This window comes from Mytilus californianus, unplaced genomic scaffold, assembly GCF_021869535.1.
Source record: "Mytilus californianus isolate M0D057914Y unplaced genomic scaffold, xbMytCali1.0.p SCAF_15, whole genome shotgun sequence".
NCBI classification, from domain to species: domain Eukaryota; kingdom Metazoa; phylum Mollusca; class Bivalvia; order Mytilida; family Mytilidae; genus Mytilus; species Mytilus californianus.
Window position 1 is genome coordinate 7,398,212 of NW_026262637.1, and position 144,179 is coordinate 7,542,390.

The following is a 144,179-nucleotide window of genomic DNA, read 5'->3' on the forward strand; positions in this document are numbered from 1 at the left end:
TATAATAACAGGAAGTTTCTTTTCTTCTCTAGTTACAAGCTTTGCCTAATAATTAAAAGTTCGTAATTTGATAAAAATATCCACTGTGAATCGACCAAGTTCCCCATATATCATGTAGTCAGGAGTGGATTTTTTTTAGATTAAACAGTAGTTTACAAATTTAAGATGAACACGTTCTATAACAGAGGTGTTACCCATTTACAAGACTTCACATCCGAATAATAATATTGGCTTAACTAGTTTGTCAAATAATTCTAGTTGATATTTACTGTTCAAATTATTATGTAATCTCTTTTTTTGAACATCGTACATAACCCTTGTTGCTTTCTCAGCTTGTGCCTTTTTGGCTTTGGTGAAACTTCCTTTTCTTGAAAATAATACACCAAGATATGTAAATTCTTCAACAACATCTAACACAATATCAGCATATTTAAAATTAACATTCTGTAGTGGTGTACCTTTAGAAAAAAAATACTATTTTGCTTTTTTGGACATTGACTTTCAATTTCCATTTATCACAATATTCCTTTAAATCGTCTAATTGTTTTTGTAGATCAGCTTGTGTTTCTGACATAAGTACAGTGTCGTCTACGTACAGTACAACAAACATGTTTAAATATACATTTAGCTCGCTATCTATTTTATCTGATAAATATTTCAAACCATTTATATTTTTGTTCTGAAAAATGCTTTCCAAATCATTTATATAAATAGAGAAAAAGTATAGGAGATACACTTTCTCCCTGTCGTACACCTACATTACATGGAAAGTAATCTGAATATTCACCATCACTGAAAATTCGTGATTTGACATTTTTATACATATTGAATATAGTATTATACATCTTCCCATTTACTGTATGTAAAATGAGTTTTGACCAAAGACCAGATCTCCAAACTGTATCGAATACTTTAGCAAAATCAAAAAAAGCAATGTCTCAGTAGTTCAAATAAGACATGCAGAGTAAATATGCTGTCTGGAATAGCACTTTCTGAAAAGCAAACTGGTTTTCATTTAACATAATATTCTACTAAAAAAGTACTAAGTCTTAAATTCAAAATTGACTTGAAAAGTTTAGCCATACAGCTTGATATAGTTATTAGTCTGTGGTTTTGAGGATATGACTGATCACCTTTGTTTTTATAAAAAGGTATAACATTACCAACTAGCCAAAGTTCAGGCACTTTCCCGGTACCAAATACAATAGTGTACAGTTTTACATAGATTGGCATGAAAATCTGGGTGGTACTCTTAATATATTCATTTATAATGAAGTCATCACCACAAGCTTTGCCATTTTTAAGGTTTTTAATGCATTTGAAATTTCATTATCCGTAATAGGACTGTTTAACAGTGCATTAAGGTCGTTATTCTCATCTGGAATAGTTTTTACACCAGCGTCAGAATCTGACGAATTTAATTTTTTGAAAAATTCAAAAAGTATATCAACAGGAATATTAGTCCTTTTTTTTCTCTTTATACGAGTTCAATATCTTCCAAAATTCTTTAGAACTACTTTTCTTTTAAAAACATTCATCTTTTTTCTTATGGTTTTTTATGCTTATTTATTGAAATGTTCATTTTCCTCTTATATTCACGTTCTGTATTCTTTATCTATCTTTTTAAACATGTTTTATGGTATTCATATCTCTTTTTGCTACTTGAAAGCACCGTCTTTTTTCACAACATATTTGGTAAAACCAAGGTTTAATAACTTTTCTTTGACATTTCTTTTCATGTCGTTTGTAACTAAATGATCCAAACACCTTTTCGGCTGAATCCAGTATTAAACCATTTACAGATTCAACTATTTTATTAATATTTTCTTGAGCCAGTATACTGGTATTAAACATAGTTAAATCATTATTTAATTGATTGATTTTTTTTCCCATCGATATTTCTCAGAAATTCGGCTTCTATTTTATGATCCCATTTTTTGAAGCCCTTTCTTTCATGACATGCCAAATTGTTTATTAAAATGTCATCACGTTCATCGACATTATTATTCGAGTTGAAGACTAGCTTACAGTTCAGAGGCGAATGAACATCGGAAAAAAAAGAACAGAAAAATCAAGTACAGACATATTTACAACACATGATAACAAAGTATATGTACATATAAAATAATCAACCACACTAGTAAATAAGCCTTGTTTGTCGCCATCAACCCTACCATTTAAAACAGATTGTTTATGAAACTTGTGTAGATTGTTTGAAAAATCAATATTAAAATCATCTGATGTGTCCTGATTGGTTTTTGTTATTTCAAAGAAGTCTAAATTGGCAGCAGTTCTGCTCTTAAAATCTCCTGTAAGCAAAATAGAATCATGGTTAGGTGAAAAACCGATGGTATGTACATTGTACCAACCATAACATCTTGTTCTGTTTTTAAATAATTGGCTAAAATTTAACCCAAAATACTAATATCAACATTATTAAAATCGTCAGTTTTTGTTTAAATGTTTAATTAGTTCTATAAATTCAGGATATTGCATTCTGTTCTTAATCCCACAACAATTAAGCAACAAAATATTTACGTCTAATTAACAGTTAACATTTTCAAACATATTGTTGTCATAACTTGCGTTTTTGCTATTTAAACACCCTTGTTTCTTCATACAATTAGAATTTGATGGTTTCCTAATTTGCTTCTCTATATAAGTGGATTCTCCGTGGTTTTTGTTTTATTGATTACGGCCTGGTGTCTATTTGATTACAAAAGAGTAAATACGGATACAAACGATCCGAAGGTGTCCATCCAATAGTTATGAAAGAAACAGATCTATATGAAGCTTCATGCCCAACCAAATAACTCTGGTTTACCAAGGAGGCAATTATCAAAGGGAGCGGAATGTCCATCTAATTAGAACACATAAAAGTAATTTAGAGATTTAGCAAAATAGAGAGGGTGTAAGTAAGTTAGTAAGTAAGTAAATTTTTATTATAGTGACATGTGTAATAACAGTTTAACAAACTACAAATATATTACATAAACAATAAAATACACCCGACCCATTGGGTCTATAAGTCACTTTCAAAATAATAAAACATATTTCTTTTATCACGGATTTCAAACAAAATAATGAAAAAGATTTAGCTAAATTCAAAAAAATTAATTCATAATGAAAAAATGAAAAATAAATAAAAATGAAATAATTTAAAGACTAAGTCAATGTCCTGTTAAACAAATAATAAATTAATAATTATAATAAAGAATCGGAAAATATTCAGATCGACTATGCAGTAACCTTTTTACATTTTAATACAACAGGTAAACACACTCTTTACTGTCAACTAAATTATCAAAATTGAAATTGTAATATACTGTTTATCAAGCTTTTCATGTGTATAACTCTCCACGCCCATGTCGGAACGCTTTCACTGTATGCTTTGCCAGCTTTCTAGGATTGTTTGTCATTAAAAAGAACATCTTTTCATCGTTGGTCATATTTAGTAATTCATTGTTAGAAAAGATATTATTAAAAGTACTTTATCTCAAGTCATTGTATAAGGAGCAGTGGAGAATAAAGTGACACTCGTCCTCCGTGGAGTTGCTATTACAAAACTTACATAAGCGTTCATTTGGTTGCTCGCCGTTATATCTTCCCGTCTCTAGCCTCAAAGGAAGAATTCAACATCTCAGTTGTGTTAGGAAAGATCGTTCAGTTTTGTTCAAATTTAATTCAACATAAGTTTCTATTCCAAAATTAGCCTTTAGTTTCACATAAGTGTATTTAGACACAACAGACGGACTCAAACTAAAATGACGAATAATTCTCATAGGAAAATAGTTCCCCCGTCTTCCCTTCTAATCTAACTCAGAAAAGTTTTAGTAAAGAATGTCACATTGTCAGCTGATGATGGACAAATACAAAGAGAATTAAAAGGAAATATAAAAGTAATGAAATTTTTCAGGGAAGGTTGAGAATTGACAACAAGGTAATAAATTGGCAAACAGATGGCAGAATGTTGTTTTGTGAGAATTTGAAAAAAAAACCAACTACTACTTATTCACTTTGGGAAATATCTGAGAGTTTCATCAATGTTAGAACTGCTTGATTCTTTCAGATAAAGTTATGTTCAACATTTAGCTAGCGGCCTGTGTAAAAACCCCAAATAGTAGTGGCATTTGGTAAAGCAGATGCGTTCATTTCAACAAATTATATTTTGCTTTTGCTTTTGAAGTTCATTTGTAAGTAGGGAATCTGTATCATGGGTGGATACCCGTATTCTTTTTTTCCAATAACAATGCAATGTTTTAACAAAAAATCAATTTATAGCTTACTTGTGAGCAGCATCCCTCAATCGAGGAAATCATGATAGGAAATACAAGCTCTGGAATATCGTACCAACTAGGAGATATATACTCCATATGTAGGCGATCTGGAATGTTGCTACATAGAAATGGAAATTTTACAATTGGGAAGCTGAAGTCATCGCTTTTGTCGTAAAGTGTTGTTCTCAAACAATCCTAATTGTTAATTTCTAGATATATAGCGGAAAGTAAAGTTAGAGGATAATGATAGCTTGTTTTTATTCTTCCTGTATGAAGTGAGCCTTCAAACATGCCTTTTATCTTAAACATCCACATAGTTTCGAAAAAAAATATATAAGGTTATTCATGAAAGATATGTTATGACAACTGATATCGGTATCGTATGTATATTTCCCAATTAAGGAGTCATCTTTATATTTTTTTAATCCTGCTGAACTATTCAAATTTCGAAAATAAAAATAATCTCACAGTTAACAATTGACATAGACATTAGAGTTCATCAATTTCTATAAGACAAGAAAACTACTAGGAAACGCTTATCCGTTAACACGCTAAATACAGTTTCTAGAAGAAAAAAAAATATAAAAATAAGTAGGTGCGATATGATTGCCAATGTGACAAATACAGAAACCAAATGATGTAGATGAAAGCAAGGTCACCGTATGGGTTTCAACAATGCACAAAACCCATTCCGTATTGTAAGCTGTAAAAGGGCCTAACATTAAAGTATGTAAAACAATTCATGGTGTATGCACAAAGCAATAAACGGAAAACAAATAAGATATGAAGCAACCAACAACAAATATTGAATTACTGGCTCCTGACTTGTAGCAGGCACATACATATTATGGTGGGGAGCGAGCACTTAATCCTCATCTAACCTAGGACAGTTGTGTAACAGAAGAATTTAATAAACTGTAAACATCAATTGAAAATTTTTTACCTCAGAACGACACACTACACAAGAAAACCAACTATAGTAATGACCATATGTATGCGTGACTTACAATTGTTACTATATATTCCATAGAAAACTACGTTTCTTCCAAAAAATATTGTGGGGTCATTTCTGATTGGAACTAATAGAAGTAGAATTGTGCTAGGTTTATTGTTGTTGTTTATATTGTGGTTACTAAGCGTTTTTTATGATATAAACACGTCAAGTATTATCCTTGTCCTGACATTTTCTTTGTATTTATACCAAGTTTAAATGTTATACACGTTCACATCAGGATAAGACAAATACAACAAATGACAAAGTAATGACAACAAAACAAAAACTATTCAGACATGTTTGAGTCTTTCAAGGGCTGGATTGTTCAAATCTAACCATAAATGACTTCAAATTATTATTTGTAATACAATGTGATTTTAACTGATAAAGCAAAATATTGTACGTGATGATTCTTTCTGTCCGTACACTGTATCAAAAAGACTATAGACCTATAGTACCGATATAAGTTTACTCGTAAAAACTGAAATTTATTACAACTAATAGATATATCATGATTCCCAGACAAAAACCAGCCTTTGAATTCAACGTCAATACAAACACTGCACGGGTCCATCTTATTATTTTACGAATAAGATAGAATGAAGTTAGGTTAAAAATGATGGTAGAAATATTTCAAAACTCAGATTTCATTAATAATTTTGCAGTAGCGTATTCTTTAAATGACTTGGAAAAAATTATTAGTAATTGCAGTTATGTTCTTTAGAAAGATAAAATTAACTAACACGTCAATGGAAGTTTAAACGTTAAAGTGTCTTATGGTAAATTGCATTTTCAAGCTGATCATGTTGTTATCATTGCAATAAATCCATAACGAAAGTTACAATATTTGATCATTTAAAGTCAGATGTGTCTACCTAACAAAATTACGTACGTAAGGCATGAAGTGCTTCTTGATTCAATTAGTGAGTACTTTGTGATTTAAAGATTATCGTAATGTAGGATCTTTGCTGAGTATTTGTATTTTAAGACAGACAGACAGATACCATAAACATATTAATATATATATAACAGCCGGAGTCTGAGCTTGTTTTGCTATATGTATAAAAACAAGATTGACGAAAAAGGTCATTTATTCAAAATCATAACATACAAAAAAAAATTACAATTTGCAAATAAAACATTTCACATAAAAGTTCATAATTAATATGCAATTATAATAAATAATTAATACGAAATTACATATACTAAAATCATATCAATTGAATAAATGACAAAGAATAGCAAAGGTGGGGAGAAAAATCTACCCAACTAAAAAAACCTATTTACAAAACTACTTGTAAAGGCAAATTAAAGTTAGGTTTGCGGGTGGGAAATTTAAATTTCACGCAATGTTTTAAAATCACAAGTTATCAAGACGAAAGCTAATGATAAAAGGAAGTGCACACATGGCACGTAAACTTGTGCTGACCCCGCAAGATCATTGACCAATTAGAAGTATGGAATCCACTCACATGGTCTTCTACACGTGAAAAGGTGTTATATAATTTAGACAATTAATCAAATAGTAAAGTTAAACAAATCTGACCCACTGGCCACTACAGAGACATCGTAATATTTACTATATAAATTTCTCATTCTTTATATCTGTTGAAGCTATAAAACTACATAATTAATCTTCCCTGCTGTCTTAAATTATTTTATTACGCTTCTTAATTAGCAAATAAAATTAATTTTAAGACAGATACCATAAACATTTTAATATATATATAACAGCCGGAGTCTGAGCTTGTTTTGCTATATGTATAAAAACAAGATTGACGAAAAAAGGTCATTTATTCAAAATCATAAAATGCAAAAAATTACAATTTGCAAATAAAACATTTGACATAAAAGTTCATAATTAGTATGCAATTATAATACATAAATAATACGAAATTACATCAACTAAAATCATATCAATTGAATAAATGACAAAGAATAGCAAAGGTGGGGAGAACAACCTGCCACAAATTCACTCTTAAATTAAGAGTGGATCCCCCACCCGTGGACTCTGGCGACGTGAATACAATTTATATACATCAAGTTATAAAAATCAAAACATTAATGAAAAAAAAAAAAAAAAAATACAAATGGCAGTTACAGGCCAGGCAATGCTGACACCCATTACATGTTCTCAAAAACAAATCACAAAACAAATAATATTATACACAACTGTAATAATCAAAATTGTAATTAGCATTTCTAATGACAATGTTTAATCAGAAACCGAATAAAACAGACAATGGTTCTTTATAAAAAAATCAAATTGCAAATATTAGATAATTAAGTCATAAATGTTTTGGCAGGCAATGCTGACCCAAAACTGTACAATAAATAACTTAAAAATTTTGCATCCTTATATATTTCATAAAAGCACTCGATTTCCATTTCCCCATCTCTTGAATCACGGAGTGGGGAATTTCCCTAGCTGCAGCAGAAGTCGCAGCCCCTATCCTGAAACTGTATCCTTTATATTACCGAGTATCTAAACCGATGAACGAGAGAGCTGATTTTAAAAAGGTGGTGAAATAAGACCGAGTAACAGGAGCTCCAGACTTGAATTGGAACAAAGGTCCACTTGAATGGCCAAATTGTGACAGATATTGATGGACATGTGAGACTGGACACACAATATTGTCTGCACAAATCGGGATATAAATGGTTTTTGGATGTGTTTATAATATGTCATAATTAAAGACATACCTTTCAACGTACTATTCTCATGTTCAAATGATATGTCGCCAACTAGAAGCACCTGCTTTGTATCGGAGCCGCTTTTGGTCAATATCTCACCTACCCGTAAAAAGGCATAAAAAGCAAGCAAAAACATAGCCTTAAGGGCTAATTGGTTGTCTACATTAACAATTACAGACGACAAATAGTCAATTAATTTGATCAAAATGTCATTGTAATAGGTAGTCTAGGGTCATTCTTGCCTTTCAAATTCTGTACACCTTTGAAAATTTTATGAATAACAAACATTTCTGTTGGATCAGGCCAATTATTTGATTTGTGCACATAACTCAAAGCTGATTAATGGGTGGCGATAGTTGATGGTCTATAATTTCGTAAAAATAAATTAGCAATAAAATGAGATAGAAGTATGTGGGAAGATGGAAATGGTCTGCATTCAGCATAATACGTCTCACAAAATTGTAAATAACAATTTATCATTCTAGAGTAGGATTTGTGTGTATCATCTGATAAAGATGCTGTGAACAACTTAGCAACTACAGAGTTAAAAATTGCACTGGAACTATTGTCTGTTTTGGAGACAACCATGGGGCAATCAGGCGCACTTTCTGAAAAGAAAATCGAGAGAGGAGATCACAAACGACATTATGATTTCCTGGGATATGCTTAGCTCGAAAGTATATATTATGCTTTAAAGATGCTAGGACTAAACGTCTTACAAGTCTCATAATCACACTGACCTTCGAAGAAGTTTTATTGATAATTTCTACTACTGCAGAATTGTCAGTGAAAAACAAACTTTACGATTTTCAAAAAATTTGCCCCATATCTCGACAGCTATCACAATAGGAAAAAGTTCCTTTACTGTTATATGTTCAGGTTCAATTTCAAGAGGCCAACTACCTGTGAACCAGTTATTACCAAACACAGCTGCAAAACCTCCATGCACTCCTGCAGCATCGGAGTAAAGTCTTAAAGTATCAGAGGACACCCAGTTGTCAAATAGAAAGCATAATTTTCCATTAAAATGTTCTATAAACTCGTATCAAGCCTTCAGATCTGCTCTTGCTTCTGCATTTAAGGTGATACGGAAATGAGGACAAGTGTGACCTAAAGTGAGACAAGTTAATCTTCGCAAAAAAGCTCTACCCGGTATGATAACACTGCATGCAAAATTTAATAACCAATCAAAGATTGCAAATCTCTTAGAGTCACACTTCGCCGTCGTTTGACGGAAACTAGCATATCATATATCCTCTCGATTTTATCTGAAGGCAACCTGGCTATCATTTCATTAGAATCAATTTCGATGCCATAAATGGTTAAAACCGTAGTAGGAAATCGTTTTTTTTCATGTTTGATTGGCTCTCCAATCGTTTTACATAATTTCAAAAAGGAATGCAGTGAATAATCACAAGCTTTACTACTTGCTTTACTAACAAAGACAAACTCATCCAGAAGATGGGAAACGTTAGAAATACCGAATGAACTGGTTAATATCCAATGAAGGGCAGTTGAAAATTTTTCAAATAGCTGACACGATGAAGAAAGGCCCATGGGGAGACAAGTATCATAGTAGTATTTACCATTTCTTGTAAAGCCTAAAAAATGGTAATCTTCTGGATTAATGGGCAATAAACGAAATGCATTTTCAACGTCCGCACGTGCCATCAGGGCTTTATGACCTTGACTTTGAACTAAATGAATGACATTTTCGATATTTTCATAAGATACCGAAGTATATTCAGAAGGGATTGACGAATTGACAGAATTTCCTTTAGGATATGACAAATCATGTATAACACAATATTGACCTGCTTCTTTTTTCGGTACAAGACCCCATGGGGAACAAATAAAATTAGGAAAGGGGGCGAATTAAAAGGACCTCTATACCGCCCTTTCTTAATTTCCTTTTTTTTCCCCGTTACAATTTCAGGTTTATCCAACGCACACTGATGATTTTTACAAGTCAGAAATGAAATGTTTTCACCAGTAGCACCCAACTTAAAGCCTTCTGAAAATCCATTAGTCAAAAATTCTCTTAGTTCCGGATCATAAAACTGTAAGTATGAACTAAGCATATCCAGTTTAACTGGAGTTGGAAGGTTTAATACCTGTTGGTCGTTTATTACAGATGTCTGAAGCAGTGCACACATTGGTGTTTAAGTTTGCACGTTTTGGTTGTACACATACCATTTTCGCAGTATCTCCAACAGATACCGTTTGGGTATTTTACCTTGTTTCTGTTGGGTTTTACCGAGAAAGGGCGACCTGCTGTTTTTTGAACCAGACGACTGAGAATGTTGCTGAAAATTGCCTAAATGCTTTATAGCCGTAGCCAAACGGTATAACTCATCGTGCAAAATGACCCAATCTAACCTTTGAACTACTCTTAGCTTTCTAAATTCTTCATCATAAAGTTTTACTGCCTGAAAGCCACTCTCATAACTAAGTTTTCTCATATTATTACCATATTTTATCAGATCTAACATCAAGTTTGGATACTTAGTCAGATAAATAGATAAAAATATATCAAATGCGTTATTCCACTGGTGCATGTTTGAAATTGCTTTTGGGTTTGAATTAGAGGTGGTCATTAGTTTGACACCAGTGGCAATTACATGTATTTCTTCAGTGGATTGAGTTTGTGGCAATAAGGCAGCAAAATCTACATATTCATTATTGAAAATAGTATTTCTCAATTTTTCATTTACATGATATGCCAAAGGCAATGAATTCTGAATTAAATTTACAGAGCTAAATGTTATAGGAGTAGTACCTTCCCTCTGTGAATTTACAATATAGTTCAATGGTACAGGCATCGAAGTGTTGTCTGGAAACATGCTGGTATAAACTGGTTGTATAACAGTGTTCATGACGGTTGATTGACGAACAAGGCATTGGTAGAATACTTAAGGTTGGGTTGCTCATTGTAGAGGCACTTGCTTGTGTTTGCTGTCCTGATGGTGTAACTAAATCAGCTAATGACCGCTGTTGTTGAGATGTTGGTTCGTAGACCTCATACGGTTTAGCAATGCCAAAGCAATTTCATCTGCCGTAGGCATTTTTTCAGACGGACTTGTGGGAGATTGTACTGAATCTTCGATGGAAATGTTACTTCCGGTTATATTTGCTGCTGCTGCTGAACTTTTTTGTGTCCGCTTTCTCTTTGCAGGTATGTCTACTCTATCCGGAACAACTACCGAATTGGAGGCTGCTCTCCTCTTTGATTGTTTTGCTCTAGGCATAGTTACGTACTAGAGAAAAGAAAAAGAAAAAGAAATTGTAACAAACCGCTGAATGTATACAAAAAAAGAAATTTAAATTGAGACTAATAATGCTTTAATATTGGTATGAAAAATGACAATTACATTTAAATTCAATCGCAACCCAAAACTACATGTATCAACGTACTAGCAAACAAAATAAATTGACAACATGAATTAAATATTAGCAAATATTTAAAAAAAATACATGTATAAAAAATACATGGCAATTATAACCTATAATAGGTTATAATGCAAACATTATTATCTTCCAAACCAATATCACCGTGACAATATTAACTGAAGTAGCATGAGTTTCATGACGAAGCATAAAACATTAAAAAACTACATTAACACATATTTGACGAAGCAAATACACAGAGGTCATAACTACAAGCAACCACGACCTCCGCACCAGTTAAAATATCATCAACCTTACCCAACCTAGTAAGGAAACTTGGTTTATTTGCAAAAACAAATACACAGAGGGCATAAGTACAAGCAACCTAGAGCTCTGCACCAATTAAAATAACGGTCACCTTACCCAAGCAAGCAAGGTAAATTGGTTTGAAAAACAAAATATTAGAAAATGATAATCAATAAATGAAATAAAATAAGTGTTGGGTTGCGACATATTAAGAAAAACCATATTTTCATACCGTAAATACAAAAAAATTAATAACATATGCATACATTAAAATAAACCTCGTCTCATACAGACGCCTATTCGCAAACTTTAAAGTGCCTTTTGCATTTAAATGCACACCGTCATATGCTATCAGTGATTCAGAATCAGACCACATGCCTCTATGATGCCAAAACGATAATTTGTCTATATTCTTTATGATCAATTTAAAATGTGTATTTACTTCATTAACAAGTTCGTTGTAATTATATGGCCGATTCGCTGCTAATGATAAAAGGAAGTGCACACATGGCACGTAAACTTGTGCTGACCCCGCAAGATCATTGACCAATTAAACGTATGGAAGCCACTCACATGGTTTTCTACACGTGAAAAGGTGTTATATAATTTAGACAATTAATCAAATAGTAAAGTTAAACAAATATGACCCACTGGCCACTACAGAGACATCGTAAAATTTATAATATAAATTTCTCATTCTTTATATTTGTTGAAGCTATAAAACTACATAATTAATCTTCCCTGCTGTCTTAAATTATTTTATTCCGCTTCTTAATTAGCAAATAAAATTGGTTTTAAAAGTAGGTTTATTTATACTTTTAAAAGTAGGTTTATTTATACAAACAGCTGATCTGTTTTAACATGATTCACACAGAAATCGGTGTAGTGATATATACGTTATCAAAGTAATGACGTGATACGGAAGAATTTACAAATAGGTTTATCACGATTATTATACATAACACATTTAAAAGTGAACACAACGTATATATATAATAAATCATCTTATTGTAGACATATTTTTACAGAACGAAAACTGTTCCTTAATTGTTCAATTTTTTCAAAGTTTGTACGCGGTATCCTAATGTGATGAAAAAACTCTTTAGATACCGATAAAAAGGTGAAAACATTTTAAACATTCCCAAGGTCATTTGTATGACATCAAATTACATAAAATCAAATACATCTAGCATTATTAACATATATGCATTACCGACCGTGCAAGACCCTAATGGGTAGTCAAGATAGTGAAAAACCACCCTCGTCGTCATATATGCATTGATAGACTATGTTGATGTACATGTATCATTGCAACCACCTTACAGATGTAGAGGTAGACTTTTTCAACAAATTTTCGGCATTCCTATGGGAACGAACTGTGCGCAACTCCTTGCCGACCTCTTCTTATTTTCATATGAGTGGGAGTTCTTTCAGACTCTTGTCGAGAACAAGAAAATCAAAGAAGCCAGATCATTAAATTTCACATTCGTGGTCATGTAAAATACTGTATGTTGTAACAATTATACCGTTATGCAATAACCGTTTCACGAATGTGACCTACCGAATTAGACTATTTACCGGATTTGTAATAACATAAGCAACACGACGGGTGCCACATGTGGAGCAGGATCTGCTTACCCTTCCGGAGCACCTAAGATCACCCCCAGATTTTGATGGGGTTCGTGTTGCTAAGACTTTAGTTTTCTATGTTGTGTCATCTGTACTATTATTTGTCTGTTTGTCTTTTTAATTTTGGCCATGGCGTTGTCAATTTGTTTTCGATCTATGAGTTTGACTGTCCCTCTGGTATTTTTCGTCCCTCTTTTATATATGTTATGTGTATATGCCCCCCTGGGTACTTAATTTGGAAAATAAAATATCTTATCTTATCTTATCTTATCTTATATTGATGATGTTCTTTCCATTAACAATTCAATCTTTTCTGATTGGGTTCCATTAATATATCCTCCAGAACTAGATATTAAAGACAGACACGGCTTCCCCGCCTCATTTTTAGACTTATACCTCGAATTTGACATAAGCGGTCATCTCAGTACCAGAATCTATGATAAACGAGACGATTTCAATTTTGAAATTATCAATTTCCCCCACCTTAGTAGCAGTTTACCAACTTCACCTGCATATAGGATATACATTTCCCAACTCATTCGGTATTCAAGAGCTTGCAGCTGCTACCCAGACTATATTAAACGTCACCAGTGTCTGAGCAGAAAGTTGATGGACCAGGGTTATGTCATTATGGATTTGGCTACTCTTTTGTATGTCCCTTTTGGCCAAATAGCTAGTAATTTAGTATTCATACATAATTGGCTTTCGAATTTTTGGCGTTTTTGGCTTTGTGTGTTCCTGAAGCAGAAAGGCGGTTCGGACGCACCAAATTTATAAGGTGTAATTTTCATTTGCTTGCACTATGTCAAAACCGATGTTGGTGATTGATTGTCCTTAATGGTTTTATTAGTTCATTAGTCAGTGGTTCTGACAGATTTATATTAAACACTTTCCTTAAATTATCCGTTGATAAAAATCAAAAGTTATTAAGAAGTTCATATTTCAAATTCCTCAAGCAAAAACAGTTGACCTAGGATGGATTTGGCTATTCTTTTTATGTCATATATATAACTCACCAATTTATCAAGTTCTTAGGGCGTTTCCAGTAAAGGTGTACCCAAATAAGCTCCAAAAATATTATTTTCATTTTACACTCACGTATATTTTGTAAAAATTTTCAACATATGTCTTTTGTTTTGTTATATATTTCATCAGTAATGTATGTATTTATATTCTCGTTTAAATGTGTCAAAACATGTTATTAAATTCAAGTTGTTTGGAACTGAAATTATATTTGAACAGAAAATTTACAATAACTGGTAACAGATAGTAATATCATTGAATGAATTGGCTTTTTTTTCATATCCAGTAACAAATATTTGAAAGGAGAACGTATGGTAAGACCATGTTTTGCCCCTAGAATAATAACATGTTGTTTTCATTTAAAAAAAAACCAACATCAGTCACATAATATTTGTCAGTCAAATAGCAATATTCACATCTTTGAATTATGTCTTGCAAAAGTGCAAAAACTGTCAAATTAGAGTCATTATCATGTTTTATTCTTAATATTTAGTTATTATGTTTAAAGAGTTAGGATGGCTTACCATTAATAATAGAATTAAATATTTTATGGCAGTGATGATATATAAGTGTATGGATAATCTAGCACCTGAATATTTATCTGAACTATTTTCAAGCTGTTCAACTGTAAAATATATAAAATATATATGCATTAAGATCATATACCCAAAATAATATATTCGTTCAACGATATGGAACTAATTATGGTAAAATAACTTTTAAGTATTCTGGAACCTTGTTGTGGAATTCTTTGCCTTTAAATTTGAAAGAAATAAAGGGTAAATATTTTGAAAGCAAACTGTCAATCTTATCTCTTAAAGATACAAGAAGAGAACTTTTTGTAGTTAAAATGCTATAACTTTACTGTAGTCATAATTTTTTCATGTCACTGGTATTGGTCTATCTGTACTATATATGTGATCTTGTACACATGTAGTGTAATAGCATTTTGTTTTGTTTATTTTTGTGTATGTATAAATACATCATGTAGATGTAGAAGGCCATGGGGTGGATTAACTGTTTTGTTATTTGTGTTACCTTCTGAAAATAAAGAATTATTATTATTATTATTATGATTTGAGGCGTTGACCACCAATCTATTTTATATAATAATGTCATACATATCGTTTAGGGTATGTCCTTGGTTCATAGATAATTTTTCCAAACACTATGTGTAAAAATAGCCAATTTAGGTTAAAAATGTATCAACAGGTTTCTAACGTCAGAAGTGATATCACAAATTGAATTCATATAATACAATAAGAGTGCATAATATTTTATATACATCACAATTTACCAATCGTTAATATATGTCTTTTATTTCATGAACTAGATCATTTAGTTTTTTTTCTCAACATTTACCGTCAGGCACTGAGATTTAATATATAAACAATACACAAATTATGATATTTTCTAAATTATCTTAATTGTTTTTAAAAATCTACCTAAGCCTTCACACTATCTTTTAGTTCAATCTAAAAATGATTCCAGACACTTCAGTTATTAAGGCAATGAGTAATTTCAATTGTAGAACCAAGAAAGAAGAAGTTTGATGTTATGATATTTTACCAGTGACGTAACATAATTTTATTACACATTACGTTCACCGTTGTGTGCATTGTGTCAATAGATATATCAGTCGACCTAATTTTTAAATCCGGGTTTGTGGTTCTGGTTTTGATGGCAAATTTACAATGATTTCAACTCCTGTGATATAAGCATAGGATATTGTGTAGTCAGTTGAAAATGGCCGAAAAGTTATTTTGACCTCGAGGTTTTTATAATTTATACGTGAAATATGCCCAAAAAGGGAAAGAAAAGAAACAACGTAAGTAACACAAGTGACAATAGAGCTACATACGATGCACATGAAAAGAAACCAAAGAAAAAAAAGGCGAAACAAAAAACTAAAACTCAATCAACATTCCTCAATGAAGGTGAACAAACAGGTCACATTACAAATGTAAACAAACAGTTAAATAGTACTCACTTTGATAGCGGCGATTTAAACAGTTTATTGCAAGAAAATATGATGAACAATATGAATCAGTCTAGCTTTTCACAAGACACTAACTTTTACTGTCCTAATCCAAATAATATGTTTCCTACTCAAAGTCAACAGATGTGTTCCACGCCAAACACTGGAATGATTCCTATGCCTACGCAGCACGATTCGCCCAAAATTCATTCCACTATTCAACAAAGACCACAATGGGTAGAATAGACAGATTTGAAAATAAGTTAACTAAATTAGACCAAATTGACAAGTAAGTAACCAGTTTGAATTCAAAAGTGACCAAATTAAAAAACACATCAAAGCCATTAGACGACCTTTTCGGTCTGATAGAGTGAAGTACACAGTATATCAGTAACGAATTTGAAGCGCAAAAACAATTTCTATCAAATCGTAAAACTGAGGTTGACAAATTAGCAATGCAGTTGAAAAACAACCATGTGAATGATGAAAAGTTGAGCAAAACAATAGATCAAGTAAAAAAGGAAAATGACAGGTTACAAAATGAGTTAACTGATGTCCATATGAGTTCTATGAGGAATAATCTTATACTTTACAACATTCCAGAAAATGAAACGGATCTGTTTTTGGATGTGATTTTGGAATTCTGTGGTAAAAACATGAAAATTGAAAAACCTGCAGATAAAATTACAATATGTGATTCGTTCAGATTGGGAAAGAAAAGTGAAAAAAATAGACCAATCCTTGTAAAGTTTGCAAATTTTGAGATGCGGGATCTTGTAAAGAAAAGTTTAAAGAATTTGAAAGATACACCTTTTGGAATATCTGAACAATTACCATTAGAAATACAAAAACATAGAAAAGAAAAATACCATTACTGAAAGAACTGAAAGAGCTCCAGGGATATCAAGGCATATTTTGTGAAGGACAAAATTTTTGTGGGTGGTCAAGAGTATACTCCATAGGGACAGCACAGGGAACAATTGAGCAATTCAAAATGTTTAAATTGGAATGTACATGGTTTAACCTCTTGTTATGAAGACAATGTTATTTTGAATTTTGTAAATTAATACGAAAATTTTGTTTTTATGTAAAGCTTGGTTACAAGAAAATAATATAATAGAAATAGAAGGTTTGGTGAAATTATTATGTTTGAATAGAAATGTTAAAATAGGTACTCGACATGAAGGTGGATTAGCTATTTTTGTAAATCAAAATTAACTGATGGTATTTCTATAGATAGAGAGCTAGACTGTGGTATTGTTATAATTAAACTAAAACATGATTTGTTTAATACTGCAAATGATATCTACATATATTTTTTTATATATTCCACATGAAAAATCAAACTTTTATAACAAATGTGATGTTGATTTTTATGATATTATAGAAAGTGTATGTTTAGAGTATAAAGAAAAGGGTTCATTTTTAGTGTGTGGCGACTTAAATAGTCGTATTGGTGAAATTGATGATGTTTTATCAAACGATAACTTTCGATCTGTATTTAGATAGTGTAGACCACGTTGAAACCCCTATTGTTCCGAAAAGACACTATGTAGACAAAACCGTTAATGCATTTGGTCGTTATGTTATAATACTGAGTTTTTGACGATTGCTAATGGAAGACTCGGAAATCGTGTTGGAAAATTCACATTCTGTACAATGAATGGCAGGAGTGTCAATGACTACCTACTTATTTCACCTAGCGATTATAAACTTATTAAGAATTTTGATGTTCAGAACTTCAACGAATTTTCTGATCACGCACCATTACTATCTGAACTTGAATTCCGAAATTTTAGACCAGAGATATCGTTTCCTAAGATTCGCAATTACATAAAGTGGGACATAAAAAGATCTAACGAATATATAGATATTATACAACAAGAACAAAATAATTTATTGTCTATAGTGAATAACATTACTGATTCAAATGACTTAAATCATGCTTTTCAGGAATTTACAAAAACATTATTTGATAGTGCACATAAAGTTTTTAGCAGAGCCTTGTTAATACGTCAAGATGAAAATAAAGTTAGGCCGAACAACGAGTGGTTTGATAATAATTGTGTGATTGCACGTAATGATTTTCATGTGGCTAGAAATTTTTTTCTCCATCACCCGTCAGACGTCAACAGAAAGGCATACGTTATTTCAAGAAACAACTATAATAAAATGAAACGAAAAGCACAATTTAAATACAAACGTCGGAAGGGTATCGAACTCTGCGATTTAGCTAGTACCGCACCGAAAATCTTCATTAATACCATTTTTCTGCTAACAATTGTGCTATTCATTTGTTTTTTCTTGTTTACATAAATAGTTATTGGTTGCAAAAGCATCTATTAATAACAAAGTGTTACAATTTTAACACTTTTTATGGATATAAATGTGCAGATTTAAAAAAAAACAAAGACGGATATTGCAATAGTTTATCAAAGTTCCTCATTCTTTCTGATCATTTAGTATGATGCTTATATTATATTAGCACTTACGTATAACGTGGATTTATCATTTGCCATTTGCCCCCAAGGGTGACTGGGGATTAGAAGTATGGTCACCATTGGTCTTCCTCCGACCGGCAGTAAAACCCTTGCTAAAGTGGGGCGTCCGTTTGGCTGTGCGGGATGTACAAATTTGCAGCCACGTCCGGTCAGAATGGGGACGTTAAATCCGATGCCTCGTGTAAAGAGAGTGCCACGCTCTTTGAACGTTAAGAACCCTTGCAACAACTCTTTGAGGGGTCCGTAGGTGACCTATTGCAAGGCTAAATTTATGTCCCTATCCAATATACCCTCATTTCCCGTGGCAGTCTAAATTTTTCCGACCTTGATCCCGGACGCCCCTATTACTGAACCTACCTATTGTGTTTATTGTTAATTTGTTCTCGTCCTGAATATGCATGAAATATTTTCCACTGGACGTTAAGCAACCAACAATCAATCAATCAATCATTTGCCATTTGCACACATGAATCTTCTTAAATATAAATTATTATTGATCAAGGGTTAAAAAAAACCAAAGAAACGATAATATAATATCATATGAAATTAATGAAAACAAAACTCAGAAAATTCGGTGTAAAGATAGTTGTCTCAATAGCAATCATACCCTGTCTCCTCATTTTTAAAATGACAGTGAAAACCTGCAACACAACTAAATGTTTTGCTAGAATTTATATTGTATCTTTTCCGTGCTATCATCACAGTAGAATAAATATTATTTTGGTTCGCCCTTGAAGTTTCCTTGTTATAAATAATTTTAAATCGAAAATACTATATCCTAAGAACATCCTTTGCTAAGTCTATTGGTGTGTTCTCTGAACCTATGCACTCAAAATAACAAATCAATACTTGTTTTGGAGCGAATTTGTTCAGTAAGGATATCAATAAACGACGGGAATATACGTTTAAAACTTATTATTCTTTAACTATTTTGGTCACTTGTTTTGAAAATATATCTGCTTGGGTCCACAGCACGTACACAGAGTTTAGTATAGTGCATTGGTATGTGTCGTCAGTAAATATAGGTGCAATCAACATATATAAGCATCTGTGTTCTTTATTATTAACGTCTCCTCGGAGACGTTATTAAGAATTGAACGATGGACAGTCTGCGGGCTGAATGCTTCTAACTACCTGATTGGAAGATATTATTGAGACGTTAATAATTAAAGTTCGTTGATTGGTTTCTATAAATAGCCGAATCTCCTGTAAACACACACAAAGGCCAGTCAAGGTCGTTAAACACTTCCATCATCATCAACACACACATGATTGTTTCACATTCAATCCAGTCGCTCACTATTACGCACATTTTATACACGAAAAACATAAGATAACTTGAACATGGTTATAATATTTAATGACGAGAGAATAAATTGTTTGACAAATATGTAAAGCATTTACAACCATGATTTGAAGGATTATTCCGTTGGACCTTATTTGATACATAACATTAAACGATATACTGCTTCATAACGTGTGTGGTAAAATTTGTTGATTGACATGCAAGGCTTTTCTGAAGGAATTAATCTACAAAGCGAGAACACTTTCCACTTTCATCAGCTAAGAGACGCCTAGCTTTTTTCGAAAAGCTATTACTTGTGTACCTGATACTATTGAACATGGTCTATCTAAACTATCGGAGGCAATTGGTTCTAATATAATTTAGGATTATAAATTATGGGGAGTATTTTATAATATGTGTGTTGCATGGCAAATATTAGAAGGTTTGAAATCAAATAGGTTATCACAACGAATTGGTGGGAGTATATGTCCTACATTAATTTCTTCTGAAGTTTTTTTAGGGCACTTTTTACCCTCCAATCATCCAACTTTTGTACTTAAAGCAGGTATACAAATATATTTTTGATTTAATATTAGTGTTTACGAATATTTTGTTAGGCGGCATTATGATATTCCAGAAAATTTAATTATTGCAGGATAAAACATTACAATTGTATTGTCAGTAAATATATAGTTTAAATGCATTATTGCATCTAATAAAAATAAGAAGATGTGGTATGATTGCCAATGAGACAACTCTTCAAAAGAGACCAAATGACACAGAAATTAACAACTATAGATCACCGTACGGCCTTCCACAATGAGCAAAGCCCATACCTTGTATTCCTTTTTTGAAATTAATTCATAAAAAATGAATAAACGAGACCTATTAGCTTTCTGTTCTTCTTCGTAGAAAACCCACAATTTCCATTAAATCCTTGTCTGAGAAATGACAATACTCCTATTTTATGTCTACTTCGGTTTTCATTGTCATATTTGTATGTTCTATTCATTTGATCTATTTTTCTCTTTTCCTTTAAATTTTCTTTGACACGTTCGCGGAAAAATATTAATTTAAAACTATGACTGAGTTATTGCCAATATCGAACTTACAAGCAACTCCATACATATTAGCGATATTATTTCTGGTAGCACCACTTTTAGTAAGAATGTTTAGTTTGACTGAAATGATGATAATCGCAGTAGACCCTATGTCTTTACCACGTTGATTTTTTTTTGAGATATCAAAGACATGTTTTGCTTTACAATCATGAGACTCTACTGCCTAAATTTAGTTCTATATTCCATTAGATTTTTTACTTTAGATTAAAGACACGCATTATAAACTTTTTTAATTCAAAACGAGGATAAATGTTTTAGTAAGCACAGCAACAGATTCAGTAATTACTACAGCTTAAAGATAATTTACTGTGAAAACCTCACCAGAGAGGCCAGCCTTATAATTTACTGTGGAAACCTCACCAGAGAGGCCAGCCTTATAGTTTACTGTGCAAACCTCACCAGAGAGGCCAGTCTTATAATTTACTGTGAAAACCTCACCAGAGAGGCCAGCCTTATGATTTACTGTGAAAACCTCACCAGAGAGGCTAGCCTTATAATTTACTGTGCAAACCTCACCAGACAGGCCAGCCTTTATAGAATAACTAATCGATGAATTTAAAAAGAGAAAAATATTCAACGAGTGACCGAACAACACATTTATTCACGAATGCGCGTAGCGCATGAGTTAATTATCAGTTTTGTTCGGTCATGAGTTGAATATTTTTCGATATTTGAATTCTTTGATTAGTTATTCTTTTTATTACATTGGCAAATTAATGTAGAAACTGTAAGGAACTATATCTTTTTCTACGCATTCACAATTTGTTTTGATCCAACGTTATCGACGTCTTGACAACGCCTATTGTTGTATGACGTCAGAAGAGTGAAATAACCACGTTTATTTCACATGTGAAATTTTCGGTGTTTATTTCACTGGGAAATCAATGTAATTCATTGCAACCAATGTAATAATATAATTTACTGTGCAAACCTCACAAGAGAGGCCAGCCTTATAATTTAAACGCACGTTTCGTCTACACACCTACTTTTTTGTCGTGCTTAATGTGTAAATCATTAAGAGATTAATACATATAAAAAAAAATCATTTTTATAAAAAGGCCTTTATAGTTACTGAAATCATCTTTTGTCACTTTTGCCATATGGATTTAGGAATATGCAACTCTTATTAAAGTATAATCAAGTTATCTTGTAGACGATTACTGTAAATTCGTACAAATCATCAACATAAATATGATCCTATTGCACTGAAATCCTTGCGTCTTAGCAAATGGTGCTGTTTGATATTTAACATAAGCGACACATAAGTGATGGCATTAGTGTGTATGCACAATAGAGTGTAAAGAACATATGCATGTACAATCAGATTGAACAATGATTTTCTTTTTTATGTACTGGAATGCATATGATACCTACTTGAAGAAATTGGTAGCTGAAGTTATTAAAGTAAACATATTTCAGTTATATATACGCAAAATAACAAAATTATTCGAAAATCTAAATCAAGTCATATATGATAAGAAGTAAAGTCATTATAACAGGAGTATTGTTCAAGTTAACTGTCTTAGTTGAATACGAAACTGACAATAACAAGAAGGTATGCTGCAGGCTGTTCTTTACTTTGAAATCCCAATAACAGCGATCACAAATCTAGAAGAAATAATGTATAAATAAAGATTTGATAAATTACTTGTGTTTTCACAAATAACTTGTTTTGATAATTGATTAATATTTTTAGTGCCAAGAATAAAAAAAATATTCGCTGTACACACACCATATAGTCTTTCTCTCCTGTATTTGTCTGTTTCTTCTTCTATTTGCTTGTTTATAGACCCTTATTTATTCACCCTTTACGAGAGTTATATAACTAAAACTTACAATTTAAAATCACTCTAACATTTTGAGTATAGTGTGAATTTAGTTGGTAATTTTTCCTTTGATCTTTGAGTGAGTTAACCTCAGTTATTTTTAGAGGAGTGCGTCAACAGAGCGATTTTTAAGTTATTGCATCCTCCAGTCCCGCCGTCTGACGCTTGTCATAGGAAAAGCAATGAATGGAAGGAGCTTAGACCAGTGCTCTAACTTCCATCTCAGAAGTAGTTTTTTTCACTGTCTAGCTCCGCCTCCTTTGCCTAGTAGACAATGAAAACAATGACCATAAATGGTCCTAATACATTTATACACAACAATATATAACAAAATCGGGAAGTGTGCTAAGGAGAATGCCTAACACTAGCAAAACTTGTCATACTTGCCAATCATACCACATCTCTTTTTTTTTATATTGTAACCCTAACCATCAATGAAAAAAGGTTCCCTATACTTGAAACAAATGACTGACCGAAGAGAGCTACAAAAAGGAATTACGTGGTCTATAAACAAAGATGCGATATTGATAAATTGGTGGATACTTGTTTTCATCGTGCCAAAACAAAAATTCTAAAAAAATGTCACTTGACGTTTACTCGTTTCATTTCCTTCACTTTTTAAAGGTAGATCTCCGTGAATTCAGCATGCTTAAAATATATATCTCTGGACATTATGCAATCAACAGCCAATCAAAAAATCCACCATGTACATGTTTGGAAAGGCATAATACGTTTCCTTCTTTTACCTCTTGTAAAACTACACGTCCTACTGGTTTTTAAAACAGGCAGCATGGCATATATCTAACAAGATTTTGCATTTATCCTCTCAATAATTTTCGACTGGGGTGACTTCAATAACACATAAATTGCTTTCTTGTATTTTAACCTTGAGGACAGTATTACAGTAACAAATCATTTACATGTGCATCTATCTATCACTAAATCAAATCAAACTAAAAGTTCTGATCCATGAATTAATTTTCTGAAAACAAAAGAAGTTTTATCATAAACATCGCCACTATTTGATTGACATTTTTAATTAATGAAAAGTGCAGTTGTGTTTAATCATTGACAGTGTGTCATCGTCCATTAATGTTACAATTCATATATCATGTAGCCACGCCTTACTCATTAACATATTTAATCAACTCAAAGCTACGCTTTTCGTGAATTAAATAACGTAACGTTAATTCGTAAAAGGCGTGCTATATATATATATATAACATGATGCTGTTTAACGAGACAACTAACCAACAGTTAGCAATTATAGGTCACCGTACGGCCTTCACCGATGAGCAAAAATCAAACCATATAGTAAGCTATGAAAGTCCCCGAAATGCCAAAAGACATAACTCAAACAAAAATAACCAACGGTCTGATTAATTTATGACAAAAAAATAAAAGAAAAGGAAAAAAGAAACAGAAACAAACGACAACCACTGCATTACATGTTAATTATTATAATATCGTCTTTTCCGCTAGACAACACACTGAGGATTTATGAAAAAACAATTTTAAAGTTAGTTATCAAAATATTTCCTGTTAGGAACGTTTTGAAAACAATATTTCGTCTTTATAATTAAAAGCGTCACGATACCATCATTGCTCTTCAGCGTGATAAAAAACAAACATTAGCGTCAAACCGTCGCTCTTTATTACTGAAGTATTAAATCGTCATGCTCCACTCATAAAAAAGAGAGTTAAACGTTTGTATCAAAATGAGTGGATGAATGATTAAATTCGAGATAGCATGATAAAACGTGATTGTTATCATAAGAAAAAAGATATGTATAGTTATAGACTCTGGAGAAACAGAGTCAAATATTTCATCGAAAACTCAAAACAAAATTATTATACCAATATCATAGAACACACAAGAGTGCACACACTGAAATGTCTCGCCTTCTTTACTAACCATTGATTTTATGTTGATAGTCCTAAACATAAAGCTTTACTACAAGTATCACATAAACTTAACATGATCCAAGAAAATGAGGACAAGGTCAGATAAACCAATTGAGAAATACATGTACACCTTACAATCATTGGCATGAACACCTTGCAAGGTACGCACAGACTAAATATAGTACTGAACCATGAAAACGAGGTCAAGGACAATGGACATATGACAGACGGAAATTTCATGACATAAGGCATCTATAAACAAAGTATGAAGCTTCCAGGTCTTCCATCTTCTAAAATATAAAGTTTTTAAGAAGTTAGTTAACGCCGCCGCCGCCACGACCGCCACTGGATCATTATCCCTATGTCGAGCTTTCTGCGACAAAATTCGCAGGCTCGACAAAAAAGGGCAACAGTAGTATATTATGGAAGCACCTACATACTGTCAGCGGAACCGACAATCATACCAGTATTAAATCATAAGTGATTGTAACAAAAAGAAAATTATAGATCCAAAAAGTATTGCTGATGTTTTCAATGCTTATTTCAAAAATATCACAGATAACCTTGATATAAATCAAAACATCAACAATTGTTGTTTCAACAAACTTGAAGATTTCATATCGGGTCATGTACCAGATAACGTGCACTTTTCTATACCACTAATGAGTTATGACTTTGTGTTTTTACAACTAAAAGCACTAGATGAATTAAAAGCAACAGATCTTGATACCATAAGTGCAAAGTTTTTAAAGATGTCTTCTGATACTATTTCACTACCACTTTGTCACATTTGTAACTTAAGTATTAAAAAATGTATTTTTCTTATTTCATTTAAACTGGCTAAAGTCATACCAGTTTATAAGAACAAAGGTTCAAAACAGGATGTTTTTAATTACGGACCCATTGTAATTTTACAACTCATTTCTAAAATCCTCGAGACACATGTGAAAACACACTTAGTAAATTATCTTAATAAATACAATTTATTATATAGAATGCAGTCAGCCTTTCGCGCAAACCATTCTTGTCAAATTGCGTTAACAGCTTTATTGGATAAATGGCTTAAAGCCATTGATGATAGCGATCTTGTTGGGGCAGTGTTTCTAGATCTAGCAAAAGCCTTTGATCTTCTCAATCATGAACTGCTTCTTCAAAAATTAAGCAAATACAAATTTGGTTATACTTCGCTATGTTGGTTTACATCATATTTGGCTGACAGATACCAGATGGTATCTATTGCAAATACATTTTCAGACGTACAAAAAAAACCAAAAAAAAACGGGTGTACCTCAAGGATCCGTTTGAGGACCTGTGTTGTTTTTAATTTTTATAAATGATCTTCCTGTACCTAATCCTAATCATAACACCGATTTATTTGCTGATGATAGCACCATATCAGTCATTTGACAAAACAAACGTTGCATCAGTCAAAAACTTAATACGGTTTTACAAGATATTTTTCGCCGCTGTGATGACAATAAAGTGGCTGTAAATGTATCTTAAACGAAAGCTATATGTATTGGCTCTAAACAGAAGCTTTCTGTTACATCAGATGAACACATAAATTAAAGGTATTTTTGTTGGCTTTACTGAAAAGGATAAAGAAATACTTAAATCACAAAGCTAGACAACTGTTTTATAACGCCTACGTTTTACCTCATTTAGATTATTGTTGTATGGGGAAACTGCAACAACTTTCTATTAGTTAGTTTACTAAAACTGCAAAAGAGGGCAGCAAGAATAATTTAGACGAACATGATTACACCAAACCTTCAAGCGAATTATTTCACGAATGTAACATAGTGCCGATTACACAAAGAATACATTATCATAAATCATTGCTTATGTATAAGGCAAAAAATGGTTTAGCTCCAGAATATTTGTCAAGTATCATTTTATCAGCTTCTGCAAACGAAAAATACAATACGAGATTTTAGTCTTCAGATAATTTCATAATTCCAAAACCAAATAAAGAGATGTATAAGTCTAGTTTCTCGTACAGTGGACCAAAAGTTTGCAATGCTCTTCCTAATACAATTAAAAAATCAAACACAGTATTAGAATTTAAACATAACTACAAATATAAGTACTTTTAAAATTACCACGATATGTGTACTGTTATGCCATATAGTAATTGTTTATTGAATTTAAATTGTATTGCATCTTTATTTATCATTATTATTGAATTTGTATTGTTTATTTTTAATGTAATTATTATTGTATTATAAGAGCCTTATTGAAAATTGGTGTAATCCAAATGAGTTACTCTCTCTAAATAAAGATTTTATTATTATTATTATTATTATTATTATTATTAGTGTGATTATCGTGGTTCAGAGTACTATTGCGAATCAGAGTCCTACATATATTTTGCAAGAAACAAGATACAATCGATTATAAAGGAAAGGAAGATATTGTTATCAGAGAATACCTTTGTAATTTTTTCTGAATCAGATTAAAAAGTATGCATATTCCAGTCTCATCCTCTAATAAATATGTTAATCTTTTAGCGTATTTAGTTTTAAACCTGATACCTTTTGTTAGCTATTATTCGTATGTTTCTCTGTCCTATATGTTCTCCCATTTATTTGTATTGTAGTCCTGTCATGTAATGTTGTCATTTTAATGTTATATTTAACATTGCCATAAAAGCGGGAGGTTTGGCTAGCCACAAAACCAGGTTCAACCCACCATGTTTTTCTTAAAATGTCCTGTACCAAGTCAGGAAAATGGCCATTGTTATATTATGGTTCGTTTCTGTGTGTGTTACATTTTAATGTTGTGTTTCTGTTGTGTCGTAGTTCTCCTCTTATATTTAATGTGTTCCCTCAGTTTTAGTTTGTTACCCGGATTTGTTTTTTCTCAATCGATTTATGAATTTCGAACAGCGGTATACTACTGTTGCCTTTATTTAGCAAACGGTTCTCCCTTTTTACAAGTGTTTACCTACCATTGCCTTCTTCTTCTTATTTCATCTCATTACGCAGAAATTCATGCAAATCCTCAAACGAAAAGTTGTGTCTTCCTATACATAAAAAGAAACATATACTTTATGGATCACTCAAAACTATTGTAGACGCTAAAACCTGTCGATATGTCAATAGTTCAACCCGACAAGAGGTAGCCAAGGTGCTGCACATATCTAAGTACGTTGAAGAGAGTGGCCTCTGTCGACATAACCTGAACACATGTTTTATATAAGAATTTATTTAAAAAAATCTTTTACACAGATGATAAATCTATTTATAAATTGGTCAAAAGGTATATTTATACTAAGTTAAATCATTAATCGAGGAAATTAATGTGACAAAAATCTGCATTCTACATGCACATTTGGCAAAATCTTAGGTTATTCATTTAAACTGTCATTTTGTTGATTACTCTTTACCTTTTTTACAATCATCTAACAACGACAGATTTTTGGCAAATGTATTGTAAAACACGACTACGAGTAACCTAGTGTTAAAAAAACAAAATCATCAATTATTAAGAAACCACAATCATAGCTTTCAGCCTTTGATTCTATAAGGTCTGTGTTTTTTCAGGTGGCACTTATATTGGCTTGTTTATTTGGTAAATAAAGGCAACAGTAGTATACCGCTGTTCGACATTCATAAATCGACTGAGAAAAAACAAATCCGGGTTACAAACTAAAACTGAAGGAAATACATCAACTATAAGAGGAGAAAAACGACACAACAGAAACACTTAAATTGAACACACACAGAAACGAACTATAAGATAACAATAGCCATTTTCCTGACTTGGTACAGGACATTTTAAGAACAAATGGTGGGTTGAACCTGGTTTTGTGGCTAGCCAAACCTCCCGCTTTAAATGCAATGTTAAATATAACACTAAAATGGCAACATTACATGACAGGACTACAATACAAATAAATGGAAGAACATACAGGACAGAGAAACACACAAATAAACAATACGATAGAACATTACGACAAGCTAATAGTTATGAAAGGTACCAGGCTTATAATTTAATACGCCAGACGCGTGTTTCGTCTACACAAGACTCATCAGTGACGCTCAGGTCAAAATAGCAAAGAAAGCCAAACAAAGATGAAGAGCATTGATGACCCAAAATTCCAAAAAGGTGTGCCAAATATGGCTAAGGTTATCTACCTGGGATAAGAAAATCCTTAGTATTGAAATAATTCATATTTTTGCAAACAGTAAATTTATAAAAATGACCATATAATAGATATAAATGTTAACACCGAAGTGGTGACTACCTAAATAAAAACGAATACGTAAAACAACCTAGATCAGCACATAAAATCAGTAAAGCCGAACAACGCATTGTACGTTAGCCGAATTGATCGACGCACAAAAGTAAGATCGAAAACAAGGGTAATAATGTCTTCAAAATGATCATGATATGCAGTCAAAAACAAAAAAAGAACTAATGAATATGTCGCATAATGTATACATGCATAGGCTCGCGTTTTTGGCAGGGATAGCGATATAAACGATTCAGATCAATGGAAGATTAATGTCCATGTTTTTTAGAGAAATTATTACACATGATTAAGATAATAACCACCCATGTTTAATAATAATAACTGATAACATATTCGTGTCATTTAATTTTTTGATAAATGACCTCAAAAATAACCCTGTACCATTCGTTGCATAATGAATTTACTTACTTGTTGAGATGAAATGTTGAAATGCATTTTCTACTCTTTCTGGTGTAAACCCTTTCTCAATCAGACGTGAAATTATATCATTTCTGGCAGTGTACACATTTTGTTCTGAAAAATTGTATGATAAATGATAACTACATTTTTACACGTGTTATACTATAGCCAATTTATTTTAAGAAATCCCCACATCGTTATGAAACAAATCGAACATACAAATACCATTAACGATTCCAAAGAATTGGAAGAGTATTCAAACGTCGCATTTTTTCATCTTTCCGTCAACTGCCTGTTTCAAAAAGCGGCCTCAGAATTAAAAGTTAGAAATAGAGATAACACACTCTGTTATATTAAGTGCTATATGCTCGCAAGTCCGAAGAAGTGATGCACCTTAAGAATAATGTTTAGACTATTTAAAAAATTTGTTTATATAATTAATGTGGGGATAATTTATATGCATTATATAAGGTGAAAAGTAAAGAAATAGAAACAAAACATCCTTAAGTCACTGAAAAGACGATAGTTTTATTTTAATTGGATACTCTTCGTTTCTTTGTAATGTTTCTAGTGATTACACACGTACGTATCAAAATCATTTGAATTTTATATTGTATCTAACACTTTATATTTGTACTTGCTAATGATTTAGTGTTTACCGTTTTCAAGAGGAAACATCTGACTTTCTGTAATTTCCTCAGGTGGACGTGTGTTGTGCCAATTAAGATGACTAAACGCGTTGTTTCTAATTTCCGGGGAATGCATATTTGAAAGATAACGTTGTCGTATGTTGTGTATTCTCAATTGGTTCTCCCAATTTATTACGTCTACATCATTATGATTGCTTTGTACTGCAGTTGGAAATAAATCAGCATCATCCACGTGTTCGTTATCACCAACATTCGAAATTCCAGTTGTGGTACAATCATCAATATTTTCAATACAGTCAATTCTCGAATTTACCAAATTTCTCCTTTCAATTCTGGTTGTATGATTTGATTCCGTTTGTACTGTAGCTCCTGAAGTATTAGTAGGATTGAAGACACTTTGGTCAACAAAATCGGATGTTCCAAGCAGTCTACTTTGAGTTGGAAAGACGTTACTAACATTACTCGAAGATGTTCTAGGATGTTCATCAGTATGTTCTGGCAAATGACGTTGAACGAAGTCTTGTTCTGACACATCGGCGAAACTATGAGCACTGGCAATGCTAATAGGGGCTGATGCAGTTGAAGATAATGGATTGCTTACAGCTTCATCTGAAGATGACGTTCTTAAATTCCGATCATAGTGAGAGCTCCGAGAAATCTGACTATTGCAAGATCTTTCTCTTGAGGAAGAACGCAAGTCGACATAATCTGCTTCGTCATGTGAAAATGAGAACGGAGCAATTTGTCGATTTCTTTCAAAATTATTGAAAGATGCAGAACTCAATGACTGGTTCATATTAGGATGGTCCTCATATATACAAAGTGAACTGTTTTCACTTTCAGCAATATCTGCAAGAACTGACAAATAATCTAATGTTTCAGATTCATTTAAATCAGGTAATGGTTCTAATTGAGTGCTGTGATTATTCACTGAAGCTTGTTCGTTCGTTTCTACGTCATTGTCATTCCATGTGAAAATAGGAACGACACAAACAGTATATACACGCTGTAGTACTGCAATATTAGTTGTTGGCAGGCTACTGAATTCTGGAATTGGGATGGAGAAAAACACATAATCGTAATATCCTTTTTGGTAGTTGAAGTGAATGATAATCTATAAGAAAAAAAAAAAACAGTTGGTGGTTTTATGAAAAAGTTTACACTTCTAAATATTCAAAAAGTAAAACAACAAAAATACCAAACTCCAAGGAAAAATCAAAACGGAAAGTCCCATAACAATAAGCAAAATCAAAAGCTCTAATACATCAAACGAATGGAAAACAACTACCATATTCCTGACTTGATACAGACATTTCCTTATGTAGAAAATTGTGGCTTAAACCTGGTTTTCAAGCTAGCTAAACCTCTCACTTGTATGACAGTCGCACTGATACAATTCCATTCAAGTGATGTATAATAAGTCTTGAAACGCTCGTGATGTATTGTTGTAAAATAACGAATTATGTGAATGTCATAGAGACACATTAAATATGACATCTTATATACAATCTTTAAAACTGCCATATGAATTGTTTTTTCCAGAACAAATGAAGATGATGTTGTTTTTCAAATGTGTTCATGAAACAAAATTGTTATGAGTCAATTTTGCTGAGTCACTGCTTTAATTTGTTGTTAAAATAAGTTTTACTTATATACATTATTTTAGTTTAAAACAAGATTTTATTCAATTTGGTTTATATCTATGGTCAAACTATTGTACTAAATGTATGAAAATTCCCGTTTTTAAAATTCTTACAATAACAACATTGTTCATATGCCAATACAACGAGAATTATGATAACTTGTTGTATTTTGCAACCGTCTATTCATAAAGATGACCAGCTGATAAGTGTTAATTTTAACCTTAGGTAAATAGAAAGACTGGACAATAGTTGCAAAATGTGTACAGTAAATCGAGATTATACATACCATTCAAGTTTGTGACGTTAGAAGTGCATGCGCATGCAATTTTTTCGCATGAAATCTTAAAAAAGAGAACCCCGAAAAATTATAAATACATAAGAAGCTGAAAACCAATATTTGTCGTAAAAAAATTGTTCGCTACGTTTAGGTATGCTTACGGGATTTAATCCTAAGTTTTTATACAATATTAAAATAGTCATCTTTTATATGGTCATACAAAATAAAAATAAGAAGATATGGTATGATTGCCAATGAGACAACTCTCCACAAGAGACAAAATGACACAGAAGTTAACAACCATAGGCCACCATACGGCCTTCAAAAATAAGCAAAATGTATACCACATTCTCAGCTATAAAGGGCACTGAAATGACAAATGTGAAACAATTCAAACGAGAAAACTAACGGCCTAATTTATGTACACAACAATGAACGAAAAAATATGATATACAGCAACAAACGACTACCACTGAATTACAGGCTCCTGACTTGGTACAGTCATATTAAAGAAGTATGATGGCACCAACCATTACCCCTTTTCATTACTAAAAGTATGCCCTGTTTGAAAATCAGTAAACTAAACTGCTGTTGTCTTCATTTATATCATGGAACAACCTGAATGTGCTGTGTTAAAAACGATTTTCGAGTTTACAAAAACAAAATTGACATGAGAGCATATTTTAATTCGACATAATATCGGCTCGAACTGTCCATGTCTTATTCATCAATACATTCTGTGTCAAATGGAGGCCAATATTATCTAGCATATAAAAATGGCGAAAGATACCAAAGGGATAGTCAAACTCATTTTATAAGTTGAAAGCTAAAGATTGATTAACACGTATCCCACTAAAACTTTCAATTGGTGATCTCATGTGCCATAATATTAATTCGATTTAATAAAGTCAATTCGTGTCACTTCCCACTTTAAATTGTCCATATATTTTTTAAAATGCGACATAGCTTAGATATTCCTGTGAATGTATCTTACCTTGTACATCTCTTTCATTCTGTTTGTATTTCCTCAAGTTTCTTGCAGATTACATAAATGCTTATAGAAGATGGAACTCAAGTTTCTGAATACTAAATAATGTTGAATTTTTGGAAACAGACTCTAAGAAACGACCACGCAAAAGCAGATCCCTGCAAATGTAGGTACAATTTACAAAAGCAACATGTTTATTTTTCAGTACAAAAGAGGAACAATATATATATAAAAGGAGCTGTGGTATGATTGCCAATATGACAATATTCAACTAGATTTCAAATGATGTGAATGCAAGTAATAGGTCATCCTATATGACTTCAACACACACACACCTACTGATAAGCTATAAAACAATGGAAAAAAAGCAAGCGTTATATGAAAAAATAAATATATAAGAGATGCAGTTAAATATAACAGGCTATTGTTTGAATAGACAAACTTATGACGTCATTACGCTTAATCCGTTGCATACATGTATATACTGTTTGATATTTTGGCCATGGTGTCCTAGCACTCCCTCTTGTTGAGGTGGGGATTGTCCTTGTAAATATTGTTGTAAATACGTTAGTAACACAACTTCATTAATCCCGATAGGGAATGTACATAGATTCCACTGTAACCTCGCACCTCTCGAGGTGTGCTCCGTAGACGTAGGGATCTACGCACATACATAAACATTACATAACATAACATGGGAAACTTGGTATACTATTATTCTAAATTAATTGAAAATGGCTTTAAACCGCGAGTACTCTTAGATCGGTTCTTCGTGTTTTTATTTCTTTTTGTTGGTTTATTTGTGTTTGGTGCATATCTGATGAATCAAGTCCTTTCAAACAACTTTTTAACAGTTTGCTGTTAAATGATGACTAAATTTAAAAAAAAAAACTCCCACTTAATAAACAATTCAGATACGGAACGCCTGCCAAGTCAGCGAATTCCCACTAGAATCGTGGTGCATCTCCGGAGCAAAAACATCAGAACTGGTTGACTTGATTGAGCACAGAATTCCAAAAGCAATCAAGAGACATTATCACATCATTATTTACTTTTGGTCAGGAACCTGTGATTTTACCATCTAAGAGGGGAAATTTATTAGACTTAGACACCAAAGTTCTAAAACTGTAAATACCATATTAAGAGAATACGAAAGAGCAATACACATTGTTGAGCAACATCCAGGTGCCGAGATAAAGTTTGTGGATTGTCCCATACTGTCGATCAGCAAGTACAATAAGTTCAAAGGACATAAACAACCTGCATCATTTAAAGTTGAAGACTTCCAAGTAACAAAACAGATACAGAAACTTAACTCTGAAATTATAAACCTAAACCAGAAATTAAACAAGAACACCATAAAAGTAAGCAAATTCTTCATCAGGGGCAGAAAAATAAAAAGAGGCGGCTATAGAAAGTCAATCAACATCTCAGTCAACAAAATAGACGGTCTACATCCAGGAAATTTACTTAGCCTTGCCATCACCAAACAACTATTGCTTGACACCTACAGCGAATGCTACAACGCAATACAAGAATCAGAATTTGTCCAACTACAAGTCGAAGAAGCAGATCTATTGACATTATTCTAGCACCAAGACGAAAATACTGTAGTAAAGGGTTTAGGTGAGTTTATCTTATCAGTCTTTACTACACCGTATCAATACAGAGTCAAACTAGAATATATTCAGTAAAAAACACCTGCATTAAATATCAACTTCAACTTTCAAAATGAGGTTTATCACAATTTTTATCATCATTGCCAGCACCATCATGAACATGAAAAATGCAGCTATGGCAAACATTGAAGATACAGAGGTTCAAATAAAACAGGACACAACAGTATAAAGCTTGTTAACAACAGTAAATAGACTAAAATCACCAAGAGCTTATCCTTATCAATGTAAATCAGTAACATCATATTTACTGCTCATACTATTAGCAAATGCAAATGATGTAAATCCAAACCCAGGACCAACACATAATGACAGCACTATATACCCATGTGGAACTTGTGACCAGCCTGTGACATGGGACGACAGAGCCATAAGATGCGATACCTGTGACCAATATCATATCAACTGCCAAGATATTCACAGTAAAACCTATAGCTACCTTGTGGATGATAAAAACATCTCTGTGCGATGGGATTGTATCATTTGTGATAATCCAAACTACAATTCCTTATGCTATGGTTCAACAGCTATCTCAACAAACAATAGCTTTAACTTATTACTAGATGGTACACTTGATATGAGTACAGCATCCCAACAAGAATGTGTAAAACCAAAACACACATCAACTCCAACGAGAGAAAAACAAGAAACTAGGAATAAACCATTTATACCCTTAAGGATCCTAAATGTGAATTGTCAGTCCATCAGAAACAAACAACACCAAGTACAAAATCTTATAGATAGTACAAAGCCAGACGTAATGATAATGACAGAAACTTGGTTGGATTCATCAATCATCAACAGCCAAATATTCCCTCCAGAATATAACATCTATCGCAAGGACAGAAAGGAAAATAAAACTGGGGGTGGAGTCCTTATCGCCATACACAACAAGTTTCTAAGCACTGAAATACCAGAACTAGACACTAACTGTGAAATAATATGGGCACGAATACAACAAAAAGGCACAAAAGACCTCTACATATGCTCATATTATAATCCAAAAACATCTTACAAAGAGAGCCTCTCAGAATTTGAAACAGCTGTAACTAGAGCCTCACAAAACAATGCATGCTTAATGATTGGGGGTGACTTCAACCTACCAGGATGGAACTGGACAAACAAAACAGTCCGCCAAGGAACTCAACATGCAGAACAACATTACCAGCTTACAGATATTCTTTATGACAATGGATTAACTCAATTAGTACAAGAGCCAACTAGAAATAAAAACACTTTGGACCTTCTTATAACCAACTGTCCTAGTAAAATGATGAGACTTGATGTCATTCCAGGAATTTCAGACCATGATATTGTGTATGCAGAAATGAACACCAATCCAATGACAAACAAACAAAAGCCAAGAAAAATCCAACTGTATAGAAGAGCTAAATGGGACAGCATAAAAGAGGATATGAATTTGCTTTATATCAAAATTCAAAAAGAAAGCATGAACAAGAAGACAAACATCAATATACTCTGGAATATGTTCAAAGAAGACCTAGAAAGCAGTACTAACCAGCATATACCTTCCAAAGTATGCAAGACTAAGGACAAAAACCCATGGATAACCCAGGAAATCAAAAAACTTATGAGACGAAGAGACCGAGCCTATAAAAAGAAAAAGAAATCAAACCATGCTACTGATGTTAAAAGATTTAAACAACTGAAACAAACCATCCAAAGAAAATCAAGACAAGCCTATTGGAAGTATATAGAAGACATAATAACTCCAGAAGATAACGAGGACATCCGTTCACCAACAAAAAGTTTCTGGACCTATATCAAACACAAGAAAAGTGATAAAAATGGAGTAGCACTACTTAGAAGAAATGGGAAATTAGAAACTGACCCAATAAATAAAGCAAATATTCTAAATGATCAATTTCAATCAGTCTTCTCTGCTGCATGTCCAATCAGTCAACGAGATTTTGAAAAGAAAAAACTCATGTCAGATCTACCAGAAAATTATCCAGACAGCGAACAAATAATCATCACAATTAATGGAGTGGAAAAACAGCTGAAAAATCTAAAACCACACAAGGCTGCTGGACCAGACAACATCAAGCCAATGATTCTGAAAGAACTAGCCAGTGAAATTGCTCCAATCTTAACCATCATATACAATTTTTCAATGGAGAAAGGAAAGATACCCGATGACTGGCGAACTGCAAATGTCACTCCGGCATTGAAGAAAGGCCAGAAATACATAGCAGCTAACTAAAGGCCAATATCCCTAACATGTATTTGCTGCAAAATAATAGAACACATAGTCACCAGTAACATCATGAAACATGCAGAGGTAAATAACATACTATAACCATTACAACACGGCTTCAGAAGTAAAAGATCATGCGAAACACAACTCCTTGAATGTATCGATGACATCACAAAAAACCTGGAAAACGGAAAACAATCAGATCTGCTAATACTTGACTTTTCAAAAGCTTTTGATAAGGTGTCCCACAGCTTACTCCTCCATAAATTACACCATTATGGCATCCAAAGTAAAACAAACAAATGGATAAAGGAATTTCTCACCAATAGAACCCAGGTAGTAGTTGTTGAAGGCGAAACATCTGACAAAGTAAAAGTAGAATCCGGAGTACCGCAAGGATCAGTATTAGGACCCAGTCTTTATCTGTTTTACATCAACGACCTACCAGAAGGCTTACACTCCACAGTGAGACTGTTTACGGACGATACTGTGGTCTATTTGACAATTTCATCAGACAGCGACTGCCATAAACTCCAAGAATACCTGGACAAACTGGAAAATGGGAAGAACTCTGGAAAATGGAGTTCCATCCTGAAAAATGTAGTGTCCTCACAGTTACAAAAAAGAAAAAGCCAACCAAGTGGGACTATAAACTCCACGGCCATACTCTGGTGCATGAAACATCAACTAAATACCTAGGCTGCACCATCGCAAATGATCTAGATTGGGGAGAACATATAAACAACATCACAGGAAAAGCCAGTCGAAGCCTTGGTTTCCTACATCGAAACCTCCACATTAGCTCAAAATCCATCAAAGAGCATGCCTATAAAATATTAGTAAGACCGCAAATGGAATACGCCACGACAGTATGGGACCCGTACCAGCAAAACCACATAGATAAAATTGAAAAGGTACAAAGAAGAGCTGCACGATATGTAACCAGCAGACATAGAAATAGATCAAGTGTCAGCAACATGATAAATGAATTAGGATGGAAAAGCTTACAAACAAGACGAAAAGAAGCACGACTCATCATGTGTTACAAAATAACAAACGACCTTGTAGACATAGACAAGAATAAATATCTACAAAAACCAACAAGAAGCTCAAACCGGACAGGACAACATACTTACCTATTACAGCCAGCCACCAAAGACTGTAGGAAATGGTCCTTCTTCATAAACACCGTCAAGGATTGGAACCACCACAGCAAAGTCTCTTGAGATATTCAAGTCTCAAGTCACCAAAACCACAAACTAAATCAACAGAACAATTTGTTTTTATCCTGTTTTTAACCTGTTTTTAAATCATACGCAACTTGCCAGAATATTCATCATGTTGAATGTGGGCAGTATTTGGAAGAAAAAGAAGAAGAAGAAGATATGTCGATGAAAGCAGAGCTGATCTCAACGATGTCATTTCTGAGAAGTTTTGCTCAAATGAGAGTTTTTTTATTTTACGAAACATGATTCGTCGATTCCTATCTGTATCACAAAGGTTTAGATAAGGTTCGGTTTTATGTGTCGGATCAACAATCCGGTAAGCCATTCCTTGTTCAAGAGTATTACAAAATGCGACTTCTAACTGGATTTGAATACGACTAGAGCAATACCACGGTTAGTTGTCACTAGCGGAGAAGCAGCCTTCCCGGAGGTCTTGGATTTACCCGTAGTTTTAAGGAATTGGTGTTGTTGATTTCTTTTGTTCTATATATCGTATTTTGAGATAGCATAAGCTAAAAATTACAACTTTTTTAATAAAAAGCCTCATTTGTAGATCACCATTGACGTTTACACTAGAAAACATTTAGTAAACGAGGTCAAAGTAAAAATAGAGTTTCGTTGTAAATAACCACTCATGTGTTTAGCGGTTCCTATTAAACTCTTACACTTTTTATATACGTTGGATACACAAGAAGAATTACTAATATATATGTGTATAAAAATACTTATATGTTGTCACAAACAAATAAAATGATACATTGTTATTTCCTTTACTTTACTATATTTCGTAACAACTGACAGGAAAGCGTATTGATACTGAAAGTAACTTAATTTTTTTCCGGGTTGCTTTTCATTGGTTGTCTGAAAGATGAATGTTTTTGGCGAAAATAGAAATCTGCTTCATAGAAAAAAGGTAAATGTTAAACGACCTTTACTACAAATATTCATTTTTATTTCTTCTATTTAACGTATTAAATGAACATAAGTTTCATATATTTTGATGATGTGGATACAAAAAAAATCAAGTATAACATGTATAATGATAGGGACGAAACTTATGTCTCACATGTCTTAGTCATCATTTAAAATAAATATCGTGTAATCCTTTGTGAAATAACATGGCCTTATAAGGAATACATCTAAATTTGATGTATATAATTATTGCAAAAACGTTTGTAAAAACTTTAAATTATGCTAACTACTGTACATATAATATTTTGTTACCTCAAAACAGCTATCACAGTGATGTTAAAGTAATCCAAAGCACCTTCATTTGTTTTTTTCTGCAGCTAGATCTAAATATAAACTGTAAAAGTTGTTTATTTAGAACGCGTGCGCAGAACTATTCTATGAACTGCAGTTGCTTTCGGGAAGTATTTTTTATTTCACAATTCATAAATGCTATAAATAGAATTTTTTTTACCTTTTCCCACTTCAATTTCAAATATTTTAGTTTTGTATATTGTTTGATAAAGCACAAACGTAATATATGTATTACTGGTAAAGTATTAAGTCGGGGATTTCGTTACCACAAATTACTTAAAACCATTACTAAATTCTTCCATATATATAAAGATTTGGTTTTGAACTTTAGTTATACCTGTAGAAAACTTATTTCAAACAGGATAGCACATCCTCATTTTTACGGAGATGTTGTTTACCGAGCTCGGAAATTTAAAAATGATCCGGGTTAACTTATCGATCCTTTAAATAAACTTATTCTAAAAGGTTACCAATTCACCCCTGTAATTAGATCTTTGAATATTATTTTTATTTGTATTAATATTGATTTGTTATCAGTAAAGTAAAAGCAAACTAAATATCATTATTATATACCAATATGCACATTCATGGCTCTACAATCTGTCGATACCTGTATCTTGGCATTTCACAAGGTCATGTTTTTCTCTGATTTTTTATGACGTCTTTACAGTAAATCCATTGAATGTTGGCTGTGAACTGACTGATTATTTAGACTTAGATGCATTATTTTTTTTATTAGTTGTTATTGGCTTTGAACTAGCTATCAGTAACTGCGAGTACTCTCAGATCTGTACTTGGTGTATTTTTGTTGTCGGGATGTACAAGTACCCGTCCACGTCCACTCTGTGTTTTAATAAGATGTATTTCTATTTGTATCCATATGATAAGTTAAGCCTTTTTCAACTGATTTTTATAGTTTGTTCTTATGATGTACTGTTACACCGCTGTCCTAGGTTAGAGGTATTTTAATGTATTTGCTATACTTTCAACAAATCTATCATTTGGTAAATGAAAATAAAAATGATAAAATACACACAATATCATTTCATCTATATTTATAACAGAAATATATCAAGAAAAATTGCGTCCTATTCCTATTTGTTTTTCTTCCTTACAGGAGGTGATGTTCATCTCATTTTTGTTTAAGAAAAAATGACACATTAGGTAAGATGATGAATCTGACAAAACCGGCAAATGTGCATAAATACTATCTAAACCACTAAAACGTACAGAAATGGGGAAAGGTGAACTTGACAAAGGAAACCAAGAAAGCAAATCAGAAGAACTATTCTTTCAAAACTATGATTGGATAAAACCTAAGCAAATCAAAATGTATTACCTAGACTATATTCTTCATAGCATATCTGTGACTTGGTATATAATAAAAAAGTTGGTGTGCACAGATACAACGTCTGCACTTAAATTGCTTAATGATATAGCTTGCATAACACTGGATCAGCAGTCTATGACAACAGGATCATGTTGAAATAATATAAAATATATGATTACAAATGTAAGTATGATTTGTACTTTATAGGATGTTATTTTCATAAGACCTGTTGGAGTGATGTTTTTCCTGTAAATCTGCCTAGTTTATTCGATTGCAGACCAGGATTTTTTAAAGTAACTTTACATGCGATTAGATCTTTTTTTGCATGTATTTATTAGTTTATTAATAATTCTAAAACTCATTTTTAGTGTGAAAAAATATTTCACTCGGTACTACTAACAACGCATCATTTCCTTCCATTTCTTCTTAAATCTACAAGGTGAAGGTTTTCAAGTAATACATTTAAAACGTCCGGGAATGTTTTTGCTTTGCTTTTGTTTTGTTTTGTTTTTTTTTATTTGTTATTTTTTGTAAGTATTTGTTGTTGTTTTTTTATTGGATTGGGGTTTTTCTTTTATACAGCGTACAAACAGGCTAGCATTATTTGCCAAATTCCGTACAGTGCAATATATTACATAAACTTTTATATTCTAAATTTCTGAAAAAAAAGTTCCAGAAAAGATTACACATTTATTAAGACTTTTTCTTAAAATACATATTTACATAAATTTGGTACATTTTCAAACTTTCATTCATATAAATTAATTTAGGCATTAACATACAACAACTCATTGCGAGCTTTAATGACTGGGATTTGATATTGTTTGCCCATTTAATCAATCTTTTTTTCAATATCAACACCGAAAAGGCCCCGACATGAAAAACGTGAAACAATTCATCTGAGAAAACCAACGGCCTAATTCAAATCGAAACAATTTACGAAAAACAATTATGACAGACATGAACCAAAGACAACCCCTGCACTACATGCTCTTGGCTTGGGACAGGCATATACCGAATATGGCGGGGTTACACATGTTTGTCAGCGCTCAACACTCCCCTAACATTGAGCAGTGGTGTAACAGCAAAACGAAAGAACAAACTGTAAAAGTCAATTGCAATTGGCTGTCTTATCTAAAAAGAGATAAGAAGTATAAGGCACAAACACACTAACATAAAATAATAGACAAAAAGCAACGAAATAAGATTACTCGCAGTTACTGAAAGCTAGTTCAAAGTATTTTACAACTAATGAATAAGCCATGTTCTCCCAGACTCAATTTTCAATCAGTACCCATCCATCAGATTAAGTGTCAAGATGTCATTAACATTCTGAGAAACGCATGCCCTTGTGCAATGACAAAATATAAGTAAACTGTATCGACAGGATGTAGGGTCATGAGTTCGCATAGCGAAATCCCTGACTTAATTACTTCACAGTTACACATAAAATACGTCCATTGAAATTTAAAACGCGAATTCAGACTTGGATGGGCATAGCGAACAGTCTGTGAAATATTAACACCGTAAGAAGGAGCAAAAGGAAAATCACCGTCCAAAAATGGAACATTAACAATCGGGAACGAAAAATCGTCTCTTTTATCATGAATTTTAGTAAACGATTCCCGTATGAACAAGATTTAATTAAAGTTCCTTTGGGTATTTCATCAGTAAAATTAGTAAAATTATTGATTATTAAAAGATAACAGTTAGTAGTATCTTAAAGCGGTGCAATTGGTGCCCATAGGAATACATAAAAACTTTATTGACAAAACGTACATAGATATTCTCAAGGACAATGTTTACAGCTGTAATCATTTCATCACAGTTCCAGTTATTATAGCTAGCTAGTATGATTCTTTTTCATTACCGAAAAAAGCTATATATGAGTTGCAGCAAATAAATCTTACACCAGATAAATAATTTATTTCATATAAAAATTCGTAAGGGTTCCGCGAACCCAGTGTCTCGCCTACTTTTGCTGTTAATCGCAGGCTCAACAAAAATGAGGAAAAAAATTAATAAAAATATTCCTCTCTATACTATCTTTTGATTGTAAGTAGCTTCTGTCCAAGTTTGGTAAAAATCCAGGATAGTTTATGAATCTAATAAATGTTTTAAAAACTAACTGCAGACTGTATGTAATGTTAACTGGAAGAAAAACTAAGTTCATTTATAAGTAAAATAGGTAAAAAATGGAACAAAATTTTAACAAAATTTCCTTCTAGATACTAGCTTTTAATCATAAACAAGCTTCTGTCCAAGTTTGGTACAAATCCAGGATAGTTTAAGAAAGTTGTTAAAATTTTAAAAACTTTAACCACAGAGTGAATGTAATGTTAACTGGCAGAAAAACTAAGTCCATTTATAAGTAAAATACGGAAAAAATGGAATTTTTTTTTACAAAATTTACTTCTGGATACTATCTTATGATCATAAACAAGCTTCTTTCCAAGTTTGGTAGAAATCCAGGATAGTTTAAGAAAGTTATTAACATTTCAAAAACTTTAACCACAGAGTGAATGTAATGTTTCTTGGCAGAAAAACTAAGTCCATTTATAAGTAAAATACGGAAAAAATGGATTTTTTTTTTACAAGATTTACTTTTGAATATTATCTTATGATCATAAACAAGCTTCTGTCCAAGTTTGGTAGAAATCCAGGATAGTTTAAGAAAGTTATTAAAATTTCAAAAACTTTAACCACAGAGTGAATATTTGTGGACGCCGCCGACGCCGACGACGACGACGACGACACCGACGGAATGTAGGATCGCTATATGTCTCACTTTTTCGACAAAAGTCGAAGGCTCGACAAAAATTAAGGGGTTAATGAAAAAAAAAAAATATTTATGTTATTTCTTGTTCCTGTGTGATATTTGACGGACATATATCACTTAAGATAATCATGGTGATTTGCTGTAAGATGATTTAGCACGTACAGCCAGTAACAATTTTGCTATATTTCGGATAACGGAAGTTTTGATTGATTTAAGACCCTACATTTATTAGTCCATTGTCTTTACATTAAGAAATAAATCATAAATGCGGGTTGTCCTGCTTTATTAAGATCTTTTTTTCACCTTACGGCAGATGCTATAGTAAATATATTTATTAATTAAATATGTTTATTACTTTGTTTCTGGACCTTGTCTTTTCCCCTAAAGCTACAGGAGGGGAATGTTTTAAATAGGATTTTTTCGTGCTTCTCCATTATTGTCATTCGTTTAAATATTTATATATTGTTCTCAACGCTGAAACATTTTAATATAATGATACATATACATGGATATGTTTGAATGCAATACAGACACTGTGAAACATGAATATCTCATGAAACAATTATTACTGGGGAAAATGTTGTGAAACTGTTTTAGTGAAATCTTTCTAATTGCCTATATCTTCGTTTCAGAACAAACACGATGTAACTACTGAATTTTCGAAAAAATTAGTAAAGTATGACCCGGATACAGTCAATATCAAAGACTTTGCAAAGGTAACACTGAAACATTTTTTATGACATTGTTGTGAAAATATACCCCGACGTCCATCCGTCTATAATACAACGAAGAACGGCATGAATTCATGTTAACGGGTCAAGTACTTGACCTTGCTGTCAGTTACGGCGGGCATTTCCTCACTATTGTAATTGAAATAGGAAAAAAAGCAGAAGAAGGAGCATTGACAATACACAAATCTAAGAAAAAGATGCATCACCATTGGCAAATGAAAAATATTTATAGTAAACGTAACAATGAATAAAACGAACCATGGGGGATAATGTCCTAAATGTTTAGGAATAAAGGGGTCAAAAAGGGGAGAAAACAAGCATTTGTTTTGTTTCCGCACAACAACTTGAGTATACGTCTATGGATCTCTTTGAAATTGTACCACAAGGTTCCATACAAAAAAGGAAGGTTAGGAATTTCGGGGGTTATGGCTCTAACCGTTTAAGAATTAGGGGTAAAAAAGGGGCCAAAAACAATACTTTTCTAATATTTTGTATAAATTGATTAGTTCTTGACCAATTTCAATGAGGTTCAATTTAGTCTTGAATTCTCGGGGTTCATTTATATGCCGAATCTAACCGTGTAATTTTTTTTTTGGGACCCGTTTTTTAAAATTGGTACACATAAAGTCCATATTTGAAAGGTTCCTGATTTGTAATTGGTTTTTAACAAAATATTTGAATACTGAAAATAAAGCGTTCAAATATGCAGAGAAATTTCGGGTACTTTTAATTAAAAGAGAAAGCGATAAACGTCTAGACAATTTGTTACCATATTTAAAATGTTATACTCTGCAGGGCAATATTTCAACATTCAAATATTTTGTTAAATACCTACTTCAAATCTAGAATCTTTGTTTAATGTCATATGGTAATGTTTATTTCATTATGTAGAGAAATTGGTGTTATTTGAAGCTCTTGGATTGTTTTCTTTTTAATTTATTTTATTTTCTTTTTTTTAATTTTTACAACACTACGACAAGGGCTATACTTGATTCCAACCGTTCGACCGTCCTTTCAAACATTTTCGTCACACTTTTCTTGGATGCTTCTAAACATATATAGTAGCTGTTAATTAGGACGACAGCAGCTTGCAAGTGATGAGTTGTAACGTGTGGTTATTTGTCACCGTACGGTCTTTCGCAATGAGCAAGACTCCTGCCGCATTTATAGTAATCTATAAAAGGCCCCGAAACGACAATATATGCATTCTTTTTCTACACGGGCGTCTGGCTAAACCAAAATAAAAACCTGTTATCTTTGCTGTGTTTTTTGTTTAGACTCGGTCAGATTTAGAGCTTGACATATTGAAAATTGCTAGTTTATTATAGTAGACTTTGCATTGCTCTCTACGTGTGTTTTGTAAATTCGCTTTCTCTATTGTTCTACATTTAAAAGACAGCCAAGAAAAGCCAGATAAATAATGTAAATTGCGAATTAACATGGAAAAGCAAATATCAACAAAGAGCACAAACCTCGTGCATTAAGATATTTACGCTGGAATCGTAGATTATGATTATGAATTGGTTGACGGTGACCAAAGTCATGTTCGGAAACCCTCCGATGATACCATATCAAAATGCGTCATCAAGACTTATGTCATGTAGATCTATGTTTATCAGTATAAAAATTAACTCAAAGCATCCAAATGTTGTATTTTTGGTTTTAACATGGCAAAAAATACCAAATTGTGCTGCATTCTGTAAATCGTAATTTTCTTCAAGTTCCAACTTAGAAGCAAAAGATGTTCTGTAGACAAGATTAACATCGTCATAACGTCCTATTTGCGCATACAAAATAGGAAAAAAACAAGAAATTTTATATTTATTTCGTCATATTTCGTTGCTATGGTAATCATACATTCAAGCCATATCCACTTACTAAATAAATCAATATGTTTATGATCGTTCTATATATTTCATCTTTTAAGATATATAAGAACAAATTTTTTTATTTTGATTGAAAATGTTGTAAACTATTCGAAGGAAAAGAAGTGCTAGAATGTGTTCAGGATGATGTGAGAGACAGAGACATATTCTTCAAGGTTATCGACCTTTCTCTAGCGCCGACATAATATTCAAGAAATGTAAGTTAATTAAGCATATTAGGTGTGTAGTATTTGAATAACATTGACACCAAAAGTCATTTGTTGATGTTGAACATGACTCTGGACCAGAAAAAAGAGAAAAAAGGGTAAAGTCGTCACACTTTCAGTAACACTTTCTTTTCTCTGACATCAATAAACCCAATATACAGATCGCATTGGAATGAACCAATCTGTAGTACTCTTATCAATTAATTTTGGATGTAACACGTCATCTGATTGGCTGAAAGTTTTTTTGTCTATCATCTCATAATCATACGACTGTGACTCCATCAACGTTTTTTCATGATTTTCTCATTAAACATGGAATTTAGAATTAAATTATAAGGAATGACTGTAATATTTTTTTCTCTTTATTTGGAATAAACTCAAAATATGGCGGGTTATTCAGTGTGCACCACATTTTTGATGTTATTTCTTCATAGACAGAAAAAATATTACAGACATTCCTTAAATATATAAAAATGTCAAATCTATGTATAACTCCAATTTGTGTCCTTTCTCCAGATCTGTGTCCTATGACCTCATGAAATCCACATCTGTGGCTCTTCGTTCAGCCTACAATATGTGTTCTTTCATCAGATATGTGATCCATGGCGTCATGACATTCAAATTTGTGGCCGTTTTATTAATGAGAACAATGACGTGTATAGTGACACGCCTATAATAAACGCGACAGGATTAAAGCCCTCAACTATTAAGCTGTTTTCTTGATTTGAAAAATAATGAAAAAGAAAGTAGATAATAAGACTGATTAGTGTCTCAAAGAAAAAAAAAGTATAAGTTTTTTGATTTACGATCTTTCTATTGCGAGAATTTGTAAGCTCGGTGTACATAGTTAAAAATACATTAACTTTTCAATTGTATTATATGATATCAAGTTAATTCGAATTTGAATGTCATATTCATGTCTCTTACAACACAACTCTTTCTTTGATGACATTTTAACAAGCAATGACTGTTGAAAAACATGAAGGATATATATTTTGAAAGCAAGACACCAAGATTGTGACGTCTATGACACAATGAAATATATGACTCAGATCTGTGGATCTTCAGGATACAGATTCTACGGGCATAGATTTGACACACACACACATACTCACACCTAGCTACCTACCTACCTACTTTACCTTACCTACTTACCTAATTACCTATCTATAGGTTCTACACACATACCTACCTACCTTCTTTACCTTACCTACCTACCTAATTAGCTTATAGATAGGTTCCAGCCCCGCTCGGGATGGAGGTAAACAATCAGATCTACTCTAACATTGCTAGGTTGATTTTCCATTTTACAGTTGTCACTTTACAAAAGCAGACATATCTCATTATAACTTCATAGTGATTTCATGCTTTTAAAAAAGGAACAGTAATTATTATAAGAGATGAGTTGATGATCGTTCCTGTACACTTAAGAACACTTCGTGTTTTGCGATTATATGTCCTTGTTTAATACCTACGAGAACGTAACACCTTTCGAAACGAATCTGATTTTTATCAGCTATAGTTACAGGAGAGGATAAGGCGTCTGCGCAATGTTAGGCGGTGTTGTCGTAGACGTGAAGTACAGGTTCCAGACCCGTTCTGGTAGGAAGTAAAGAATCAGATCTACTCTAACATTGTTAGACGCTCTCCATCGAATAACCTGTGGTTATACAAGGCTAAAACCATAATTCATATATACTTCGTCTCAAATTTAGCCCTACAATTTTAAATCTGCAAATTTGCGTTAGTAAATTTGTGTTCGCGGGATTCGAACCCCTGCATCTGAGACACCATAGCATAACTCGTCTAATGAAAGTTTTTTTTCATATCAAAGTGCAAGCGTATGTCTTTGCATGATGATATAAACGTCACTGAGTAAATAAACCAATATACAGAGTGCATAAACGTTTGAGATTATCATGCACCTTTTCATTTATTTTCTTTATCTTTTTCAGGATCCTCGAGACGCAATGCAGCACCAATACTTGTTATCAGAATATGTTTACATGACCCTGATTTTTAGTCGAATTTGTATAGAAACGAAAATTTACAAGTAAGACACACAAAACGGTCTTATTTTATGAATACGACAGGATTAGAGAATTTCTTAACTGAAAATGATATTATTCTAGAAAAGATTATTTTTTGTTGGACAATGTGTCAAAATGAAGAATAATTGCGTCAATATTTAAATGTAGCATCAAGCATGTTATTCAAAAATATATTCGTGAAATTTTAATCGAAACAAGGCAATTGAATATTAAATTTGGTACACTTTCCCGATGTCGTCAAATATATACTTCCAATATCAATAACAATCAATCTGAATTTATGAATGATAATTCCATTTCACATGAGTCAAATGCAAATCATGATCAAACAATTAGATATACATCGAATGACGATATGACAAAAAATTCAAGCTATGGTAATTCTGACGAGAGTAAAGACAGGGTTATTGCTACACATAATGGGCAACATAAAAAAATAAAAAAACAAAGAAAAATTGTGTAGTAATTAGTAATGAAGGTGAACAAAAACAATATTTAGAAGATGCTCTTGAACATGCAAACCTAAGCGGACTTTTAACTCCAACAAATCCCAAGGGACCATATGTACATTGTCCTTTGAGACATCCGGTAGTTCCGTAGAAAGTTCGATTCATTGAAGAACAGACACATGACAATGCATATATGGAAACACTTCATTCATTCCTGTTGCAGAAAAATGAGGAAAATAGGAATTTGCCTGATAAAAACATAGTTCGACCTGATCATCTTGTAAATGCATGTTTTAGCTACGAAGGCAACGACGAAGAAGTTGTTTGTAAATTCTGTGGTTTCAAATCTAATACAGATAATTGGTTAGATGATGATGACGATTACGCCATTGATATCCACAGAAAAACACGGGTTGGCTGCTCCTTTTAAGGAATATCGCATTCACCGCAATCTAAATCTGCTGATGAATGCAACACGCTATCTGGGAACTAAAGAATGCGCATTGAAACAATGAAAATTTCGAGCAAAGGGGTGTAATAAACTTTATTTGATATACGAATAATTTAAAGACATATCTACCATTGATGAAATCTTCCAAAACATTTAACTTTAGATGCAATTCCATCTTTTCTTTTTACAATTTTGTACTTTTATCCACAAATTCATTTAAAAGTCGTAATACAGGCTATCCAAAGTAGCTGAATCCATATAAAGCCAACCTCGCCTGAGGGAGTTAAAAAGATTATCAAAGATTGTCGTAGATTAAGTTGTAAGTGGTTCTGCATTGCAGTGTTTTGCATTTTTAGTTACTTTAAATGCTTATTCCAAGTCAGGATAATGACAGTTGTGTTCCAGTCGTTCCGTTTGCTGATAAAGTTGAGCAATTTGTTTTGTCAGTGTTTATGAACTTCCACGTTTTTTTATTTAACATGGAGCTTATTTGTTATTGCACGTTAAACAGACGACTTTATTGAAGTATTCAGATACTAAAAAAGCGGCAGAAGATTACACAAGAGACGCATATGAAATCACAAATCGAATGAAAAACTGACAATACAATGGGCCATAAGAAAAACATTAAAAGGACAAACAACAGTCCACAAAAATATTGCACACAAAACTGTTGACAGAGAAACATGAAGTCTTAACAAAAACCGGAGGTGATCGCATTACATATTACCGTAGATGGCACAGAAGATATTTTGTTTTATTTTGTAAAATTATTGAGATCACTGCGCAATTAAGTATCCAAACATTAGGTTTGTTTCTATGTATATATTCGGAATACGTTGACATTCGGCTGTACATTTATTTACATGTGGTTAATTGTGTACTCGTAATTTCAACGTGAGCATGAATCTTGTTTACACAAAGAGCATTAGATAATTTGAATTATTAGTTTTTATGAATGTTTTATTGGTCTTGTCTTTCATTTCCGGGTATAAACTTTGCCTACAGGCAATTTTGTTTTGCTTTGTTTAAATAGTTATTTGTTTTTTTTATAGTGATTGATATTATGACACAATGTTGACTGCTGTACCCCAACTGTTTACATTTTTTACCTTGTACATGTTTTATGTCTTTTTGTTTTGCTCACACTTTGTTGTCAATATAATGGAATATGCGAGTGCCAAACAAGTGAAAGGTTTAGCTAGCTATAAAACCAGTTTTAATCAACCGATTTCTACAGAAGGAAATGCCTGTACCAAGTCAGGAATATAGTTGTTTTTGATGTGTTTGAGCGTTTGATTTGCTATTCGATAAAGGACTTTCCGTTTTGAATATTCCTTAGAGTGCGGTATTTTTGTTATTTTACTTTTAACGGCGCATATTGTATAATTGACTAATTCTGCCACTTGACTAGTCTTTGATTTAAGAATTTAAATCTAAATCTAACACCGAATGTACAAATCTCAACGCTACGTCCAAAATCAACTTGATTGTATTTACGAACCCGTTTCCCTTCCCTCATTTATATCATAAACGAACTTTACTCGTTAAAGCAACACGATAGGTGTTTATTCCGGTGTTAGCACTACATTCCTTTCAAGAACACCGGAGCTCCCCTCTGATGTTTAGTTAAGCTTGTGTTGCTACTATTGAACTGATTCTAAAGTTATGTACAGCATTTAGCTAGCGGCCTGTTAAAAAAAGTGTCATTTGGAACAAAGTATAACAAAAAAAAACATCAAACTGTCAGGTAAATTAAAAAATGGCATAAAACCGACAAAATCGACAAGATCGAACGTTGGACTAATGTCTTATTCCATTGTTCAGCTTAGAATAAACGTGATATATATATATATATAGCATGGGTTGATACCCAATTTTCTTTTTTCTGTCATTACAATGAAATTTTCTAAAAATTAAACAAAAGATCAATTGTTCATATTTTGGAGCTAAAGTTTTAAACGGATTCAAGTATGATATATTCCCTTTTTTCTAAAAATTAATATAAATATATGACTTTGAACTAATTATATAAAAAAATTTAACACACTCCGATCCGATTATCTATTTATCGAATGACTATATTTTCCAGTCCTAATTAAACCACTTACAGGTTTACATTATTTATACATCTTGTGTATATATATGTTTTTTACAACTAAACACAACTTCAAAACACTGATGGATTCTGTCGAGCATTGTGCCAGGTAATGGGTTAAATAAAAGCAACAGTAGTATACCGATGTTCGAAACTCATAAATCGATAGAGATAAAAACAAATCCGGGTCACAAACTAAAACTGAGGGAAACGCATCAAATATAAGAGGAGAACAACGACACAACAAAAACACAACATTAAAATGTAATACACACAGAAACGAACTATAATAAAACAATGGCCATTTTCCTGACTTGGTACAGGACATTTTAAGAAAAAAATGGTGGGTTGAACGCGAGAAAGAAGACGTAGATACTAATTTCGAATGGATTAAGACCAACATGTTGCAAAACACCTATCCTACTTCCATGACGAATATGTTGTTGTTCCTGCAGATTAAGCCCCAAACAACATCCTTTTTTGTGTGTAAATCACATTACATAAACTGATTGGTAAATGAATTAAGTATTGACAATTCTCTTGGTAACTCACCATATACCCCACAATTATTTCCAAGGAGGAAATCCTGGTTAATCATAGGTCTATTCTATATCCCTTTGGAATTGCAACCAATGAAAAAAAAACTGGATAGTCCTTCACTGTATTGGATACCTAAACTACATAAGAGTCCTTACAAACAACGTTATATGGCTGGGTCTCCGAAGTGCTCCACGAAACCTTTTCTAAATTAATTTTATCTGCAATCAAAGCCGGGCTTCAAAGGTATTGTTAAACTACCTATTAAAGAGGTGGCGTGACTCCGATGTGGATACTGAAAAATTCCAAATATCTTTTCGAGTACATACAATCAAAGACTCTTTCATCTTGCAATAGTATTAAAACATTTGACTTTTCTACACTTGAAACAAGTATTCCCCACTCCAAGCTTAAAGACAAATTGAAAGAATTAGTCCTGCTTTGTTTCATAAAAACGAATGGCCAATGTAGATACAAGTATCTTGTTTTCGAGAGGGATACATTGGGATTTGTAAATAATCCTTCTAATTCAACAAAAAATTATCTGAAACTGACATTATCAAGATGTTGGAATTCTTCATTGACAACATATTTTTTACGTTTGGAGGACGTTTTTTTGAACAAACAATCGGCAGGCATTCTCATGGGAACTAACTGTGCTCCTCTTCGTGTCGACTTGTTCCTTTATTGATATGAGGCTGACTTCATTACAAACTTAATCCCAATTTCATATTGTATTTTAAGAAATTTACCTGCGACGTCTCTTTTTGTGGCGTTGATACATTCGTGTTACGCACAGTTCATTATTCTATTGTGCTGTATTTGTGTTCTGTAGTAAATTAATTATAGGTGTTCGTTGTTATTCTGTTGTTCACATGTTAAAGTGGACTATTATTTTATTTATTTATGTATTTCTCTGTCCTGAATGTTCTTGCATTTATTTGTACTTTATTCCTGTCACGTAATGTTGTCATTTTAGCGGCATTTTTAACATCGCTATATAAGCGGGAGGTTTGGCTAGGCATAAAACCAGGTTCGACTCACCATTTTTTCTTAAAATGTCCTGTACCAAGTCAGGAATATGGCAATTGCTTTCACATAGTCCGTTTTTATGTATGTTGGCGTTTGTTTTTGTAGAAGTTCAGTGTTTCTGTTGTTCCGTTTTGTTTTCTCTTAAATAGATATAAGAAGATATGGTACGAGTGCCAATGAGGCAACTCTCCATCCAAGTCACAATTTGTAAAAGTAAACCATTATAGGTCAAAGTACGGCCTTCAACACGGAGCCTTAGCTCACACCGAACAGCAAGCTATAAAGGGCCCCACAAATGACTAGTGTAAAACCATTCAAACAGGAAAACCAACGGTCTAATCTACATAAAAAACGAAAAAACACTTATGAACCACATCAACAAACGACAACCACTGAACATCAGGTTCCTAGGACAGGTGCAAACAAATGCAGCGGGTTTAAACGTTTTAATAGGCACCAACCTTCACCCTACATGAAACAATAGTGTAACATCACAACATAGAAAGACACACTATAAAATATCAATTGAAATAGCTTAACTCAATCAAAAGACATATTAAAAAAAACAAGTGAACATACACTGAACGAATAAATTTTATAGTTGGTGTGTTGATGTGTTTCCCTCAGTTTTGGTTTGTGACCCGGATTTGTTTCAGTTAAATCGATTTATGACTATTGAACAGCGGTATACTACTATTGCCTTTATTCATACAGGAACTTCTTAGGAAGAAAGAAAAGGAGTAAGCAGTATCCTTTAACCTCGTTTCCCACCATATAGAAGATGTTCTCTCACTAAATAATTCAAATAGAGTGACTATGTTGAACGCATCTCGCATCGAAATGAATATAAAATATACATTATATACAGTTAAGTTTGCTTCATATGTTGACTTAAATCTAGAAATTGACAAGGTTGGTCGGTTGAAAACAAAACTTTACGACAAAAGAGATGATTTTAGTTTTCCAATTGTGAACTTTCCATTTCTATTTGATGTTACCTGGTAGAAATTCAAGACAGCTACTCATGTATTTAAAAATCCCTATTTGACGCTATTTTGAGAACAGTTGAGTTCATTGCATCCGTTTGTCAGGTTTAGAGGATGATGAAAAAAACATTTTAAAAATGAATAGGTAGTTATTCCGTCTATTACTGGTTATACTTCATTTGACAACTTGATTTTATATGACTGATATTTTGTCAAAAAGTACAGATTGACGATAAAAGGTTCGTTCTTGGTTCGGGATGAATGATTACTTGAAATATAAAAACATAAACGGTACCTTGTTTTTATTGATACCAAGATTTATAATAGCTTACAAAACAGAGGTTCTTGCATATGAAAACAATATCAACAATTCTTTAAGAGAAAATAGCCGCATATATATTTATCAACTGTTATGTTAAGACAAATAGATATAAGAAGATGTGGTATGAGTGCCAATGAGACAACTCTCCATCCAAGTCAAAGTTTATAAAAGTAAACCATTATAGGTCAAAGTACGGTCTTCAACACGGAGCCTTGGCTCACACCGAACAGCAAGCTATAAAGGGCCCCAAAAATTACTAGTGTAAAACCATTCAAACGGGAAAACCAACGTTCTAATCTATATAAAAAACGAGAAACGAGAAACACTTATGAACGACAACTACTGAACATCAGATTCCTGACTTAGGACAGGTGCAAACAATTGCAGCGGGTTTAAACGTTTTAATGGTACCAAACCTTCACCCTTATCTGAAACAATAGTGTAACATCACAACATAGAAAGACACACTATAAAATATGAATTGAAATGCACACTTTGTGGTTTATCTTATACATAATAAATTTTGCATACTTATTGTAATTTTTTATGTTTAAATACATGTTTGAACAAATAAGACAGTTGACGTTCGTTTTGTCTATTATCTACCGTTTCCTATCAACATTTTGAAGTTTTTGTCTCCAGTTTATGTAAAGATGTTCGACTTCGGTCAGAGTAAATATGATTCTGAAAATGGAAAAAAGATTCCGAAAAATTCGTTGGAAGTACTGTCTTGATAAATTGCATGCTCATATTGGTGATTTCGAATTTTGCATGGCAATACATAGTCCCCTACCGGTTAAAAATTCATTGTACTGGAACAAAATGCTAACTTGATCTATAACTTTTCGCGGTGTAAACTATTAAACAAATAGCAAGTCATTATCTTCAAGCATGACGAAAAAAAAGTGTGGAAAACTAATTATTTAAGTTAAATTTATAACTCCAAGGACCATACCTCTGCACAAAATCATCAGACCGGAACAAAATTCGAAATTGATCTGTAACTTGTCATGATAAAACTATATACCAATTATCAAATCAATATCTTCAAGCATGACGAAAAAACGTGCGGAAAACTGATTATTTGAGTGAATTTTCTAAGTCCAAGGACCATAACTCTGCACAAAATCATCAGACCGGAACAAAATTCGAACTTCATCTGTAACTTGTCATGATAAAAGTATATTCCAATCATCAAATCAATATCTTCAAGCACAAAGAAAAAAGTGTGGAAAACTGATTTGCCGGACTGACGGATGGACAGACAGACAGACGGACGGAGTCCAAACCTAAATTCCCCTTCGACTTCGTCGGTAGGGGAATAAAAAATCACACACCTAATTGAATAGGCCTTACGGTGACCTATAGTTGTTAATTTCTGTATCATTTGATCTCTTGTAGGCCTCATTGGCAATTATACCACATCTTCTTATTTTTATATTTAAAAAGCCTCGTTCATACATGTTTAAGTACAGCGTTATCTCAGTAATTTACTCTGATATGTCTCCGTGGTTGTCTAAAGTGTTTGCCTTCTTTCTGTATTTTGTTATTAGATAATAGTAGTTGGACAACGTATAAGAGTATTAAAAAATTCTATTTTCCGATGAATATTATTTGTCGACATTACAACCACGGCTCTGTTCCACCATGTAGAGATATGACCTGGTTGTCATCTAGCAAAAAAGACATAATCTTAAGCTGCCAGCGAAATCAAATGATCAATACATTAATTGATTTTGGTTTATAACCTATTGTGAAATGTTGACTGAATAAGGATTCGAATAAAGTTGTTGTATGCATAGCATGAGTCGTTTATCCGATCTACACACCGGTCCCGATCTGTTTGGACCATTACTCTTTCAAAAAAAAATTTATATATACGTAGTTTACTATTCTCTCACGTACACTACAACCGATGTAAATAGTCAGATAGAGGTAAAAAAAAATCAACCTTTGTATGCTTAAGTAACTACATTTGAAATGTATAAGCAGTTAAAAGTTTATATAAGACAGTTTTCATGATATGGTTGTGCCCCCGTTGTGCAATTATGTTTGAACGATCCACATTTATATTTCGTACATTATTTTTTACAAGAAATTTAGTGTCAAATAGTCTGAAAACAAAACATGTTTAGTCTGGTAAAACATATTCTGGCTTACATGACCCACCATATGTTCTTACAAATATACAGTCCTTTGCTAACCCTTTATGAATAGAGAGAGCATACTCTTCATCGTTCCTGTTCCATTTACTTACATCTGAAGTACATTCGCACGATGTACATCTAACATGGTCCTGTTTACCGTCAAAACTGAATCCTGCACCAACTAATTGTTCAGGTTTTACTGTCTGCTCTTCATTCCAGATAACGCCTTTTGCGTTATTCCTAGATTTGAAGGTAGACATGCGTTTCATATATGTATTCGATTGTGACGGTCTCTGAAGATCTAAAACCTCGTCTGCAATTTCCCTGATCTTCGGCAAGATCAAATCATTATCTGAAATCCAAAGATAGGATGAGCGTTTTAACACTTGAAGCCCCAATCGCAACAAGGTGGGTGTGATACGACTTACAACTTCCAACAATGATTTCGATCTTTTACGAATTTCACCAACTAGATCGAAAGCCTCTAAGGGTACGTGTTGAAAATATTCATTGTTCTTTAGCTTGGTATTTTTACTTTTATGTCTTTCTGGTCCTATGTGGTCGTCTGTACATGCATGGGATACATCGTCTGTCAAACTTCTTATATAACGGTCTAACTCGACAGCCTAGAAAGTAATTAGAATTGAGCAATTGTATATATTTGATTGCAGTTATACATCATTTTTTGTAAAATTGTTTCGTGTAAAATAAATGTTTGGACATTTATGAGATAATTAATACATTTGTTCTCTGATTCTTGAAATTAATTCAAAATTTGTGGAATAACGTTACACATATCAGTTGCAGCTAGTAGTCCTTTGTTAATTTATGTATCATTGTCATTTTGGTTAGTTTCTTCTATTACATATTCTGACATTGGACTCGGACTTCTTTTAAGCTGAGTTTTACTGTGCGTATTGCCGTGTGTTTGTTTATTGTACATTGGCAAGAGGTATAGGGGTAGGGTTGAGATCTGACAAAACATATTTAATCCCAGCGCATTTTTGCGCTTGTCCCACATCAGGAGCCTCTGGCCTTTGTTAGTCTTGTTTGTTTTTTAATTTTAGTTTATTTATATGTTTCGGAGTTTAGTGTGACGTCCATTTTCAATGAACTAGTACACATGTTTGCTAAGGGGCCAGCTGAAGCCCGCCTCCGAGTGTGGGATTTTCTCGCTGTGTTGAAGACCAATTGGTGGCCTTGGGCTGTTTTCTGATCCTAGGTCGGGTTGTTGTCTGTTAAAACACATTCCCCATTTCCATTCTCAATTTTACATGTGTGACAGATGAAACATTAAAACTCAAATGTGTCATGCTAACCATCTGGATCCATGTATGGTACGTTGTGCATATTGCACACATAAAGAATATTTAGCATTTGTGTTCATGGTATTTTTAACAATTTCAATACATAAAAGATATTTGTAAATGCTATCTACAAATCATACAATTAAGAGATAATTTACAAGGGCTTGTATTCATTTGATTTTATCATAGGTTGGCCCAAACACTAACCTATTTTACCAAGAGCGATAAATATTAATCATAAACGTAATTGAACATACTACTAATATTGACATTAAAGACGAAGACAACTGAATTATTGACACATTTAAAAGATTTACAACAACATGCTTAGACAGGTTAGGACGAAGTTAAATGTTTAAAAAAATGTCATTATTGTCTGTGTCTCCGGCGGTTGAACTTTGTCATATCAAAATAGCACTGTTTTGGATGCGCATCGCCTCAAACATGCAACAATGCATCTATCTTTTATTTAAGCAAATGGGCTTTTAAGAAATTCGTATCATCGTTTGTTTATAACGTATGTTTCCATGTTTCGACGAATCTAACGTTCGTGATTTTCCTTTACAATGCCTATGCTTTTACATCATAGTGATAGTTGGTCGTTGAATGAAGTCATTAACCCCGATTGACAACAGTTAATTCATTCATAAAAAAGTATACGACGTGGGAGTATGCTCAGAACAGCTCAAACAAATCATGACGTTGCTGATCAGATGAAATAAAATATATTCGTATTTTACAAAGGGTGTGTACTCCAAGCGTTTGAAGATCGGCTTAATTTACACGTCGCGCATGCGTTTCTGGTAAAATGTTCAACTTAAAACGATGATACAAATTCTTTTGTATATTAGCAATGAACTATTATTATTTTAGAAGCTTCTAGCTGTAATCTGCCCGGTTTATTTCAGCTTTAATTTCTCAATTACGATTATTCTGTCGTAAAACGTTTGTGACAAGTGGAATATGACTGTCAACATGGACAAATCAAATATTGTTGTACTTAAGAATGGAGGTAACTTGTCTGAAGATAAGAAGTAGTACTTCAAAAATGAACTTTTTAAAGTGCTAAGTTATTATAAGTATATATATAAATATATTTTTCGAATAGACTGAAATGAAATTGCTGTTGCAAATGCTAAGAATGCAGTGTGTAAAAGCTCTGAACATGATAAAACATTGGAACTAGAGATATAACTCTTGGATTTAAATTGTTTGACTATATGGTTGCTCCAATACTTTATTATGGTGCTGAATTATAGGTTACAGATAAAGTGAAAAACATTGAAAGTGCTCAAAACAAATTTTGTAAATGGTTACTAGAAATGAGTTGAAAGACTAATAATCATATAGCAAGAGGTGAATGTGGCCTCAAATGAATTTGGTGTTGTAAGGGAAAATCAAGGTGTAGGAGATACAAAACTGTGTATGAATTTATTCAAACAGAGACTTTTAAAAAGATGTTTTACAAAGTAGGTCAGATTACATTGGTAACTCCTCAAACTGTGCATTTTACTCAAAAATTAAAGCTTATATACATATATATAAGTCTAAAGATTTGCACAATGGTACTAATATAAGATATAAGATGGTAATATACGATGATGATGTTATAAAATCTTTTTCTATACATCTATAAAATCATCCTCGTATATTACCATCTTATATTAGAACCGTTGTGCAAATCTTTAGACTAATATAGTTTTTCCTTATCTGCACAGAATCGTCTATTCTAGACAATCCGGTACATATCAAATTTGCTGGTTGGTCCTTTTTATAGACTTAAATATATGTGTGTGTGTGTGTGTGCGTGTGTTGTATTGCTTAAATATGTTATTATTAAACTGAAGTTGACATCATAAATTGTAAACTTAGAAATATACTATGGGCTAGAGTCCTTTTTTGTACTGTAAACTTGATTTGATTTGAAACTTATTGGCAAAGAAGCAGTTCGTTTTGAACTGCAACTCATGTTTGTGATCTATTAAGAGTGTTTGTTGAGCGATCTAGATTTATTTTTTTCACTTTGATTTGCTATTTACCATTAAACATTTCAATGATGTTCAAGGCTGATTTGATATCTTCCATATGGTCCTAATAATTAACCCTTTCTTCAGCAATTGATTTGTTTTAGTATAATCATTTGATCACTTACTTATAAAAAGTCGAAAAGTAATGTTAACGTGTATAAAAAAATACAACCTACTTTAAATTCCCCAAAGAAGTCAATTGCAAATTCATTCGATATGTCCACAATAGAGTTAGATATCTGGAATAAAATGATAAATTTTTATATGGCAAACTGTTTATTATATAAATACAAATATCTTTAATCATGTTAATATCGTCAACAGTACGTAAAACGAATTTCAATCCCGGCGTCTACCGTACCAAATTATAAGCCTGGTATCTTTGATGAGTTTTTTAAGATCTTTCATGTATATGTACTGTATAACAATTTTGCTCATATGGGAGATGCGGCATATGAATCAATGTCGATCAGTAAATAAATAAGATGTAGATAAAAACAATTATACATTAAATCAGTCAATTCTAAATCAACGTCATAACTTATCGAAATTGAATCTGGAAATCATGTAAACTACATATTTAAATTTCATTTCATCAAAGTGGGACCAGACCAACCCATTTGCCTTTTGTTTTTTCTTTGACTGTATAAAAATACCTCACAATTATTTGTAGAGCCCAATTAATTTCATCTTTTGATTGATAAAATAATGTTAAAATAGGCGACTTATTTTCCTGATCTAAAATTAAAAACAAATTTGACAAACAAGATCAACATACCTCAATTATGACGTTACCTATCACTTCATAGCATATGTCAATCAAATCTTCAGCTGCCTGTGAAAATAAAAGCATTTTGTTTACTATTACACACCTTTCTATTATAGTCAAATTTATATTCCAATTCGTTTTTCACTTATGTTGATACCAATTCTTGACATAGTGTTCAATGTTGTATTCTTTTCTATTAAACCCCTTCTTGACCTAGTGAGTGTTCATTGTTGTATATTCTCTGTTAATTCCTTTCGTTACCAGCTATTTATCGAGGCTTATATTTTGTAGATTTATCCTTTTTTACTAGCTGTTCGTGATAGTATGATATGAGTGAAATATACATTTTGTAGGGCTTAATTGGTAGCGACTTGATGACTATCTATTTTACCAAAATTTGTAATAATATCAAGAAATCAAACACGGACAGGAAGTCATATTACACTTAAGGGACACTTTTTTTTGTCTTGGATTCCAAACGTTAATGATATTTGTACAAGAGATAGGAAGCTCGGGACCTTTTGATTGTCGTCCACGTTGGCTTTGATGAAAATAAGACAGGAAGGTAACATGGGGGAAATACATAACCGAAAAAGGCGGACAACACAATCACCGACAGAAAAAAAACCCAGAAAAACAACAGTCAGCAAAACTTTTTGACATAGAACAAAATAGAAGGCAGTACTTACCAAAAAAAAAAACAAAAAACAAAAAAAAAACAAATAACAAAACAAAACAACAACACATCGGACAATTCATTTCATTGTTTAAAGCATTCCTGTGTTAGTCTTATACAAGTGAGAGGTTTAGCTAGCTATAAAACCAGGTTTAATCCACCATTTTCTACATAAGGAAATGCCTGCACCAAGTCAGGAATAGGATACGAAGAGGCGTACCTTTTGTCCAGTTTTTATAATTCTATCTATGGTTTTTTGAATTTTCACTTTCAGTTTTGAAATGCGCATTTTCTGATGTATCTTCCTTTCTTGTGTCCGAAATATCTGGTCTGAAATAATTTTCTTTTTTTCTGAAATAAAAATGTATCCACTAAAGCTTAAAAACAACAAATATTTGTGCAAACATCTGTTTTAATGATATAAAACAATAATAGGGTTACCGACTTCTTTTTAATGGTAAACTGCATTCAAATTGGTGTTTTAGATGCAACAATACCACAAAACGTGAAAATAAGCATAACGCAATCGCATTGTAGGCCGTGAAATGTTGATTGTTTTACGTTTTAAACTAGGTAACAGATTGATAAATACATCAAAAATGAACACGGTGACCATATAAAAATAAGAAGATGTGGTATGATTGCCAATGAGACAACTCTCCACAAGAGACAAATTGACAGCTATAAGTATGACTATTTCATACATTAAAATGAAAATTTATGCATCAACGACATATAGTTTTTAAGCAAAATCTTTGAATTTGAAATAGGACATTTGATGATTTTGAGATAATTAAGAACGTTTTTCGCCTATTTTATTTTCTATACAAATATTTTGAATATGACAATTGTATTGACTTGTTCTGTTGATAACTGATTGGTTTAATTTGTCAGTTTTTATGACCTTCTCCTTTTTGAATTTGCCTTGGAGTTCGGTATTTTTGTTAAACTTTTTTATTCACCTATTTTGAAAGATTTCAATTAGTAATATTTCAGAAAATAGAGGGATAAATATATATTATTTGCTCCTTTTTAAGTTATAGTTCAAAAGCAAAAGCTGTATGGAAAATTGTATCAAAATCTATGACAGCCAATTTACTGTTCCTTGACCTGGCTTAAGTTCGTTTTGTGTTGATGTTTTAAACAAGATGTTAACTTTTATTTCGATTTGAATTATGTTATGAGGGTATGAATGAATAACTTGTGCGTTTGTAAAAAAAGTTTAACAGAAATACCGAACTCCAAGTATGTAAAATGTATTTGTGCAACCGATAAATCATACTTAGTAAGATTTATCTTTATTCTTTTGTGTTGGACCTAAAATTATATTTTAATTTTTTCGCGTACAATATAATAACGTTTCATGCTATCGTTTATTTATGACGAACATATCTTCTTTTGTCATCATTTTGGTGAATTAACAAACGCCAAAAAACTATATCGTTTCCTTATAGTATCGAATAGTTTCTGATCGTTAATTCTGGGTAATCGAATAAAATATATAGTCTGTTCACCAAGGAATAGTGTTTGGAGAATTGTGTTGTTAGATTGCCGTTGAATTGACCATAATCAAAGAATTTCTTGTACTTATATGTGTTTTACTTTAATCCTCTATTTTTAAACAAAGAATCGGAAAGTGTACATATGGAAATCGACTTTCGTGTAGTTAATCTGTTCGAAAATTACAAAACACATATTGACATATGCTTATTTGTGATAATCACTAGAACATCCTGTTTATCACTATACAGAAATTTAATATGTTGGTGATGGAAGTAATTGTTACAATTTATTCATTGTTGGTTGTTGAAAGTAGGCAATAGAAAAATGAATAACTTTCACACCGTCACTTATATTTTTAACGTGATATGCATATTTTAAGTAGTTTTTCGAGATTTGAACGTATGAAAACTACTATAAACCTCTCTGTTTAACAGGAATGTTATCTTCAGTAAAAGAAGGCGTTGCATGATAATTACTGAAATCCAAACTACCGAAGTTTTATGCTAACCAACTACAATGTGTTTACGATGTGTATGTGTCTAAACATAAAAAAGACATTTTTCACGGTTCTATGAGTTTAGATACCAAAATAATCGTCTTATTTATTCATTTAGTGTTTGTTCCCGATTTCCTTGGTGTGATATCTTGACTGCATGTGGATTTGCCGAACAGAAGATGCATACATAGCAGGAGGTGCTAATTGTGTCGATGAATCTGGTCTTGCTATGTTTGGAAGTCAAGGGATTCCGATGATAATATTAACCATATCAATTAAGTATTTTAACCTTGATTTGTATATTCATACTGTAATTACAATATATGAAACTGTTAAAATACAACTGTCTCTAATGTATTCGGATTCTTACGACACCAAACAATCAAACAATCAATTAAGAAGAATTGGTCTAAAACAAATTATCTACTTTGGGATGATGGGGCCTCGGTGGCCGAGTGGTCTAAGTAGTTACTACTGTAATCACTAGCCAGCCAACACTGAGGTTGTGAGTTCGAACCCCGCTCGTGCGGGTGCACTCGACTCCAATCTTAATTGACTAGGATTGTCAGTTTTCCTATCGAAGGTCGGTGGTTTTCTCCGGGTACTCCGGCTTCCTCCACCAATAAAAACTGGCCACCACGAAATAGCCCAAAAGCGGTGCTTAAAAGTGGCGTTAAAACACCAAAAATCAAATCAAATCTACTTTGGGATGAATGACATGAAATGCGTCTAGGTTTAAAGAATCAAACTTACTCTGATGGTTCAAAGTGAAATCCTCATATAAAAACTGTAAAAAAGAAATATGATGATCTCATTTATTTACAAGATGAAAAATATATAGTTTGGAAAGAAACGCACACATTCAATCTTAAATGCATGTTTCCTACAATCAAAATTGAATCATATAGCCTGACCCATAAGACATTATGCACGCAATTAAAACCCACAAGTCTTGTCAGTGTGAGCATTTTGTAATCGTTGATCTCAATATGCACAAGAAATGTTTATAGTTGATTCATACATCGTTTTATTATAACACTTTGTTCAATTTTTGTCATCACAACTATTCGTGGTAAATTTAAAAAGGTATGTCACTTTTACAATGCAATATGTCAAAATTAATCCTCTCATAAGAATTAACAAACGAAAACACGCTTAAGTCAAACTGAAAGGGATGTAGTCAAGATTGTATAAGAGAGGCGAAAGATAACTTAGGGATATTCAAACTCATAAGTCGAAAACAGACTGACAACGCCATGGCTAAAAAAGAAAAAGACAAACAGACAAACAACAGTACACAAACTGAACATAGAAAACTAAAAACTGAGCAATACGAAGCCCACCAAAAACTGGGGGTGATCTCATGTGCTCCGGAAGGGTAAGCAGATCTTGCTCCACATGTGGCACCCGTCGTGTTGATCATGCTAGAACAAGCCCGGTAATAAATCAAATTCGTTAGGTCACATTCGGGGAAAAGGGGACAGGATTGTAGTGACGACAATTGGAACATATCATCTATCATATGTGAAACGGATATTCCATAACGGTCAACCAACTCGAGATAGCGTCCGTAAAATGTACGAAGGGATAGTTTCAACTTCATCACTTGGAACTCTTGGTTTAATAGCTTCCTTGTGGGCAGCAACCCTCTAATTCAAGCCCTGTAATATCGTATCAACTGGGAGATATATACTCCGTATGCAGGCGCTGCTGGAATGTTGCTACGTACATGTCATGGCAAAAAACGAAAAACGACGAAAAGACAACAACAGTACACAAACCACAACATAGAAAACTAAAGACTGAGCACTACGAATCACATCAAAACCGGGGATGAGCGCAGGTGCTCCTGGATGGTAAGTAGATCCTGCTCCACATGTAGCACCCAGTATTTTCTTCATGTTAGTGCAAACCCGGTAATAAGTCATATTCGGTAGTGATTTAGTGTTCAATGGTGTATTCTTTTCTGTTTATCTTCCTTCTTGCCCTAGTGTACAATATGAATTCTTTTCTGTTTATCCCCTTCTTGACCTAGTGTACAATGTTGTAGTCTTTTCTGTTTACCCCCCTCTTGACCAAGTGTTCAATTTTGTATTCTTTTCTCTTTATCCCCCATCCGGACCTAGTATACAAAAAAGTAAAAAAAAAATAACAAAAATAACTGAAAAATGAAAAAAAATTGATATTATTTTATTCATGACGTGTTTGTTCAAATTGCCGCCTTAGCTGTCACTGACATAAGATCACGTATAAACACGTATCCAGTGCCTATTAGAAGATCGATTTGAGTTAAAATTATATTTCATGGTTTTAATTATGACATTTATTTTGCACTATACTTTGTAGATGAATATCAATTATTCTTTATTTTAAAAGCTTATTTTTTCGTTATTCTATTGATTGAGTGTTGGTTGTTAAACGTCCAGTGGCAAATATACATGCATGTTCTAGACGAGAACAAATTAACAATGAATACAATATGTAGATCCTGTAATAGGGGCCGTCCTGGATGAAGGTCTGGGAAATTTGGACTGCCACCGAAAAATGAGGGTATAATTGATAGGAACAGAAATTTTGCCTTGCAGCAGGCCACCTACGGACCTAAACGTGCACAGACCGTGGCGAACTCTTCACACGAGGCATCGGTTTTAACGTCCCCATTCTGAATGGACGTAACTGCGTACCTGTACATACCGCACAACCAAATGGACACCCCACTATGGCAAGGGTTTTACTGCTGTTTGGAAAAACCCAAGAGTGACCATATTTCTATTCCACAGTCACATTTGGGAGATCGTTATCCGATGATCTTTCTTCTTTCCTTATCTATTTATTTATATTTTTGTGGGGAAAAATATTTTAGAAGGATAATTTACTGACAAGTTCGGAATTGTCACTTGACTAAAATAAAAAAATTGAGATAAAAAATACTGCTTGCATTTAATTTCGTCGTCAAAGTTTTGCATTTATTATAACATTAAAAGATACAAAATTCCCCATATAGGATGTTTTTAGAAGGTGTGCTGGATTAAGGATTGCTCTGTGTTGTCTTGTTTAACGAGAATGACAGTTTAAAATGCTATTTGAGTCCAGATACAAAAGAAATTGCAAGGGAAAATATTTTATATCATTGAAGTACATTACATGTAACTTATAGCATTTTATCCATTTTATATATATACAATATTAGAATACACCCGCGACATTCCGTTTGATAAAATTCTACGGAAAGATGACACAGTTAAATCAAATAGATACATTTGTTTTCTGCTCTGAAGTCGAATTGTTGTCTCTTTTAAAGATTACCCGTTTCCATTCTCAATTTTTATTAGTGATCGGAATTTCTGCCTCTGACAAAAGTATCTCGAAATAAATAACACAACTATGCTAAAAAAAGTAAGTCGTGTACACGTTTTACATTCCGGTGTGTTTGAAACTCCTGTTTTAACCTTATAACTTATAAATCAATAATGAGAATATCCTCTCGCTTCAGATTTCATGTTTTTATATTAAACTTGGGAGTAGACCCAGGGTGTGGGAGACAACTCTAACAAAGGTATAGGAAATCAAATTTTGCGTTTCAACTTACAATAGCAGTAATTGAAACAGTGATCAAGCATTTATGTGGTTTACATTTGGTAAACAGAATGGTGCGAAAATTGTATAATGTTCGCACCACCTGGCATTAAATAAAGGAATAACATTTTTTATTCACAGATTCAAAAATCAAAAGCTTATATAGATAGAAAATTAGCATGAAATGTTTTAAAAAGAACTATATGTACTAGAGAGTTTCTTGAATGACTCTTGACATGATTTAGATAAAATCTATGGAGGTTTCGGAAAATGTGAATGGGACAAAATTGTTTTAAATGCTAAATAATAAGTTTTCAGTGCTAAGCAATTGGTTGTTTGGATGTACTCAACTGTATATCTTTGGTTTTCAAATACAAACATTCTCTTGTGGAGAGTTATCTCATTGGCATCATAACACATCTTCTTTTTTTATATAGCAATAGTTTAGACGATATGACCTGAACATCCATCCTAACACAAGCTAATGCTAACAGATAATCTACATTAGCACACAGATAGTACTTAGATAGTGACAGACTGTCAAAACATTGAATTTAGCGTCTGCTGAAAGGGACATTTTTATAATCCTGGGAGGGAAACCAACATGACGTATTATAATGTTGTTATGTCAATTCGCATACTGAATTTTGCTGCTTTTCCTTATAAACTTGACTACAGTTATTATTTGGACCTCTGCACACAAAAATAATGCAAACAGAAACTTTAGAAGGTTTTATAGAAAAAACTAAAAATGTCCCTTTTTCTTAGGTCTGTAAGCCAAATTGTTTGAAGATTTGTAAATTTCAAAGGTCAAATTCCGTAAAAGTTTTTTCAAGGTTAATAAACAATAATATAATTGTTTCAGCAATTTTTTTGCAGGAATTAAACGATATTTTTTTTCTGAGAAATTTTGAAAAATAAATGTGTTATCTGAGCTGGCCAGATTTGTCGACTTATTTGATAATTTGAAACCATGTATTTACATTCAGGCTACAAATATTATCATGAGATTTCAGATTAATATTAAAATATGTTTCTACTACGCATTTTAACAGTCAATGAAATTCCTAATGACAACATGTGCAAAAACACACAATAATATATGCCTAATAGTGTTTTAGCCGTTTTTAGGGTATTCCAAAACTGGTCATATTCATTATACCTAAACATAAAATTCAACGTAGAGCTTTGGCAGAGGATGCATTGACCCCCAACCTTTCAATGTCTTTAATATAAGACAAATTAAACGACATGAAAATTACCAAAGCCTACCCCCTTTTATAGTTCTTAGAACTAATCCTTTCAGAACTATTTATATGGGTCATGCGGGATAACAAAGTAATGATCGATGCATTGGATAACCGGTACCCTTAAAAGTTTTTTGGTAATACAATCATCCAGAATTTAATAACGATATTTTTAAAGATTAAAAATAGCAGATAGGCTTAATATTTGTTCGTGTTTTGGTGAATTCCAGTGTCAGCTGTATATCTTTACTTTATGAGTTTTAAAAGTCCCCTAACTATACTTTATCCCTTTTTAAACAGCCTCCTTTGTTTTCACATTTTTGGGTTTGTGCGTTTCTGATGAAGTAAAAGCGAATCAAATCCTTTACGTGGGATTTCATTTTTGAGGATATGTAAGGTTTACCTTGTCAGATGAATGTAAGGCAAACTTATCCAAAGGAACTGTTGTAATATCTCTAGATTCTAGAGAATTCTGTAGAATGTAGAATTCTATCTAAAATATAAACAATTAAATTACAACCAACCAAAGATTTATCTTGCTGAAAATGAACTCATATATATAAGACCGCGCTGAAGTACGTCCATTATTCATTTTTCATTATTCAAAATTCAATAATGAATACTGAAATAGTTCATTATTCACTATTCAACGTTTAGAGATGAATGATAAATAATGAAATAGTTTATATTTCAGTATTCAAGTTGAAAAGTGAATAATGAAATAGAATTTTTTTTTTTTGACTGAGACACTATATCCCGTATTTCTGAATTCGTCATTTTGGTGTTATTTAATAAATATTCAAATTAATATAGGAAAAAAAATCAAAGCACTCTTTGAAATTTTTATCTTTATATATTTATTTAGTTTCGGAGGATAAACTAGTGGGTTTCCATAACTATGTTAAGTCCCACGCGTATTTTGGCATTTAGGTCCTCCGTAACCCCTCTAATGGGCATTGCGGCACAATAGACAAGTTATATCTATAATCAGGGGATGAAGAATAGCAAAGGTCCAGTGAAAATTAAAAAAGGCAATGTATAGTATTTTGATTTTTATGTATGTTTTGGTATTCAGGTCGTATACACATTAAACCAAGGAATTTCTGTTAAAAATAGTTAGGGAAACCGACTAGTTTATCCCCCGAAACTAAATAAATAAATAAAGATAAAAATTTCAGAGTGCTTTGATTTTTTTCCCTATATTTATTTGAATATTTGTTAAATAACACCAACATGACGAATTCAGAAATATGGGATATAGTGTCACAGTCAAAAAAAAAAAAAATCTATTTCATTATTCACTTTTCAACTTGAATACTGAAATATAAACTATTTCATTATTCATTATTCATCTCTAAACGTTGAATAGTGAATAATGAACTATTTCATTATTAATTATTGAATTTTGAATAATGAAAAATGAATAATGGACGTACTTCAGAGCGGTATAAATAAGCCTAAAGCCGGATGAGGGCGATACATTACTTAATATAAACAGATTTTATAAATTTCACATCAGTATAATTGGGATTATCCGCTTTTTTTCCAAAGCATAAAATTACAATACAACAATATCCATAATAAATTTAATTACCTAAGTACTGATGCATACATTGATCTTTGTAGTAAAAAGGCAAATCCAATGTTTTTATTTTTTTTTCTCTGACATTTCGACTGCAACCGGATTGAAACAAAAGGGCGTATTGCATTTCCGCTAATTTTTCAAAGTTCCAATACTACGTTTCCGGAAACTTAAAGTATACGTTTCCAGAAATTGTATTTATTACTTTTCCGGAAATTTACCTGGTAGTAAATTATTAATATTTGAACATATGTTAGATAAATTATTTATTTCATATTTTTATACAAAAAAGGTTCTGATCTTATATCTACAATATACTAGATATAAAAAAATGAAAGTGTCACCATAGTGAAAGATGATGATATCGGAATCGTTATATTTTTATGTTTTACCAACTTGAAATGTCTATGATCGTCTATGTAAATAACTGATATTTTCATAGATGGCACTTACTATCCACTTACTTCCACTTTTTATCAAAATGTGGGATCTGCTTATTGATGTGTGCACTACCCGATGACTAACTCTCCCGCCCGAGGTAGATCAAATTGACCGTGGCTTTGAATGTGCAATGCATACTGCTGTTACAAAAAATTTCATGCTGCTACAATCAGTTTCATTTAGGACAAAGTTCAAGGTACTTCTTAATTATTTTCTCGAAAAAGTAATAATTTATTTTTTCCGGAATCGTTATCATTTTCTCGGAAAAGTAAGGTATTCATTTCCGGAAACGTATACTTTATTTTGCGGAAACGTCATCTTTTTTTCCCGGAAAAGTAATGCCAATTTGCGGAAACGTAAAACGCCGAAACAAAAGTATAGCTTTAACAGCTATTGCTTGGGGGCAAAAAAGTAATAAGTCTTTTTTATTTGTTTTGTTACTAGTGACAAATTCCCGAGTCATGCATTCCCAACTCTAGCTTGTTTTTCTAATGTTTTTTGATAACGTACATAGAGTTATGAGGGACCAATTATTTATAGAATGAAAAAGGTAATGTTTCAAGTCAACGAAAATGTACCAAAACATATCACCGAATTTTTTTTCGCTTTCGATAAGTTGTTCAAACATAGCTTACTCTAAGCCGGTTTTAGACGTTGTCCAACCGGGCAAAATATTCAAGTTAGTCCAACGGGTAGGATAACAGTTTTCACAACTGATGCGGGAATTGCTTACCGATTCGAGATTGGTAAGTTCATCCCTAGTGTTTGTGGGGATCAGTGATTCTATTTCTTGTGAGTTTTAACTGTTGTATGTCATTTTGTATTTTTCAAGTTGTCCTTGTATTGTTTATCTTGATTAACGTTATCTTGTTTTCTGGTCGTATCTTGCCTATTTTGCCATGACAGTTGTAGTGAGTTGACATTTTCTTATATTCTATTTCTGAAATGTCATTACGTTTGTTTTACTGCTTGTGATATATGTGAATATTTATCTGTTCCCTTACGTTAAACTTAAATCATGTTTGTGTTTACTTGGTTTTGATTATTTTTCTGTTTCCCAAAGGTAAACATATGGAAGACAAAGTAGTAGAGTCGGTCAAAACATTTTATTCTAATTATTTCAATTTTTTCAAATATCTCTTTATTCGCTTTGAAATTACGCTAAAAAAGAGGCAGAAGAAACTAAAAAGACAATCAAAACTCACTTTTTAAGAGAAAATGACAACACCATGGTCTACAAAGAAACATGCAGAAACAAAGACTGAATAAGAAAAACACCAAAACCCGGAAAGGGAGGTATCAGGTTGCCCTGATTGTAAAGCAGGTCCGGCTCTACATGTGACAACTTCGCTATGATCACAGTGAGTACAGTTTCAGTGTTACATCTAAAAAGGTAATTTCACAATGTGGGCAAGGAGGCTAGGATTGTAGGTAAAATAGATGCAACATTTCCTTGTTTATCTATGATACAGATCTTCAATAATAGTCAACCAACACAAGATTGAATCAAATTAACTTTGTGAGGGATGATTTCAGCCTTACCTCGCCTAACCCTTCGGTTCAATAGCTTTCTCGTAAGCAGCAACCCACTATTGAGAAAATGGCAGAAAGGCAAGCTCTAAAATATCGTATCAAGTGGGAGATATACTCAATATGCATTAAAGTTGCAATTCATTCTCACAAGGGCTACAATTTGATAAGAGATGCAGAAGAGTAAAACATATATTTACCTTATTTACAATCAGGAAAATAACATTAGACTCTAAATCATAAAACAACTACACTCGATATTCCAATATATTTGAATACAATTTGAAAATGCAATATCCAGGTTGAAATGTATTTAAAAAAAAACAACAACAAAAAACACATTTACACACAAATGTCAACTGGAAAAAATAGAACGTGCAAATGAGCAAAAGCATTTTCATGAATGCCCAGTATGTAAAAAAAAAATTCGTAAGGGTTCCGCGGAACCCAGTGTCTCGCCTACTTTTTCTGTTAATCACAGCTCAACAAAAATGAGGAAGTAAATCAATAAAAATATTCCTCTTGATAATATCTTTTGATTGTAAGAAGCTTCTGTCCAAGTTTGGTAAAAATCCAGGATAGTTTATGAATCTAATAAATGTTTAAAAACTTTAACTGCAGACTGAATGTAATGTTAACTGGAAGAAAACAAAATTTCCTTCTAGATACTAGCATTTGATCATAAACAAGCTTCTGTCCAAGTTTGGTACAAATCCAAAATAGTATAAGAAAGTTATTAAAATTTTAAAAACTTTAACCACAGAGTGAATGTGTTGTTTCCTGGCAGAAAATCTAAGTCCATTTAAAAGTAAAATACGGAAAAAATGGATTTATTTTTTTACAAAATTTCCTTCTAGATACTAGCATTTGATCATAAACAAGCTTCTGTCCAAGTTTGGTACAAATCCAAAATAGTATAAGAAAGTTATTAAAATTTTAAAAGCTTTAACCACAGAGTGAATGTGTTGTTTCCTGGCAGAAAATCTAAGTCCATTTAAAAGTAAAATAAGGAAAAAATGTTTTTTTTTTTTTTTTTTAAATTTACTTCTGGGTACTAACTTATGATCATAAACAAGCTTCTGTCCAAGTTTGGTAGAAACCCAGGATAGTTTAAGAAAGTTATTAAAATTTACAAACTTTAACCACAGAGTGAATGTAATATTTCCCGGCAGAAAAACTAAGTCCATTTATAAGTAAAATACGGAAAAAATGGAATTTTATTTTTACAAAATTTACTTCTGGATACTATCTTATGATCATAAACAAGCTTCTGTCCAAGTTTGGTAGAAATCCAGGATAGTTTAAGAAAGTTATTAAAATTTCAAAAACTTTAACCACAGAGTGAATATTTGTGGACGCCGCCGACGACGACGACGACGACGACGCCGACGCCGACGGAATGTAGGATCGCTATGTCTCGCTTTTTCGACTAAAGTCGAAGGCTCGACAAAAACCGGAGGTAAACGCTATCTAATGAAGTTAACCGTAAATAGTTGATTACGTTATTGATGAATAGACAATTTGAACGTGACATGCCAAAATGCAGCATATCAATATACAGGAAAACATTACAAGAGGTACATATTCTCGACACGAAAAGCTCTAAACATTGTTCACTTGTTATGTATAAGGACAAGAAAAAAAAAGATATTTCATCTGTTATTTGTATGAATCCTGAAAAACTACTTAAAACTAACTTCACAACGCCAGCGTTATAATGGATCAAATACAGCTGACATAATATAAACTTGCTTCAAACTACTTTGGATAATTCTAGGCAATAGTTATGGTAATACACTGCGGTAAGACATAATCTGGCTAAATGCGACTCTTAAGGCTATCAAAGCAACAAGCGAATGTTTTCTTGATTTAAAGGAATCTTATACCGAAATACATACTTCCTTGTTGTTCGAAAAGACATGTGGTATTCCACTAATTTTCAATCCATATGCATCTGCCATTATAACAATGGTACTGAAATTAAAAAAAGAACATTTAGACAACACTGTATCACTTATAGTGATTTATATATAAAGTCATGAATATTAACGATGTTTGTTTTAAGTTATATAAATATATAATTATGTTTATCTTATAGGACTTATCTACATATTAAATTAAAGCATTTTGTAGTTTTTAAAACTAATTAATTATAGCTTTTCTATACTCGGTGGGACTTACAGCTTGACATGTGGTGTAAGAAGTTTGTATGTTGTTGAATATTGTATAATTACCTACATAGATGACTGGATTTTGTGGGTTATTTATATGGTGAGGTATGCTTAATATAACATTTTTTCCATGCAAAGACCTTATGTATCTTTTGTTGTGATGGTTACACTATCAAGGGTACTCACAGAGTATAACTCATTAAAGATTTGATATAATCAGAAAACATTCATATGGCACGGAGCCTCTCAAAGATCAAGTGAAAATGTTGATTCTGTATTCTTATGTTTTATTAAGTGGAGTCTTGAAACAAGTACCGACTTCTCAGTCCTATGTTGTCCTTTATAACTCAATTTGGACTCTTGTTTTGAGGATTTGCTGTTGATTTTTATAGGACGCCGATAATACATATCATGAGAATAGCTAGCTAATTATGTAGTACGCAAGAGTCAGGTTTCGTCTACCGTAACACCTATGTCAAAACAGTTTGAAGGTAAAAGCAATTAAAAATTAAAAAGAAGAGCCATGAAATTAGATAAAAAGGCGATGAATCTTGTTTAGGCCAATTATGGTTTCGGGAGAAACATTTAGTGTTTAACATTATTCAAATAGAAACCTATTATGTGCCTGACATATGAGACAACGCTCAACCAGAGACCTAATGACATATCAGTTAACAACGTTAGATCACCGTACAGCCTTCAATAATAAAATATATACACTTGCCTACTGTTCAATATCATATATATGACAACCTCTAGATAATTGATCCTCATAACTCTTTAAATACCGAGATTTGAACGTTTATCTCTTCAATTTATGTTTAGGAATCTGTTAGGACTGGAAATACATGTCATTTCTGATTCAATGCAGGAAACCATAAATTTCGTCTTTCAAATATAATAACACAGGTCTTTTGGATATCTAAAAACAATTGATATTACCTGGTTTCTGTTATTTTCTGATAAAGTACAGCTGCAATGCTATTCACATAATTCTGTGGTTGATCCTCTGATAAAATAGGTACTTTAATACTTCTTTTTTGAAATAACGATCCCTGAAATAAGAAGCCAAACAGTTTGCAAATAAACCGTTGAAATCTGTATAAATGATTTTCTGCTATGAGCTATGAAGAGAAAGACTTGTAAAGTGATTTTTGACCGAGGTAATTTTTACATAAAGAAATTCGATTATGTACTTTGGTAACTTTCTGTTTTTTTTTTTAAATTTTTTAAAAGTGCATATTTTTGTTTAGGGGCCAGCTGAAGTCCGCCTCCGGGTGCGGGATTTTCTCGCTGTGTTGAAGACCCATTGGTGGCCTTCGGCTGTTTTCTGCTATTTTGTCGGGTTGTTGTCTCTTTAATACATTCCCCATTTCCATTCTCAATTTTATTAATTTTTCTGAAAACTTTGAGCGTTCCTATTCTTTGTTTCTTTTTTAAGTTACCTAGGTAGTGTGTGCTTCAGCAATAACATTTTAATTGTAAATGTTATAAGTCTGACAAGGCTTGTATTTAATCAAGCAAATTTTTAAATTTCAAGTATAATATATTCCCTGATCAAATATTTACAAAAAGAGAAATCGTTTTTCTATGAATGTCTCACTCTTTGATGTCATTTTCATTTTTAGCATTTTGATGTGGAATATACGGTTAAATTTTAGTACATAAAAAGTTAATAGTGATGAATACAAATGTAAATTCCTTGAATAAACTAAACAAAAACAAAAAAATTATTTCACAAAATACTAGAATTATCAACCTTCTTATGGCTTTTATAATTTAAAACAAATGATAAACAATACCCCCTTAGAATAAGGTTTCCACTATACTAATATAATATAGTTTCTACAGCTTACACATGACTTTTGCAACATATTTTTGTTCATTCGCTGGTAGAACTTAGCCACAGAAGTATATTCACTGGAGAAGTTTTTTTTCTAATGAGAAAGAACCTTAATTCGGTATTGGCATGAAAATAAGGATAATTGGTTATTAAAATTTGCCGTTAAAAAACTTCAGAAATTATTTTTTTAATTAAGGAATAAATCTTCCTAATGCAAAGCCGTGTTTCCTGACCGGCTTTGGCTAGCCCTTTTGTCCTTTTTTGCATACAAACTCTTAATGTTTTTATTAAGCTTTTTATTTTCAAATATTGTGTCTTGCAGCATCACAGAAGGGGCATTTATTGTAGAAATTCGCCTCTGGGGCAGAAAAAATGGTACCGTAATGTTACTACAGAGGATTTTCCATGTTCAAATGATAAAAAAATATTATATAAAGGCTCCAAAGACTGTTGATTGCCTGCGGAAAATGGAGGAAATGTAGCTGACTCATCATGAACTTCCTTTTATCTACTTTCGAGTTTTCTAAGCAAACGTTATGGTAATACATTGCGGTTAGTTAGAAAAGTAAACCATACCGTCACGAGATCTTGCTTTATGCTTAATTAATTAAATAATAATACTTTTCAACTTGCATTAAAATGTGTATATATGCAACAGCGAATATTTAATACTACCTTGTTATTTACATCTGCATGTTTATTTCTAGGTAACTCCAATAAATTTGCATCTGCCATTGTGACATTATCACTGAAATTACATAAAGAACCATTAGACGGATCTTTATCATTTGTAGTGGTATATATTAGAAATCAGGAACATTTTCGATGGTTGTAAGTTATATCTTAAAAGCTTTTTTTAGGACTAAACTGATGAAAACACTTTCAAATAAACATTTTAAAACTAATTTAGCAAAGTTTTTCTAGAATAAGAGCTTGCCATGTCGTGTAAGACGTTAATTTGTTGTTGATGATGGTATTACTCTGTAACCTGTAGTTCACATGGTGAGGTAAACTGAATGTCACCGTTGCAATATGCAAACGTAGATTGGATTTTAATCACAATAACGGGAACTATTTGGGAATCAGTCAGAAGCCAACTACTGGAGGAGTAGCGAGACGTAACGAGAGGGAAAGAAATTGCGTTAAGTTAATTAATATGACCATCTCAACTTTGCGAAATTATATTCCAAGTGACTTACAGCAGTAATTAAACAGATGTTTTACACAGAAAAAAAATATAATGTAAAGGAGCTGCCCAATAAAGATATTGAACCTGTAATAAAACTCAATTTGTAAAGTTTTGTGACAAGCATGGATTTGTCAATCCTATATCGTCCTTTATAACTCAATTTTGATTTGCTGTTAATAGAAGATGTTTGAAGCAATCTATTTAAAACATCATGACAATAACCACACTTAACATTTATTTCGTCACAAACGGGTTTCGACTACCAGTACACCTGAACATATGGCTTGAAGAAAAAGCAATTTACAATTAAAACAAGGTTTGATGCATCTTGTTCGGGCCTATTATTGTTTCGAAAGAAAACTTTAGTCTTTAACATTATTTAAACTTAAACCGATTATAAGCCTGACATATTCAAAGCACACATGTTTACTGTTGAAGATAATATAACAACATTTAGATTATTGGTCCTAATAATTCCGAGATTCAACATTTATCTTTCAATTCATTAATAAAAAGCAGTGACGACCAGAAAAAAAATCAGTATCTAGATCAGTTAAGAACACCATACATCACTTTTTAAGAAAACATATAGCACAGGTCTTTTGGATATCTCAGTGAATTTGGGACAATTGTTATTACCTTCTTCCTTTTTCGATCTTATCAGGTAGAGTTGCAGTGATATGATAAAACTTTGGTTGAACGCTGTTCTGGTATTTCAAAAAATCAAGTCGTATAATACCGATTTCATGATTAACTGCTTGCTGGAATAAGAAGCGTAACAGTTTTTATATACTATATACTGTCTTAATATGCAATCTTACCTACTCAAAGATGTCATATTAGACAGTTGAAGTCTGAAAACAGATCTTTTTGTTATGAGTTGTGAAGAGTAAAGACTTGTATACCAGTAGTGCTTTTTGAAAAAGTTAGTTTTTGACAGAAATACAGAAATTCGATTTTGTACCTTGCTAACTTTTTTGATATTTTTAACAATTAATATCCCAAAAAAGGACATTTATTTTGTTGATAACGTTTAGAGTAAGATAAATCCCGAAAAAGTGATTTGGACGCATACATTTCATTGAACTTTTTTTCCTCATTTTGTATCCCTTTTAATTAACTGTTAACCTGCAATATTGTCCTACTTTGTGCTCTTCTTCTTGTGGGTATCGTCAGTAGTCGTCTTTTGATAAAGTAAGAAATTAATTCAAAACGAATGTTACCTTTGGTCATATAACTTTTGACGTTTCAAGGTATTTATACAACCAAGGTTTCCAAAGGTTAATCTTATAAATGCATAAAATGTTATTATATTTTTCAACTTCGTCAGGCAAATTTGTATCATCAGCTCAGTAGTCAGTACTTCAGAACTGACATGATTTATAACAAATCTTTCTAAAATTGCCCGTTTATAAATTTTGAATTATTAAGAAACAAATGTTTCAACTCCCTCATGCAAAGTTGACCTTAGATGGATTTGGCTATTTTTTAGGTATTTTTTGTCATAAAGCCCTTCGACTGTTTCGGTACTTATACATCCTCGGCTTTCAAATATTCGGCTTTGAGCGTTCCTGATGAAGGTAAATCCAGAAAAGCGCTTCGAACGCATGAAATTATTTAACGTGTTGTTTTTTTGTTTTTTTTTGTAACTATATGAATTTGCTTATTTTGTTTACATGCATTTTAGTCTTAGAGCTCCAGGATATTCAGATATTTATACATCCTTGTCTTTCAAACGTTTTTTTATTAAACGTTTCAGACGAATATTTATCCGGAAACACCGCTTCAGACGCACGAAATTGATAAAGTTTTTTTTTTCATTTACTAGACTTAGTTCAATATAACTGCTGATGAACAAGCAATACTTTAATAAGTTAAAGAATTACTTATTTCCGAATTAAATATTTACAAAAAAAGATATATCATATGAAAGTCTCATGCTTTGATGTCATTTTCACGTTTTGTATTTTAGTGTGGAACATGTGGGTTTAAATACATTATGAGTATATTGTGATGAATACAAATGTGAATTGAATAAGCTGAATTCAGCAATGAATATTCAAAGATACTGTACGTATCAACTGCTGTTCTAAATGCATTTGACTATTAAATACATATCTTATTTATTATTGCCCATTTTCTTCGAATAACAAACTAACAAGTTATCACAACTACAGGAATTACTCCTTACTCAACTCGGAATGATATCACAGTGGAAACTTCAGACAACTTTTGAATTCATTTGATCGTAACAAAAAGAGGAATGGTGGATAATTATATAGTTATACGGTACTAACATTTGATGATGACAAAGTTCTGATTAGTTTTAAATTCAAATAAGGAACAAGTTGTTGCTGGATATTTAGGAATATCAAATTGATTACTAATGTCAATGTTAATTTCTAATGTTCAAAATTGCAAGCAAACTCCATAACTTGAATTGGTCAATATCACATTTAGTAGAATTCCCCTTAAATGAAACATTTAACAGATTGCCAGATTCTTAACCAAATTATTCGCTAGTAACAAAACTTTCATGCATACATTTTTATAATATAATGTTGTGAACATTTGGTATTCTGATCGTGTTTTTTTTGTATATTTCTATTGTGTCAAGTTATCGAAACATAAGTGTTGATAGCAGTGGTTACTTTGGTTTCGAAAGCAATTGCGACACCTATGTATGAAGAAAAGGTAATTATTTGACAGCTTATTATTAAATCCTTCACTATGAAACCAGTTTCCAACAACTTGCATGCACAATGTATGTTTAATTTCGTTAATCAGGGAAAATATGGAAAAAGTCAACCGATCAAGGTCATTCGAAGGGGAATATCTCCATTTTTCGTACTTTTATTTATCTATCATTGACTATGAAAGGTATTTAATTGTATGTATATATCAAAAGAAGATGTGGTACAATGCATGATTGGCAATGAGGCAACTCTGCTCAAGAGACAAATTGACACAGAAATTATCAACTATAGGTCACTGTATGGCCTTCAACAATGAGCAAAGCCTATACCGCATAGTCAGCTAAAAGGCCCCACATTGACAAATGTAAAACAATTCAAACAAGAAAAATAACGGCCTAATTTATGTACAAAATAGTGAACAAAAAACAAATATATAACACAACAACAAACGACAACCACTGAATTACAGGATCCTGACTTAGGACAGGCACATACAGAATGTGGCGGGGTTAAACTATTTTGAAGGCGCCAACCCTCCCTTATCCTGGGACAGTGGTGTAACAGTACAACATAAGAACAAACTTTAAAATCAGAAAAAGGCTTAACTCATCAGATGGATACAAATAGAAATACATCTAACAAAAACACACAGTGGACGTTGACAGGTACTTCTGTTATTCTCGTCGGATTTTGTCAAACGTCTTAACGTCTTTTCTGTTATATTCGTGTGTTATGGTAAAGATAATTAATCACCCCTTCATTTATTAGATTTTAGTTTGGTTCAACGAAATTTATACGATATATTTGGTTTACAGTTTGATTCAGAAGAAACACCGACATAGCTAGATAATACAATTAATTATATAATTACTACCACAATTTGATATTATTAAGTATTGTAATTTTCATTGTTATTAATAAATGTAATGTCAGTATTACAAATCTAATCTTGAATCAATTCTCATCCTATCTTATTTTTGGGAAATATTTTTACAAATTCAAATGTGACGTCACGTTGTGTGTTTTTTTAGAATTTCAAATGTGACGTCACGTGCGTTGAGGCTTTGGCTTACTCGGCTGTGTATTTTTATGTGTTGGATTAAGTTGTTTTATGTAATGTATCCGTTTTTATTCTGTAGTTAGTCCCCACTACGGTTTTATCATGTATATCTATTATATAGTCATTTTATAAAATTTACTGTTTGCAAATTTATAAATTATTCTAAATAATAAGGATGTTCTTGTCCCAGGCAGAAAACCCTGGCCGTGTTAGGCGCAACTTTTTGGAAGTTTTGGTCCTCGGTGCTCTTCAGCTTTGTACTTGTTTTGGCTTTCAAACTTTTTTCATCTGAGCGTCACTGGTTGGTCTTGTGTGGACGAGACGCACGTCTGGCGTATTGAATTTTAAGCCTAGTACCTTTTGTTAGGTATTATTCATGTGTTTCTTTGTCCTATATGTTCTCCCATTTATTTGTATTGTGGTCCTGTCATGTGATGTTGTCGTTTTTGGTGTTGTGTTTGACGTTGCCATAAAAGCGGGAGGTTTGGCATGCCACAAAACCAGGTTCAACCCACCATTTTTTTGTTAAAATGTCCTGTACCAAGTCAGGAAAATGGCCATTGATATATTATATAGTTCGTTTCTGTGTGTGTTACATTTTAATGTTGTGTTTTTGTTGTGTCGTTGTTCTCCTCTCATATTTGATGCGTTTCCCTCAGTTTTAGTTTGTAACCCGGATTTGTTTTTATCTCTATCGATTTATGAGTTTCAAACAGCGGTATACTACTGTTGCCTTGACTTCATCCTAACAACGAAAAGACACTAAGTACAGATCTGAGAGTACTCGCAGTTACTGATCATTTGATATGAAATAATTGCATGAATGAACCTGTTTATCGTTGGCAAATTTTTATCAGATTAAAAAAAAAAAACAACTAAAAAATGAGCTTTATGCAATCAAAATTTAAAAAAATATACCCTCTGAGATTTTTTTTGTCAATAATGCACCAAATGCGATATTTCATACTGTTGATATAAGGTTATGACGCAAAATCTGGAATATTATTTTTTGGAGCATGAAGATGGCTTTTTTTGTGAATTTTTGCAAATCATGATTATTGGAAAAACCACAATTTTTTTTAACTTAAGATGATGTAATTTTCTGAAATTTCAAATATCATTTTGAAACATAAATATATGATATTTTAATAGCAAAAGAAAAAGTGGCAATATATGTTTAGTTTTTTTTTACATTCAAAGTGGTAATAAAATGCTCCGCAGGGCGCAGCTTGATACGACCGCAGAGGTCGAACCCTGAACAGTTGGGGCAAGTATGGACACAACATTCAAGCTTGATACAGCTTTGCATTTGGATTGTGATTAAATATTTGACACAGCATAGGTTTCTGACACAGAGTGAATGTGGTCTCAGAACTTAAAAATTTTAAATTGGACATTCACCTATTATGGTCCAATATCCAAAATCTAAATACATGGTTAGATTCAGCATATCAAAGAACCCCATATATTCAATTTTTGTTGAAATCAAACAAAGTTTAATTTTGGACCCCGATTTGGACCAACTTGAAAACTGGGCCCAAAATCAAAAATCTAAATACATGTTTAGATTCAGCATATCAAAGAACCCTAAGAATTCAATTTTTGTTAAAATCAAACTAAGTTTAATTTTGGACCCTTTGGACCTTAATGTAGACCAATTTGAAAACGGAACCAAAAATTAAGAATCTAAATACACGGTTAGATTTGGCATATCAAAGAACCCCAATAATTCAATTTTTGATGAAATCAAACAAAGTTTAATTTTGGACCCTTTGGACCTCAATGTGGACCAATTTAAAAACGGGGCCCAAAATCCAAAAACTAAATACACGGTTAGATTCAGCATATTAAAGAACCCCAAGAATTCAAGAGTAAAACCCCATTGAAATTGGTCAAGAAATAAGCAATTTATACGAAGTATCTTCTTTTGCACAATACTGTGCAATTAAATATTTCTTGCTATTGCACAATACTGTACAATTGACAATTTCTTGCTATTGCGCAATATTGTGCTATTGGATATTTCTTGCTATTGCGTAATACTGTGCAATTGAAGATTTCTTGCTATTGCGCAATACTGTGCAATTGAAGATTTCTTGCTATTGTGCAATACTGTGCAATTGAAAATTTATTGCTATTGCACAATACTTATTATATAATAATTTACACATCCTGTTTGGTGTGTATCTCCTACCATATCATTATTATTTGCTTTTAAATATAAATCAGAAATAACCAACTTAAAATGGAAAATTTTAAAAGAAAAAAAAGAGGAAAAAAAGAAAAAAAATGAAAAAAAAAAAAAAAATCCCCCCCCCCCCATATTTTTTGAACCCCTTTATGATTCATCACCCCCAAACTCAATCCCAGCCTTCCCTTTGTGGTATGGTACCTTGCAGTACAATTTCAGAGAGATCCATACACTTGAACACAAGTTATTGTCTGGAAACTAGAAAAATGTGTTTTTTGGCCCCTTTTTGGCCCCAAATTTCTAAACATTTAGGGCAATTACCCTCAAACTCAAACCCAGCTTTCCCTTTGTGATATGGAACCTTGTAGTACAATTTCAGAAAGATCCATACACTTACACACAAGTTATTGTCCTGAAACTAGAAAAATGCTTGTTTTTTGCCCCCTTTTTGGCCCCTAGTTCCTAAAATATTGAGGCAATTACCCCCATCATCAATCCCAGCCTTCCCTTTGTGGTATGGTACCTTGCAGTACAATTTCAGAGAGATCCATACACTTGAACACAAGTTATTGTCTGGAAACTAGAAAAATGCTTATTTTTGGCCCCTTTTTGGCCCCCAATTCCTAAACGTTTCGGCAATTACCCCCAAACTTAATTCCAGCTTTTCCTTTGTGATATGGAACCTTGTAGTACAATTTCAGAAAGATCCATACACTAACACACAAGTTATTGTCATGAAACTAGAAAAATGCTTGTTTTTTGCCCCTTTTTTGGCCCCTAATTCCTAAAATTTTGAGGCAATTACCCCCAAAATCAATCCCAGCATTCCTTTTGTGATATGGAACCTTGTGAGAGAGATCCATACACTAACACACAAGTTATGTCTGGAAGTTACAAAAATGCTTATTTTTGGCCCCTTTTTGGCCCCTAATTCCTTTACTGTTTGTACCATAACCCCCAAAATCAATCCCAACCTTCCTTTTGTGGTATTGAACCTTGTGGTAAAATTTCATAGAGATCCATTCACTTAAACTAAAGTTAGAGTGCGAAAACCAATGTGTCTTCGGACGACGACGACGACGACGCCAACGTCATACCAATATACGACCACAAAAAAATTTTTGCGGTCGTATAAAAACATGAAATAAAATGCTCCGCTAGGCACAGCTTGATACGACCGTAGAGGTCGAACCCTGAACAGTTGGGGCAAGTATGGACACAACATTTAAGCAAACAGCTCTGAATTTTAATTGTGATTGAATATTTGACACAGCATTGGTTTGTGACACAAAATGAATGTGGACAAAGAACTGAAAATTTAAAATTGGACATTTACCTATTATGGCCCAATATCCAAAATATAAGTACATGGTTAGAATCAGCATATCAAAGAACACCAAGAATTCAATTTAATTTATGACCCGTTGGATCACAATGTGGACCAATTTGATAAAGAAGCCCAAAATCGAAATACATGGTTAGATTCAGCATTTCAAAGAACCAATAAATTCAATTTTTGTTGAAGTCAAACAAAGTTTAATTTTGGACCCTGATTTGGACCAACTTGAAAACTGGGCCCAAAAATTCAAACTTTAAATACAGGTTTAGATTCAGCATTCCAAAGAACCATATATATATTCAATTTATGTTGAAATCCAACACAGTTTAATTTGGGACCCGGACTTGATAAACTTGGCCCAAAATCAAAAATCTAAATACATGTTTATAAGTAGACAATATAAGCTTAGTTTTTAAAGAAGTTCGCTTCATCAAAAAAAAAAATATAGTGTTTAGAAAATAAATGGGGAATGTGTCCATGGGACACAGTTGATGCCCCAGCTTGCACATAAAGTTATAAAGGGACATAACTCAAGAACTGTAAAAGTAACGCTACCAAAATTCGTACTTGAACTGAGTTTTGTGGTAATAAGCATTGCGTATAAGTTTCATAACGTTTTCATAACACAAAAAAAGGGGGTAGAAAAATAAAAATAAAATTTTCATTTAAATTTTACAAATGAATAACTATGTTTGATTTATACACCAATTATTGTCCTGAAACATGAAAAACGCTTGTTTTTGGCCCCTTTTGGCCCCTAATTCCTAAAAAAACTACGACAACTACCCTCAAAAATAAATCCCAACCTTCCTACTGTGGTATGGAACCTTGTGCTAAAATCTAATAGAGATCCATACACTTATACTCAATTTATTGCCTGTGAACCTAAAAAAAAATTGTTGTTACACACTTTTTGGCCCCTTATTCCTAAGCAGCTATGACAATAACCCCCAGAATTATTCCCAACCTTCCTATGGTAATGTGGAACCTTGTGCTAAAATATTGACCAAATAAATATCTCTTATACTCAAGTTATTGTCTTAAAACCAGACAAATTATTGTGTTTGGTCCCTTTCTGGCCCCTAATTACAAAACCGCTTAGACATTAACCCCCAAAATCAATCCCAACCCTCCTTTTGTAGAATGGAACCTTGTACTAAAATGTCTTACACATCCAAACACTTACACTAAAATTATTGTCTGCGAACCAATTCATTTTCTATGAACCAGTAAAACTGACATTGTTTGGCCCTTAATTACAAAACCGTTAGGACAATAGCCCCCAGAAACAAACCCAACCATCCTTTAGTGGTATGGAACCTTGTGCTAAAATTTTATGAACTTATACTCAAGTTATTGTCTGCGAAGCAAAATGTCTTCAGACGCAGACGCAGACAACACCATAACATAATACTACCGCAAATAAAATTGCGGTCGTATAAAAATTGACTTTTCATTGATCATCTATGACGTTTTCCAAGCAAATTCAAAGTACCTTGTTTCCATGGCAACCAACACGTCAACTTTCGAACAGAATATTATTTGTATTGTTAGTGTACAATAACAAACCCCTTTTATAAAAATAAAAGAAATCCAGGAGTATGCATTTCTAATTTTCTTAGAAATTCTTTGTTTCCTACAGAAAATGACTTTTTAAAAGAAGTCAATTGATATTTTCAGCAATAAACATGTAAGCATTGGATGTGTACGGATTGATAATTTAGTCTTAGATGCATGATTTTTTTTATTAGTTGTTAGTGGCTTTGAACTAGCTGTCAGTAACTGCGAGTACTCTCAGATCTGTACTTAGTGTCTTTTTTTTGTTTGGATGTACAAGTACACGGCCACGTCCACTTGTATTTGTAGTATTTGTATTTTTATCCATCTGATGAGTTAAGCCTCTTTCAACTTAATAGTTCGTTCTTATGTTTTACTGTTACACCACTGTCCCAGGTTAGGGGGAGGGTTGGGATCCCGCTAAAATGTTTAACCCCGCCGCATTTTTGCGCCTGTCCCAAGTAAGGAGCCTCTGGCCTTTCTTAGTCTAGTATGTTTTTTAATTTTAGTTCATTTATATGTTTTGGAGTTTAGTGTGACGTCCATTTTCACTGAACTAGCCAGGGGCCAGCTGAGGACCACCTCCGGGTTCGGGATTTTTCTCGCTGCATTGAAGACGCATTGGTGGCCTTCGGCTGTTGTCTTCTCTTTGGTCGGGTTGTTGTCTCTTTGACATATTCCCCATTTCCATTCTCAATTTTAAGCATTTGTAATCTTGTTTTGCTTAAACCATTGTCGTGACGTCAGCCTATTCATTTACCGTTGATTCTTTTTCTAGAATCAACGCTTTCTAAATCTGTCGCTAAAATGCTTATTATATATGCTCTTTGGTCAGGTTGTTGTCTCTTTGACACATTCCCCATTTCCATTTTCAATTTTATTAGAAATAAGTTCGAATATGTCTTACTTTGTAAACACAGATAATAATCAGATGCCTGATAATTTAAAGGCAGACGTGTTGTGTTATATTTGTATTTTTCTAACCAATTAGTTGTGATGTTATATTTAGTAATGCACCGTTGAACATGATACCATGGTTATTTAAACTCACTTACAATACCTTCTAATTAAGAAAAGGCTTTAATTTTGAAAAGACATTAACACAATAGTTTATGTTATAGATACAATGAATAAGCGTTGATTCATGAAAACAACCCATTCGCCCTCCGGGCTCATGGTTTCTTTTTCAAGAATCAACGCTTATTCATTGTATCTATATTACTGATCAGTTTGAATGCTTACAATTTCTTTCTAACAATACCAATTTACATAATAATTGGCCAGCATGTTTTCATTTGTCAAAAACTGTCTTGAAAGATTGTGTAAATCTGTGTCTATAGTATTGCCTTTCTAACTATATACCCTAAACTTGTTCATTAATACTCAGTGTAAATGTTGCCTTTATGATCATTTCTATTATTTAAGTCTTTGTAAATCTATTTAGGTTTCAAAGTATACTGGTCAAAATAAATAAAAGTTTAAGTGAGATTGGTTACAACTTTAGTTACTTGTCATTGCTGTTGATAGTTTCCGTTTATATATAATAGTTTTTAAGATAATATGCAAGACACGTAAAGCAGTGGATAAAAAACTCATTAATGATACCAGGCTTATAATTTTGTTCGCCAGACGCGCGGTTCGTCTACCAAAAAAAAACTCATCAGTAACGCTCGAATCAAACAAATTTAAAGGCAAAAATAAAGTACGAAGTTAAAGAGCACTGAGAACCAAAAATGCCAAAAGGTTTTGCCAAATACAGCTAAAAGGTAATCTATTTCTAGGGGTAGACTATCGTTTGTATTTCGAACAATTCAAGTCTTTTAAACTGTTAAATTGTGAATATGATCACAAAACCAAATTGCTCACAACTGTGGTGGATAATCGTCATTTCATGGAGTTAAATTCTTATAACATGTTTATTTAAAGTAGTTTCCTTTTAGTTTGAGCTATACCGGCTTATACATGTCTTGTATTTTTGATCAGGTTTGATGTTATATTTCGTTTTTATAGCTCGTTAGAAAATAGGCAATCAAAGCATCGTCTATGTTGTGATTCAGCCAATTTTGTTGCGAGTCTGGCTTTTTTTCTTACCTCACTTAAGCTTTCAATATTTATTTTGTTTTTTCTCATTTTCATGATCTTTAATTCTATAAAATGTCTATTCAATTGCACAAAGATGGAGAATTTCGCAATATTGATGCAAATTATTTTGATATTTCAATTTTAGACAGTGTCAGATTTTTTTTAATGTTCTATTTTAGAACTATTTGCAATTTAATGATTCTGACAAGGACTGAAAAGGAATCATTAAACAAGCAGTATATTTTTTAAATGCCATTAATAATAATTGTCTTTATAATTGCCAGAAAGCATTAAAAATACACTTTCTCAACAACAAAAATTAAAAAAATAAATAAATAACTATTTTTCATCTAATTGGTGTTCATTCTTCATGAAGAAAAAACTACATTTCCTGTCTTCAAATATACATGTACCAATCTATGTACATAATGCTGATATATTTCCAATAACTGCTAAATAGCAATATAATTGGGAATAAACAAATAAACTTTATTGCCAAAAATGCTTATGTAAGAGTTATGCAATTTGTTTATTGTTTCAACCAAATTACTAATAATAGTAAATTAAATATACCTTAATTATTGACTTATGCCAGATGACTATGACACTGTTTTTACAAGTGAAATAAATTCTGCTTGCATTTTTTATGCATATTGTATTATTTTTCTTTTCTTTGAAGAGAAAAACACATCTTATTAATCATTCAGCTTTTACACAAAATTAACAGAATAATTAAATGTAGTGTTGATCGAATAAATAATAGGTTTACTATTGAGGTCAAGAATTTGTGTAATCAGTTAGATGTCTAATACATTGTATATACAATTATGTAACATAATATGCACAGGTGGTATTAACAGTTGTCAATTAAGACTGCATTAGAGTGGTGTTCTTACACCTTTAAGTGTAAAAAGTAAAATACCAAAAATACCGAACTCCGAGGAAAATTCAAAACGGAAAGTCCCTAATCAAATGGCAAAATCAAAAGCTCAAACACATCAAACGAATGGATAACAACTGTCATATTCCTGACTTGGTACAGGCATTTTCTATGTAGAAAATGATGGATTAAACCTGGTTTTATAGCTAGCTAAACCTCTCACTTGTATGACAGTCGCATAATTGTATGAAAATTATGACAGTTGATAATCATACTTGAACTATATCAGGAAAGAATTGCAATAATAGCATTTCAAAAAAGTGTGGAATTCAACTCTTATATCGATACACATCTTGTACCAAATTTTATTCAATAACTTACACAAACATAAGAGATACTGATAACATAGTTTCATAATTTTTCTTATAAACTGCTTAAATTTGATACATCACTTGTTCACATTAACAAATAATAGGCAAATTGATATACACTTATAAAGGAAAAATATGCAAGTGTATATCTAAAAAAAAGTAGCTGTTTGACCAACCTTTTCTTAATTTAAGGGCAAATAAAATGTCAAAAATTGATTAAAATAGTGTAATTTCCACAAGTCATAAAAACACATAATGAGTTTCATGATATGTCATCAACTTAAAATACTGCACCATCTCAAAATCCGGCGGAATTATCTTATAGATCCAGCATGGCTTAATAAGAAATACTACTTAACCGTCAACAATGGTCATTTGAAGGCAAACACTCCTAAAAATTGTCGTCTCATAGTTTCGGTAATCAATGTGTTCTTGTTAATTCTATATTTTATTATTAATTTGGCCTCTTCTATAATCAAATGTTATTTTGGCTAAATTTAGAATTTTTTAAGAATATAGAAAACACTCGGTCAAATATGATCATTTTATGGCAATAACTCCTATAAGTTATCAATTCACTGACACTCATAATGGGGCAAGTTTTTTAAAATCTTTTTCTTGGGACCATTTTGTTTTCGTCATATCAATCAAAGTAATTGTTATTAGGCAAACAATACCCAACAATATCCGAAATATTAATTTAAAAGCAAAAACTTTTATATAAGTAGAGTTCTTATAATAATTGTAATATAAGGAAGAAGAACTATCTTCCAATTCATTACTAAATATATTGAAACTGTCAGTTATTCTATCTCATTATAGTTTGAAAAATATTCTGGTAGGATATGTATTTGCATTTCACATCATTATGTTCTAACTAAAGCGAAGTATACCTATTTCGATTATTTATCTGATTTTCTTTCCTCGGTTTTGGTTTGTGACCCGGATTTGTTTCGCTTAATCGATTTATGACTATTGAACAGTGTTATACTACTGTTGCCTTTATTCAAAACACATTCCATAATATTATATACATTTTTGTTATCTTAATTGTTTTTCTGAAGGTATGATTTCTACATATATAACTTTCGATATTCAGATGTAGTTCAAACTGCATTAAAAAATTCGTAAACACACGAAATACCATACAATTCAGACAACAGCAGACGTCATGTGAAGGCATAAACAAAAGACATGTTGACAAATAGATGCCCAAAATACAACACGAGCCCCGATGCTTCGAAACGGTGAAATGATGTTACTATACCAATGGCACCAGGCCCCCGACCACAATTAATGACCCCGCTTTTCGAATATAGTTCCTTGTTATTTTAGTGTCTTTTTTCTTCTTTTTTTTTTGTTCTCTGCCTTCCTAATTCATTTCTTAGTTTTTATAGGGTGGGAATGAAAGAAGAGAGTTGAAATAAATTTTAGATGCATTATTTTAACTATCCAGTAGTGGGAATGAGTGATTAGGTCAGTTGCAAAAGGTAACATTTATAGTTTTTGGAACATCTCTAACAGTATGGATGACCTGCACAGAAGGAATTCTTAAAAGTTGGATATAATGTGAGACTTGTACTGTACATTACACATACCAAAAATTTTGCAAATTTGCAGGTTAATTGTTTTTTAATGTGAAATGAAATGCTTCGCTGAGAGCAGCTGAATAAGACCGCAGAGGTCCAACCCTGAACAGTTGGGGCGAAAATGAACACAATATTCGCGCTTGATACAGGTCTGAATTAGGATTGTAATTAAATATTTGACACATAATAGGTTTCTGACACAGAATAACTGTATTCAAAGAACTTAGATTGGTTATATGATTTGAATTTATATTCTATTTTTTGCTTTTGTGCAATACACTATGATGTTGCATATTGACCCCCCCCCCCCCCCCCCCATAAAATGTTTACGCCCCCACCCTCCCCCCCCTTTTTTCCAAAAAAAAATAATATTTGAAATTTTTTTTTTTAATTTCTGAAATCCGAAATGAGAAAAGATTGCCCCCCCCCACCCCACAATTTCTTTTTACCCAACCCTCCCCCCAAATTTCTTTCACCCCCCTTTATTCCAAAAAAACATTCTTTCCCTCAAGATATGGTCATAATCTCAATTCAAATTTCCAATGGAGTTTGCAACATTAATTACCAATTTAAATACATCATAAAAGTCTTAAAATAGAAAATGACATACATAATCATGGCTAAAATTAATATTCCTTTAATAGTAACTTCTAAAAATAAATTGACAGCTAATCACCTCAAGACAATACAACATTTCTTTATACATAATTCAAAAGAAGTGTAAGGGAGGTAAATCCAAACATACACAACATTGTACTTTAAATGTGTTTGGATTAATACCTCCCTTAAACTGCTTTTAAATTGTCCATTAGCCAGGAAACCCTTGTTTTTCCCACTTTTTTGCCCCTAATTCCTAAACGGTTTGAGCCATAACCCCCCAAAACCAATCCTAACCATCCCTTTGTGGTATGGAAACTTGTGGTATAATTTCAGAGAGATCCATACACCGTTCCACAAGTTATTGTCTGGAAACTAGAAAAATGCTTATTTGGACCCCTTTTTGGCCCCTAATTCCTAAGCTGTTAAGACTATAACCCCAAAAATCAATCCCAACGTTCCTTTTGTGGTTATAAACCTTGTGTTTAAACTTCATAGATTTCTATTTATATTTACTAAAGTTCTTGTCCGGAAACCAAATGTCTTCGGACGACGACGACGACGTGATACCAATATACGACCGCAAAATTTTTGCGGTCGTATAAAAATAATTTAAAGAAATTAATGTTGGTCTGTGGCCTAAAATAGTGTTACTCCTCATTAAATACATTGAAGTGTCATATCTGGTATAAAAGCAACAAAAGAACTTAATCATTCAAATAGCAACCTTGACATAGTTGTTTTGAGTTAAAAGTAGATGTGCAATGAAACAATGTAGTCGATCTTTCAATTGGGCAATAGTAGTGGAAAGCGTATATAGATAATTAAAAGGTTTTTATTCTATTATAACTTGTAAAGATTGTGGTGAAGATTATTTTGAAATAGATATTTAAATTTTAAATAGTCCAAAAAAGAGACCGCTACTTGATAACACCTCATAACAATATTTCTGAATGCCATCTTTTACTGATGAAGTGATGTTGCATACCAAACACTTTAACGAGATGTTTAATTGAATCAGCAATTTATCGTTCTTTATAGAGGATTTTTGTAAACTTAAGGTATCAAGTATATTGATTGGAGATTTTTATCCTCCTTTATCATATAACTATCATAGTAGAGAATTACGTGAGTGATTCAGTTTTTTTTAAACGCCTTTATCGTGTTTATTATTGGTTGAAACGGAAATCCCAAGGATGTTGATATAGGTAAACGTGAAAATTGGCATCTGATACAATGCAGAGGTAATATGTGTCATTTTCGTATTTTTTTCTATTGTAGTATTGCATCCTTATTGGTTTTGTAAATCATCTCGTTTAGTTTTTTCTACTTTTAACTTTTGATCATGTTGCCATATAGATTGTTGTAAATAAATGAAGAAGACCAGAATTATAGTAGCTATCCAAACAGCACGAACAAACCTAAAATATGACTTATGAAACTTAGCCTACCTTTAGACTGACGGAGTTCATGGCTCTATTATTGTTTGCTGAGTTGTCTATAAACAAACTTTTGCCATCTGTAAATATGAAATAAAAATTTGATTTGTTATTAATAAATAAGGACATTACAAAATATACAATACTTATTGTTTAAATCATATCGATACTTATATTTTATACTACCACATTATTTGGTTATATAGCTCTTCAGTTGTTTAGGTTTTTATACAACCTTGGCTTTCAAATATTCGGCTTTGGGCGTTCCTGATGAAGGTAAATAAAAAAAGAGCTTCGGACGCGTGGAATTTACAACGTGTTGTTTTTATTTTATACTAGTTCATGTTTTCTCACTATGTCTATGACGTCTTTATACTCGTTCAAGTTTCGTGTACTGAAAAAAAAAAAAAAGAAAAGTAAAATAACAAAAATACCGAACTCCGAGGAAAATTCAAAACGGAAAGTCCCAAAACAAATGGCAAAATCAAAAGCTCAAACACACCAAACGAATGTATAACAACTGTCATATTCCTGACTTGGTACAGGCATTTTCTATGTAGAAAATGATGGATTAAACTTGGTTTTATAGCTAGCTAAACCTCTCACTTGTATGACAGTCGCATAATTGTATGAAAATTATGACAGTTGATAATCATACTTGAATTATATCAGGAAAGAATTGCAATAATAGCATTTCAAAAAAGTGTGGAATTCAACTCTTATATCAATACACATCTTGAACCAAATTTTATTCAATAACTTACACAAACATAAGAGATACTGATAACATAGTTTCATAATTTTTCTTATAAACTGCTTGAATTTGATACATCACTTGTTCACATTAATAAATAAATGGCAAATTGATATACACTTTGCTTTATAATTTATAACTCATAGTCGTAGTCAAAGGTTGTATAGTGGCTTATAATTACTTTCATCCACACATTTGGTATTGGTTGGATAATTGTCTCAATAGCAATTTGACCACATCTCCTTATTTTTATATTTTTTTTCCATATTTATATCAGCTCCCATATTGTGAACTTTTTATGTAGTAAAATTCCAACAACGCCTGTATATATAAGTTATATCTAAGATGTTACAGAGCTTGCATTTCATTTCATGATTTCCTAGATAAAGATTTATTGGAACTGCTTTAAAGAACTCATGCAATATTACATAGTTAAGGTGTTCAATATATGAAATGAATACATTGTGTTCGTTATGTGAATCTCCTTAGCAATTAACATATAGAGTAGCATTTTCCTTGAACTCGTCTAACATGGTTTTAGTCAGCAGCAATAGCTGGTGTGATTACACATAGTATTTGTCAAGAATTGTCCTAATACCCACATTTCAGCATGAAATACACAGTTTAAAATATAACTAAAAGTATCAGTGAAACATTTGATTGTGATATTGAAATCACTGGTGTCAAAAAATATTCATGGCATGATACATTTACATAAACATATTGTTAGCTGATAAAAAGGATGTACAGGGAATATTTCAACAGATTAACATATTGTATGTGTCAATGTTCAAAACATCAAATAATAAATATATCTCTCATTATAAAATGTCGATCACATAAAACAGGGAAACGCAAGAGCACTGATAGTATTTTAAAAGCAAAGAGAACCAACAATTACAAAAGGCTAATCAAACAAAATTATGTCAAACATAACTTGCATTTGATATCATAAGATCATGTGATCAAAGAGATATCTTTAAAACTGTATCTCGAGATAGAAATTTACCAGTCTGCAAAATAAAGCATATTACAGAAAAGTTTTTATCATTTAAATGCTCATTCAAAGTAGTTCATACTCAGGAGACAGGCTACATAAACACAAGCTTTAGTGGGCTTTTCAAATCGATCACGTAACAATGTATCAACAAACAAGTAATTAATAGTGAGACCAGGAATATCGACTAAAAATTGAAAAAAATCATAGCTTTAAATAATGTTTTAGAAAACTGATTGCCAGATGAAGTGTATTAAAAAAAAAGCAGTTAAAACAAGACAATTAGAAAGTAGCAATAGTAGTATAGAGGCACAGTTCAGTTATAAGTATTTGTGAGGATGAAAAGCGGTATGAAGTTGTGTAATTTTTCAGCAAATCGTCAAACTTGGCACAAGAGTTAAGGTAAATACATAAATAATAAATAAGCTTTATTTAGAGTCAGCATAGTATACAAACAAGGACATAACATAAGCTCTATTGAGCTTTTTACCGACAAACAAGACATAACAATTCATTACATGAAACGCATGCAATGAGTTACATAACACAAAATGAAGCATTATAATTAAGCATGGTGGCAATAAGCAGACAATAATCATAATTATCATGATACGCCAGGTATTAAAGCTAAATGAATATAAAATGTAAGCTTAGCATGATTATATATATATATATTAGAAAGCTGGTAAAACGCCTTCAAACTAGTTTAACCCCGCCACATTCTGTATTTGCCTAACCCAAGTCAGGAGCCTGTAATTCAGTGGTTGTCGTTTGTTGCTATGTTACATATTTGTTTTTCGTTCATTATTTTGTACCTAAACTAGGCCGTTAGTTTTCTAGTTTAAATTGATTTACATTTGCCATTTCGGGGCCTTTTATAGCTGACTATGCGGTATGGGCTTTGATCATTGTTGAAGGCCGTACGGTGACCTATAGTTGTTAATTGCTGTGTCATTTGGTCTCTTGTGGAGAGTTGTATTATTGGCGATTATACCACATCTTCTTTTTATATAGCATAATATAATTATTAAAAATAGGATTTAAATGATAAAAATTTAACATAGTATAATAATTAATTATTTGTACAAACTGTGCACTTACAGTCGTCATTTCCATTCCATGACTTTAACAATTTTTGAAGCTGACTGAAATTAGCAATTCCTCTAAATTCATCAGGTAGATCATTCCATAAAACAGCAGCTGTATATTTAAGAGAGTTCTTACCATAGGTCAATTTTCGAACCCTAGGTATATCTACAATATTAGAATATCAAAAATTATGTTTACAATCTTTCAGTTCAACTAAATCATGTACCCATGGTAGTGATAATTTATGAAACATTCAATAGCCATGTTACGCATACGTCTAATTTCCAGTGATGAAACCTTTGCTCGTACAAGTACTTCATCATATGAACTAACGTAGACTTCATATTTAAGTCCTTTCCTGAATTTTTTTCTTGGTGGTATTATTTTTGTTGCAAAAATGCCATGCCAAAGGACATAACTTAAAATTTGATAAAATAAATGTGTGAAAAATGGCAAATTCATTTCATCATAGTAAGATATCATCCAATGCACTTCAAAACATTCAGTTGTTGAGACGCTTTACGACAAATATTTTTAATGTAGTGATTAAAATTACGTTGATAATCAATATCAATACCCAAACGTTTGACAATTTCATCGCATGCTATTTTAGCTGACTGTATATGAAAAACAGGCTTCTTTGCAAATGTTTTATTTCCAACTGCAATGGGTTGGAATTTATCAGGATGTGCCTGCATACAATGAAATTCAAACCAATCGATTAAAACAGGACTTTCTCTTTCAGGTATACATAATAAATGTTCAAAACGTTGTCAGCATATTACAGAGTATTATTGTCAGCATACTTATATAGGGTTCCATGTTGTATAAAAAAGAATATGTCATTTATACAAATATCAAATAATAGAGGTCCGAGGATTGAACCTTGAGGTACCCCTATCTGGATGTCAGCCCAACTGCTGAATACTCCCCGAAGTTTGATTTCTTGTCTACGGTCTGAAAGATAATTTTGAAGTAATTTCACTGATTTTGAAGAAAGACCATAAACAGATAATTTACTTAAAAGAATGTCATTTGGTATACAGTCAAATGGATTCGCATGATCCATGAGTATTGCTGCCACATACTTATTTTTATCCAGAGCTGTTGTTCAGTCATCAAGGAGTATCAGCGAAGTTGTCTGACATCCATGACCTTTTCTAAATGCACATATAAAAGCATAAAATATATTTAAAAACAAAATTTTAACTGTAGCTTTTTTCATATTGATATTTTCACCAGTTTGTCTACAGTATCAACATGCAAAGGTTTAAAATCAAAAAGTTTATCATGTTGTATGTTAGCCTTGATTTTCAAAATACTAGGGTGTGTTTTTTCTTCAAAAATGACTATTCTTTCTTTAAGGTCAGCATCATCATGTTCTGTTCAAAACGGATACGTTAAAATTCAGGAGGGAATAATTTTTTAATGTTAAAAAAGGGATATATCTGTGTTTTTCTGTTTTCTTTTTAATGAAACTATTTTCCTATTTTTGAGGTCTCACAAGAGCTCCGCTTTTTTTAATGGGTTTTAGCTGCTCTTGTCGCGCTAAACTCACTCTACTGGTGATTATGGTGATTTTGATGCTGCTGTTTCTAGAAAGTTAGTTGTTGCTTGAATAATTTATCATTCATCAAAAGTTTTTTCCAGTCTTCTTTTAGGTCTAAAAGTGCTGTTTTGCAACCCTAGACCAATGTAACGTGTTTTGGCGTATTAATGAACTAAGTGTTGGTATCCATTTTAACGTAATCTGAGATTCTTCAATATCAATCTTAACTATAATTCCAAACCTTAGTACAATTTGATTTTTTACAAATTACGCGTCAAACATTAGAACTGTGCATCAAAATGACAATGAAGTAACATTTTTTTTCTTTGAACTCTTAAGTCAAAAATTTTTCTTCAATTTATCTTCAACCCTTTACGAAAATTACGGGGTCCCAACTTTTTTGTCAAAATATATAAAACGAGATTCTGTATCGGTGTTCTTGTATACAAATCCAAGTAGCTTCTATTCCAAATGACAGGCCCCATAGAGGACATTTCAGTTATTATAAATCACAAAGATATAACAAAATAACATAAAACCTACAACAAACCTTTAACATTCTTATTGATAAGTTACTTTAACAAAACAAAAACAAAAAAACCATATGAAATACACAACCATTTAAAGGAAAAGAAAGCAAGTTTTATAAAGAGGAATAACTCGTAGTCAGCAGAACAAACTACATTTGTAGACAGCTTTGTTATACCTTAAGAATATTTACCAAACTTAAGATTAGGTTTTTCAAATTCTCAATCTTAAAATATCTCAAAACAAGAAAGTTTTTTTTTTCCTTTATGTGTTTTGTTAATTACAACCCAATAATTTTTCCACCAACACAAAACGATGGATTTAATCTAAATCATATGAAGAAATGTTTTAATAGACGTATTTTCACTTTTCATATCTCTGTATATCTAAACACAGACATTCATTCCTTCTGGAATAACTGTCTCTATGCCTTATTAAATTTCCAAGTATTTTCTTTACCTAAATATTTATATTGAAACATTCTTTATAATAAGATACAATAAGGAAAGTGGTATCCTGTCTTACTCTTATTAAAGATTATAACTTTTTTCTTCTTTTTTAGTGTTAACCTCAAGGCACCACTCTCTATAATAATCATTAAAATATTCAGCTTTTTTCTGAAGACCCTCCTTAATTTGTGTCAGATAATAATACAAGATCCTCTGCATACATGAGACATGGGTATTTTTCAATATTTATATTAACACTATCGGATTTCACTAAAAAATCTGAGGTTACGTACACCATTTATGAAAACTTTGAAAAGATCTGGGCTTAATCGCCTTGTGTCACACCAACATCTGATGTAAAAAAAAAGAACTCTGTCATTTTATTATATACTCTTATACATTTGTATACAAGGATTTCAAGACTATTCAAATAACCATTACTATCATTAATTTGTAATTTGTATAATACACCAACATGTATTACCTATCGAAGGCATAACGAAAGTCCACACAACAAGCATATGACATTTTACTACCAGATTTTAGATAATTGTCTATCATACATCTTTATACAAATAAAATGCTCCTCTCGGTGTAGCTTAATACGACCGATAAGGTCGAACACTTAACAGTTTGGGCAAGTGTGGACACTACATTCAAGCTTGATAAAGCTCTGAATTTGGATTGTGATAAAATATTTGACACAACATAGGTTTCTGACACATGAATGCGATCAAAGAACTGAAAAATTTGAAATTGGACTTTTACCTTTTATGGTCCAATATCCAAAATCTAAATACACGGTTAGATTCAGCATATCCTAGTGCATCAGCAATTTAATTTATCTATTTATTGATGGACACTATAAGCTTAGTTTTTAAAGGGTTCCCCTACATAAAATATATATATATATATATATATATATATGTGTTTTCAGCCGTGTATCAACTTCACTGGTGATCCAATGGATGGAGCTGCGTAGAGTTGTCATTTGTTTAGACATACTTACGATCCTTTACGAAAGATATTTAGCTATTCTGCAATATATTCCATCTTTGTGCCTAATATTTCATGTACTGTGTTACAACTCTAGATTCTACCGACGAGGAAAGGTAACACTAGGCCACCGAAAGCTGAATTATTAGTTCAGTCTAGGTGGCCGTGTGGTCTAGAGCGCTGGACACAGTGCGGGCGGTGTTGTCTCGATATTCCAGTAGCATGAGTTTGATTCCCGGCGAGGGAAGAATAAAAATTTGCTTCCACAAATTTGCAGATTTAACATTGTTGTGCTGATATTTTGAGTAATTAATTATCCATTGTTTCTGGAACACTAGATAAATTTAATATTCGGCTAAATAACCATCGTTTATGGTACAAAACCAACAAAAAACTGTCCTTTCACAAGACATCTTCGCTCAAAGAAACATTCTTTTGAAAATGTTACTTTCCAAATCATACCGACACACCGAGTGGGACAACACGGCGAGAAGGATAAGAAAAAACTTTTGGATCCACCAGCTCCACACTTTAGAACCTGATGGTCTTAATGTAAAAGACGAGAAAAGATACAGGAAAGATACAGAATAATTAGTACACAGCATCGTCCTTTTTATCCTGTAATATTGGCCAATGGACGTTGTAAACTTATAAATAATCTTGAACTTCATCCAAATTTTGAATTCTTTACAAAATAGCTAAATTTATGTACAATGATCTGCAAAAGTTTCTTATCTACATCCGATTTCACCTGGATAGATGCACGCTTGATGAAGCTAGTTTGTCTAGCGAAATATTGCGTTTATTTTTTATCGCGTTGTAAATATTTAAAACATTCAAATATTTACATACTCAATAGTGTGTTAATATTACATTGTTAGGCAATTTATAATTTCATTTGTGTAATTGAATTAATCTTTGTACTGATTAATCCACATTCAAATAGATTCGTATGTTATGTGTTGCTATTTATAGGCACTTATATAAATATATAAGTACGTCTGAACTAGTGACAACTCTACGACAGATTTTATCCATCGGATCACCAGTGATGGTGATACAAGGCTGAAAACACACATATATTTATATATATCCGGATGCGGGATTTTCTCGCTATGTTGAAGACCTATTGGTGGCCTTAGGCTGTTTTCTGCTCTTTGGTCGGGTTGTTGGCTCTTTGACACATTCCCCATTTCCATTCTTAATTTTATCTATATTTATATTTACAGCATTCTGCAAATCAACAGAATAACAAACAAATCTACCACGAACTTCATTAAAAACATTTACAAAGAAAAATGAAAAAATACAATTTCCAAAATATCCTTCATAATTAATGCAATGTCTTTAAAAGTGAGGCGAAAGATACCAGAGGGACATTCAAACTCATAAGTCGAAAATAAACTAACAACGCCATGGCTAAAAAAGAAAAAGACAAACAGACAAACAAAACGCAACATAGAAAACTAAAGACTGAGCAACACTACCCCACCAAAAACGGGGGTAATATATGGTGCTCCGGAAGGGTAAGCAGATCCTGATTTAAAAAATCTATAAAACTTACCTTTGATTATTTTCAAAGTATCTAATAATGAAGGAAATGAACTGTAAATTTCAAACTATATTCATACATCATTTCTAAAATAAAATTATAATGCTGTATCTATTTTTAACTATCTCTACATTCATTTTTAGTCCGGCAGATTGGTGAAAAGATTGTGGGTTTGATGATAAAAGCACCAAATTTGGCATGGTAGTAGTTTTCGGTGTTTCAAGCAATATTAGCTATCGACCCACTTGAAATTTCAATATGGCGGCTATGTCCAAGATGGCCGCCATAAAATATCAAAATCAATATATATCACTTATATGAGGTCACATTTAAGGTCAAAATTGTCATGGCAGAAGTGCTGGGTGTTTCAAAAAATATTAGCTGTGAACCCACCTTGACGTTTTAATATGGCGGCTTTTTCCAAAATGGCCGCCACAAAATATCAAAATCAACAAATATCTCTTATATTAGTTCAAATTTGTCATTTTATTAGTGCCAGGTGCTTCAAACAATATAATCTATGGACCCAAATTGAAATTTCAATATGTCGGCTTTTTCAAAGATGGCCGCTAAAGATATCAAAATCAACAAATATCCCTTATTGAAGGTTACAAAGTGTTTTATTTTGATGTACCTGCAGTAAAACTAAGTGCCCTATAATACCAAGTGCATGCCACATTTATATACTAAAGACATCCATCGAAACATTTGTCAGGAAAGTATAGAAAATCGTAACTACGATACAATTCTTGCAGAACAGTAGTCAACACCGAGGGTTCACGTATAGACACTGGCGTTATTCCAATATTTAAGCTAGACTTAACTAAAATATGTACGTCTCGATTCAAACAGTTTTCTTTATGATCAATTGGAAGAGGTCATAGTAATGATCTGAACAAAATTGCAGTAGTCTCGTGCTTGCCAGGCCATTAACAAGGCATGTGCTTGCTTATCCTGTTTAATGATTATTTCGTAGTTGCATTTAAATAAGCAATCTCAACAATCTGTTTGTGTAACAACGGTATTTGAAAAGCTGCACATGCTGGTAGTTCAAAAAGACATGATGTAGGCAAAAGTTTTTAAAACATTAGTTGATAATAATTTGGTCAAATATTCAGATGCAGTTACTTCTGTTTGTATTTCTCAATTCTTCTTTAATATTACATTCAACTGAACTAAACCCATCTCTTAATGTATATAGGCCTTCTTATGAATGCTAGGATCAGAAAAGGAGGTACTAAATGACCAACAATGTACAGTTTACGTTTGTCGTTTATGAATGATCCAATTATCCATGTATCTACAGTACTATAAGAATCCATCTTTGAAATATTCAACATTGAATATGTGGTTCCTTCCTCAAATCCTGGTGGTTTTACAACAGCAGCCGTGGACAATGTTAACAAGAAGAGTTCAACTACGGCTAAGAATCGTTACATTCAGCATTTTCTAAGTCTAACTTGGCAAATTCGTCATAACCTTATGTTTTGAAATATATGCATTTCCCTTATAATCTCTGGTACTTTCACCTATATATTATGCACCAGCACAACTGTTCGTATTATTGCTCTTACTTAGTCGATAATATATATTATCCTTAATACTAACCAAATATAACCATGTGTTTCATACTTACATCTTATAATTACCGTTTTATGGACATGTACTCTGTCAATTGTCTAACCAGAAATACATGTATGCCAACCTGGTACAATTAGTCAATTGTGCAACTCTATCCTTACATGGTATAGATAAGTGAACAAAAAGATAACACAGATGACTTGAAGCAGATGATAATGAAAACAATATGTCTGAACATCAGACCACGAGTGTAGAGCCAAAACAAATGGTCATCCGCTTTTATATATCAGTCCGCATTGACCAATGTTTCAGTAAGATCAAAGCTATCACAACCATTCGACATTCCATGAATACAATTCAGCAATGTGTTATTTTTTACGAGACCTGTATCAATTATCACTTGTGATCAATCGTTTTTTGTTTTTTTTTTTTTGCTTTTGCAACCCATCCCCCCTCTTTTAAAAATGGCTGGATCTGCCCCTGTCACATAATGTCCCTTTATTGTAGCGATAAGTTAACAAAACTTCACATCATTTGTTTCGAAAGTTAAAATGATGATTTCTGGTATTTCAGTCTAAAGGAGGAAAGGATTGTTTCTGTCTTAAACCTATCAAATATGGAATATTAAAGAGTAAACTCGTCAATTGACAACAACACACGATAACCATCATACGTTTAAGTAAACAAGCATTCTGAGAGTATTGCATGGCAATACATAGTCCCCTACCGGGTAAAAATTCATTATACTGGAACAAAATGCTAACTTGTTCTATAACTTGTCATGGTGTAAACAAAAAGAAAATATCAAGTCAATATCTTCAAGCATGACTAAAAACAGTGTGGAAAACTGAATATATGAGTGAATTTTTTCAAGTCCAAGGACCATAACTTTGCACAAAATTATCAGACCGAAACAAAAATTTGAACTTGATCTGTAACTTGTCATAATAAAACTATATACCAATTGTCAATCAATATCTTCAAGCATGATGAAAAAAGTGTGGGAAATCTATAACACTCTAACATTAGATATGATTAATAGTTCTCTAAAATTAGATATAATGTAATACAACGTATATCTATTTTCAAATTACAATCAAATATAATTAATAGTTCCAAATATTTTTTTCTTTCATTTGTTTCAAACTAATATAGTTTGTAACTTATCTATAAAAGGTCAACAACTTTTATCTACACAATGTAATGTAATGAAATATATACCTTAACAAAAATAGATTATTACGGTTGCAAGACCGTACTGTGACCTATAATGGTTTACTTTTATAAATTTTGACTTGGATGGAGAGTTGTCTCATTGGCACACATCTTTGTATATCTATTATCTAATTAAAGGATTTCACTTAATAAAAAAAAAATATATATATATATATATATATATACATGTAGCATTCAGAAAATTAGTTTATACAAAATAACATATAAACCTGCCACAAAATTCCTCAAACAATTTACCAAAGAATTTCTTTTAAAAAATGAGTTATCTCCCTTTGTACAGATATGTGGTTTAACATAGTACTCTAACATTAGTTATGGAGTTTTTTTATGGACCATAACTCTGGACTAAATAATCAGACCGGAACAAAATTCGCTCTTGATCTATTATAACTTGTCATGATAAAACTATATACCAAATATCAAATCAATATCTTCAAGAACGAAGAATAAAAGTGTGGAAAACTGAGTTGCCGGACTGACGGATGGACAGACGGACAGACGGACAGATTGCAAACCTAAAGTCCCCTTCGACTTCGTCGATAGGGGACTAATTATAATTTGCATTTTAACCAGGGAAAATAATGACCTTTAACAGGTAATTATTTTATGCCTTGGAGCATATTTCATTGAAATTTGGTATCGTTCGGGTTGATTCTTCGAAAGAATAACCTATCGTTCTGAAAGAAAATAACTCCATATAGGTATATAATGTATGGAAACCATAAGTATTCGGACGACGATGATGACGCTGACAACGTTTTAACATTATAGGACCGCAAAGTTTAAAAATATAAAAATGTGATTTGAAGTGTAATAGTCTTGTTTTAGAGACACCAATTTTGGTTTGGGAATACTATTATTTTCAATTAGAAAGTATATTGTTTGAGGCTATTTATTTATTCTCACGCTCAGTTTTTGTCTGTATAATATATGTTACTGTCCCTACGAAGCTCGTTCTCCGTGTTTGTCAAATTTAGATAGTGCCACATTGGTTATCGTTGTTCGTATCCTTCGTGTCGATAACGTTGTTGCAAATTATTTAATAAATAGTTTGAAGCCGTTTCGGATTCTGGGGTTTGAATTTATTCCTAACAAATGCCCGATATCATGGTTTTTTTTTAAACTCCATCTTTGAATCTCTGAATTTCGTCTTTAGTTATTTGATTATGTTGCACTCTTGAAGTTCAACTTTTTTTTCAACTCCACTGTTGAACAGTATCTTGTGGTTGTAAACATGTATGTTCTTTTTTCAGCCGATTTTTTCGGACTTTAACTTTTCAATTCGGAATAAATCCGATTTAAGTTCTCCTTAAAATTTTGAATTTGTTGAAAATTTCCAATTTGTCCAAACTGCTTCTTGTTCAGTAACATGATCTTTAAAGCAGTTTTTGTTACAAGATTTAAGTTTATTAAACACTTGTTGTTCCAGTTCATTTCGAGTGGGTGAAGTTTAGGCGGAGAGATCATTTTCCTCTCTTGCTTGAAACGCTTTTCGTTTTTGATGCTGTCGCTTTAACTTACCTTTGGCATTTCCGCGTAAATTACACATACAAAGTTGCAATCAATCGTTGTTTAGGGGCATCAATTTCAATCTATTGACTTCTTCGGCGATCTTGAGCTTCATGAAGGGCCGTTTGGGTCATAATTCATTTTGTTACACGTACGCTAGAGTTACGCGTAACAGGTCGTTCACGTACCCTACAGGTACACGTAACACTTTGTTTACGTACCCTAGAGTTACACGTAACACTTTTTTCACGTTCCCTAATGTTACGCATAACTCTTTTTATCTTACCTCCTATACATTTCTAGGAATATGATTGTTTAAAAGCAACCGCGTGGAGACCGTGTATATTCCATATTAGGTTAGTAAGCGGGGCTTATTTCAATACACGGTTAGTAGTGGTGTTTTATTAAAACAACACGGTGTTGAGGAAAAATCTTTAAGGTTTCAACAGACGAAGAAATAGATGATGAACGATTTAAATAAATTCTTAAAACACATTTAAAGCTAACAAGTTGTTATTGTATTGTTGGTATTTTTTTTTTTGTATAGACCAATGAAAGTAGGTTCTTAATACTAACGGTATTGAAGACATGATCACTTTGATAAGCCACTAGTCTAAATACCACATGTTAAGATAGTCGGTAAGATAAATTCGTTACATAGTGTGCTAGTGACCTAATACGATATATATGGGGTCAGTAAATTCCATATGGGGATTCGTGCTTCACTCTCACCCCATATGGAATTTACTGACCCCATATATATCATATTTTAGGTCACTAGCACACTATGTAACTAATAGTACGTGTACCCTAGAGGTACGCGTAACTGTTTGTTCGTGCAGCTAACTGCAACAGAAAACCTGTCATCCCTTTACCTAGATAATGAATTATCCGTGTCAACATATTTTTATGAACAACCCCCCCCCCCCCCCCCCCAAAAAAAAAATACCTCAAAACACTTGCAACTGAAGAATAAATGCTTTGTATAAGGAAAAGTATAAGTATTCACCAGGAAAAAATCCCAATGAAATAAATACAGATATCTAAAAATTATAACGGAAAGAAATTAATAATATCCATTTAGGATGTGAATTGGATACGGGGGATAACTCTGTAAAAACTGCTTGAAATTTGGCAGCAACCGACAACAAAACGAATAATACTGTTTTCAATGTACACAATAAGTTGCCAACATTAATGTTTAATATAAATATAGGTTTAAACAAATAATTTTAATCAATTTATTAAAATGTTGTAAAAAGGTCGGATTTAATTGTTCAATTAGTATTCTCCAGCAGACGAGTTCATTGCATGTGCATAGAGTATATAGGTTATTCCGCATACGTATACAAATAGTTACGTGTACCTCTAGGGTACGTGTACAAATAGTTACGCGTAACTCTAGGGTACGTGAATAAAGTGTTACGTGTACATGTAGGGTACGTGAACGACCTGTTACGCGTACCTCTAGCGTACGTGTAACAAAATGAATTATGACCCGAACGGGCCTTCATAGAGCTTGTGATGGTGATCATTTACGCTGTTTGCTGTTTTAGCATATACATAATAGATTTCAGGATACTAGTATTACAAATGTTAATATCTATGGTTCAGGAGTCGACTGCCATTTTCCGTCATTTTAGAATTATTTGTAGATCTTATTTTGTTGATCGTTTTTGCTGTTTACAAATGCTCTCTACCTACTTTTGTTTCGTCGAAAAAGCCAATTAAAAGAAAAGATAAAAACTAATCGTAATTTATTGGTATTAACTCCCATAACAAGTCGATGGCAGCGTGACTTAAATTTAGAAATTTCTTTTTGGTTAGGTCTGCAGTTTTTAAATTGCTGTCTTTATTTGACATGCAAGCTTATTTAGATATAATCTCTATATCTTCCTCTCTATCTCCTATAGCATCCATCAAAAACGCAAATTATGGTAAAACAAATCGGGTATAAACTCCTTTAACGATTCGACTGGTGATTTTAGTGATTTTAAGTTTTTTAATTATAACTATAGTTTTAATTATAATAACATCAGCGATAAAAATAATTTTCTAAATCTTATTAAAGGGTAAGGTTGTTAATCTTTTATTGTAAGTGTATACTCAATATCATGAGATGCAATGACGATTAAATCAAAAAGTCAAAATAGGCTTCATAGTAGATATTTTCGAAAACTTATCGATACTGACGCCTAATCCTAATTATGCCTAGGACGACAGGTTACCTTTTTGAGAAGGGTTATCTCAAGGTAAACAATGAGTACATGCTTTTATAAGATATTCATTTAATACTGTATAAAAAATTATTTTCAATGACTTGTTTATTTGTTGGCTCTGTTTAAAAGCTAAGAATTGACCGATCTTCATATTATACTTTGTAAAATAAAAGGACTATCTATCAATTTAGCTCTTGAAAACCGACGATTCTAGTCAAATGGGATAATAACAATCTTAAAGACAAATGTATCTACTAGCTACAAAGCATCATTTTATGTACTTTTAGACCTTTTGACAACTAAAACTATTGTCAAACTGGTTGTCATTGGGGGATTTTCCAAAATAAAAAAAAAAATAAAAAAATCTATTTAAGTATTTTGTGGAAGGGGAGACTAAACATTTGCAGAGGTTGAAGACCAATTACCCTAGATAACGCATACAAACATTATTTGTTTAAGTCATGCATTTTTAAGATCCACTTTTAAAGTCAAGGGTTTTTAGGAAAAATTCAAGGGGGTATTAGTGAACGGTGTGTCCGACTTTTTTCATATATCATGAATAAAATAAATTAATATGCCTTAATTTTTCTCTGAAAAATGAATGAACGAAAGTAAGAAATACACATCCAGTTTATACATTTAGAGTATACGTAGCACGAAGCCTTTCTTTTTGTAATTGAAACACACCTACTCTGTTGTTGTGATACATTAGAAAAGTACATGAACCATATATTTCATGTTTTTGTGCTGAGAATTTGTTATGTTATTATATCAAAATGCACGTATATAAAAATAATGGATCTGAAGCGAGATGATATATCAAATATTTTTGCTTTGTACGTTTTCAGGACAAAACAGTCAACCCAAACACGCTTGCACGTAAAAAGGTGTACCCGATTTTCTTTTCCGATAAGATTATTGCCCATTGTTTTTATTTCCCCTCAAACAGTCAAAGATATAACTCTATAGGGTTATTACAGAAAATAACTTGCGTGTGTTATTACAGATACTTTCATGAGTTGTCTACTCTTTATTCCTTAAATTTTCTAAATCTGTAATAACATATGTTTGTTATTTGTAAAATTATTTATTTTATAGTGGGCTCTAGGGAACTCTAGAGACTTTGCGCAGAAACTAAATGCATAGCCTTGATAACTAATTTTTTAATTAAATTAATTCATTTTTGATTAACCATGGTAAATCAATGAGACGAGGCTATTAAGGGATAAACTTAGCTGTGATAACAAGGCTAGGTTATTAAAGGAATGTAACTTATTATATAAGACACTTGGGAATTACTGAGAAACTTGCGCAGAACCTCATTACATGCTCTGGTCATTATTTCTTACAATAAATTAAAATACATTGTAATTAAGCATGATGTATGTCTGAGCAAATGCTTTGAAGTGATATAGAGAAGCTGTGATAACACCCTTTAGTTATTACAGGCGTATTTTTTCTGTAATAACATATAGGTGTACTATGCAAAATTGGCAAACTATGAACTGTTATATCTTTCAATAGTTAAGTATATATATAGACAAAAGTAATATCAATAGAACTTTTATACATTTTAACTAAACTAATGATGTATATTGTCCCTTTGAAACATGTAACATACATATGTTATCACAGTTCTTTGATTTTTTAGTCCACAATAACAAATGTATGTTATTTTTCTGTAATAACCCTATAGAGTTATATCCCTGACTGTCAAATCTACATAAAATTCAAATTACTGCTTTAAAAAATTCAATCTGTATGATTCGACAATTAGAAGAAAACAGTTGGAATATATCAAAAATTTATCACTAAAAGAATTCCAAAACTAACGAGAGCACTTGGTGTTTCTAGCGTAGGTTCCGAATAAAAAAATAAATAAAAGCCAACTACAGAATAGTCAATAGATATAAGAAGATGTGGTTGAGTGCCAATGAGACAACTCTCCATCCAAGTCAAAATTTTTAAAAGTAAACCATTATAGGTCAAAGTACGGTCTATATTTTGTTTTGCCTATGCTGAGTCCAACCAAATTTTACGAGGTTATTCATTCAGTATATTTTGACATTTTGATACGGGCCCTCTGTTTGTTAGTCAGTATATGTATCGGTGTCGGTATAAGTTTCCGTGTAGATGACTTTTCGAAAATGTCTATTAATAAGTCGTGAAAGTTGTATGTGAAGTATCGAATCAGATAAACCTAAATGTATACAGCTATAAATGTATACAAAATTTGAATAGTTCAAAAAAACTTTTTTTTTCAAACCACTTTCTTTTAAACTGCACATGGATGAATAACAGAAGTACTTGAATCAAAGTTTGATACCTTTTGATTTATTCGTAGATCCACGAAGTTTTTGTTTCATTGTCATCAATTAAAAATAACAAGCAACAACGTGAAACACATCCACATAATCAGGACCTGAAGACCTGAATTCAAGTTTTGCAAACAAGCTTATCATTTAAAATATCACACTCAATGTATCAAAACGACCTATGTGGACAAAGTGATAAAGGTTAGAAATTAACATGGTTAAACTAATTGAAAACAGTGTAAGTACTTTTCAAAACGATGATACGCTATTTTTGTTCGCCGCTATGGAATATACTTACAGTTGTTTAAAAATGAGAAAATGTCTTTTGCGTCACTCAATTTCATTGCATATGATGGATTACTTTTTCTATTTATTGTCAAGACATTATGTTCCCTATCAATATTGAATCTCGCCTCTCCATCCGTTGTCAAAATTATCCATTCATCCATTTTAAAAATCGCCATCTGAAATGAGAAAAGGTCATCTGCTCATCTTGGTAAACGGTAAAAGTACTATCATTTGTTACATCAATACCCTATTTCTCCATGCTTCTTTATGCAACAGCAGACCTATTTATTCCAAAGAGATTTATACCCAAGTTTCCTTACGATTGGTACATGGTTATACTTCATGCAGGTAAACATAATTATTACGATAAATACCTAGGGCAGTACTTTGGTACTGGTATAAAAAATACGGATAATGTTTAATTGAAAGTTGCTGTTATAAAATTTAGGAAACAATATTGAATTAAGGAATATAGGATTTGGCTATACTTTAATAAATTGTTGGATTGGTCAGATCTTTAACGTTTGTATACTAGTCAACAAAAGAAACGATACAAGGCAATGTATAAATTTTCCATATATCATGAAATTGGATACACTGTTCCAAGGTAAATAATTGCTCAATTGGTCTAATATTATTAAGGGTTATTTTATTATTATTATCAAAACCATTGATTTAAGGCAAAAACGCGATTTTTTGTTTTGCAATTTTTGTTATTTCAAAAATCGTATTTTCACCCAAAAATCAAAAAAGTCGATATCTAAAACATAAAACTTTAAACTTAAACATGGTCTGCTTAAAATTTTGAACGCCTTTGCAGATATTTGAATACTTTATTCTCATCTACGAAATTAAGTGCCGACTTTTGTCATCATTTTCCGTAATAGAAATTTGACCCCTGTGTTCAATAACACGGTATTTTCTAATTTTCCAATTTGCTCAGATTCTTTTAATCATATGCATTTGCTTTGAAAATGAATGTTTTTCATTGGATAATTTAAGAGTTTTTCCTATTTATTATATTTTATGATAAATTGGAGTTCAAACTTGTGTATCGTTACTTTTGTTGACTAGTATATAATGTTTCGGTTTTTAAATAGTTCGGCCTCAAATACCATTAAAGATATCTTACTCGTCGAAATGCGTATGTTGTGCACTACAATTGGTACCGTTTATTGTGTTACTAAAATAGTGCCACAAAACAAGTGTTTAAAATGTCAATTACATGCCAATCATTTATTGTTATCATTAAATGCAGTATTTATAAACAAACTGTGAAATTTGTATAGAAACGTATTCATGGTATTTTTATTGGTTAAAAGAAATGGGTCCAATCATCACTTGGTGCTAGCATGTTCTGTACGATCTTAAAGTACGTATGTAATGTTCCCCAAATACAAATATTAGTTTCTAGATTTTTTTCACAAAACAAATACTAAAGGAAAGTTTCGAGATATAACAAAAGTTACTCATCATAAAAGTCATTTGTGACCATCCTATGCCAGGGACCAGAGTTGTCTTAGACTTTTCTTTATGTTTTTCACAAATACAAATACAAATGGGGAGTTTTAAGATACAAAAGTAGCTTAACTTCAGAATACTTATGTGTGTCTATCGTATTCTAGGGACAGGAGTTGTCTTAGAATTTCTAAATCATTTCCACATATACAGAGACAAAGGGGAAGTTTTATGTCTAATGACTCCCAATAATTGTTTGTATCTATACAATGCCAGGAACAGGAGTTGTCTTAGTCTTTTTGTTTCATTTCTACAAAAGCAGATACAAAGGTTGAGTAGTGAGATATAAATTATTTTAACCCCTCAGCTGAATACTCAAGCGTGTCTATCCTATGCCAAGGACAGGAATTGTCTTAGTTTTTTTAATATTTCCCAAACACAAAGATACAAAGGACCCGGTTTTGAAATATAAAACTAATTAAACCCATCAGAATTATCTTTTATTTCTATCCTATACATCCCACGGACAGGATTTGCTTAAGTCGGTGTTTAATGGTTTCACAAACACAGATACAATGGGAAAGGTTTGAATTATAAAAATAGTTTAACCCCTTAGAATATTAGTGTGTGTATATCCTATGCCAGGGACGAGAGTCTTTTCTTATTGTTTTCCAAAAAAACAAAGATAAAAAGATTGAGTTTCGAGAGATAGAGATAACATCTGAATATCTTAACCTCAGAATATTTATGCGTGTCTATCCTATGCCAGGGACAGAAGTTGTCCTAGTATGTTCGGAATCTTTTCTTCGAATACAGATACGGAAAATTATAAAATACTTGTGTCTTACTATCCTGTGCCAGTGACATGAGTTGTCGTTGTCTTTTCTTAATGTTTCGATAAAAACATATACAAAAAGGGGGTGAGATATAGAAAAAGTTTAACCCCTCAGAATACTCATGTGTGTCTATATTATAGAATAGACTGGCATACAATTTCTATTTAGAATAATTTTTTTTATTAAAACCAGTTAAGTTATCCTATGCCAGGGACGGCAGTTGTTGTAGTTTTTTCTCAATTGTTTTAACAGAAACAATACAAAGGTGAGTATAAAATATAAAAATTGTTTAACCTATAGGAAACTCATCTGTGTCTATCCTATGCCAGGGACAGAACTTGTCTATTTGCACAAGATTATGTTTTTTCCTGACTGTTGATGATTGATTGATTGATTGATTGTTGTTTAACGTCCGACTGTTGATGAAGTCTTTACACTAAATCCATTGGATGTTTTCTGATGGATATTTTAGTCTTAGATACATGATTTTTATTAGATTTGATTGCCTTTAAAATAGCTGTCATCTACTGCGAGTACTCTCAAATCTTTTCTTTGTGTCTTTGTTGTTGTGAGAGATGTATAAATTCCCTGCCACGTCCGGTCTGTGTTTTTTAGTTGGATGTTTTTCTACTTTGTATTGATCTGATCAACGGATTTTTATATTTTTTTCTTACTTTGTTACACCACTGTCCCATGTTAGGAAGAGGGTTGGAGTTTTCAAACGTGTTTAACCCTGTCTCATTCTTTTTGCTCCTGTCCCAAGTCAGGAGCCTTCAGTGGTTGGCGTTGGTTCGTGTCTGTCATATTTGTTTTTCGTAGTGTTTTGTTATAAATAAGATCATTAGTTTTCTCAATTAAATTGTTTCATATTTTTTTATATCGGGGCGTTTTATAGTCGACTATATGGTATGTGTTTTTGCTCATTCTTGAAGGCCGTACGGTTGCCTATAATTGCTTACGTCCGCTTCATTTGATCTTTGGTGGATAGTTGTCTCATTGGCAATCCTACCCCATCTTATTTTATATACGTCTTTTCTAAATGTTTATCACAAATACAGATACTAAGGGAGAGTTTCGAGAGATCAAAATACATGTAGTTTAACCCCCTAGCATACTCTTCCTTTGCTAGGGACAGGAGTTTTCATAGTCTTTTCTCAATGTTTTATTTTTTTTTCACAAATACAGATGAAAAGGGGGAATTTTGAGATAATTTATCCCATCAGAATAATCATGCGTGTTCGTCCTATGCCAGAGACCAGAGTTATCTTAGTCTTTAATACTAGTTTTAAATAATTGTGTTGGTTTGGCAAATGTTTGGGGCACCTGGTTCCAGGAATCATATTCACCCTTGTTCTCCTTAACCAATGGAGACACCTGGTAAATCTTTTTACTCAGTGATTCAATTGGTTACAGAGCACATATCGTTAGCTTCCAAACCCTATGTGTTTGGTGTTGTATGCTATTATTTTTATAGTGTTTTCTAAACATGTTGGATGTATACACGTTGGATTTTACAGTTTTTGAACCATGAATGATAAATGTATACCCGATAAGGGAGTTCCTGTTGTCAATATGGCGGATGAGTCATAAATTTATAATTAGCATTTCATACACACAATAGTACATGTTATAATGCACAATATTTAGCCTCTGCAAAGGTACTACAGCCATGACCATACATAATTGCATTTGTCCACAAGGTATTAAGTATACTTCAAAATGGTGTACAACAAATCTTTATGATCATTTTCTGTATAAGACTTGTGAAAGCTGCAGAGTAGCTACTATTGGTCGTCTTTTATCCATTATGGCTAAATAATGACCTACTTTGAAAACGTAAGCTAATGTGAGAAATAAGTTTCTACAATAATACGCAATAAGTAATATTTAAATGACTATTTAAACCGAAATTATAATAACAACAATAATTTATGAAACATCTATGATGAAACTGATCATCATCTGCTCCGTTTTTTTCATATCTTGACCTTAAAAACAAAATAAATAATATATATACATATATATATAAATGTATAATGAATGCTTACCTGTATTTAATTGAATAACACAAAGTAGAATATTTCCGCGAATATTTATTTTGTTAACTTTCGATTCATTTCTGGAAAACCCTGATCAGAGTGTAATCGATATATCCAAATATTACTACGCGTCTCGACGGTAATAACAAACACCTAGATTTGTAAGTATGCCAAAATATTTCCTTATCGACTTAGATAGACCATAATGTACGTGTGAATACATATATATATTTATTTTCTTGTGTATTGTCTATTGCAATTGTGTGATAAAAAAAATCAATGTACTGATTATGCCTATAATGGGTCCTCTATTGGAAATAAAATTTATCTTTATCTCTATAATTATATACGTGTGTGTCATCAAACTGTTACACAGCAGTATTCATAGCTTGTAACGATATCCATTAAATTTTATAGGACAAATTTATTTACGTAATTACACAACTTTGACAAACAATGTTTGAACATTAATACAACATTGCACAACTATGTTAAATTACTTGCTACTTGATATTGAAATGTCAAAGTTTTGAACATAAAGGTAATAATTCACTTCAACTTCAACTTCAATTAGATTACTTAGTAACACCCGCAAGCAGACATCTCACTAAGGAACAAACATGTATTTAAGAGTTTTGGTTTAAGAAAATGTATAATCCAGGAATATTACCTGTTTGACATTGTATCAGTTTGGAAAATTTATTATGGGAGAGAGCGTGAATGGAGAGATTCTGGAGTAGACTTAACATATAAAATATATATTATGATACTCAGATAAAACATGATTTCGTGAACAATCCACCCCTTCCTCCCCTTCCCAAACCGGTACAGTGACGTAACATAATAACATAAGAACAAACTGTAAAAGTCGAAATGAGATTGATACAACGGAAACAAAAAACCACAACTTACAAAAAATACTTAATCATAGGAAAACAGATTACACCAAGTTTAAATATATATATATATATACAGATACGCTTCAATGATTGCATGACGATTTACTTCCTTGTAACAGCCATTTGTTGTGTTTGATGTAAGTATAGTTTTCTTTATCTTAATGTGTTACAACGTGTCTTTTAATCTTGAAATAATGGGAGAAAAGATAATTTCTTTTTGTTGTATAAGAGGAAAGGAACACTCTGATTTGTGTAGCTTTAAGTACACCTTGATTTTAGAATATTGATATTTCTGGAAAGGGTTTGGGGACCTATATATATCTATATTCAAGAATATGGATTTTTAGAAGTTATAGTTAGAATAAAAAGCTTAAGGATTTCCAACTAGCTGATTACGCTTCAAAATATAAGAAATTGAATCGATTAATATATAAAATGACAGAAATTGCATTAAATGTTTCACAATTAGAATCAACAACGCAATTGACCTAGTACGTAAATTAACACTCAAAGAAACAGCACTGATTGGTTAGTAATTTCCTATATTGTGTCAAATCAACATGATCAACTCTCTCAAGTTGTTCAGTCATGTGTTTAGAGTCACTGTATATTAATATAAAAAAAAGCACATTAAAGAATGACACTATTGAAAGTACAATGAGTTAGAAACGTTAGTTATAATATTAACAAAAAGTCACGGTTCTTGGAACAAAATTTCAAGGGCTGTACTACACAGTCTGTTACGGCTTATTATTGGAAATATAGAGAATTATCCAGGTCCGAATTCAGAAATAAATACTGATTCTTCCACCAGTATAAAAAAAAACTCACTATCCATAGGTAACATAAACATACGTAGTTAAAAAAATAAGCATATTTTTTATCCAAAACTTAATGATGAATTTGATATTATAGTAACTATACCTGAAACTCATTTGGATCCAAGTGTTAACATTGACGATTTGCAGCTTTCCTCATTTTCGAAGAATATAATCCGAAAGGACCATAACAGAGCTGGAGGATGTATTGTCATCTAACTGAAGGATGATATATCCATAGTACATAACGGTGAACTCGAAAATCACATAGATGAGACAAAATGGGTAGAGAAAAAAGGTAAAGGTCAATCATTTCTTCTTTGTTGTACTTATGCGAAGGAGTAAACGGACAATTCACAACAATAAGTAATACGATACATTGAATCTTTTTACTCTAAAAAATGTAATAAATAAACCATCAAGAATGACTGAACATTGTAGAACATTGCTAGATCCGATGATTATCAGCGACACAATCAAATATTCTATTGCCGACGTACTTAAATTGCCGTATGAAATAAGTGATCATGATGAATCTTAAATATTTTAGAACGCCCAAGATTACATCCAAATAATTCAGAAGAAAACTTTGGTTATGATTAAGCAGATTTCAATAAATTTTCTTTAGGACTGGATTCTGTCGGTTGGGATAAACTTTTTTCTGATGTTGAGGATGTTGACAAAATGTGCAATACATTTACTCAAAACTCCATGACATCGCAAGGCAGAGCAACCCAACTCGACATGTTTATACACGAAACAATAACAGACCATGGTTTGACAATGAGCTAAGGGAAGACATCTGTAGACGAGACCGATTTCGTAAAACTGCTTTAGAAACTAAAAAAAAGATTCATATTAATAGATACAAATAGCAGAGGAATAAAGTTCAAAAGCTACAAAAGAACAATTTGAAAGAAGCTAAAACACTGTGTCTAAATCCAAAACTTATTTGCAGATAATGCAAATGCTTATTAAATCTAACAAATGTTCTGATGATTTACCCCCACTAAATAATATTATTCGCGATTAAAGAATGGAAGATATAGTGCACGGAGACGACGAAAAATGTAATCCTTTGAATAATATTTTTAGTCTGAATTCTTCCTTAGAGGAGAAAGTTGTTCTGTTCCCATCCCTGAAATCGAACCAAGAACCAACATTGTATTGAAAGATTTAGTAATATAAAAAGATGAAATAATTGATATAGTTAAAATTCTAGATCATTATAAGACATCTAATCGTGACGTCATACATGTGTATGCCATAAATTGTTGAAAATGTGTCCTGAAAAAAAATAGAAGTTGGCTTATAACATATTATTCAATAAATCCCTGCATTAATGTAAATTTCCTACCAGCTGGAAGACTTCAAACTTTATTGCTTTTTTTTAAGGAGTTCATTGTGTAACAGTGGTTTGATTCCGCCTGAGTGTACCTTATCCGGAGGATGAAAATTCCTAGTGTTTTTTATCCACCAACAAAAACTCACTAGGTTTTTTAATCCGGGTCCAGAGTAAAATATCCACCACTCATCATAAGATTCTAAAGAGGGTTTTTTGAAGGGGAAATATATAAAAAAAATGGGGCTTGGTATTTTTGGAGGGTATTTGAATTAAATAAAACTTGCATAGTTGATTTATGTAAAAAATGGACAAAGTAAACTAGTGTTTTCATCCAAGGAATGTTCACACTAGTGTTTTTGAACCAGGAATTATTACACTAGTGCTTTTGTACCAGTACTGAGATTACTATAAGTCTATAGTAGTCTCAGTTTTGTACCCGGAATGATTGCACCACTTATTTTGAACCGGGATTTATTACACTAGTGTTTTAGATCCATATACATTGATGAAGTGTTTTAGTACTCATTTTTAACACACGATAACACAATAATGCTTTATTAACGAATAAGTTTTAAATAATTTTTCTATGCAAATCCATAAAATCATATGCTTTTAAATTGTCACTAATTTCGGAAGTGAGATCTGTTCTGTACAGGTATTATCCTCCGTTATATATCGGAGCACTCCCACTTGGGATATATGGGTTTAGTGCTTAATCAAATATTTACACATAAATTTACACAGTGTGGTGGGGTGCTTAAGTTTAAAACTTTATATACAGGTAAGATTGTGAATTTTAAAAACAAGTGTTTAAAATTAAGTGCTATTTACATCAATTATAATTCTATCTAGGTTTAAATTTTTGATTTTAAAACTGTTTTGATTCCTTTTAATGAGACAATGGGGTGTTTCTACCATATGTTTAATAAGTTAAAGGATAAAAATATGAAAGAAAAAGGATAAAAATCAAACGATAAAAGGTAAAAATAGGTTGATTAAATAAAACAAAAAGATTGGGATTAAATTGTGTCAGTAGGGTATCAGCTTAAGACGAGATTACCAGAAATAAAATATATCAGTAACTAAAAAATTTTACATATATCATACAATTTGAATATAAGGTGATCCCCTGCCAAGGTCTAAGCATATAATTAGATGTAAGCCGCTAATCTAGTCGAAGATGGAGGCAGTTAGCTTGGCATTCCATGCAGACTGCTTGGTCCATCATTGCTGTTTTGTATATATATATATATGTGCATAATATTAGTTTGTAGAGCTGGATACAGTAACAATGTTGTTGTTTAAATGTAAATTCACATTGTTGAGGGTCTTGAAGAGAATTACTTGGGTGTTTCAGCAGTTTCACTTCAGCCTTTAAATAATATATCATCATGTTTGCATTTCGGTGCGTTTCTTATGCATTTGGTGACAGAAATTTTGAGATTGTTTTTCTATTTCTATCAGGTCATTTGCTTTTAGGTGGGATAAGCTAGTTGTTGATAGCTTCGAGCAGTCCATAATAATTTGAAGCACATCCTCCTCTTTATAATTAGCTTTGTCACCTCCCCCTTTCAACTCGGTTAAAGATAGAAGCTTGTTCATCTGTTTTTGTCGTACACTCTCCAGAGACTCACATTCCAGCAGAAAGTGCTTAATGTCCTCTTCAGCTTTGGTACATAGCTCACATATTCCAGATATTTGATTTTTACTAAATTTTGATTTAGTTGTTTGAAACATGTAGGTTCCAGTTATTAACCTACTTTTGAATTCTGCTTTTCGAATGTCATTCTGATTGTTTCTGGCAGCTTTCCAGATATTATGTGGGTTTTCAGTAGGGTTTTCTTGGATTGTCAAGTATTTAATCGTTGTTTTTGTTAGGCATTCCTCTTTCCAGATATTTGACCAGTATATATTTATGGCTTTTTCAGCATGTTTTTCCATTTGTATTTTGATGGCGGGTTTTCTAAAATATCTTTTGAATTTGGCAGACTGTATTTATTTAAGATTTTGTCTATTCTGTTTATAAATGATTCTGTGAAGTCCTTTCCAATTTCTAGTTCCCATTGAAGGATTTTCTTTTCTACTGCATTATCAAGCCGAGAGATTGTAAGAAATAATGATAGCATATTTCTGTCTAATATAGTTTCAACTGGTTCCGCTCCAAGGAGAATATAGAGGGCAGAGGATGCAGTCCTTTCAGATAGACTAAGGAATTGTCTAAATATTTTCCTCTGTAGTTTTTACGTGCATGTAGGCCAGATCCTAGAAGTGCACATATGGTTTGTCTACCAGTTTTTAGCCTTTCATCAGTGTTTTTACTTTGCTTTTGACATTCCTTGCAATACCAAGATGCTTTAGCTTGTCTACTCTGTTGATTTGTTTCTCACCGAGGGTGTACGTTTTTTGTTGATAGTTCTTTCCTTTAGATGTGCATAGGACTTCTAATTTTTCTGGGTTTATTTTCACCATGTCTCTCTTAGTATGGAATTCTATTATGTTGACCATTGCTTGTATATCCTGTGGTTCACCCAGTAGTGCAATGTCGTCCGCACAGGTTGGCGAAGCTACGCAGATGGTACCTAGAATTGCTCCCAAGTGACTGCCTGTGATTGCATTCAGGATAGTGTTGTTATATCTTTTGTACAGGAGAGTAGATAGTTCGGCTCCTTGACGTATTCCTTGTTGTATGTTGACATGTTGGGTTGTTTGGTCTCCCCATTTAACTTGAAGTGTCATATTGGTATAGATGTTTTTCAGTAATATCCACATATCTCCTCTAATGCCATCATGGAACATTTTGTTCAGCAGTATTTCATGGGTAACAGTGTCAAAAGCTTTTTCTGCGTCCAGTGTTAATAGTTCTAATACAATCTTTAGGAACTTGTATAGCATAGTTGTTTCGGAGACTATAAAGGCTGTAAATAGGCATGATGCGCCTTCTGTGAATCCTCTCTGTAGAGTATTTTGTGATGGAAATAGCTCAGGTTCTAGTCTGTCTTTTATTATTGTTTCGAATATCTTGGAGAAAATACTAGTGACTACAATACCTCTGTAGTTTCCAGGTATAGTTTTATCTTCTTTTTTTTCAGGACGGGTGTCAAAATTCCATTTTTTAGACTCTGAGGTACGTCTAATTCTTCAAAAATTTGGTTTATAATGTCAGTTATTTCATCAGTGATTACGTCAATGGCATGTATGTAGTGTTCAGATACAATGCCGTTCTCATCAGAAGCTTTTCCTGTATTTAATTTCCTAATTGCAGACTCAATTTCTGTTGGTGTAGCTTTTGTTATTTCTTTATTTTGAATGTCTAGTTCCGGTATGATCTTGTTTTGTAATTTTGATAATTTTAATCGCTCAAAGTCAAATGTATTTTCATCAAAGTTTGGTGTTCCAAGTGTTTCAAAATGTGTTTGCCAGGCTGATAGAATCTTTTCTCCTTCAAATGCTTGGTTTCCAATATATAGTATATCTGTGTTGGTATCATGTTTCGATCTTTGTTGTTTGACAAGTTTATGAAAAGTTTTGCTGTCTTTCTGGGATGCTTGCATGATATCGTTGATAACTTTTTCTTTCTTGGAGGCGTAGGCTTGTCTTTGTAGCTGTCTTAATTTTCGCGTTTTGCTAGTAAGGTTGATTTTTTCCGTATCAGCATTTTCTTTTTCCATAAAGTATGAGCATTCTTTGATTCTCTAGATGCTTCGCTTATTTTCTGTTCCAAATACCCTTGCCTACTGTTTTTAGACTTTTAAGTTGTCTATATTTGGGTATGGATTTTTTTCCTGCCTTGTGAATTGAATTTGCGAGAAATTTGATACGTTCCTCCACGCTAGTTTCTTTTCTTCGGCTTTTGCATTCCAGCTCTTGTTTTAACGTTGATGTGTATATGTTTGTATCACATTTTGCCCAATTTGGTCTAGTGTAGATTTTGACTAGCTGAGTTGTGGTTTTGTCGATCTTCATTGGTATATTAGCCTTCACAAGAGTATGGTCTGAGGTGTTCGTAGGATGTCTCTCCTCTATGACTATTTTGGGGTTTTGTTTCCCAGCTGCAGTTTCAGAGAACATTATGTAGTCTATTTGGGAGATGTACTTCCCATTATGATGGAAAAATGTAGGAACCATTGGATATCTGTTGGCTAAGGATAAGTTGTTGTTGATCATGAATTCCTTGAGATTTTGGTCGCGTCTTCTGTTATCTCTGTGTAGTGAAACATTTATGTCCCCGCAAATAATTGTCTGGTTAGAATCTTTTTACTTTTCTATTATTTCTGAGATCTGATCTAATGTGTCTTTATAGTCAAGATCTCCTGCTACTTGTAGGGATGGCATATAGACATTAACTAGGAATGTTTTTAATGGACTGCTATTGATTGTGATGACTTGGATGCGCTTGTTACCATCAGGCATTATATTTATTGATTTCTCCAGATCTTTATTCCAAAAAATTGCTGTTCCCCCGTACCCTCTGATTGCTTTATGATCTATTATGGGATCTTCATCATCAACAGATTTGACGTACGATATAAAGTCATTGTTGATATTTTTTATTATATTCTTTTCTAGTGATAGAATCCAGTGTTCTTGGATACAGAGTATATCTAAAGATTTCAAAATAGTTTGTAGATAAATAGAGTTGCCTTTTATATTCTGGATGTTTAGAGTTCCTATTGTGATGTTGGCATTTTGGTTAGCCAGTCCACTGTCGAGGCTCTGCCTACCCCTAAAAAATGCTGTTCAGTAGAGTGTTTGTTTGTCTCGTAGGTTTGCTTCTCTTTTTTTTTGTATTTCTCTATTGATGGTAGTTGTAGAGTGCTGATTTGGTTTATTAGCCGTTGTAGGGATGCCAATATCTATTGAGTTATCTGGTTGAGGTGGTTTATGGGTAGGTTTATCTTGTTGTGCCTTTTTCTGTTCTTGCAGTGGTTTTTCTAGCGTGTTGTTGTGGACCTTCTGTTGTTGTTTTGTACTCTTGTTGTTGTTATGAGTTGGTATTTGTTCATGCATTGCGTTATGCCTTTGGTTCTGTATATGACTATTCCCTGTATGGTGAGGATGATGTGGTCTTTGGCTAAATGATGGTATTGGAGGGTGCTGGAGATTCGTGGCTGGCATGGCTTGGTAAGACTGCCTACCATACGGGTTGATGACTACTTGTGGTCTCATATGTTGATATACTGGCGTTGGAGTTGGCTGTTAAGTAGTATGTGTTGGCATTCCATACCAATTTGGTGGTGGATTTGTCTGTTGAGTATTGCGCATTGGAAAACCATACGAGTTATTACTTGGTACTGTGTTAGTATTGCTGTTTGCTCCAAAACTTGAATTTTGTATAATATTGTTGCATTCTGTCTCCTTTAACTGGAGCTTGAATTTCAGTTCATTAATTTCTGAAGTATTCTTAAGTTCTAGGCTCATAATCTGCATTTGATGTTGGAAGTCCACCCTTAGTTTTTCAATTTGCTGTTCCATTTTGGATTCTAGCGCACTGATACTAGTAGCATGTGTCGTTGTTGGATGTGTATTGTTATATCCCACAGGCGACGGTATGCCTAGCTTGACTGATAGCATATCGATTGTGGTCCTATATTCTTTTTTTAGCTCTTCTAGGTTTGAGATTTGTGCTTTGCCTTCAGCAAGTTGTAATTCTATGATTTGCTCTGTATCTCTTTTCTTTGCTCTTTTTGGTTTGATTTTGGCATCGTCATTTGGAGGAGCCATATTGCGTTGTTCAGAGTTTGAAGTATTTCTATGGTTGTTTCTAGAAGTCTGTGGAGCTGTTGGTACCTCATCTCCCTTGTGTTCAGACCTGTTAGCTACCCCTCCTTCAAGTTTGGTTTCTTTATGAATGTTGGTTTGGGGGGTAGTTAAATTGGGTTGTTCATTTGAGACTTCTATATGAGTGGAGTTCATAATCTGTTTTGGTAGAGTCTCTTCTTGGTATGGTCTATCTTCAAATGGTATTGTTAGATCTAATGTTCTGCAATAGGAGCACGTATATGAATCATATATGTGGTTTTCCATGTGATATTCAGTTAGCTCTTCACATGAGGTGTGAAACCAGAGTTTGCATGCAGAACATTCAATTGCTGATGTTTTTGTTAGTGGTCGTTCACATCCTTGGCATTCACTGTTTTCCTCGGTCTTGAAGGTTTCTAGGTTCTCGTCAATTGCTAGGATTTTGTCATTCTGTATTTTTGAATCAGTAGACTCTTCTCCCCGAGAGCATGTTGATATTTCTTCTATTGCCGTCTGTTGTAATGTATTGTTATTATGTTTTGGTCCATTTTTGAGCAAGTTGTATTGATTTGGGTTGATCTCACGTGCTGTTGTAATATGCACTGCAGTATCAGCTGATTTGTTTGTCTCCTTGTCTACAGCTTTTTCTTTGTTGTTTAGACCATTTGCTTTATCTGAATGTTCTTTAGCAGTTTTACAGATGTTCTTGATTTGCATGTTTATATTCTTGTAGGATTTGTCAGCTTTAAAGTCCTCAAAGATGTTGTGCAGATCTCTGGAAATAAAGTCCTGTAGCATATACCCATTAGCATCTATTTTGCATGTTGTGTTAAACATATTGATACGGTATAGTTGTCGTTTGGACTTGGTTGTGTTCTTGAATTTGATTGATAGCGACTCTTCAACAGCCATGATTTGGTTGTTAGAGCGGCCTTTATTGTCCTTACTTGTTTTTGTATGTAGTTTGTAACATAGCTCTTGAGATTCGCTATAGTATTTGTATATGGCATGCTTGAGCGCCTCATATGCCCCTGCATTACAAGTGATGACTAGGGTTCCGGCTTTCAAAGTTATTTCTATTTCCAATTCCCTTTCAGCAGCGTCCATTTTCTTATCTAGGGCTTTTCTTGCGTTTAAGTTGTACGACATTTGCTGTGGTTTTCCTTGGTATATGCTACTTGGCGTATATGTTACTGGTGGGTTTCTTGATCTTGACGGTCTTGCTACCTTATGTATTTCCATACTTGAAATTCGCCTGCTCTTATATATATTTAGTATACTGTTATTGTGCAAGTTTGCTTTGCATTCCAGGCAGACTGCACAGATAATTTAGTATAATATTAGAGTGTAAGCGGTTATAGATTATAGATAGCTATATCTCAAGGTGTTGTAATAGATATTGGCGGTGTTAGGTAGATGATCTGAATTAATTGATATCAATATTGATTTAGGTAGGCACTTGTAATTTGTTGTTTAATAGCTAGTTGCTGTGTAAGTTAGCTTGGCATTCCATGCAGACTACAGCAGCAACTATTTATCAACGGAATTTCCAAGTTATTGCTATTCCCAGCAATCAATTTTGATGCGTTTTGCAATTTCTCGTAGCCAGATTTGGCCTAGATGTTGACTAGGGTGGATACCGTCTCCATAAAGGTTGAAATTAAAGTATTCCCAAGTATCTCTATGTGATCGAGTGTGGTGTTGTGATCTGGCTTTTAAGAATACTGAGAAATCTGGAGGGTGTGTTTAATGACTGGTTTAGATTTCGAATCTCTTGTTTGACAATATGTATTTGCTCTGCTAATGTTTTGTCTTGATCTCTAAATATTAGTGGTTCAGTATGTCCTTGATGTTGGTTGTAGGCCTTGATAGAGTATACTGGAATTTCTAGAAATGTAAGTTTGACCTGTGGATATTCAGCAATAAGTTTTTTGAAGTTTTCCAGATGTTTTGTTATATGTTCAATGGAGCTTGTTTCTTCTGACGTAATGCTTAATATTTTGTGTCTGGAGTTTTTGTAGTAAGGTTGCATGTACCTAGCCAGATGTACAGGGCAATATCTCCAAGCTGATATAATTTTGTTGGCAATATTCTTTTTAACCAGCTATAACTTTGCTCGATTTTGACTGATTTTCTACACCACCATACAATATTATTATCAAATTGTTCTACAATGTTATTTCGTAGGGAGAATCCTTTGCTGTCTGACAGTTTTCCAGTTGGAGGTTCGTGTTTAACTTTCTGTAGGTATTTAACAAGCTTAGTCTCTGACATGTGGATTTATTCTGATGGTTTTGCAAATGTTAGTTCCAGGGGAAAGTGATTATACTGAATATATATATCTAGCTTTCTAAAGTTCTATGTGCAAAGCAGTTCTACGACCTTGACAGAGAGTATACACCTAAATATTTGGATCGTAACAGTGTGCAATTATAAATAAAACTATAAAAAGATAAGCACGATCTTAAAATGAGAATTTAAATGGACGGAGAAGATCACAAAAAGGTGCAAGTGTTTGCCAACTATGGCGCAAAAATACTGGAGTGGACGTAACCCTTATTTATCGGCACTAAAATTGCAAATACAGGGTAAAATCTATAAAAAAGATACGTCTTATTTAGTATTTGTTTGTGATTCACAAAATAATTGTGTATTAAACCAAGTGGGGTGCTCAATGTGATGAAATTCTTCTCAACAAAATGTGCTGTCACTCCGCCATCTTATCTCGTGCGATAATCTCGTCAAATAATATTTTATGTTGTACGACTTTTAATACTATATCATAAAACGCTAGATTGATTATGATTAATTAAATTGGTTTAAAACGAGACTGTTGACCAGCATGGTTGGATTTTTTCACGGAGAAGAATTTTGAAAGTTTTTCAGGAATGTCACACTGATACACCTTATTTCCAACACTTAAAACATTTAAAAAACAATACAGTTACATTTAGTAATAGTTTTTACAAAAAATAATCCTTAAATACAATTAAATTTAAAACTTAGAATTCTGCCCGTGCAGATCGAGTTTGTAAATTCCCGCCCTTAAAAAAAAAATGCAAATAAGTATTTGAATTATTTTATTATTCCTTAATATACAACAGTTAAATACCGTTTATTTATATCGTAATATGCATCGTCCTTTTTAAAATATATTATAAATAATAAACTTTCTCTGCTGACTAGATCCATCATGTAGGCACACAAAACTTCGTACGCGACCTCTATTTTTTCTATTATTTTATATTGTTTATTTTTATTCCTCATACTGTAAAACCCCAAACCCCTTTATATATTAATTATTACTCCTTGCCAAGCAAGTCTGTTCTCATGACCGATAGCTATATAAAAAGAAGTCTGAGACAAATCAAAGTCAACACTGCAGGTCTGCAGCAGAAACATACTCCTGTTCTTCTCTCTGACAGTAAGGGTTGTCCAACATGCGCAGATGATATTATGCTATGTGCAACATCGGAACAGGATGCATCAGCTCAACTACGCATCATTGAAAGCTGAACCAAAAATGATCGAGTTAAGATCAATAGTAAAAAGACTGAAATACGGTTGATTAACAAAACGAACAAAGAACCAAATCTTGAACTTTTTAACGAGAAGATAATTGAAAAATTGAACATAAAGGACCTGGGTATTGAAAGACAGGACCGAAATAGCCAGAATGTAGTAAAGAGAATTTCTACTGCTAGAGCAACTATGTACTCACTCATGGGGCAGGTCTACATGGAATAAACGGAATAAATCCATTGATATCATACACACTTTGGCGAACTTATGTCATACCAGGGGCGTAGCTGTAGTTAAATAAAGTTCAATCATAACGATCGCCGAGCGAAGAGAGGCGAAATTTTTTTTTAGACCATTTTATGCAGAAAATGATAACTTTTTTCGGGCATTTTCCCGGTATGCCATGCTTATGAAATTCACGTCACTCCTTCACGCCTAAACTCCTATTTTGTGAATACTTGTGGACTTTATAGTGATTCGGCAAGGGAGGAGGCTATGGACCGCTCAAAGTCCCCAGCTGGTCCAGGGTAGCACCCTAGTCGGGGATCCAGGGCAGCACCGTAGACGGTGGTCCAGGGAAGCGAATCCCCATGAAGCTCCGGGCATATGAGTAATTACAGTGACTGCTTTGAACATGAAAAATTCATGAAACGATAGTAAAAGTCTAGTGAGTTCCGTAATTTGCTGCCTATATTATTAACATGGTTATTTTCAAATATAAAATAAATTTTATAAAACGGGAAGATCAGGAAGAGTCGACAACCGAAGCGTTAATCAATGGACAATTGACAAACCCGGGAACAGATAAGACACAAAAGGAATAACAATAACATTCAACATTGAAAACTAAATACAGATAAAAAACACGGACCCAGAAAACAATGTGGCGACCTCCGGTGCTCCGGAAGGGTAAGCAGTTCCTGCTTCTTGCAAGACACCCGTAGTGTTTCTCACGAAGGTCATTCTCAAATCAAAGGAGAGGTTTCTACGGCAACGGTAGAAGGTCATTTGGGACACAGATACCCTAGGTGATTTAATAGTCTTTTGGACGAACGGACAATGGGAATACAAAATCTAACGGCCACTTTTAAGTAATGACTTATAAGTAAGGGATATAAATCTAAGATGTTTTCAAGGTGATTGCATTGTAACTAGAATTGAGAAGGTTGCGAATATTGAAGGATATAGTTCCTTATTAGTCACTGCTAGAGACGACATCAGAGATTTGGGCTTTAAACACCGCCCGACACGATAATCTGTAAAGAATAAAGTCTATCCGTAATTCAATTTCAGAATTATTTTTTTTCTGTGAAAAAAATGTGCAAGCAAATGATTTTTTGCGTAAAGGCAGCTACGCGCCTGCATACCCAGAATGTTATATGGTATTGAAATTCTTAACTTCACCAAGACAGACATTTTAAAACTAGAAAACTTTCAGAAAAAGACATTTAAACAACTACTGTCTCTACCACAACGGACCGCAGATGTTGCAATATATATTTTGCTTGGGGAAGAATCTGTAGAACAACTTATCCACAAAGCAATGATTTCTTTGTTCCTTAGAATTTCAAAAGATACAAATTCAATTGAACATAAAATAGGAATAAGACAATTAGCAACAAAAGATGGTAACTCCAACAGTTGGTATATAAAAGTAGATAATATTCTCAAGTCGTATGAACTACCATCTGCATATGAGGTAATCTTAAATTCAAGGAAAAACTGGAAAAAACTGGTTCATGATATGATAGATTCAACATGGAAAACAAAAAGGTCTGTATTAGCTGAAACCAAAACATCACTGAATCATATGGAAGTAAGCAATTAGAAATTCCGAAAACCTAATACATGTTGGAGCAGTGTCAGAGACAACAAGCGAGACGTTGCTAAAGGAATAATAAAATCCAGAATATTGACTGGGACATATAAAACTCAAAGCTTTGACTCAACAAAATATGCAGAGTGCAAATTGTGTATGAAAGGAACAGAAGATTACAAGCACTTTCTTGTTAATTGCATAAGCCTCAAATCAGTGAGAAAAATCCACTACACCAGACTTAAACATCTGATGGCTGAACTACATATTAACTACAACTACATCGTTGAATCTGAAGACGATCTGCTTCAATTCCAGCAAACGTCGCATACCTGTGACTCAACTAGTTGCTATAGAAAGAATATGAAAAGACTGGGAAAATGCATTTCATACCAAGAGAGCGGAATTACTACAGTAAATATAATGAACATTCGTTTTTAACTCTTGGAACTTTATAAGATCATGTACAAAGCTGGATACTGTCGGTCATGAGAATAGAAATAATTTAGAGAGAAATAGCTAAAGATTATATCCGTTAGTAAATTTATAACTATATGACCCCTCCATTCTATTTTACATAAACAACAACATTTACTAATTGAAACCGATAAATTGGGTCCTCGACAGATTTTAAATTTTAACAATATATTTAATGTATGGAACCCCATGTGATTGTTGAACTTTTTATCAGTATTGACAAAAATAATCCTTATCACATTAATTATTTTTAAACTATTGGACACGTTTAACACACCAATTAAAGTTTTATCCATTTTAAAATATAATGCTTTAAGCTTATGTCAGTCTGCTATGTACAGTGTAAATACAAGTTTGACCTTTTATCCTCTTTATCCTTATTATTTTACTTTATTTTACCCTAACATAGTTAAACTATCTTAATCTATTATTTTTTTTTAAGTAACGCATTTTTAAAAATATAAATAATAATATTTTTAATGCGGTGACCCTGCAAATAGGGTGGACTTCCAGAAGAAGAAGAAGAAGAAGGTTCCTTGAAACTTGAAAATTATTCTAATTTTAATCCATTAATTTATGTAAACAATAAACCGGTCTAATATAAACAAAACAACGATATCAAGATCAACGCTTACACACTATTTACATCCAATATTTTCTAGTGAAAAACAGTTACCCGGAATAAATACATGGTGGAATGAAATAACGCTTACAATTGCCATCTAACTATAATAGATCAATATCGCTTGTAAATTTTGTAGGGAAAATAATGTAGCGTGTTGTTTATAATAATGTCTTCAATCACCTTTAAATAAATCAATTAATATATGAATACCACTTTGGATTTTTTCCAAAATGTTCCAAGAGTTCACCGGCTTTTAAAGATTAGCAACATTGTATTTTAAATTCACTCGAAAATAAAGAAATTAGCTGTTTTGTTTTAAATTAAATTAATGTGTCTTTTCTATAGTTCTAAAGTTTGGCATCAAGAATTGTTACATAAAATGAAGTCATACGATGAAGTGTGGATGGGAAATTATTGAAATGGTTTACAATCAACAGCGGCTAGTTATTAAACAATCTTCATCAGAGCTTTGCAGTGTTTCAGCTGGTGTCCCACAGGGTTATATTTTTGGACCTCTCTTATTCTTTATCTATATATACTGATATTGCTGAAAAACATCTTTATGTAAATTATTTGCAGATTATTTGCAGATGACGCATCTCTCAACTGCTCTTGTCGTGACACGTCACAAATAAAAACCAGTGATTCGTCAAGACCTGAGTGAGCTGAGCGATTGTTCTAACAAATGACTTATGTCCTTTAACCCAGAAAAAACAGAAATAATGCTGTTTTCTTTCATGAAAACTCTAGAAATATATTTTATATTCAATGGTAAGAATATTCAAGTTACAGATTTTCATGAACATCTAGGTGTTACATTTAGCAAAGATGTAAAGTAGAACACCCAATGGCATGTTGAAGGGATCATAAAACATGCATCAAAACATTTGAATGTACTTGGAAAATTAAAGTATTCAGATTAAGTACGAAGAACTTAGAAAAGCTGAACTTGACTTTTAAAGGCTAATACTCGCCAATTATCCCTTACGTAATGAGAATGAAAGATGGGCGGTAGGAAGGGGTGTTATCCTGAATTCCCTAAAAAATAAAACATTCTTCGCGGATCCCCGAAAAAATTAATCATTAATTCCCGAGTCCCGAGAAGGGAAAATCCCGAATAAAGGGCTAATGCAGAAGTCCCGAGAAAGGTCCTTCTGCCCTTGTGATATGATATATTCTTTTTGTTGCCTCTCATTGAACCAAGAATCCTTTATACCTTACACTATACGACTGTGAAATAACCTTTTGTTAATGTGTTTACACGCAATATTGACTCTTTATGTAAATTTAAAACCGAGTTAAAAATATTAAACTAAATTAAATAACACAAGAACCTTAATAACAGTATGAAAAGGAAATCGTAAGCTCAACATCATTTTGACTCAACTTAGATGTTCAGCTTCTATTTTGACTTATTCTCTTAGCAGAGTCAATATAATTTCAGATCCGGTTTGTCGCTGTAGTTACCCCGATCTCTCTCCACTAAATTTGAACATCTTAACCTCCGAACTGACTACTGACGAAAATGAAAGAATTTAAAATATGTATATGAATTTATTAAAGAGTCAAGAGGTTTCTGATTGTATAATATAGCACAATAAAGTGCATAACGTGAGGGTGCCCAAATAGCACCTATTTTGACATTTTTTGCACCTATGTTTATTTATGATGCAGACAAAATATTCCGTTCTGTGTTTATTTTGTAGATGTATCTTTATTTACTATATAGTTCCACCAATTTATTTTTGAATCCATATTGAATCATTGAAAAATAGGTTTGAACTGACCTCCAAACGACCAAATTGCATCCATGCTTAAATTCGCATCCGTAAAAATTAAAGAACTGATGTTTTGTTTAATTTCTTCAAATGTTTACAACAGTTTGATAATAGTCCATGCCTACCATTCATTTGATAAGAAATAGATGTCTGTAACATATTTTAATTGCTCATTTTTTAAAAGTTGACTTTTGTGGACGTCGCACGGCGACGTTTCCGTAGATTTTACTTTTTCCAGTGATGACTTCATCTGTTGATATATACTGTGAACGTTTTGTGAATATTTAAATATATTTAGCTATGTTGAAAGACGTGCATAAAGTCAAATCATACAAATACAAATTGTTTAGTCTCTTAGAGAACTTGTAAGATTTCCGCTGCTATTTTTTGCTAATTGTGTACAATTTGGGTACTGTGACGTTATATATATATATTAGAATTGTATTGTTTGCATGCATGCTTTGTAAATATGATATTCTAATGCAATTTGTTTATAAAGAGTATTTTTATTGGACGTTGACAAATATTTTAAGGGTTAGATTCGACGTTCTACCAGTCCGTAACTAAGGAGGCCACCATTTTGAATTCCGATTTTTTTTGGTATGTAATTTCTAAAAAAATAAACAAAAAAGTAACATTTTGTGCCTCAAATTCTTCTTTTTGTCAATATTTAAACCATTCAGGAGAGTACGAAAAGTATAAATACGTCTAGTGTTTATGTTTGACATCTGGAGTATACCTATGACGTCACATGTTTCGCAGACTTTTTCATTTATGGCATTTTTAAGCCAAAATATTTACTAAAATGGAATTTATTTTAATATGTGGCATAAGAATGGAGATAACTGTATTGTATTTTAAGCCTGGCCTTCGTAAAACGTATACCTTTTGTATATGTGTTTAAGCAAATAAAACATGTTTAAACTAAGCACACATACATTTAACATGACAACAACTTCAAATATTCAAATAAATAAACAATAATTGTAGATAAAAAGTTAAAAGACTCTCACGCAGTTCCAAAGTACAATATAGATATTAAGTAGAAACCCGGATAAGATACTTCAATAGACAAGTGTGTCTCATATACATATATGTTACACTAGAAAATACCCGCGAAATATACTTTGGTTCATAATTTGAAGATATATAGTTTTGGTGTAAGGCGATATTAAGATCTTAAATCTTTTTGAAGCGTGTCACAGACGAAATACCACCACTCAATATGACACCCAAAAGAATAGTCTTCCCGACAGAAACTTTTGGCGTTTGTGATCTAATCATAGGATATATTAAAATTGAGTTAAAATATATCATACATGCAAGATGTTGATTGTATTTTTCGCAAATGGATATCGATATTTGTGCTGGTAACCATCATATGGTCTGGTTTTGAAAGTCTTTTATAAGGGACCGGTCATTATTTATCTCCAGGGGGGCCGGCAAATTATTTTGAAAGTCCAGAAAAAATTCAATGACCCCCCCCCCCCCCCCCTTTCCATTTCTGCAGAAAATGTGTGACCCCCTCCTGAAAGCTTTAGAAAAATGTTGACCCCTCTCCCTTTTTCCCCATTATTTTATATTGATATTTGGTTTATTGCTGTCAAACTTATAATGTTTTAAGAAAGAGTAAATAAATACTACAATTTTCAGTTTGGATTAAATACAGATGGCCACCTTTAAAAATTTCTATAACTTTGTCAAATCAACTTTGATTGTCATAAAACTTGCCTTTTATCTATATTATATACTATTCTTACAAATAACAAAGTTATTAGGTATTTGGTTTATTGCTGTCAAACCTTTGTTTTAAGAAATAGTAAAACAAACTACAATTTTCAGTTTGGATTAAATACAGATGGAGTATGAAATCTTGATTTTCCGAAAATTTAATCACAATTTGTTTTGCACCTCACGCCGATCGGCAAATTATCTCGTTTACACCTTTTTAAACTGAAATCTTAAATCATTTGTTGCTAATTTACCAATCTAGATCACATGTTTTTTTGTTGATGAAATATCTTGTTTGCACCATTCTATTAGAACCCTGGTTTAATTTTGGCATTTTTACCCAAAAGGATTTCGCACCACGCTCCTCTCGGTGGAACAATATTTTTTGCGCCTCCTCAAATCCTGGATCCGCACCTGATTTCATGTGTTTCCGTGCTCAGAACCACCCCTATATATGAGTGGGTAGAAAATTTTATGCATTAATATGAATGGGGGGTCACTTTCCAGCCGCACTTCTGTACCCATTTTTAACTGAAAACCGAAGTAATCCCTCCACCTTTTTCATGTTGAATTGCTGCGGTTCCCCGGAAGGAAAAGCTCTTGACGTGTAAAAATCTGTTGTTAAATTGCGTCAATTAAGGGAATGTGTATCACAAAGTGTTTCAGTGTAAGGTCAATCCGCATCTGATTTCAGGTGTTTTCGTGCTCAGAACCACCCCCATATATGAGTGGGCTGAAAATTTTATGCATTAATGTATGAATGGGGGGGGGGTCACATTTCAGCCGCACTTCTGTACCCATTTTTAACCGAAAACCGAAGTAATCCCCCCACCCTTTAGGGTATACTTTTTGCTGAGCAGACCATAATACTTGCAGACAAAGCGGAAATGATCACGGCACGTAAATATTTGCTAATTTACCCAAAAATATCTCGCAACATGCTCCGTTCCGCATAACAATATTTTTTGAACCCCCTTTTTACATTAAATCCTTGATCCGCACCTGATTTCTGGTGTTTCCGTGGTCAGAACCACCCCCATATATGAGTAGGCTGAAAATTTTATGCATTTATATATGAATGGGGGTGGGTCACATTCCAGCCGCACTTCGGTACCCATTTTTAACCGAAAACTGAAGTAATCCCCCCACCCTTTTCATGTTGAATTGATGCGGTTCCCGGAAGGAAAAGCTCTTGACGTGTAAAAATCTGTTGTTAAATTGCTGATAGCGTCAAGGGAATATGTATTACAAAGTGTTTCAGTGTAAGGTCAATATTTACCGTATGTGCTACGAAATAAAATTTAATTTTGCCGGTCAGATGTGCAAATTTTTTTTATGACGGAAATGATGACGGCACGTAAATTTCCGAGCCGAACGTCGTGAAGGACGGTCGATCCGAACTGGCTTTTTTCCGATTTTAACCCCCAAATACCCCCCAAAAGATCTTGAAATGAACACATAATAAACTACGCTGGTCATTACCCCTTTGTGGTATAAAACAATATTCGTGGATTTTATGTGAAAGAAGAAAACGCGACACCCAATTTCAATTCTATTCATTTAGTAATATAGATAGATAGATACATGATTCGGATGGTCAGAACCCTTTCCGTGTAACAAGCAAGTATGGCATCATAAATACAGCTCACAAAAGAGGTGGAAACTTTTCGAACAGGCCAGTACGCTAAAAATTTAAGTCATCTAATTAACCCCTTGAACCACTATTGTGCGTGTTTGTCAAAAGGACTGGTACTAAAGAATAAACTCACTTAACTATGTTTTTTGGGAAGTGAAGTTTAGGGGTGTGTCTATTAGAACAAGTCTATCTTCAATACGGAACAGTTATGAATAAAAGGAGATGCAGGGTATACAACAATGAGACAGTAACCAAACAACAATACCACACATAGACATTTGGAAGACATTTTTGGTATTAACACAATATGTCATGCACTAATTAAGTTTTTCCTTAATCTGATTAAAATGAAGATCTGTCGTAATTCGCTTACTCTTATATAGAACAAGAACATATTTTATTACCAATTAAGGGCCCACAAGGTTTATATAGAGAATACATGTATAAGGAAAAAAGAATATTGATAAGCATAGATACATAGAATTTAAATACACACTCACAATACAATTAGACTGTAATAAAGCCCTAAGTTTATAGAATATAATATAGTTACATGAAAAAAAAAAAAAAACTAACTCATATTGACTTTATTAAATTTTCCAACATCATTAAGGACCTGATTGTCTTCAAAGCTTAATAAATAAATGAATTTTTGCTGATTGTCCAGTATAGAAAAGTTTGGAATTTTTTGGCAAACAAAGTCAAAGAGAACATCTCTATCATGTCTATCAGAGTTCAATTTTTCACATGAAGTTAAAAAATGGATTTTATCTTCAACACAGCCAGAGGAGCTTTTTTTTGCAAATTCTTTCATTTCGTAGAATATTTGAAAAAAGGCCAAATTCAATTTGAAGTTAATGAGCAAATATACGTAATTTGCAAATAGCTCTTATAAAATCAAAGTTCTTAACCAAAGAGAGATAATTTTCATAACCAAATTTTTTTTTAAATTTCAAATAATTGAACAATTTTCCATCAAAAGCATTTTGTTGGCTAACATACCAATTGTTAATATATTAAGCGTGAATTTATTTGGTAGATATATTTAAAAAGGTATTTTGTCCAAAAAAAGTTTTACTTATTGGTTAATTTCAAAAACTTCTAATAATTTTTTTAATAAATGAGAACCAAGAAGTTATGTTAGATTTGTGAAGCTCTTGGCTGCATTTATAAGCGTCTTTCAACAGACTGAATTCAGTCGGAAGACTTTCAAATGTATACCAGTATTTAACAATTGACTTTACAATATCATAATGTAGGGGGAAACGCCCCAGTTCTGATAATACAGCAAAATTTACACTCTTTTTGTGTACACCAAGTATAAATTTAGAGAACTTGAGATGAAGTTTCTCACACTGAAGATTTTTATAAATATTTTCAGGATTAAATAAGGAGGATTGTAATTTATTACAAGAAACAGTGTAACCTCTTGTATATATATATATTTAAGATTATTTAGAAGATGATAAGTTGAACATTTACCTGAAACTTTTTGTCCTCCTTTATGCAGACGACCCCGTCCTAAAGTCTGAATCAAAAGAAGATTTACATAACATATTGAACAAATTTGGAGAGTACTGTAAAATATGGAGACTGAAGGTAAATGTTAATAAAACCAAAGTCATGGTATTTTCAAGGGGAAAGCATTGTGCAGATTTAAAGTTTTCTTTAAATGGGGCATATATAGAGATAGTTCAGGAATTTAACTGTCTTGGAATACTATTTAGCAGGACCGGAAATTTCAGTAAAGCAGTAAAAAAGCAAGCAGAGAAGGCAACAAAAGCAATGTATGAGGTTTTAAAAAGAAGTCGCATTCATAATTAATCAATCGAATGTCAAGTAGAACTGTTTAATAATATGGCAAAGCAAATTCGTTTATAGATATAAGAAGATGTGGTATGAGTGCCAATGAGACAACTCTCCATCCAAGTCAAAATTTATAAAAGTAAACCATTATAGGTCACAGTACGGTATTCAACACGGAGCCTTGGCCCACACCGAACAGTAAGCTATAAAGGGCCCCAAAAAATTACTAGTGTAAAACCATTCAAACGGGAAAACCAACGGTCTAATCTATATAAAAAACGAGAAACACTTATGAACCACATCAACAAACGACAACTACTGAACATCAGATTCCTGACTTAGGACAGGTGCAAACAAATGCAGCGGGTTTAAACGTTTTAATGGTACCAAACCTTCACCCTTTTTCTGAAACAATAGTGTAACATCACAACATAGAAAGACACACTATAAAATATCAACTGAAATAGCTTAACTCAATCAAAGGACATATTAACACCATTGAACATACACTGAACAAATAAATTTGACCTATGACACAATGTAAATACAAAATAAATAAACTAAGGGAAGAATAACAATCGGTAAGAAATGTTAAACAATTAAAGAAAAACAATATGCTCGAACAAAAATATCAGACATTTGCAATAACTTTAAACACAGGTAAATGAAAATAATTTTGTTGTTAGGTATACGTGTACAGTACCAATAGAGAAAGGAAATATTTTTACAAAATAAATAATTTTGACGTTCATAGTACGAAGTGAAAATTTATAGTTATACCAAACACTTATCAAAGTTGGTATATAGACCAGATATAACCCTGAATAACATTAAAAAACAAAAAAGCAATACAATTAGTATCAACAGGTCAAATAAACAAGAAAGTACGATTTGAGAGTACTCGCAGTTACTGACAGCTAGTTTAAAGCCAAAACAATTAATAATAAAAAATCATGCATCAGAGACTAAAATCAACTAAAACACATCCCAGGGATTTAGTATTTTAACGTCATGGACAGTCAAAGAAGACATGACTAGTGCAATGCCAAAAATAAATGTATCGACAGACAGTAGGATAGTTAGGAGTTAAACCTCTTTATAGATCTAAACGAACGTGGGTGTGTCTTTATACATCCCACTTGAAAAAAAAAAAAAAAAAAAAAATACAAATTTAGTTATGTTTTAATTTGCTGATGACAAAATCGATATTAGTGCCAATGTAAACTATATTCAAAGATCTAATTACAACATTGGTAAGATAACCTTTACTAATAAGTTTGTTTAAAGGTTCGATGAGTTTACACGGATCACATAGTGATTTCCGCGCTTTAAGTACAATATTACCGTAAAATTTAGGATGTGAAATACCGTTTTTAATCAGTTTTCTACAAGTACAGCCAAATTTACTAATCAAATCTTTGTATCTATGAAAGAACTTAGCAAAAGTTTTACGTAATTTATGGTAACGAAATCCTTGATTTAATAATTTACCAGTGATGCATTGATTACGTTCGTTAAAATCTATGACATCACTACACACACGGGCATAACGAACGAGTTGGGATATATATACACCGTATGATGGAGCCAAAGGAACATCACCGTCTAAAAAAGGAAAATTAACAATAGGGAATGAAAAATCGTCTCTTTTGTCGTAAATTTTCGTATGGAGTTTTCCTTTAGAGATTGAAATGTCCAAATCCAGAAAAGGACAACTACTGCTGTTTACGTTAGATTTAGTTAAAGTAAGTTCTATTGGGTAAATTTCGGTAGTATATTTAGAGAACTCTGGATTATTTAACGAAAAAATATCATCGTTTGTATGGCTCAGATGTATGGGGATTTTGTAAAAATATAGAACGCATCGAAAGGGTACAATTACGATTTTGTAAATTGTTACTTAAGTTGAAATCATCCACCCCAAACTATATGATTTATGGTGAACTTGGCATTTTTCCTGTTCAACTAGATATCAAACTAAAAATGATTGCATATTGGACATGACTATTATCTGGAAAGGATTCAAAACTATCTTATTTAGCGTATCAATTATTATACAAATTATCGGTCGACACTCATTTTGAATCGCCATGGTTAAAGTTCATGAAAAAATTATTGGTGATACTGGCTATTCCTACATTTGGACAGATCAGCTTTTTCCTAGCTCAGATTGGCTTATTTCTTCGATAAAGATGCGCCTACATGATCAATTTAGACAGGAATGGCATTCACTTATGTTAAATTAAAAAAAATCTATAAATTATAGATTATTTAAAGAAACATTTGAGTTTGAAAACTTTTTAAATATATTGGAAGATAAAGATATCTACAAATGTATACGCTTTGTAAGTTCTGAACCACAAATCATAGACTACCTTCTGAACCAATAGAATATGTTTGAAATGTAATAATAATTGTATTGGTGATGAATATCATTATATTCTGGAATGTAAAACATTTGAAACTGACAGGAAAAAAACTAATAGATGAAAATTAGTGGCAAAGACCAAATATTTTGAAATTCAAAGAAATAATGAGCTGTACAAACAAGTTTAAATTAGAAAAACTATGTAGATTTAAACTCAAAATAAATAAATCATTTGTTCTCTAGGCAATAACATAATCCCCATTTTGTATATATTGTACATAATGATATATGTGTTTGTGGGTATTTACTGATAATTGGTGTATGTTTGTGCGTATGGTGTTAATATGAATAAGTTTGTTTTCATCGCTATATGTATATATATTTCTGTACCGTTGTAAGTTATGGTTTATGAGAATAAAGATTGTTGTCCTTAAATTGATGACAAGGTGAACTGTTTATGGTTTAACAGATTGAATAAACTTAAGACTGTTCTAAATGAATGTGGTAGGCATATCTGATGGGTTGAAAACGCAATCTTTTATGAATTTGCAGATGTTTAGTTTTATTTATCAAGCTCAGAATTAAAGATCAGTTTGTACAAGTCTGGTATTCTTTACTCGAAAACTCATCCAAAGCACTTAAAAACTTACTTTTTAAAACTATTTTGAAAAAGAAGTTTATTTTAAAATTCACGTGAACAAACGTTCAATTGATTTGTGATAGAGTTTGAATCACACATCGCAAGCTTTCTATTGAATAGAGTAGATGAAGTACTAGTAATAAAAATAAAAATAATTGATCTTGTATGTAAAAAAACGATATTAGCAATGCATTCCATTATATATTAGAATGTAAATACTTCGAAGAAAACAGAAAACTATGTATGTCAAATAATAATTTTCAAAATGCAAATATAATTGAATACATGAATATTATGACATCAAAAAACTGAATCAGTTTTGATTAAACTTGGTAAATTCATAAATAAAAAATATCGTCAAAGGTATATGTACTCCTGGCTAAAATGGTATTTCATTTACTTTTAACCAATATTTTTCGTTTGGTTTTATTGTAAATATTGTACATAGATGTCTTTTCTCTATATTTATAGTGCATATGCTGCTATGTCAGGAAACAATAATCTGCTATTAAATTTATTAAATTTTGTAACATATTATGTAAATAAAAGAAATATTTCTTAAATCTAAAATATTTCTTATATGAATTATCAGAATCTCACTGACAGACGATTGTTTATTATCAGAAAATTCATGCAATTGTTATTCACAGTCTCTTTAGTACTGCAATGATGACACCGTTGTTTAAATATACTTCTTAATTTTATAAGAAACCTAAAAAATAGTTAGGAATTTGGACAATTATTTATTAAATAATTTTAGTAATTTAGCATTTTAGATTGTTACTTCTCAACCTTTTCACAACTATATTTAGAGTATTGACATCCCGTTGACTTTAATATTGTACATGTAATCAAGTAGATAAGTTCAGATAACACTACAAGATTTGTTGTTTTATAGAACATAGAGAAAAACTTTAAACAGCAATAATGATCAGCAATACAACCCAACTCGAAGACATTTGTATTTAAAAAAAAACTCAGTGTATATTTTAAAGTGTGAATTCCTTTTTCTAATATGTCGACTTTCCGCGTTAAAGATAAAAAAAATATCTTTTCTAGTGTCCTCATTCGTTAAGACAATAACCTTTGCAATGTCTATGCAATTCATTTTATGTGGATATTTGGTGTACTAATTCATTTGATTTTTCTATTCTTTTTGTTAACTTTCGATTATTTGATATTGATGAGATTTCCCGTGGGAGTGTTATTGTTCTTGAAGGAATTTATCCGAAAGTAATAGTTTGCATCCAGTTTTTAACGTGATATTGTTTATGGCTCACAAAATTAAAAATTTGTTCAAATTGAATGTCTGTCTCTTTGTCTTTAAAATTGATTTATTGATAAACGTTATATTTAAACTGATGTTGTTCAATCGCTGTAACTCGTATTTTGCGGGATAAATTTGAATTTCCTAAATTATAGTTCGAAGCAGTACATGTACCATATAGTAATTCCTCATTTTTCTGCATAGATTGCTTTTGAGCATTACCGTACACCTGATCATGTTGCTCTGTATACTGTTGATGACGTTGTTGTATGAGGTATCGTTAAAGTACTGCGATTCTTTTCACAGAATCATATATTTAAAGGAAAGCTTGATTTCTTATCAGCTTGCTAAGTGCTTTGATCTTGCTTCTATTCATGTTCTATTATACCGTCATTTTAGAGTTTAACGGTGTTTTCATGAAAATATCTGACATTGAAATGCAGCAATTATTAGGGAACAATTTTATTAGATTTGTCTTCTCTGACATATTTATAAGAACAATGTTTTTTAAGTACAAGTTGATGTATGTTTCTTTTTATTTAAAAACATAATTATGTATTAATGAATATAAAATCACCTTGATGCCAAAATAAGATTTAATTCTAGTTTTCCATTTCCATAAAGAAATAACTGTAACATTATCTATCATTTTGATAGCTTTTTTGTATTCATATTTGTTTTATTTTTCTTTTTTCTTCTTCAGAAAATTCTAATATCTGGAGTAGTTGAAGTAAACAGGTAGCGATGGCTTCTGATGTATCTATTTTGAAAGCAATTGACGAGGCTGCAAAAGGTATAAACTATATCACAATTAATTTTTACACATATATCGCCACCGCCGAGGTATATCTAAGAACATCTCGTTTTACCTTCTGTGTCGTGGCAATTGCAAAAACGTATAAGCATTTTTAAATGGGCTATGCAAGCTTTTGTCATCCCTTGGTAATCGTCGTCGTCTGTTGTCGTTTGTTGTCTGTCGTCGGCGTAAACTTTTTCTCTGAAATCATTGAACGGATTCGAACAAAACTTTGGATGTCTCGCTTACAAGTTATATCAGAAACTTTCATTTATCAACAGGCATGATCATGACCGCCGTTGCTACAAAAAAAAACCAAAGGGGTTAAGCGACTAGTGTGTTTTTTGCGTATATTTGAATGATAAGCAAATGAAGATCTATTGTCTTTGAATTTGATCTTGAAAACAGAGATAGATAAAGAAAAATAGTTTTAAAATAGTTAAAAATGAGCTGCAGGTCTATAAACAAGTCAACATGGCGGATGTGGGTTGTCAACTGCTTATAGTCCTTCAATTATTATTTTTACATTCATGTCCAAATTTACTAGCGAATTTATAGAAGATAGAGACTAAAGTTTAAACAGCAAGAATGATCTGCAAACTAAAACATACATCTAAGTCAAAAGTTGACTATTTGTTCTCGTTGAGCGGAGTGATTTGTGCCTCCTTAAGTCTGCCCTTTATAAATTGTATGCGTCCGAAGCAATTTTCTGGATTTAACTTCACCAGGAACGCTCAAAGCCGAATGATTGATGCCCAAGGAAGTAAAAGAACCCAAGCAGTTTAAGAGCTATAAGGTATGTATTTATAGGACATAAAAATAATAGCCAAATCCATCTAAGGTCAACATTGCCTGAGGGAATTGAAACCTTAGTTGTTTTTTGTTTGTTTTATAATTTCTAAATTTATAAACGGACAATTTAGGAAAGGTTTGTTATAAGTCATGTAAGTACCGAAGTATCAATATCGGAATATATCAGAGTCACCAATACATTTATTATATCTGTTAGCTATAATGCAAAACCAAATTTGCGCAAATGCCAATAAGGAAAACAAAATTGAACAAGTTTTGACATTCTAGTATTCGATTTGTTTTTGTTTTATTTTTGTACTTGGTCTGATATATTCCACTTTCTCAAAATGCGTGTTTAATCGTACATGAAATTTGTTTTATTAATGATTATTTAGTCAATACTGAACATATTAAACAAGTTGGAATTAATTTGAATTGATGGTGTACCGCACTTATTCTCTATTAAGATAGTCGAATAAAAATAAAACAAAATAAAATTAGCTGTAAAAACGAGACGGAAGATACCAAAAGGATATACAAAACTCATAAGTTGATAAGGAACTGACAACGCCATGACAAAAAACTACAAATAAGTCCACAAACCACTACATAGAAAGTTTAAGATTGAGCAAGACGAACTCCACCAAAAACCGGCGGTGATCTCGGGTGCTCCAGAAGAGTAAGCAAATCTTGCTCCACATGTCACTCCCATATGTTAATTAGCTGGTAGAAACAACACAGCCATTAAAAAATTGTTAAAGGCACAAAGAACAACACTTATAATTATGCAAGACCAAAACGAACCCCTTTTAAGAAAAAAAGGTGTGTTCTTATTTGGTCCGGAAGGGTAAGCATAATTATCCTCCTCCAGATATGGCACACGTCATGAGTCTTATTCGGTGATGTCACAATCGAAGAAAAGAGGACGGAGATAGTAGTTACAATTATTAGAACATATCCGTGCATCGTGGTTATCTAAGACATATTTTCTAAACGGTCAACCAACTCGCAATAACGTTCGCAAATCTTCCGAAGGGACATTGCAGTCAATTTTACCACTTGGAACCCTTGTTTCAATAGCAGCAATCCTCTGTCAAGAAACTGTCGTCGGATTGTTAACCAATATTGGAATATCTTTCAATAATGGACCCAACATGAATTTTCCTTTTGTTTTCTGATAACTTGAGTTAATAAGTGTATGGATCTCTATGAAATTGTACCACATGGTTCCATACCACATAAGAAAGGTTGGGATTGATTTTGGGGGTTATGGCCTTTACCGTTTAAGAATTTGGGTTCGCAAAGGGGTAAAAAACAAGCAATTTTTTAAACTTTGTTTGAATTGCTTATTTCTGACCAATTTCAATGGGGTTTAGATAATCTTAAAATATTTTTGGATTTTTTTTATAATTATGCTTAATCTTACCGTGTATTTAGAATTTTGATTTTGGGCCGTGTTTTCTCGTGGGCTTGAATTTTGGCCCATTTTTTAAAATTGGTCCACAGCAGGATCCAGAGTCCAAAAAAAATTGAATGGTAGGTTTTTTGCTAGGTTGAATTGCTTATATTTGATCAATTTCATTTGTTTGGGTATTTTTACATTAAGAGGTACTTCCCTTGCAATGTTTTAGCTTATAATTTATGTCTTATCTTTGAGGTGATATGCAAATTAGAAGCTGTCATTTCATTTTTATACGCCCGTCAATTTTTGACGGGACGTATTATGGTATACAAATGTCCGGTGTCCGTCCGTCTGTCTGTCCGTCTGTCTGTCTGTCTGTCCGGCGTAAACATGTCGCACCGTAACTTGAGAATGACTTATCCAAATTTCATGAAACTTTACATAGTTGTTTCTTATGATGGTCAAACGATCTGTATACTTTTTGGTGAAAATAAGATTAAAACTTTTTGAGTTACGGGACTTAGTAACTAAAACAGGTGTGTGTTTTTTTTTTTCACATGTCGCGCCGTATCTCAAAAACAATTTATGATTATTGCTTAAAACTTTACACACTTCTTAGTTATATTAATCTTAAGATCTG

The 144,179-nt window shown here is 32.5% G+C and overlaps 3 protein-coding genes across 3 annotated transcripts; all 3 read right to left on the reverse strand.

Moving 5' to 3' along the window:
- Positions 1-27,887: 27,887 nt before the first annotated feature.
- Positions 27,888-33,300, reverse strand: LOC127725304 (uncharacterized). Its single transcript, XM_052232233.1, has 4 exons — positions 33,148-33,300; positions 30,243-31,347; positions 29,593-29,697; positions 27,888-27,951 (listed from the first exon to the last, which is right to left on the reverse strand). Exons 1-4 carry the CDS (start codon positions 33,163-33,165, stop codon positions 27,893-27,895), a joined length of 1,287 nt encoding a protein of 428 aa, XP_052088193.1. The 5' UTR covers positions 33,166-33,300; the 3' UTR covers positions 27,888-27,892.
- A 23,040-nt stretch (positions 33,301-56,340) lies between these two features.
- Positions 56,341-68,617, reverse strand: LOC127725305 (uncharacterized). The gene is made up of 6 exons (XM_052232234.1): positions 68,534-68,617; positions 64,061-64,094; positions 61,529-61,659; positions 60,642-60,698; positions 60,040-60,102; positions 56,341-57,155 (listed from the first exon to the last, which is right to left on the reverse strand). The coding sequence occupies exons 3-6, from the start codon at positions 61,595-61,597 to the stop codon at positions 56,514-56,516; spliced, it is 831 nt and encodes a 276-aa protein (XP_052088194.1). The 5' UTR covers positions 61,598-61,659; positions 64,061-64,094; positions 68,534-68,617; the 3' UTR covers positions 56,341-56,513.
- A 4,673-nt stretch (positions 68,618-73,290) lies between these two features.
- On the reverse strand, positions 73,291-114,184 carry LOC127725306 (uncharacterized). The gene is made up of 8 exons (XM_052232235.1): positions 114,092-114,184; positions 109,760-109,925; positions 95,540-95,692; positions 92,700-92,767; positions 77,526-77,647; positions 76,373-76,445; positions 74,797-74,909; positions 73,291-73,657 (listed from the first exon to the last, which is right to left on the reverse strand). Exons 2-8 carry the CDS (start codon positions 109,923-109,925, stop codon positions 73,564-73,566), a joined length of 789 nt encoding a protein of 262 aa, XP_052088195.1. The 5' UTR covers positions 114,092-114,184; the 3' UTR covers positions 73,291-73,563.
- Between the last annotated feature and the right edge of the window lie 29,995 nt (positions 114,185-144,179).

Coding starts and splice junctions, on each gene's coding strand:
- LOC127725304 (XM_052232233.1), bottom strand. Junction 29,698..30,242: donor GATGTTTCCTCTTGAAAACG/GTAAACACTAAA, acceptor ACAATTTTTCAG/AACAAAATGTGTACACTGCC. Junction 27,952..29,592: donor TCAACATTTCATCTCAACAA/GTAAGTAAATTC, acceptor TTTTATGTATAG/GAAGACACAACTTTTCGTTT.
- LOC127725305 (XM_052232234.1), bottom strand. CDS start 61,597: ATGCGCATTTCAAAACTGAAAGTGAAAATTCAAAAAACCATAGATAGA. Junction 60,103..60,641: donor TAGGTAACGTCATAATTGAG/GTATGTTGATCT, acceptor ATTTTATTCCAG/ATATCTAACTCTATTGTGGA. Junction 57,156..60,039: donor ACTTCTTTGGGGAATTTAAA/GTAGGTTGTATT, acceptor ATTACTTTCTAG/GCTGTCGAGTTAGACCGTTA.
- LOC127725306 (XM_052232235.1), bottom strand. CDS start 109,925: ATGGCGATTTTTAAAATGGATGAATGGATAATTTTGACAACGGATGGA. Junction 76,446..77,525: donor AAGATCGAAAAAGGAAGAAG/GTAATAACAATT, acceptor ATGTAATTTCAG/TGATAATGTCACAATGGCAG. Junction 73,658..74,796: donor CAGAAAATAACAGAAACCAG/GTAATATCAATT, acceptor TTTTAATTTCAG/TACCATTGTTATAATGGCAG.